The sequence below is a fragment of the Microcebus murinus genome, chromosome 26 (assembly GCF_040939455.1).
Source record: "Microcebus murinus isolate Inina chromosome 26, M.murinus_Inina_mat1.0, whole genome shotgun sequence".
In the NCBI taxonomy this organism is placed as follows: domain Eukaryota; kingdom Metazoa; phylum Chordata; class Mammalia; order Primates; family Cheirogaleidae; genus Microcebus; species Microcebus murinus.
Window position 1 is genome coordinate 7,419,071 of NC_134129.1, and position 144,179 is coordinate 7,563,249.

Sequence of the window (144,179 nt, forward strand, 5' to 3'; positions counted from 1 at the left end):
ACTCTATTAGAAATCTAGATGGTACATGAATGTCCTTAGAAATTAATAAACTTTTCATCTCAAATGGCATAAACATTAGTTTTATGGGAATTTCAAAGACATTAGTGTTCAAATTTAGTGTACAATCTCTAGCTGTATAATTATGATGTTTCTTACCTGAATAAAAATTGCTAGACACAAATATAAGTGGTGATATTTTTATTAATTGGATATTAGTAGGAGCTGAAGTGCCTTAAGAACATAATGCATATTAAGAAAATGTTGATGTTTAAGTGATTACTTGCCATAAATATAAAAACTAATATATTGGCCGCTAAGAAAATCCCGCTTTTCAGCAAAATCCCATTTTCCTTTCTTCATGAACAAATTTTTATTCATGATACAACATAGGAATGAATTCTTTACAAAAGATCATCTATGCCTATAAATGTGTTTTCTTTCACTAGAAACTGAAAGCAATCTATTAAATCTAATTGCTTCAATTTCTCTTTAATGTCATAAAATTCAGTCAAATTAATTACTCAATTAGCTCATCTTTTGTGAACTGTTTGGGTTATTTTCTGTTTTCTTTCCTTTTATTCCAGCTTGCCCTCAATTTCTGACCTTTCCAAGGTGAGTATTCAAAGGACAAAGAGGCAATTAAAGAAGTATCAAAGTTCTTTCTTGAATTATGTTTCAGGAGCTGGTGGTGTACTTTATGGTTTTGAAAGTTGTTGAAATCTGACTTTTTCTCTCAACAGAGATAGTTGTGTGAATTCTTCTGATACAACTTCTTGATCACCACTAGTTGATATAAGTGATGCACTTTCATTCCTGTTGTCCTTAAGACTTGTGTTTGGGTCTCTGGTTCTTGAGGGCTGATTCCAAAAGCTTTCTCTCCTTCCTTGTAGGGTCTCCCATCACTCAGCCACCCTGCATATTTTGTCGATGGAAAACTCTTTATTCGCTCTTTGCCCTTAAAACTCTGAGTGTGCTGGGCAATTCTACCCAGTAGCAAACACTCCTTCATTTTCCTTTTTAAGTCACTTGTCCTTTAGATTTTTCATAAAGGAGTCATGTACCAGTTCACTGAGCCTCATAACTTCAAGGGACACTAATTAATTCCTCTTAGTTGTGACCTGAAATCTCTTCTTGTTTGATTTGAACTGAAGGAGGAATAGCTACGTCTCCTGGTAGTGGCCATCAGAGAAAAATACATTAACTTGTGACTGTGAATTACTTTTAGAAACTAAATTTAAACAAAGTTATTATTTAGAATATAGAAAAGTGATTTTTTCATCCTAAATTAAAGTATGACTGGTTTCAAACTATAGTTTCCACAATCTGCCATCTGCATGCTGGAGGCTCAGACAAGCAAGCTGGTGTAGTTCAAGGCCAAGCCTGAAAGTCTGAGAATCAGAGGAGTCCATGGTGCAACTGCCAGTTAAATCAGAAGACCTGAGAACCAGAGTTAAATCAGAAGACCTGAGAACCAGAGGAGTCCATGCTGTAATGGCCAGTCAAATCTGAAGGCCTTAGAACCAGAAACACCTATGTCTGAGAGCAGGAGGATATGGATATTCCAGCTCAAGCAGGGAGAGCACATTCACCCTTCCTCCACCTTTTGTTCTATTCAGGAATTCTAGGCATTGGAAGAGGCCAACCAGGCTTGGTAAGAGTAGATCTTTACTCAGCCTACAGGTTCAAATGTTAAGCTCTTCCAGAAGCATCTTCACAGACCCACACAGAAAATAATGTTTTATCAGCTATCTGGTTATCCCTTTGCCCAGTCAAGTTGGCAAATAAAATAAAGCATCGTGTAAGGTTTTTGTTTTTTTTTTGATAAATTCCCAATATTGAAAAACAAAAAAAAACAGAGGTTGGAAACTTTGGAACTTTCCCAAGATAAAGCATGTGCTTTATCAATATGGAGTTAGGATACAAAATTCTTTAATATTTTTGAAATTAAAAATGTGCAAACACTTGGAAACACTTCATGATTCTTTCAAGGTTATATTTATCTTTAGAGCAGTAACTTGAACCTTAGATCCACAGGGTTTGTTTTTTTCCCATTTAAAAAAAACCCATCATCAGAAATATTGACCTCATCAGAAATAAACTCATTAAACTTGGAAACAAAATAAATTTATTATAATTGGAGATTAACTCAAAAATCTTGGCAAAAACAAGTATTTATTGAGAGAAGCCTAGCTGAGCCTGAAAAAAAGTGAACTAAGGGAATTTAAATTGCATTTGCAGAAATATCTCATTTCAAATTGAGCTTCCATTTTTCTTTCTCATTTGTATTAAGTACTTTATATGCTGGATACAAATCCTTTGTTCTACATATATAGAAAATATTTTCTTCCAGTCTTTGGTGTTTTCTCATTTTGGTTATATTGTCTTTATTTGAATAGTTCTTTTATTTAATGTCGTGAAAGTCCAATTTCCTAACATATTAACCTGGTCTTTATATTTTTCATAGCTTGTTGAGGAAGATTCCACCCATTTCATCCTAGCATTATAAAGATTAACATCCTATAGTTTTTTTTTTATTTTTTTCATTACATTTTGTCTTTTGTCAATAATTTATTTATTTATTATTATTCTATTTTTCTTTTAGAGACTGGGTCTTGCTCTGTCAGCCAGGCTGGAGTGCAGTGGTACAATCATAACCCACTGCAATTTCAAATGCCTGGGCTCAAGCCATCCTCTTACCTTAGCCTGCCAAGTAACTGGGACCAAAAGTGCATGCCATCATACCCAGCTAATTTTTTTTTTACCTTTTTGTAGAGGTGGAGTCTTGCTATCTTACCCAAGCTGGTCTTGAACTCCTGGCCTCAAGAGATTCTCCTGCTGTGGCCTCCCAAAGTGCTGGGAGTATAGGTGTGACCCACCACGTCTCGCCAGGATTAATTGTTGTGTGTGGCTTGATGCAGTAATTTTATTTTTAACATGAAAAATCAATTATCCCACTATCATAAATTTGATTTGTAATACCATATATTATATAAATTAAGTTTCCATAATAACGTAGATGTGTTTCTGTTTGCTTTGATCAATGTGCTTCTATATGTCATAATTTTATAGTTTTATAGTAAGTCCTGATATGATAGGGCAATTTCATTCACCTTGGTTAGTTTTTCAACTAGAATTATTTATTCTTTGCCTTTATCTAGCCATCTGAAATTTAGAATCAGTAGTCTATCAAATTATGTGGAAATTTTTCTTAAGATTGTCATTGACATGAAATAAAACTGGTAGGTTTATTTAGGAAGAATTGATATATTTATGATAATTTCTCCTTTGTGAACATGGTACAACTCTATTTTTTTCAATTAGTTTTTAAATAACATATTATACTCCGTGTTTAGAAATCACTTCATTTGTATGTAAAACTATAGAATAACACAATACTAGATTGTGAAGATGCACCATAATTATATATGTGGACCTTATGGAAATTTGTGTTGTTTCAAATCTTTAGTTTTTATAAGTATCATTATACTTAACAATACTGTGGATACACCATTTAATAATATTTCAAGTGTGCATATGATATAGATTCTTAAAAATTAGATTATAATTTCTAATAGTTACTACATAGCCTTACTAAATTTTGCCACCACATTGTGGTGGAATGCAAAATGGCATACTCCATATGGAAGGAAAATTGTCAAAATTGGAGATCTCTTATGGGTAGAAATCTGCGTTGTTTCTAATCTTTAGTTATGATATTGGATTTTTGCAAATCTAATATGAGAGATGGTATTTCAGTGTGTTTTTAATTTATATTTCTCTTTTCATGAGAGCTGTTAAACACCAAATTATGTCTCTATGCTACTCCAAAATTCCTTTCCTTTTACTTGACATTCATATATTTTGTCTATTTTTGTTTCATTTTGTTGATCATTTCAATCTCATCTTTCAGAGACCTTTATATTAGTGATATTATCTCACTTTAAGTATTATACCTTGCAAATAACTTTTCAATCTTGTTATTTACATTGTGGCATTTCCATTTTACTTGTTTTACTTTGCTTTGTCTTATTAATTATTAGTATGACATCCATATTAGCTGTGACTACCTCTTCCATATTTTCACTAATGGTTTAAAATGCCACTTTTATTTATTTTATTTATTAGTATTTTAAACACTAACTTTCTATACATTTTGGGTATCTTTTAGTTTTCCCTATTCTGTTTCATCAGTTTGTCTATCTATAAATAAATTTCATATATTCTTAATAATAGAGATTTTTATAATGTCTCAATCTTTGGCATACCTACTCCTCCCTTTTTTTTTCTCATTTTTTATGGTTAATGACCGCTATTTAATTTCCATCAAAATTTTATAATCATTTTATTTTGCTACAGGTGACAAAAGAAATATGACCATTTTTAATGTGATCATGATATATGTATACATTAACTTAGGAGAAAACAAAACCTTTAGGATATCAAGATTTCCTAAGAATATGATATCTCATTCATTTGTTCATCTCTTCTGTTCTAGGAATGTTTTAATGTTTAAAATCACACATAGAGGCTTTGCTGATTTCTTGTTAACTTTATGCCTAGATATTTTATCAATTTTGTTGCCATTACAGGTGGTATCTTCATTTCTATTTTATAATCTAAATCGTTATGATTTATATATATATATCCATATATATATATATCCCCTATTGTTCTTATATGTGACTTTTCCTATGTTGCAATTTGTAAATTTTATTTTAGTAAATTATCTTGTTTGTAATAGATTTTAAAATTGGTTCTTTTTGATTTTCTACATATACAATCACCAAATATGTCACCTAAAAGACATGAAGGAGGCCAAACTTCCTCAAAGTATAGTATAGTTAGAGCACTGCAAAGCTCAACATCCACCTTCTTCTGCAATCTGTAGTTGTAACAAGGCAAACAACCTGGAGAGAACACTAAATTTAGAAGAAAACAGCAGGGTTGAATCTTAATAACTCCACTTGTAGATGACATTTGCCAGAACATATTTCTCAGACTAACAAGTGCTAGAGATGCCTACCTGTTCAATTTAAGGTATGTTGATAAATTAGGTTAATATAGAATATTTAGGGCCCTTGAAAATCCATATAGTTTGTGTTTCACGATTTTTCAAAAGATGCCATATCCAGGATTACTTTTATTGACACTATGTGTATCATATGATATACATATTTTCTTAAAAAAATACTACATTAAATCCCTATGAGAGATAGCTTTCCTTCTGTAGTGCTTTCCAAACAACCAAAATCCACTTCCAAGAGTCCTATCTCCACCAATTAAACTCTAGAACAAAATGAAAAATGTCTATGAAGAAAGTCCTTTTTGATAACACTTTGTCCCACAGTCACACTACCAGAAATATCCTTCAAACTATACAATAGAAGGACAATAAGTCATCCTTTTTCGCAGCTGCCTTTTTTCTAGTATATTCATAAACACATACATACATGCACAAAGAGAATGATGTCCTTTGGGTAAACAGTTTACATTTGATTAGTAGAAACTATTTCCAAGACAGTCCTCTCTGGCTGGCTGCTGATGTATGTGAGCCTTGTTTGTGTATTAATAAGAGAGAAAGCCTCATACCATGTTCAAAGGAGAAAGCTAGCATCTGGAAATGGAATGCAAAAAGTCCAAGTGCCATTCTACAAAATAGCAGGTTTTATGGGAGAAGGTAAAAACAATTTATGGCAGTAAAATAATAACTCTTCTGTATTGAACATATTGTCTCTTTTTATCCCTGTCCCAGACACTTGATGTAATGAATTTACTCTTTGCTTTTGCTAAGTAAAGCTTTCTCTAATCATGCTTATTTTATATTGATATGTTTATTTTTCTCTGGTATTGTTCATTTCATTCAAATGTCTCTCCCTTTATATTAGCTGCATGGATGTATACAATGAATGAGTATTTGCCTAGATACAGACAAAATAACTGAATTAGGCCTGTTTACTATTTAAAAATCCCCCATACTAGGAGTTTTTCCTTACTCCATCATAATGATCACATTTAAAATGTTTAATTTTACTTTATAAATAAAAACTGAATTCAATATCCTGAAGGGGTTCAGTGTCCCTAATTCTCACTTCATGCTCCTAAACTGGAAAGTTTCTCAAATAGAGAAAATGTAGCATGGAAGACTGTTCAATAGAGGAATTCTTATTAATATTCACAGATTTGTATAAAAAGCAAAAGTGGCCAATATTCATTCAGCTGTAGCTCTCAAAAAATAACTGTTTTTATTTGAAATATCTATAATGTAGTTGAAGGCCTAACAACTAAAGTAGCTAGAAATTGGAGCCAATCACCCTAGGTGTTGTTTTTGGTGCCAACTTTATTTAATGCTGCTCAGTAACTACTCACTGGATGTCTAGATTTCTGAATTATCTCTGCCATATGAAATGAAATAAATAACAAACACATTCAAAGTGGAAATGGACTAGGGGTTAAGATTATTTCAATTTCCTCACTTATTTATAAAGAATTTGAGGTACATAGAATTTAACTAAATTATTATTATTATTATTCTAGAGCCAATCCTAGAACCTAGCTTCCCTAATCACATTCCAGTCTTTTTCAACCACCTCATACTTTCTGTTAAATAGTTAGAATTCTCTGGATTCTCCTACTTCTAGTGTTGACTATGTCATAAACAGCTAGAAAGCCACTTATTGCCTTTATGAAAATAGGAATGAATTAAATTGTAAGTTTCTTTATATTGGTTATTGCTACTTCCGAAGTTTAAAACTAACCTCTATTTCCCAATGTTAAATATACATTAATAAGATAAATCTGAACAAATGAAAATGATGACTAATAAGCAGATTGAAAGTGAACAAAAAGGATGAACAAATCTACTTTGAAATATCTTAAGAAATTTAATGTCTTTATCCCTCAGTCTGTCAAATGATATCTACAAGTTCAACGAAACAAAACAAAACAAAACAACGATTTGTTATGCTTCTTATTGAAGTGATGCACACTCTCTAACATCAATGTTTCATGTTTTATTACATCTCAAAGATGAATCATTCACAACAGATGATGGTATGAATAGTAGCTATTTCTATATGTAATAAAAGAAACTTCCTATTCAATTTCTTTTGTTTTGTCTTCATCCATTTTAGAAGTATGAACATATGAAGATATAACTCAAATAAATTTCCATCTAAACAGTGTGACATCAAAAAAATAAAAATCCACCTCATCATGTCTATTTGAAAACAAACTAGAAAATTAGTTGAGAGGAAATAACAAAAATTAAGTACATGGAATTATTGAATATTCTCTTTGTACCTCTCCCTTCTTCTGAATTATTACTTTAAGAAATGTTCAAAGGAAGGATTTTTCCAAAAACAAATAACATGTGTCCAATCTCTGATAATAACATGGGAGATATTTAGAATACTACTTTCTTTTGATATGATGATATGTATTGTCCTCCATGTCAAAAAGAGTGATGGGGTATGTTATGATACATGCCTAATTGTCACAGTTCTCAGGATCAAAATATAACTTTTCCCAATGTCACTGCCAAGATTTTGCATAAGCTCCATGACATATCCTATAGGAAATTGTCACTTTATTATTACAATTCTTTTCATTTTCATTGATTGAATGTGTTCTTTATCCATATAAAGGATATTTGTATTTACTCTGAAAAATAGGGAGGTCATCATTTCCAAGAAAGAGCATCAAAAGTCACCAGAATGCGAAGTGTTCTGAAAATATTTAAATTCCTAAGAGTGTTTATAATCAGATTTGGAGAACCTCTGTTCCCAAAGGGTCTGTGCTATAGACGGTCCTTTTGTTCCTGCAGCTTTTCACTAAATTGTGTCACTGGGCAAAAGAATACTAACTGGCAACTCAGAAATTCCCTTGAAGATATATTTAGTGTGTAGCAGTATCCTTGTTTTTACTTGATAATTGGGATCAATTTATTCAAATTTTATGATACAGCTATACATAGTCCTCTCTAAACTATTCCCTAATTTGTTCTTCTTTGATCAGCTTGTTTTAGATCATTTTCTCAAGTAACTTCATGTTTGGATTAAGAGAGAAATGGCTAATACAGAAGGAACAGAGGCTTACTAGAGTGATCCAGATTTCTGTGCTACTTGTGCCTATAAGACCTCTCAAACCTGGTTTACTCTTTGTATTGAATTTCAGTTGATGGAGAGCTGCAGAACATGCCCAGATATATAATTTGGGTGGACCATAAAACACTGTGTTCATAATAGGTAGATCATATTACATGAAAACTTCACAGATCATGTTCAACTGTTCAGTCTCCATTACAGCCCATCAGCAAGCCAGTAACTGGTTTTCAATGAAGAATAGCTGTCTGCAATAGGTGACATGACTTTGCTCCAAAATCGTAAGGGTCTGTTCTGTTATTCCCCTTTAGGAGCCTGTCGGAGTTTCCATGCAGCATCCTTAGCTGTTACAAATACTTCAAACAACATTGAATCTGCTGGGTCATAAGGCCAAAATATTAGACTAATTTGTACAGCAACCTAAATCTATTATGGTTTAGGAATATAGTGTAAAAACACTTTAAAAAGATGTTAGCAAATAAAATCCAGCAGTATATAAAAGATGATGTGCTATAACCAAGAGGGACTTATTTCAGGAATGCAAAGTTGGTTTAACTTTGACAATCAATTGATGTAATATAACACATTAATAGAAAGAAGAAAAACTAACTGATCATCACAATAAATGAGAAAATATTGACAGATTTAAGCATCATAATATAAAGCATTTTCAGAAGACTAAGAGAGAATTATCACAATCTGAATGGTATTGTAAAAAACTATAGCTAACATCATACTTATTGCAATATTGAACATTATCTCACTAGGATCAGGAAGAAGGCAGTAAGACAATAATGTCCTATATTACTACTTCAATTTGACATTTCACTGGAGGTCCCAGCCACTGTAATAAGGAAATATAAAAAAGAAATAAAAGGCATAAAGTGTGTAAAAGAAGAGTTAAAATTTTCAATATTAGCAAGTCACTTGATTTGCATGTGGAAAATTGTAACAAATATTTTTAAAAATCCTAAAATTAATAAGCTAATTAAGAAGCTGTAGTATATCAACTTTATTTCTGTTCAGAAATAAAAATTAGAATATTAAATTTGTAAATATAATATTCAACAAACTAAAATAACATAAAATAGTTGAATATATTTTACAAAAATTGCAAGACCTACCTACCAAAAATTGCAAAATACTACAGGAAGAAATTAAATAAATAAGTGTTCATTTATTTAAATAAACATACATACCATATTTATGGATTGGAGAAATTGCTATTATTAAAATGTCATCTGTCTAATCACTGACCTAACAGATTCAATGGAATCCCAGCCTAAATTTCAGCAAGCATTTTGTAGCTATTCCAAGCTGAATTTATATTTACTTAGAATTTCAGATAATCTTTAATAGTCAAAACTATTTTAAATAATGGCAAAATTGGAGATATTATGTCAGAATTATGCTAGCATTATAGAGTTTGTGCATTTAAGTTTCTGACCTTATTAGCTTAAAGTTTTTCATAATATCACCTTATTATCATTTTGTGTTCTGTAATTTTTCATACTACTACCCACTAAACCAATATAATGAAATATGTATATGTAAACTTTTTTTGGTCTTTCATACAAAGTATATCTGGTCATCAGTGGGTATGCTTTTATTGATTTATCTTTCCTTTGATTATGTTATTATATTTTCTAGCATTTTGCATGATTTCTAATCTTATTTTATTTTATATATTTGTATGTATACTACACACACACAGAAATACCTATGTATGCCCATATATACTGAAGAAAATAATATATATTTATATACATATAAATATACATATTTATATATTTTATATAAAATCTCAGAGTAAAGTAAAATATATTTTGCTTTGCTTTGTTTTTTGGTTTTTTTACAAAGATTGTAGAGAGTACACACTTTTGTGTAGAAATTCTTTTCTTTTGTGTAGAAATTCTGGAGGAGGGGCTTATAGATTTAATAAGATCAAGATCACTTTTGGACAGTTCAACTCATAATTCTTATCCTACTGTATTATCAGGGTTCTCTATAGAAACAGAATGATAGGAAATATATAAGTACATGGATATATATGTAGATATTTATGTATATGTATATATGTAGGAGAAATATATGTGTATGTATGCATATATACACAAACATATATATAAATGTGCACATTATCATTCTATGGATATCTGTTGCAGAATTGGAGTCCAATCAATCCAAAATTGTCCAAAATTTCATAAATTCTCTCTTTTTTATAGCTCATGGCTACTTAATCATTAAAATTCTGGTGTGGAGAAGAATTGTACATTATTGAACTAAATAATTTCTTGTTGCATTTTAGGCTATTACAGACTCTGCTATGTCCTGCTCACTTATACTGTCATCAAAAGATTTTCTAATTTCTGTCTGAGGCTATAAAGTCTATGTCAGGCTTACCACTCTGCTATTTCTACCAGACCAGGAACTCACCTCTGTTTGGATGCTACTCTAGTTTCATGCTCATTCTGAAGTGCTTTTCTGTTTGGGATTCTGTTCCTTGATTATTTCTTTGTAGCCATTGCTCTTGAACCTTTGATCTTCTTGCTTATTAAACAATTCACACCTAAGCCATTGGTAAGTATCCTATTTACTCTCTAAATGTATCTGAACTCTATCATTATATTACCTCCAGCATTCTAGATAAATCATATTTCTATAGACACCTTCAACAGACTGCTAACAACTGTCCCTCTACCCAATATTTCCAACTCCTTCATTTTCTATTTTTCACAAATAAATGTAGGATCACATAATTCACTTAACAAAATAACGCAATGGCTTCCATCACATTCAGGAAATACTCCAAACCTGACGTCATTACCAAGGTGTACCTGAGTGATCTGGCGCCGGGCGCTTCCTCACATTTCCAGATTCGCTACTCTCTCCGTTATATTTACTGTTTCTCAAAAATAAATAAATGCAGAAAATTGGGGAAGAATGTCATTTTTTTTTCTTCTGAGGGAATTTATATTTGCATTTTACTGGTCTTGGCAAGGCCTTCCTTTAAATATTCACATGATTCATCCCTCACTTCAAATATGCAATTTTATCAGGATTACCTCTCTCTATAAAATAGCAAGCGCCACATCATTAGCTGACAATTGATCCATTTTTTGTTTATTTTCCTTCACTGCACTTTTTATTATGTAGCTGACATTTCATTTTCAATCATTTTACTCACTTGTGCTTTAACTATGACATTTTCACACTGTTTGTAGTACTTCATGTTTTTTGTTGTTTTCTTTGAATAAACTCTTTTCATGCTTAGGCAAATGTCTCATTTCTTTTGAAATCCCCATGGCTTGATAACCTTCATATTTCCAAAACTGTTTATAGGAGAGAATTGTATCCCTCTTACTCTTTGCTTACATTCTGATAGCAGAAAAATACCTTTCACTTAATGGACATTCAATAAATATCTCCCTAATGAATGAATTGTATCTCATTGCATCTCAACAAATACTTGCTGAATTGAGATTTACTGAATATTCCTAACATCAATTATACTAGCAAGAAGTTTTTTTATCACACTATGTGGTTTCAGAGGATATCAATGTAGTGAACTTGGATGTTCCAATTTGCAATGCAAAGCTATGTTTTTTTAAGTGATTTCACTTAGAAAGATAGGCATAGGAACTGGCATTATAATGGGGAAATATGTAAAAGGTAAAGGTGCTGCTAGAAGGAATTTAAGGCTTAGCAGATGACAAACCCGATAGAGAAGCAAAAGTAGCTTCTATATATTGCGTAGCACATTTTGGCTCTCTTCTTACCAGGCTGGTGGGTTTGTGCTGCCAACCGCCTAACAACCATGGATCCCAGTGTGGGTCCAAGTGCACAGTTGTTATAAAAAAATAAAATTAAATAAGTTTCTTGGGATGAACAAGCAAGCATATATACGCAACGACTATATACAGTGTTAGGACACTTTTAATGAATGTTTTTAAGTCAGAGATTTAGGTAAATCATTCAATCACTTTGAAGATTGTGGTGCAGCTGTTTGCACAGATCAAGACAGGTGGCGTGCTAACACGAGGATGTGGCTTGGACAGAGATTTATGTGGCTTGATTGAAGTTCATATTCTATGAGTGAAACATCAAACTATAAGAAAGCTGGAAGTAAAATGCAATTAATTATAACATTTGAGTATCAAAGAGCAGTTTCCTGGTTTAAACAGGTCTGGTCTTAATGGCTCGAGTTGGCCTCTGAGACTTAATGTGAGTGTGTGTAAACTAAGGAGAGGACCAAGGCTGTCTTTGCCTAGCAGAGAGTAAAAAGACACACTAGACAAAAGACACACAATGTAAAACTTCCAGTGAGTAAATAACTATTAAATGATAATCTCAGACCTCTAAAGTAACATATTTAAAACTGAATTTCTTAGCTGGACAAGTGAGAGAATAAGTGTCGTAAATTCTCCTGAATTCTCTGAGTGAAGAATGAAAGGACTAGATACAAGGTTGAAATATGATAGACATTTTTTATTGGTTAAAAAGGTTATGTGGTCCTTTTTGTGGCTTGTAATTAACCCAGCGTGTGGCCGTTGAACAATCTTAAGCATGGACACATTTCTCAATGTGGTCTGAAGGAGCTGCACAACACTTTTAAATCATTCTATCTACCTACCTACCTACCTTGTCTTGATATTAGCAGAATTAAGGATGCTGTGGGAAAGTTCACTTGCACATCCCCAAGGTTCAGGGGAAAAAATCATTTATTAAATTCTAATGACAATTCTTTCGTTAATGGACATTGGTACCCAGCACTTACTTTTTGGACAACTATTCTGTATAGATTATATTTTGAATACAATAATTATGAAGAACATTCCCGTTCTTCAGAAGAATGCCAGTAAGTTGTAAAGTATATGTAAAAGACATCATGTGAAAAGTAATAATTTTTAATAATTATTTTTCATAATAATTTTTTAATAATTATTTTGCTTTCTCGCTATGAAGAAAACCTAGAAATTTCTTTTAGATGTGTTTTTAAAACCCACCTTATAAATTTGGGAACCTGATTCAAATTGATTCATATTCACCTGGATCCATTGGTCATCAAGCAAAAATTCACATAGATTTCAAATGGTTTTCAGGAGTGACATAACAAACTTTTGCAATAATAAATGGAGGATGTAGCTGCGCCTTTGGACTTTGTCTATTATACCCATTAATTACATCTCTACTTGAAATCAGAATCGTAGAGTTCTGCAGTTGTATTAGCAGTTAGGCAAAATGCAGATTTCTATTTAGTAGCATAATTGTGAGTCATGGTAAAGGCAAACATTCGTCTTTTATAAAACCTTCTATAGATGCTCATCTCCCTGGGCTTTTCAAGACTGTTTCTAACTTTCATACCAGAGACAGAGCTCATTATTGCTTGCTATATTGTTTTCAACATAAGAAATCCATCTTCCAAACTGCTACAATATTTATTCTGTTTATTACATTTAAGCAAGGTATAAATGGCATGATTCTGATAGAAAAAGGGAATAAACACTTAAATTAACTCTTTTTTAGTAAGAAGTTTATAATGAAAGTGGTATCCAACTGAAATAGGACAAAGTACATTGCCATTTTTGAGGATACAGAGGAAAATATTAGAACAAATCTTAAATTAAATTTGTCACTGATACTTAACCCACTGCTGTGATCTTTTCTATTTTATTTCCTATATTCATGAAAAGCTTTTTTTGAAAAAGATCCTGAAAAAATATGCAGAAATATATGACACTGGAATGCTGAGAAGAAAATGGTAATGAAAACAAGGCTTTGGCCATCTCTGAGTAAAGTCACAAACACACTGGTTTGGATCCTGGGCCTTACATAGAGTTAGAATGTATGAAAATGTACAAAGTCCAGAAACTACTGAAAATAATCTTTAGCATTCGTTATATGAATTGACTGACATTATGTAAGGGGATATATACTGTTGATCTATAAACTTCACACCTAATAACTTTAAATTTAAATAGAAATAAGAAAGACAAATAGTTACAGGTAACTCCTGTTTCCCCACTCAGCAGAGGTTACTGGAATCTCTCATTATTTTCCTCTAGAGTATCCCAGAAAACAGAAACAATGCTTCATAAAAGACAATGCGATGATGGTTAAAAAAAAGATGAGGCAATAGCACTATAATCTCCCTATATATGCTCCACTGGGAACTAAAAATGATGCTTACAAAACAGTATAAACTGCTATCCATGGATTTAGAACAGAACCCATAATATTAGTGCTGTCCAATTCAACATCATTTCTGTCTTTGCATACTCAAATAATAATTCAATTTACAGCCAGAAACAACTTTATTTTTCTGACTATTCTTGACATTCTTCCCCCCTTTTCCCATTAGTGCTATCATACATAATTTTATGTGCCACGCTTTCCTATTTGTTTTCAATCACACACAATAAGTGACTTTACTTTCATTTCATTCCAAATGTATCTCCAATCAAATGTCTACTAATCCATTTTGAGGCTATCCATGTCCCTTTCCCTGAAGCACTGCATTTAGCAAAAGAAAAAAGAAGAAGAAAACAAAATCAACAAAATAACATAGCTCAAGCATAAAGTCCACAAATGCCATAGGTATGGTTTTGTGTCTCATTTGAATGCAAGTATCTGAAGGAACTGGTCTTTGTTAGCATGACCCTCATCACATTATTGCCACACTATCTCCTGAATGCCAAACTGCCTGTGCATTAAATAAACATGAATGGCAACATGCATATAGAATTTAAATTCTTTTTCAGTTTCAATGCAAAGCTATTGTCACTCTTGGCTCCATCCCAGGTTTTAATCCAGCAAGCAGAAAAGTGTAAGGAGATCACCAGTAATCACTGCTGATACCTCAACCCCAATAAAGGTAGAGGAGGATAACTGACCTTTTTTTGAATCCTCAGACCTTAAAATGCACACAGAATCATTAGCTTAGCTTTACTGTTTCAACTAATGATGGAAATAAACCCAGAGGATCCTTGAAGCAAGAAGAGAAAGAAGCTGTGTTTTTCAGAGTTCTCTGAAAACCATTATTATAGGGTTAAAACAGAAAATCTACTTTGGGAATACAGTCAGCCTCTGCTTGGCCATGGCAGGGAGGTATTCTCAAATCAGAGTTGCTCCCTTCTTATAGAAAAAGTTATCTTTTACAAACAACCCCTCTCTACTTCCTTCTAAGGAAGCATAAGGATCTAGTTTACTTTTAACCAGCTCTCTGCAGCTTTGCCTGAAAACAGTAGACACATCTCTCTCCAAACAGGGCCGGCCATTTTGGTTTATTTTCTCAAGCTCAGAATCACAATAATGTATGATGTGACTGGTTCTTTTTTTCCCTTGATCAATCTCAAAATTGCTTATTTTTATTTGTTCTAGATCTGTTTATAACATGTTGGATGTCTCTGAGCACAACTTCTGTTTCTTCTCTATATATTTTTAACTACTTAGTTTTATTTATTTTGCTTAGGAATTGCCACAGAATAAATAAAAAGAGAAGAAAAAAATTGGAAAGGGGACAAAAAACAAACAAACAAAAAAAAGAGAAACACTTTTTTCCCAAATAAGTTATCCAGAGGAAAGGACTAAATGTAAATCTAATACATGCTAAATTAAGGGTGAATGGCCTATCTTGGACCACAGAAGACTTTTCCGTTTTTCTGTCGGGAAGAGGATTAAGGTTGACATTAGAAACAAGAACTGGGATAGCTTTTAGGATACTTGGTGCCCACGTTTGTAGTTATTAAATCTCTCTCTATCAGCAGCTATGGAGGGAGATACTGAGCTAGGAAGAATTTGAAATGCTAATGAATATTTTCGAAGGGAGTGGCATAGGTCAACCACAGCACAAGACACCTCACATACATTATCTTGTATATTTACAGGTCAACTAGGAGGCAGTTATCTTAAGACTTCATTTTCTATATGAGCAAACTGAAACTCCAATAAACAGAAGCAACTGGTGAAAATCTCACATAGCTAGTTTATGGCAAAAGTATGATTCACTCTTAGGTATTTAGAACTTTGAATTTTTACTATCACCATTCTCATGTAGCATTCATCTGGGATCATCCTGAAAAAACTGAATAGATGGGGAAAACAAGCATCTGTTACAAGGAAGGGTCCCTCTTATCTGGTATTTGATTTATGATTTTTGAATCATAGACCAATCCCAGATTATTAGTTCAATTTTAAAAATATTTGAGAGAAGTCTACATGTAAGAGTCAATTTGCAGCTGCTAGCTCTCAGAGAACATGGTGTTTTTTTAGTAGCAATTAAGAGTCTCGGTTTTGGCAATAGGAGTCCAATTTCTTCCACGAGAAAGGTAATTGCTTTTGGATAACTTATTTCTCAAGGACAATAAAGCTACAAAATGAGGACAATGATATTACCTACCTCAGAGGGAATTTGTAAAATTGTAATTATAAAATAGATAGAAGATAATTTTCATTGTGTCTAATACGGTATAGTGAGACATTAATGAATACTAATTGTTTTTATATTATTATAATTATTGTTACTTTCCACACACCTCATATGACTTTTATTTTATGAAGGTGAGAAGAAAATAGAAGGCGATTTCCGTTTCTGACCTGGATTGATCATGTGTTGATTCTGTCTAGTCTCTCTTTGGCAATTTTAGGAGTTAGAGTATTTTCTCTTCATACCACCAAGATCTTCCTGGATATTCCACCTAGTTTATCTTTCATTCGGGGATTCTGAATGACCTGAGCTTTTGAAATTGGTGTCAGTAAGTTGACTAGTGTGTCAGTGGCTTTTCGTTGCTGATATTATTTCTGTTCTGGGATCCCACTGCTTTCTTGTTTCTTCCAATGCAAGATATGTAATCATTTTTAAATCTATGGATTGGGTGGAAAGAAGGGTGAAGAACTGGATCATTATTCCTCCAAATGTAACCCACATTGCTCCAGGTCTGAGCCTTTTAAATTTTTAAAAATGGGTTACAAATAAGATTGAGAAAGAACAACCTAGTCAATCACTCTTACTTAGGTTATGTTTGAAAAGTTAGTTAGAAATCAATAAAAAAAAAAAAGGTAGGTTATGATTTCATGCTGAAGGAGAGGAGAGAGGAGGAAAGGGTGGGGTGTGGCAAGGAAATTATATTTTACTTAATTTTCAATATGGGAAAGGATAGTGAAATTATTTAAGAAAAGAGAAGTTAAAATATGACATTTTCATAAATTAAAAATCAACCATCAAGATTATGTTATATAATTATTTTATGCATTTAACATCACTTGAAATCTTTAGCATAATCTACAAGCTTAAAATAATCAAATAAAACTATACTAATTGAATGATTATATCTACAAAACCTATATCAACTTTTCCCATGTTGTATGCTGTTTATTTCTAAAGTAGAGGTAATATTGAAAGTAATGATGTATTACAACTTTTCTTTTAATATGTGAGTCTGGAAGAATTCATTTCAGATTAAAACTTTTGTTAATATAATAAGTTCTAATAACTGGTATTTTGGCTGCTTAATGTCAATATATTTCATAAATGACCAGCTAATTCAGGAATTATAAGATTCTCTATATATTCCTTATGTTTCCTGAAACATGGAGAAATAGGGAATACAGCTTGTGTCAGAAAGCTTTCCTGCTGCATTAGTTTTCCTCAAAGATAGGGAGAGTGTATGACACACACACACACACACACACATGCATACACATTCACAGATAATAAGCCCATAAAACATCACCAAATCAAAAGAAGCAAATGAAGTGACATTTAGGCTGTGAAGTCTTAATTTAGGCACCACAATGATTAGAGTGTTTTAATATCATAATAACTGATAAATAGACTGCGTGTCAGACATTTCGTTCCTTTTTAATCAAAACTCCTAGTCTGCTAAATTAATCACCCCCTTGGGGTACAGTAGCAGATTTCCAATTTAGTCATAGAACATTAATAATGAAAAGTTCTAGGGGCGCATTCCTTTTTTATGTTCTTTTTTTTATTTAATTATCAAGGAGATTTAAAAAGACAAAGCAAGAAGGGAGATGCTACCTCTACATTTGCACACGACACAGATTAATGCACAGTCGTTCAAATCATAGACTTTAAACATTGAAAGGACACTGAAGAATCAGCCATTCCAATCATCTCCCAAATTAGAGACCCCTTCAGTAATGGTGTTGTTGGTATGCTCAGCCAGGGTCTGCCTGGACACCTACAGTTTGATTCCATGAACATCTACTATGCATGTGCTAGGCAACAGGCACTGTAAAAGCACAGAAAATGAGAGCACAAATAAATGAGAGGAATGACAGGGACAGAGTCTGTGGCAAATATAAGGTGTAAAATGAGGAGGTAATTTAGGGTAACCAGGTAGACTGCTGCCCCCCTCAACACACATGCTTAAAGCTCTGACTTGAGGGGGAGGGAAGGCAAGAGCAATGTATGTAACCATAACATTTGTACCCCCATATTATGCTGAAATTACAAAAAGGAAACAAACAAACAAAGAAACAGAACAGGCACCTATTTAAGAAATAAAAAAGCAATTTGAATTTTTGGAAAAGAAATAGTCAAAATAGACAACCTACAGAGGGCATATTCTTTTTTTTTTTCTTCATTTTTTTTTTTTATTTCGGCATATTATGGGGGTACAGATTTTAAGGTTTCAATAAATGCTCATTTCCCCCCCTCCCCCCAAAAGTCTGAGTCTCCATCATGACCATCCTCCAGATGGTGCACATCTCACTCATTATGTATGTATATACCCACCCTCCTCCCCCCTCCCACCTGCCCAATACTCTATTACTGTAGTACCTATGTGTCCACTTAGGTGCTACTCAGTTAATACCAGTTTGCTGGAGAATATATCTGGTGCTTGTTTTTCCATTCTTGGGATACTTCACTTAGTAGTATGGGTTCCAGCTCTAACCAGGAAAATATAAGATGTGCTATATCACCATTGTTTCTTAGAGCTGAATAGTACTCCATGGTATACATTATACCACATTTTATTAATCCATTCTTGGATTGATGGGCACTTGGGCTGTTTCCACAGCCTTGCAATTATGAATTGTGCTGCTATAAACATTCGAGTGCAGGTGTCTTTTTTGTAGAGTGTCACTGGATCATTTGGGTAGATGCCCAGCAATGGGATTGCGGGATCAAATGGTAGATTCACTTGTATCGCTTTAAGGTATCTCCATATTGCTTTCCACAGAGGTTGAACTAGTTTGCAGTCCCAGCAGCAGTGTAGGAGTGTTCCTCTCTCTCCGCAACCACGCCAGCATTTATTGTTTGGAGATTTTTTGATAAAGGCCATTCTCACTGGGGTTAAGTGATATCTCATTGTGGTTTTGATTTGTATTTCCCTGATGATTAGAGATGTTGAGCATTTTTTCATATGTTTGTTGGCCATTCTTCTGTCTTCTTTAGAGAAGTTTCTGTTCAAGTCCTTTGCCCACTTTTTAATGGGGTTATTTGATTTTTTCTTCCTGATTTTCATGAGTTCTAAGTATATTCTAGTTATCAGTCCCTTATCGGATGCATAGGATGCAAAAATTTCCTCCCATCCTATAGATTGTCTGTTTACTTTCATGACTATTTCTTTGGATATGCAGAAGCTTTGTAGTTTGATCATGTCCCATTTATTTATTTTTGTTGCTGCTGTGATTGCCTTTGGGGACTTCTTCATAAACTCTTTGCCCAGGCCGATGTCTAGGAGAGTGTTTCCAACTTTTTCCTCTAGAGTTCTAATAGTTTCATACCTTAGGTTTAAGTCTGTTATCCAGCGTGAGTTGGTTTTTGTGAGAGGTGAAAGGTGTGGGTCCTGTTTTAGCCTTCTACAGGTGGCTATCCAGTTTTCCCAGCACCATTTATTGAAAAGGGATTCTTTTCCCCAGCGTATGTTTTTGCTGCTTTGTCAAAGATTAGATGGCTATATGAGGATGGTTTTATATCAGGATTCTCACATCTGTTCCACTGGTCAATATTCCTATTTTTGTGCCAATACCATATTGATTTAATTACTACAGCTTTGTAGTATAGTTTGATATCTGGCATAGTAATGCCTCCCATTTATTTTTTGTTGCCTAGAATTGCTCTTGATATTCGGGGTCTTCTTTGGTTCCATACGAAGCGTAAAATTATTTTTTCTATATCTGTGAAGAATGCTGATGGGAATTTTAATAGGTATTGCATTGAATCTGTAGATCAGTTTGGGTAGTATAGACATTTTGATGATATTGAGTCTGCCGATCCACGAGCATGGTATGGATTTCCATCTGTTTACATCCTCTGCTATTTCCTTCCTCAGTGTTTCATAGTTCTGCCTGTAGAGGTCTTTTACGTCCTTGGTTAAGTATATTCCTAGGTACTTTAATTTCTTTGTTGCTATTGTGAAGGGAATTGAGTCTTTGATTTGGTTCTCAATTAGATCGTTGTTGGCGTATATGAATGCCTCTGATTTCTGTGTATTGATTTTGTATCCTGAGACTTTACTAAATTCATTGATCAGTTCCAGGAGTTTCTTGGTTGAATCCTTGGGGTTTTCTAGATACAATATCATATCATCAGCAAACAGTGAAAGTTTGATCTCTTCTGCCCCTATTTGGATACCTTTGAGTCCATTTTCCTGTCTGATTGCTGTAGCCAAGACTTCCAGCACTATGTTGAGCAGAAGTGGAGATAGTGGGCAGCCTTGTCTGGTTCCAGTTCTAAGTGGGAATGATTTCAATTTTTCCCCATTCAGTATGATGTTGGCTATGGGTCTGTCATATATGGCTTGTATCATTTTTAGGTATGTCCCTTCTATGCCTATTTTCTTAAATGTTCGTATCATGAAAGGGTGTTGAATTTTGTCAAAAGCTTTTTCTGCATCTATTGAAAGAATCATGTGGTCTTTGTTTTTGCTTCTGTTTATGTGGTGAATTGCATTTATAGATTTACGTATGTTGAACCATCCCTGCATCCCTGGGATGAAGCCCACTTGGTCGTGGTGGATTATTTTTTTTGATAAGTGTCTGGATTCGGTTAGCTAAGATTTTGTTGAAAATTTTTGCATCTATATTCATTAGGGATATTGGTCTGTAGTTTTCTTTTTTTTTTTGTATCCTTTCCTGGTTTTGGTATCAGGGTAATATTCGCTTCATAAAAGGTGTCGGGGGGGTTTCCGTTCTTCTCGATGTTGTGGAATAGTTTCTGCAAGATAGGTACTAGTTCTTCTTTGTAAGTGTGGTAAAATTCGGGTGTGAAGCCATCTGGACCGGGACTTTTCTTTTTAGGGAGATTTTTAATTGCTGTTTCTATTTCAGCTGTTGAGATTGGTCTAATAGCACACAATATGAAGAGCCAAAGAGCAATTTTTAAAGATAATACTGTAAATTTTTGAAATATAATACAGAAAAAGTAATAGGGCACAAAAACAGGGTATAAAATATAAGAGAAACAAATCTAGAAGAGCTGTTTAAAAGTAATTATATTACCAATTGCTCTTTGACAAAGCAGATAATAATATACACTGGGGGAAAAAGTCCTATTCAATAGATGGTGTTGGGAAAATTAGATAGCCACATGCAGAAGATTGAAATAGGATCCATATATCTTACTACTCACAAAAATTAATTCAAGACAGATAAAAGACATAAATATAAGGCATGAAACCATAAGAATTATTGAAGAAGATGTTGTAAAAACTCCTCTAGATATGGGCCTACGTAAAGATTTTTTGAATAAGACTCCAATGGCAATCATTGCAACAGCAAAAATAAATAAATTAGACTTGATTAAATTAGAAAGCTTCTGCACAGCTAAGGAAATAATCAACAGAGCAAATAACCTACAGAATGGAAGAAAATATTCACATGCTGTACATCTGATCAAGGGCTAATAACCCGAATCTACAAGCAAAGCATATATGAAAAAAACAACCCCATTAAAAAGTGGGCAAAAGATATGAACAGAAGCTTTTAAAAAGAAGATAAACAAATGAATAATAAACATATCAAAAAATGCTCAACAACACTAATTACCAGGGAAATTCAAATTAAAACCACAATGATATAGCACCTTATTCCAATCAGAATGGCTTTTATTAAAAAGTCAAAAAACAAGAGGTGCTGGCATGGATGCAGAGAAAGGAATGCTTATACACTGTGGGTGGGACTGCAAATTAGTACAACTTCTGTGGAAAACAGTAGAGAGATTCCTCAGAGAACTCGTAGACCTACCGTTTGATCCAACAATCCCACTACTGGGTATTTATCCAAAGAAAAGAAGTCATTTTATCAAAAATAAAATGCACCTGCATTCGAATGTTTATTGCAGCACAATTCACAATTGCAAAGATGTGGAATCAACCCAAGTCTCCATCAATTTACGAGTAGATTAAGAAAATGTGATATGTGTATACTATGGAATACTGCATAGTTATGAAGAAGAATGAATGAAGGCCTTTTGCAACAATCAGGAAGGATATAGAAACCATTCTCCTAAGTGAAGTATCTAATAAATGAGAAAAAAAAAAAACACCATATGTATTTGCTATTAACCTGGAACTAACCGATGAGAACACATGTGCACAGAGGGAAGTAAAACTCAGTGGAAATCAAGTGGGGGAGGGGAGTGGATGGTTAAAAACCTACCTAACAGGTACAATGAACAGTACCTGGGTGATAGGCACACTTACAACCTTGACTCAAGCATAACAAAATCGATATGTATAACCAAAACATTTGTACCCTTGTAATATTTTGAAATTAAAAAAATCACAAAAATCCTTTAAAAAACCTCATTGAATTGTGCACTTTAAATGGAGTAGATTATATGATGTTTCAATTACACCTCAATAAAGCTGTTTAATTTTTTTGAGAAAAATTATAATATAAATATAGTTATATTTATATTTTGTCCTTACACAATTCTTAAACTTTTTCAGTGAAACAGTCTGTGGGAATCTGATTTATTTTGCCTATGATGTTGGGGCTTACAGGGAGCAGACGATAAAGCCAGAAAGGAATGCTGGAGGCTCATTAGGGGAAGATGTATATTAATTGCAACTGAGAGAATGTGCTAGAACCTCTAAGGCTGGATTGAACCCATGCTGGTCTCTCATTATCTTTGAGTATCGAATATTTGTGATGTAAGTGACTTGAAGGGGACAATGGCACCCTTCACTGTGGAGCCAAATAAACACCTGCCCCAGGAACTGGAGAAGTGCTTAGAGGAGATCAGGCAGGAGCGGGAGGAGCTGTAGCCCTGGCTGCTGCTCCCAGGATAAGTGACAATGTATGAGACCTGCTTCTGTGTTTGGTGGTCTGTAATGATCTTCTAAGTTAATAAAAAATATAACTCCTGTCTCTCTTCTACCTCTCATATAAGACATCTCCTCTGACCCCCAATTACCTGGGATTATGCAGGGAAGGAAAAAGGCCCACTAACTAAGAATCAGGAGGGTATAATTGACTTGTAAGAGCAATGTCACTTGGGTAGAAAGCAGAGAAAACTTATGATGTTGATTCACTTTGATACTATATTTATTTGAAATCCTTTGGACTGTTTCATACAAATTGCATTAAATCACTGACACAAATACTGTATTTTTATATGACTTAAGTTTTATCTAAATTATATAACATTATTATTATTGCTATTTTTTTTGTTATTACACACCATAATTCAAGACTAGCTATTTTTTCCCCAAATCTTAAATCTTTAAATCAATACAAACTTTCATTTAACACTTTTAACCGTTGGACTCAGTTAATTCAACAGATTGGGCTATCTCTTCCTGTTAGAATTATATGAATGATTTATATTTTGAAATCGTTATATCTCAGATGATAACAGAAACTCTAAAGATAATTCATGGAACCTTTAACAAGAACACTGTATGTGTTCTGAATAATCCACTAATATTATCCAATAATTATTGGATAATAATTATTGATTATTCAATAATATTGAATAAGCCACTCTACCTTCCTATACCTTGTATAGTATGATAAATTTGCAACTTTTTTTATAAAAATGTAAAATATTATATGTACATATTCATCTAATATAAGAGTAAAATTTAGCAAATTTATTCAACTCATGCTAGCCCTAAAAGTTTAGCTATTTCTTTTCTTAAACAAATGTAATCTCAATAATAACCTTTTATTTAAAATTTTTTTATTAGTATATTATTTATTGATTATATTTTCTGAAACTCATCTTGGCCCCCTTTTTGAGATATTTGTTTTCATCTCAAGACAACCTGCAATCTTCTGACCTGTTCCCTTGTTTCTTTCTCTACATATGCCTGTAATTATTTTAGGCCTGGAGACAAAATCATTTAGCAGTATAAGTATCATCTGTCTGTTTCTTTCAAAGAATAACAACAAATTGTATCCCTAATAAATTGCTTTTATTATTGAATCACAGACATTAAGTTGAAAAGTAACTGAGACTTAGCAGAGTTCTGTAAACTTTCAGCAGACTTATTTAAAAAAATCAGCTCAAAGATATTGTTAAAGAAGACACTCTGCAATTTGACAATTCTGCAACGAAGAGTTGAGGAAGACATTTTGTTTGGATTGCCCAGGTGCCAGAAAAAAAATAACATAATGTAAATTTTTCACAGCATGGTAAGTAAAAGTACAGACTTTGATGTTGTAGAGAACAGGTTCCTGGCCTTGATTTCAGTGATTGTTAGTTGTGTGATCTAGGATTCACATAACCTCTCTAAGCCTTGACTTTTCCCATCTATAGATGTTAATAATGCCTATACTAGAAGTGGTTTAAGTATTAAATGAGAAAATAACTACTTAAAAGCATAACCTAATATCTTGCTACAATAGTGCTAGGGTCAATAAAATATTTGTATTCTTCTATACTTCCTCTTCCTCATAAAAATATCAGGTATTCCCAATAGCTGTGAATGTATTAAATTCCTGTGACATTTCCTAATATGGCTAGACCAATTAATTAGACAGTGTACTCTTTAATCTATCCACTGTATTAATACTTCTGGATACTTGTGTCCACCTTCATACCAGGTACTAATATTTTAAATCATAGTGATATATTCATTGAGTGTACAAAAATAAAAAATTAAACCAATTTTTTAGCTAAAAGAGGATGCGTCAATTTCCTGACATTCTACTTCCACATATTTTTTTCTTCCCAGGGCCAGCCAAAGCCAAAACTATTCTTATGGCCCTACATTCTTATAGTCCTTGGTCCTACATTCTCCCACTGGGGGTAGATCTGGCAAGAGGAAGTTGCTTTGTTAGTGGTCCTAGTTCACTGTGATTTCACCGCTTTGAAGCTCTGCTACCTTTACTGTTAAACGTATGTATCAAGTAGGATTTCTCTTTTCTTTTTTTTTTTTTTTTTTTGATATAGGGTCTTGCTCTGTGGCCCAGGCTGGAGTGCTGTGGCATAATTATAATTCTCTATAACCTTGAACTTTCAGGCTCCAATGATCAGGTAGATTGTACTCAGCTTCTAATAGGAAAATATCTGGCTAACGATGGCTTAGTTACATCACTTCAGAATCGGCAGGTCATTATACAGTAGTTCAAAGACATGTGGCTGTAGTAAGTGGCCATTTTAATGATTCTCTTATCTTTCCATTCAGGGATCCAAGATGGCTGCAACAGTTTTTAACAAGATATCCTTAAAGATGAAAGAGTCCTAAGCATTAAAGAAGGGTGTAGGGGTTTTAAAGAGCTTCCTTTTTGCATGTTTTATCAGGGAGAAAAATCTTTTTAACATACATGTTTGTCATAGGGACAGTCTGGACTTCAGGGTTATCATTTAAAAGGAGAGTATGTGCCAACTCCAGTAGTCTCATTTCTGGACCAAGGTCTCAGCCCTTTCAGGGATCCTCCCCCTGTTCCTTTCTCTCTGAGCAAGAGCTGTTGCTCCCTGTTCCACGACCTTTTCTACAGAAACACTGATTATGTAACATTGAGTTATTTAGTCCTAAGACCCGTTCAAAGAAGTGGATGACTTAATAAATATCAACTCAATGGCTTTATCTTGCATAAAATAATAAGAATTTATGTTTATGTATTAAGAGTTTGCATGACCAAGTTGTGCTGAAAATTAAGAATGCTAACTCTAATTTATGTATATGCAATAACAAAATAGATTAGATATTAAAACTAGACTATTTAGCATGACTTTTATTTTTTCTTCTAAGAAAAAATTATACAATTAATTCTGTAAGCATTCCAATAAAATTCCAATTTTTGATTACCTATACCTCCCATTCTTAAAAACATAGATATTGGTAGATATGTAGTCATTTTTGATTTTGCATAATTAGGATCTCCAGTAGAATGAATTTTTCCTGTTCCTTTTGTGGTACATTATTATGGATGTTTTGCTACCATATTAGAAAGTGAATTATATTTAGATAATATAATTATATACTCATAAAAATTATTATATGCCAAACTATTAGAACTTTATTAAGATATACTTAGGTTGAAATATAAGTAAAATATATAAATATCAAAATTCAACTTTTGAAAAGAAAAAAAAATCAATTATAAAGCCAGCAACAACTAAAACTTGTTCAAAAATAATTTTATAAGGTATGAACAAGATCTCTTTCTGGAAAACTATAAAACTTTTCTGAGTGGCAAAGAAAGATTTTTTAAAAAAAGGAATAAAGGCAGTAAGTAGACTATTCCTACATTGGAAGGTTCAATATTGCAAATATGTTTCTTCCTAAAATAATAAAATATGTCCAATAAAGTTTTTATTAACCTTTTATTTTGATTTAATGTCAAATTTTTAAAAATATGCAAGAATAGTGCACATTTTATAAACCTTTTTTCATAGATTAAAATATTTATTTTAATTTGCCTCATTCTTTCTCTCCAATTGTTTGTTTTTTATTAACCTTTAGCCATTTGAGAGTATTATGCCCTTTATCCTAAATACTTTAGTGTGTATTTCCTAAGTATGATGAAATGATTTGACATAATCACAGTAAAATTCTTAAAAATCAGGAAATTCAGCATTACATTTCCTAGCTAGGTTACTTTAGTCTCCTAAAATCCAGAACTTTCTTAGTGTTTCTTTGTCTTTCATTGTCTTGACTTCAAGAGTACAGGGTGGTCATTTTGTGTAATTTATCTCAATATTTCCTCGTAGATTCAAGTTGTACATTTGGGGCACAAGTTGCACATAAGTGAAGCTGTAGACTTACCAGTGCATAATATAAGGAAATACATAATGTCAATTTGTCCCATTACTGGTGATGTTGATTTTGATCATGGGTTTACCTGTCAGGTTTATCCACTGTAAAGTTATTATTTTCCCCATTGCAATTAGCGGGTAATTGGTGGGGAGATACTTTTAGATTATGTCAACATCCTGTTCCTCATCAAACTTTCACATATTATTTTTAGCTTTTATTGATGATTCATGATTGAGTCAATTATAATTCTGATGATTGCCAAATGGTGATTAATTAAGTACACCTGTCTTCTACATTTATTGCTTAATCAGTTGGAAATCTGCTGTACAGAAATGTTTTTTTTTTCTTTTCACCTATTAATTAATTGATTAAAGTTTATATTTGTAGTATTATGGTCCAATAGATTCTTCATTTTATCCTATGGGTTATAATGCATTACTATCATAATTTGTCCTGATGTTCAAATTGATTTGGTTAGTAAGAGCCTCTTCCAGTTGAGCCCTGCATCCTTTTGACATATACCTGCCAGTCTTTCCACATGTTCCTGTTATTACCCAGTCCTGGAATCATTTCTGCACAAAAGCCTTCATTTTAATGGCAAACAGTGTTTAAATAGCAACATCTGGGCATGGGGTAGTCATTGCTACCAAGGTGTCATTGTATCTATGCTATCTTAGAGGGGACAATAAATAGGGAACACAAGCACATTTATATATGCATCCATTTCTATATCCATTACAGTCATTCATCACTTTACGACAAAGACAATTTCTTAGAAATACATCAGGCATTTTTGTCATTGTGCAAATATTATAGAATGTCTGCAAACCTGGATGGTATAGCCTAATACATACTTAGACTATATGGTGTATTCTATTGCTCCTAGGCTACAAACTTGTATAGCATGCTACCGTACCGAATACTGTAGGCAATAATAACACAATGACAACTATCTGTGTATCTAAGCATACTTAAACATAGAAAAGGTACAGTAATAATACAGTATTATAGTCTTATAGGACTATTATTATATACGTGGTCTGTCGCTGACTTGAATAAAGTTATGCAGAGCATGAATGTATTTGAGTTTATGCTGATACATCAAATTTCAATCTAATACCATAAGGTTTATTCTAGAACTCCTTCCCCTTCTTGTAACACTGTACTTCAAAAAGGAGAAACCTGGCTCCTATTATATTATCTTTAATGTATTTACTTAATTCATCATTCCTAGAATACACAAAATGTGGACTCAGAATCTCCAATTCAAACCACTGCAAAAGAAAATGCTGATAAACTTAGTACCTAAAATTTCATAATTGTTTGAAGTTCTTTTAGTCATTAGTTTAAGGATATGTTATAAAAATACTATGTTTAGAAGTTAGCCAGATTACACTTTCTTTTTATTTTTCTGCTTCTTTTTCTCACTTGGTATGGTTACCTTATTCATGTATAGGAGTTTTAGGTTTATTTTTTCCATTCTTCAGATTAAAGTTTTCTAATCTCTTGACTTTTATTGCTACCATCATAGTGTGAGCTATCATTCCATCTCCCCTGATAATGTAGCACTTCCTGATTCATTTTCATAATTTCGTAAAGCAGCTGGAGTGAACCTCTTCAAATATACCTGACCATGTCATAACCTGGCTCTAAACCTCCCAATAGCTTTCCTACTTCAGAATAAAGCAAACAGCTTGCAATAGCCTACAAGTCTTCATATGACTTGCCTCCTCCCATTAACTCTCTGGCCCCCCTTCCAATTTCTCTCTAACCCAATTTGCATATTCACACTTATATCATGGATGTTTCCCAAATATTCCTGGCACTCTCTTATCCACTTTCCTTGTTTTACCTTGTGCTTGAAATGTTCTTTCATAAATCTTACTTCCAATAGGATACCTAGTTCTTTATTTTCCCAAATCTCCCAAAGAATCTTACTTCTCACTTTCTCAGATAAATTGCAAGTTTTGGCTTTGCCATGGACTTTCCATTTGTCTGCAGTTGAATGATATTTTAGAGAAAATAGCACAGCAGTGATTGCAAAGGAGGGTTTGTATTCTCTTTGCACTGGGTGGGCAGGAATTTTTCATTTCATACATCATTACGACTTTCTCCAATGATTGGGCACCAATTTCATCTCACTCTATCACAACAAACTACCTGCTCACAAACTCAGCATCAAGGCCAAGCTGAAACAATCTCCAAAACACACTATCTGTGTAACCTTGTAATTTCAATTGCTCGTGCTAAAAATGTTATGTTATGCATCTCAGTGCAATCTCATCAAACCAGCACGTAGCAAGAGGCTAATGGACTGTAACAAAACTCAGTTTCAAAAATGTCAAGCATAATGAAAGAAGGAAAGAAATAACAGAAATGCATAACTCTTCAATTGGATTTATGTATTCTTTGTGTTTAGACTTACATAAGTTTCACAAACTTTACTTACTTGCCTATTTCAAAAGATCTTAGTATTTGGGTCTTATTCAGCTAGCCCACCTGAATCAGCACTAAATACCAGCATTAAAAGGTACTGTCTCAATGGGATACTTATTCTCAGATTTACCAGTCGGAATTATGCCACATTTTCCCTTATTTTCAGTCAATCTATTTGCAAAGAATCCAAGATAATTAGTCTTTCCTCTTCTTTCTCTTTCGATTGCTTTGGTTTTATTTTTTAACATCTATTGTGTACAAGGTGCCAGGAACAAAGTTGTGAACATAGCAAAAATAATTTTCATTCTCACTGGGCATACAACCAAGTTGGGGAAACATAATTAATAAAACAATTTCTCAAATATATATTTACTAGCTGAGGAGAGAGTTATGAATGAAAAGTTTAAAGATCTGAGTAATATTATAAACCAAAGTTCCAGGGGTTAGAGAAAGTTTTTCTGAGAAAGTGAATTAACCCAAAAGCAGATAATTGATGAGGGGAAGTGAATATGAACATATGTTCTAGGAGTGGGTTTGTTACATGCAAAACTCCAGAGGAAGTAAAAAAAAGCATTGCATTTATAGTCAACTGAAAAAGGGCAGTATGATCTGAACCAAGAACGAATATGAAATGGAAAAACATGAATCCGGGAAGGTTGACATAGCTACGTTACACTGGATTTGGAACTTTAAGATGCTCACTACTCCATTGAGAATTTTAACAACGTAAATTAGTTAATTAAATATTAAAGTAAAGATAATGGATGTGAAAAGGGTAAAAGTAGAGGGTAAATGTAGTAGGAATGAGTTACAGTAGTCAAGAAGAGAGAGTATGGTGTGTTGGGACCTGAAGAAACGGAAGATATGTGTGCATATTTAAAAGATATTTATTTAGGAAGAACAACAAACAAGATGTAACAATTTATTGGCTATAAAAAAATGAAGGGAATGGGTGTTTCGGGGATGATAATTTGATTAACTAAATGTATACATCATGAGTATTTGTTGAGTGCCGATTAAGTTCATGTGCCATTGAAGGAGTAGAGCCACAACAGTTGGGAAACAAAATTCTGATTTCATGGAACTTATATTCTAGTTGTGGAAGACAGGCTAGGAAGTAAAATATGTAGTTCAAGAGATGGTGAAAAATGCAGAAATGAAATTCAAGAAAAGGCATGAGGAAGGTGGAGTTAAAATTATAAGTGGAGGATTATAATTTTAAATAAAGGGATCTTTAAGATGGTAAAATTTGAGCAAAAAATGGAATGGAAGGAGGACAGAAATCTGAAAGAATACCAAGTAAGTGTCATTTTCACAAAAATCTCTGAAGGTGATAAAGAAGGCAGCCTTGAGGAGAGCTGGAATATTTATGTCATATTTCTTTTGTAAAGTTTATAAAGATCTGTTGAAAGTTTTACTCAAATGTCATCTTCAACATTGCACTCTCGCACCTTTATCTGTCTCTATGCCCCTTCTGTTCCTTTTCTTCTCAAGCACTTGTCTCCTTCTATTGATTATTATTAATAATAAACCATATGACCTGTTACTCTTGATTAGAAGGTGAGCTCCGCAATGGTAGAAATTTTTGTCTGTTTTGTCTTTTGGCTTATTGCCTGACACAGAATTGCATTCAATACTTTTGTTTTTTGCGTTCTTTGAGATAGAGTCTCACTTTGTCATCCTGAGTAGAAGGTAATAGCGTCATAGTAGCTCACTACAACCTCTAACTCCTGGGCTCAAGGGATCCTCCTGCGTCAGCCTCCAAAGTAGCTGGGACTACCGGTAAGTGCCACAATGCCCAGCTAATTTTTCTATTTTTGGTACAGACAGGATCTTACACTTCTTCAGACTGGTCATGAGCTCTTGGCCTTAAGCAAGCCTCACACCTTGGCCTTCTGAAGCAATAGGATTACAGGCAAGAGCCATATTGCCCAGCCTCAATACACATTTGTTAAATGAATAAATGAATGCCCATTTTCAGAAGTACCTCTTTTCTATGCATAAAACAGAATACGTTCAATTTTCTTGTTCTAGTTTAGTGTCAGAGAGCTCAGCATGTTAAATCAATTTACTATCCCTTGTTTCTTCCTCTACATAATTGAAAACTGCACCAATCTTAGATTTTTGATTGCCTACTGAATAATCTTGTTGCTTTTCTCTGTGAATATATGCATCAATTGTATATAAATACATTTGGGACTTTTTCTCTTAATTTTTCTATGCAATTCGAGTGTTAAGTAAGATTTTTACCTCATATATTCCACAGAAAATACGAGTAGATAGCCTTATTATAATTATTTTGCTTTATCTCTCAATATTATAACAAAGTAATAAAGAAAGCAGATATTGCTTTTGAGCTGAAATGTGCTAGGTAAATATATTAACTAAAATGCCAAAGGAATGAAATATGTTGAATAATACTTAGTCTGCCTTTCTAACAGGAAATAATAAATGGCTGTCTTTTACTTCTATATTTGTGTAGCACTTCCTATAAAGCAAATAATGCATTACTGATATAGCCATTGCCAAAATGACATCAGAGTACTACCATTTTGCCAATTTTTCTTCCTAACAAATGAAATTTTATTTTCCACATGAACTCATTTGTAACACCCCTTGAGTGGTTTTACAATATTTCTTACTGAATAAAAAGTTTCTCTTTGAACTTGAATATATATTCTTGATAAATCATTTGTGTTTAGACATAAAAAAAATCCCTGGAATAAGACTAGCAATAAGATATCAAACATATATGTGCAGTAATGGTGTGAAGATATACAAATTGAGTATTTTCTTTCAATTTGATCTTATTATAAACATATGTGCACCAAACTGCTTCATCATGCTTTATCATAAATAAAAACAACATGATTATTACTAAAATAAATGCACTTGATGTCTTTAGGAGATCTATTAATTAATAGGCATCACAAAGACATAGAACATTTCTGATGAATCAAGGTACCTGGAGGATGTCAGCAAATGTATATTGCATGTTGGAAATAAAAATATGTTCATGTCATTTGCTGAGAGCAGAAACTTGACAGTTTTTTTTTCTTTTTTTTTCTTTTTTTTTTTTTATTTTGGCATATTATGGGGAGTTTTTTGTTCTTTAACATGGAAATCTACCTCTATCCACGTATGCCTCTTCATACCTACCTTCTACCTTGTTGACTAGGTCAATTATTTAATACTCCTCAGAAACATAAAATTTAAAAAAAAAATTTAAAAACACCAGGACCTCAACACATTTTATGAAGCCAACATAACCCTGATACTAAAACCAGGAAAGGATGCAACAAAAAAAGAGAAAACTACAGACCAATATCTCTTATGAATATAGATGCAAAAATTCTCAACAAAATTCTAGCTAACCGAATCCAGGTGCTTGTCAAGAAGATGATCCATCACAACCAAGTGGGCTTCATCCCAGGGATGCAGGGGTGGTTCAACATATGCAAATCTATAAATGTAATTCACCATATAAACAGAAGCAAAAACAGAGACCATGTGATCCTCTCAATAGACACAGAAAAAGCATTTGACAAAATTCAACACCCTTTATGATAAGAATGCTTAACAAAATAGGCATAGATGGGGCTTACCTAAACATGATACAAGACGTATATGAACAAACCAACAGCCAACATCATATTGAAAGGGGAAAATTTGAAAGCATTCCTACTTAGAACTGGAACAAGGCAAGGTTGCCCACTATCTCTACTTCTGTTCAACATAGTGTTGGAAGTCCTTGCTACAGCAATCAGCCAAAAGAGTAGAATTAAGGGCATCAAAATGGGAGCAGAAGAGATCAAACTCTCATTGTTTGCTGATGACATGATATTATACCTAAAAAACCCCAAGGATTCAACCAAGAGTCTCCTTGAATTGATAAATGAATTCAGTAAAGTCTCAGGATACAAAATCAATATACAGAAATCAGAGGCATTCATATACACCAACAATAGTCAAAGTGAGAATCAAATCAAAGACTCAATTCCCTTTGAAATAGCAACAAAGAAAATAAAGTACCTAGGAATATATTTAACTAAGGAGGTAAAAGACCTCTATAGGGAGAACTATGAAAAACTGAAGAAGGAAATAGCAGAGAATGTAAACAGGTGGAAGATCATGCCATGCTCGTGGGTCGGCAGAATCAACATTGTTTAAATGTCTATACTACCCAAAGTGACCTACAGAGTCAATTCAATCCCTATTAAAACGCCATCATCATGTTTCACAGATATAGAAAAAATGATTTTACACTTCGTATGGAACCAGAAAAGACCCCGTATAGCAAAAGCAATCCTAGGCAATAAAAACAAAGTGGGAGGTATCAATTTATCAGACTTCAAACTATACTACAAGACTATAAACTAAAACAGCTTTGAACTGGCACAAGGACAGGGACATTGACCAGTGGAACAGAACAGAGAACCCAGTTATAAATCCATTCTCATATAGCCATCTACTCTTTGACAAAACAGACAAAAACATTGGGGAAAAGAACCCTTATAATTTTAAAAGTAAGAAATTTATGAATTAGGTCAATATTTCCAAATTAGAACATGCTACAGAAATTAAAAATCAGGAGTTGCTGTGAAATTTCTTTTTTCTTTTTCAATTTTAAATGGACAATTTATGTTTATATAAATTTGTAGGATACAAAGAAATGTTATGATGTATGAATACAGTGTAGAATAATTCAGTCAAACTCTTTAACACATTGATTGCCTAAACATCATTTTTTTGTGGTGAGAACATTTGAAATTTACTCTTACAGCAATTTTGGAATGTATAATATTCTGTTATTAACTATATTTACCACAACGTGCAATAGAACTAATATGGCTCTCTTGAGAACCTAGCCTCCACCAAACTATAACCTGCCCTGGGTCTCAATAGCCCCTATATCGCCACATCACTGGAGCCTCACTAACATGTGCCCATCTCCACCCAGAGGGCTTCAGTGTCATAATACCAGCTCGACCCCTCAGGTGTGACTGGATCCCCAATACTCTACAACCTGGGAAAGGGGAAGTGTGGCACACCAGGGAGAATAGGCTACCCCCAGGACAAAAGAAGTTACTTAAATTATGAATCAGTTAGTTAAATTATAAAGCAGACATTAAACTGCACTTCCTCATTAGATTATTGAGAAGTTTGAAAGAGTTAATGCATGTAAGTCATTTAGAGTAGTTCTGGGTGCAACGGAAGTATGCAAGAATGTTAGGCTACCATTGATATTTATCTTTCAAATCAGAGCTTCCTCTCTTCCATTTAAATCATAACTTTTATGAGGTAGCTTTTACTTCATAAGTCTTATTTCTCATTTAATTCTATTCAGTCGCAATTCTATTCAGCCTTGGCTAATAGTAGACATAAAAATCAGCAGAAAGCTAGATTTAAAAAGTGAATGGCATACAGACTTCAATATTATTTATTTTTTAAAATCCTGTTCTCTATACTTTTTTTAAGAAGTTATTTTTGTAGAATGACTAAATGATGTTTTTAAATAAATCTAGCAAATTTCCACTCATTTCAAACTCATTAAATGGCTTACCATTTAATTTAGGATACTTCAAACAAATTTCAAAAAGTTGAACTCTTTCAGTCAAATATTTACTGATAACTTCTTGCAATTATTTAATACTTATGGGAGAGATAAAACTCTGATCAAATTGATTTTTAAAAATATAAGGCTTTGGTTGCAGCTTATGTATGAATAATGAAGGGCAGTGAAATGAAAATGATCACTAATGGTTTGCTTGGCATCAACTTTGATTTTGATTTGGCAAAATGTTTCTTGAGCTTTTGAAAGAGCAACTTACTTTGATACATTTTTTTTGAGTTTTAGGTTTAGTAGCTCATGTGTATAAAGGCAACTTCTTCTGTTTAATAAGTGTATGTTTCACAAACAAAATATATGTTTTAAAAAGAGATTTATCTTTAAAAACCCATTACAGAAGCAGACGCCAAGCCTGCAGCCATGATATAGACGTTAATATTGAGTGTCCAATTTGACATTAATTATAATATGGTATATAGATTACATAAATATATAGAGAGATATAGAAAGAAAGAGAGAGAATTAGCAATTATTAAAGAAAGTAAAAACGGTTCTTGGAGCTAAATTATAAAGTAAATGTAAACTGTAAGTCTTTAAATAATTGGTATTTGTAGAAAAGGTCTTTCATAAAGTAAATGAAAAAATGGCCATCTTTGAAGACTTATCTGTATCAAATGTCAAAAGTAAAGTGACTCAAAATTTTGAGCTCTGTAGCCATAAAATGTTAAAAAAAACTAGCGATTTTATAATCCTTTACAAGAATTAACTGAAAAATAGACAACTACCCAAATTTCTTAGGAAATAAAATATTATAGCAAATGGATGTCTCTTAAATAAGTACAAAGAGACTCACATTTAAAGTTAAAGGAAGATAAGAGTTTTATCTTTTCTAAACATGTGCTGTTTTCAAAATCCAAGGAATTGAGCAACATAAGGGAAATTATCAAAAGAAAACATTTTGAAAAAAGAACTTCCAAATTAAAGAAGGATAATAAAAATCATCTGATACATTTACGGAAATGTAATAAGAGCAATTTTTATAAGCTATGAATTACTTTATTTTACTTAATTATACACCTGATAAAGATCTTTAGATATAATAGAACAAACAATAGCAGAGAATGATACAACTTATGATATCGTAGATATTGTCCACCCTGAATTTCCTTAAGATTATCAACTCTATTTTAATGATACAATTGGGTTAATCAAACATAACCCATTAAAAATTATGGAATCATTATAAAATTATAATTTTTAAATTGGCTTTTATCATTTTCTTTTAAATATGCAGACAAAATTATTATAGTGACCACATGAGTACAATTTCTCAAACTGCACTATAATACGCTTAGGAGGAAAGAAAATAAACTTGACATATTTGAAAAATGACCAAGCATTCCAAAGAAAACAATAATAAAAGTTATGTGGCACACATATTCAAGGAGCTAGCTACCTTATGTGTCAGAAGATGTGTAGAAATAATTTGTTTTCTATATAATCTATACTAGTCCCACAATAAGTGCTTCCTAAATAGGTAATTTTGAAAAAATAATATTGTTTTGCAGTAGAAGAGAGCCTATATGTGGAAATCAGAATCCATTTAAACTAATTGCCCTGAAGTTAAGTTTTGAAGATTACTGGCACAACAGTGACTCAAAATAATGACACTCTAAAACCACAGACATAATTCTACTTTTTGGGAAATTATAGATAGCTAATGAAGTTCAAGAAATTATATAAAGAAAAATTTTTATTGTGATTATGTACAGATGAGCAATGTGAAGCAGGTCAGTCTCTGCCATTTTAACAAACAGTTGTTTTGTTAGGATTTATTTGAGTAGCTGGTAGTTATTTTTATACACACTAATTGTCTAAATATTTTCTTTAATTAAAGTATATAAATTCTGGTGTTAATTTCCAACTAAGTTGAAATAATATAGACTTATTCCAGTAGTTTTATTTTGAGGGTCCAATTCTTAGCAGTGGTATTGTTTATAAATATTTTTATTTTCCTTTTTCTACATATATGAGTTTGTGCTTATGTGTTTCTGTCCAGAATAAAGCAAACATAAATTATTTGTTTACGATTTGTGATTTGATTATATTATAATGTTTTCAATACATGTTATAAATCTTTTTGAAAAATGCATATGCAATATGAAAATTCTGATTTATTGAATGGCTGGTTTCTAGAAGAAGAGTGGTTTCAGAAAAAATTCAATTATATTTCAGTACATTTAAAAAACTTTTGAAATTCTGATTAGTTGGGTGACATTTCTGGTTATCATGTAACCATCAAAAGGGAACACATTGTAGTGATTTGTTACTCTAACGACTACTAAGATTTATTTATTGGGTAACTATCATAATATAATATCCTTTTAATCTTTTCTAATTGGATATAAAACAAAGCTATGAAAAATTGGCAAAATATGTATTGAAATATATTGCTTGTTACAGACATAGATATTCAAGATCTTGCACTTCTCCCTTGAAATAAAATGATATAAATTTCTATACAAAATTTACATTTAAGATTTTTTTCTTGCTGATTTGCCTGAGTTCTTTATAATTCTAGTTATCAGCCCTTTATCAAATGTATAGCATGCAAATATTTTCTTCCATTCGGTAGGTTGTCTATTCACTTTAATGATTGTTTCCCCATGAACAAGTGGGCAAAATACAGGAACAGAAACTTTTCAAAAGAAGATAGACCAGTAACTAGCAAACATAGGAAAAAATGCTCAACATCACTAATCATCAGGGAAATGCAAATCAAAACCACAATGAGATATCTGAGATATCACTTATCCTCAGTGAGAATGGCCTTTATCAAAAAGTCCCCAAACAATAAATGTTGGCATGAATGCGGAGAGACAGGAACACTCATACACTGCTGGTGGGACTGCAAACTAGTGCAACCTCTATGGAAAATAGTATGGAGATACCTCAAAGAATTAACAGTACAACTACCCTTTAGCCCAGCAATCTCACTACTCAGAGGAAAAAAAGACATTCCATAAAAAAGACATCTGTACTCAAATGTGTATAGCAGTACAACTCACAATTACAAAGATGTGGAAACAACCCAAATGCCCAACAATACATGAGTGGATTAATAAAATGTGGCATATGTATACCATGGAGTTCTACTCAGACACAAAAATCAGTGGTGAACTAGAACATATTATATTATTCTGGATAGAGCTGGAACCCATTCTACTAAGCGATATATCACAAGAATGAAAAACAAGCACCACGTGTACTCACCATTAAATTGGTACTAATGGATCAACATTTATGAGCACATAGGGAAGTAACATTCAATGGGAATTGGGCAGGTGAGAGGGGAAAGGATGGGCAAATTCACACCTAATGGGTGCAATGAGCACTGTCTATGGGTGGGCATGCTTATAGCTTTGACTTGGGCAATGCAAAGGCAATTTATGTGACCAAAGCATTTGTGCCCCTGTAATATTCTGAAATTAAAAAAGAAATATATATGTAAGACTTGTGTAGACATAAAAATTTTTCAGACTTCATAGGTTCACTGTAAATAATTTGAATTTAGGTTGCATACAGTCTTTAATGGTGTCAAGATTAAGAACATGAGAAAGATACACAGGTTATTATGGTATATTAATGGCATGGCTCATCATGAGATTATTATTTAGAAAGGTAAACCTTTGGAAACCAATGTGTTACATTTAGTAAATAATTATTCTCCCACCCACAAATTCTGATGTCATCTCCTAATGCCCATGAGAGGCCATCTAACTAAATAATATAATCAACAATATTAGAGTAAATCAATATGTGGTCACATTTCTGGGAATAGAACTCTCATTGACTCCAGGGTAGAAAATTTAGTTGTAATGCAACTGCCACATTAAGAGGTTATCTGTACAAATAGCATTTAAGAAGTGGCTATCATCTTGAATTGCAAAAAGCAAATTTTATCCTTGAGTGGATATAGGCAACCTGTATTGATTTAATCTATCAACTGAATTTTTTTTAAGAGGCTTTGATATTTCTGTCATTACTATCTTTAAAATAGGATGTTTGGAAGAAATAACACATTGAGCTTAATTTTCAATGTATGTAAAATAAACATCCATTCATTTCATTTTCTCTACATTTCCTTAATTTACATATTTGTCAACATATTTTGCATTAATAATAAAAACCCCTATGTTCCTATTTAAGTTTGAAAATTATTACTCATTATGCAGATATCAAGTGTTATTATATGTCTTTCAGAGCATTTTCAAATTTCCAAATTTTATTTGGTAACAGATAATTACTTTAGACTTGAATTTATGGTAATTTACCTGGAAAGATAACACGTGTTGGAGAGGATGTGAAGAAAAGGGAAACCTTGTATACCAGTATACTGTTGTTGGAAATGTAAATTAGTACAGTCACCATGGAAAACAGTATGGAGGGTGTTAAAAATTAAAAATAGAACTACCATATGATCTAGCAACCACCTACTGTGACATATATCCCAATGAAATGAAGTCACTATCTTGAAAAGGTAGCTGCACTCTCATTCAATTACAGCATTATTCACAGTAGTTGAGATATGGCATCCATCTAGGTGATTCATTTTGAAAGAGAAACTCCAAGATACAGAATTTCTTGCTTTGGGTAACACTGATTGTTGCTAAATTCTATTTTTTTATTTGATTTGAATAAAATCAAAATTTTCTTACTAATTTGAATCCTGGAGGAAGTCAAGTGGTATTTTTAAAATTTTCATTTGAACTTTTGGGCCAAATATATCTTGTTTGCCTCCTATGTTCATGATATCAGTTACATTACAATGGATAAAATCATGTATGACAGGCATGGCATAATGGAAGACATCACTCCACAGTCTGTAAAACTTCTAATGAGAATATGTAAGAATGCAATAGATAAAGTACTGTCGTGGATAACACTTCTAAGACTTATGATGTGAACAGGATTGTAGTCTTAAACCTCTCTCTCCTTCCTCTATGATGACAATTATGGAACTATACAGTAGCTTTGAGGAAGCTATAAATATAGCATAAAATTGGTGACCTTAAAGTTTTTTCTCCTATATTTTCAATAGTAAAATTATCTTCTCTTTTTCAATTTTGATATTATTATTCCATTTACATCAGTAAATAGTTTGTCAATTTTTTTTGTTTGCTCATCTTTTGTTTGTTTCTAGTAATTTCAACTATAGAAATAGTGTGTTAGATTTCCAAGAATTCCATAACTGAACCTTGGAATTTAATCATCATAGAGAATTAGTGGGAAATGCAAAGTCATGACAAAAACTAAGCTCTTATTATATTAAGTGAAAACATTCCATTCTATCTCCCTTGTAGTATACAATTCAAAGAGAGCCCTATGATTTACATCAGCAGGAAAGTAAACACTACCTAGGATAAGACATAAATGAACAAATAAAGACCATATCTACTGAAGTCAGCCAATTTAAAAAATTAATTAAAAAATCTGAGAATGCAATGCTTTTGTTTTTTAGCTAGAAAAATTGATTCATGCAGAGTAAATACATGAATAGCTAGTTAATTGTTAAATATTTCTGTGGATTACTATATTCAAGTTAAGAATAACTTCCAAGTATCACACAATTTGATTTTCACTTGAGTCAATCTCCTCGGAATATAGAAAGCTTTATTTTTGTCTTCAGTAATAAAAAACAAGGACAACATGCAAAAATGCACAGCTATACAAGAACATGTTCATATATACACCTGTCTCAGATGTGTAGCTCTTTTCTCCAGTAAATGTTTAGCACTTCTCAAAGGTCCATGCTATGGACAGCTAAGTGGTAGGAGAATGTGGATGAGCAGGAGGCTTGAGACTCTATCTCCGAACACAATAAATCTTCCCTCACAAATTAATTTTAGTATCTATGGATAGTTTGTCATGAATTGAAAAGTTTTGCATGAATACACACAATTAGATTTATATGCAAATCTTGGGGTTCTTCTGGAATACTAACAGGGACACTTTGCAATAAAGGAAAAGAAACAAATAAGGAATGAAAAATCTTAAAATATGAGTTATCATTTAACCAGGAAATAGACTATATTGTTTATTTTCATTTTTATTTCTTCTGTTTTTATCATGAATATATATGAATTAGTATTCATTTTTTAAGAAACTTAACATGATAGATATTAAGTGAAAAAAAACCTCTCTGGGGAAAACAAGAAAGACAGGTCTCAAAGAATGCCTCACGAAGCTGGTTAAAGTTTGAACTAAGAGTCCTCAACAGTGACAATAATGTCGCATTCTGGATGAGAAGATGCACAGGTGAGCGTGCACGCACACACACACACACACAGATGCATGAGTCAATTTTGCATTATTTACTTGTAACTAAGGTCTTTCTGTTTCTTTTCTTTTGTTTATTTTATTTCAGAATATTATGGGGGTACAAACCTTTAGGTTACATAAATTGCTTTTCAAATGCTCTCTTCGCTGTTGGAGAAAAAGCTTGAGAAGATTTTTGCAAACTCATGACCCCCATCATCCTTAGGCTGTTCATCATTTTCTGAAGTGAGTATATTTGAAAATAAAGACCATAATAAATTGTCTGAGTCCCCTTTTCTACCCCTTTTCTAGCAGCCCTACTTTTCTTGGTCACAAAAACAATCTTGGACTGTGATAGATTTTTAGAAAGGCAATATTTTCTGCAGCACTGAACAAACTTAAGCCTCTGCAGTACTTTTGCGTATGTGTTTGTGTGTGTGTTGAGGGAACAAAAAAGAGCAGTGGAAGCTGCATTTCTTTGAAGCCTTTGTGCTCTGTGTTATGAGGGGCAACTATGTGCAGCAAAGAAGAGAATTTAAAGGGCACTTGGGTTTTCTTTTACTTACTGAATAAGACACCCACTTGTGTATTCGGGTAAATGCTGTTATGTGATAACAAGAATCAAGACCTCCACATACACATCAATGCTGGACTTTTAAAATAAATCCAGTAACATTGGAAGGAGGGTAGAAAAGCAAGCCTAGAACATGATGATTTGCTGCAAGACAAGAAAAAGAAAAAAAAAAAAGTGTGCTCCATTATCTTCCATCATAGCCAAGCAAAGATAAATTAGCCACAAAATACAAATCAATAGAATGTCCATGAACAGTATTGTTAAATCTTCTATAAATGACTAACTAGAGGATCTGAAATGAAATTAATTGCCTATTACAGATATTTCCTCATAGGAATAATAGATGCCGGATCATCTGAGATTGCATCTGCTTCATGCATGCAAACTACATGAGGCAATGACTTCGAGAAAGCTCCACAACATTCAACGCAGTTAGGAGCAGCAGCAGGAAACTAAATAGTGAACTCTTAGTTTGTGATTTTAAAAAGATCCCTAAAATGATCATCCACATGAACAATAAATTGCTATAGAAATAAGAAAAACTCCTAATATAATGTAAAAAGCTAAACATGTTAAATATTCATTTTTTCCATAGTTGAGTGAAACGTTTGATATCTTGTATATTTTATATATATCGTCTCCCACCTCTAATATCAATGTTTTTCCATGTATTTTACTTTATTGCCTTTTTTTTTCCAGATGTAAAGAAAGTCTGGCTTTATCTGGTGAAAATTGGCAGCCTAAAAGTTGATGATATGAAATTATATTTTCTAGTTTTAGTTTTAGGACCTACCATAATACTGAGCTTATGTTTCTGAACTGGGGATTCCATAATTTTTTTCAATATGGACAGTTCTATAAATTGAAATAATTATGCACTTTTTTATTCAATAAACATCTTTAGAACCTTAACAACAAGGTATTTTGTTTATGTGCTTTGAAAATATAAAGACAAATTAGCCAAGGATTATGCCTTAAGGTACTCCTGGTTTATTAGGAAAGACAGAGCAATTCATAAAATGTGTTAAAAAGCTTTTATTCTAATACATAGGCCTTAAGATTCAGAGGTATATCATCTTTATTGTGACTACTTTTACTCATTCTTGATAAAAATGGTATGGGTCACAAATAGTGGACAAAGACAGGCTAGGAGATCTAAACTAAAAAGCCCATACTTGTATAATAAATTTATATAAAATCAGGTAATATCAGATTTTTAAAGAAACATATCTCCTTCCAATAGAAATCTGAGAAGGTTATTAGAAGTAATCAAATTTGATTTTCTCCTTTTAAAGAGAGGAAGATTGATAACCCTGGTAGGTAACTGACTTAATCAAATATTAATGGCAAGACCAGGACGGCCAATTCAAGATCACAGGCTCTAGTGATGCGTTCTTCACATTATAGAAATATAATCCTTACTAGCCAAAAACTGTATTGTCTACTTGAAGAAATAAGGCAACTATGTGAAAAATGGGGAAGATTAAAGAACAATTCATTGACCTACAGTAGGTACACAAATAACACTGTTTAGTTGTAACATTGATAAGAAAAAAAATCGACCTCTGGCTGGGGCCACTGTCTGTGGAGTTTGCAAGTTTTCCACATGTCTGCATGGGTTTTCTCTGGGTCTTCTGGTTTCCTCCCAATACCAAAGATGTGCCCATTAGGTGAATTGGCAGGTTTAAACTGTCTCAGTCTGAGTGAGTGGGTGTGTGTGTGTGTGAGTGTGCCCTGCAATGATGTCCTGTCCAGGGTGGGTTCCCACCTGGTGCCCTTAGATGCCAAGAGAAGCTCCAGCCACCCTCTACCCTGAACTGGAATGAATGGGTTGGAAAATCAATGAATAAATAAATATAAATTATTGTCAAAAATTTGTAAACTCTATGACAATTACACAAATGCATGATGGTTATAAACTGCTCAGCAAGCCTGCTATATTTGTTATTGTTTGCTTTTGAACTACATAGTAAGAGGAGGTATGCATTACATTTTTAACTTTTCAAACATTTATTCCTTTGTTTTTTATTGATTTCTTTTATTTCAGAATATTACCAGGGTGCAAATGTTTGGGTTACATGGATCACTTTTGCACTGCTTGAGACAAAGTTATAAGTGTACCCATCACTGAGACAGTGTATATTGCAACCATTAGGTATGATTTCATCATCCCCCACCTCCCCCCCCACTTGTTTGATTTCTGTTGAGTTTTATTTCCTATTGTGCACATGAGTGCTGTTAGGTTAATTCCAATTTAATAGTGAGTACATGTGGTATTCGTTTTTCTATTATTGTGATCTTCACTTACAAGAATAGTCTCCAGTTCCATCCAGATTGTTACAACAGGTATTAATTAATTTTTTTATGGCTGAGTAGTATTCCATGGTATACAGATACCACATTTTATTAATCCACTCTTGCCTGGGCACTTGGGTTGATTCCACATCTTTGGGATTATGAATTGTGCTGTTATTAACATTTGAGTGCAAGTGTCCTTTTGATAAAATGACTTTTTATCCTCTGGATAAATATCCAGTAGCAGGATTACTGGATCAAATGCTAGGTCTACTTTTAGTTCTTTGAAGAATCCATATTTCTCACCACTCACAATAATTAATTCAAGATGGATAACAGACTTAAATCTAAGACATGAAACCATAAGAATTCTTCTAAAAGAAAATGTTGGAAAAACTCTTCTAGATATCAGCCTAAATAAAGAATTTATGAAGAAGACTCCAATGACAATCACAGCAACAATGTAAATAAATAAATGGTACTTTATTAAATTAAAAAGTTTCTGCAACTAAGGAAACAATCAACAGAGCAAATAAACAAAAGAAAATATTAGCATGGTATACATCTGATAAAGGGCCAATAACCAGAATCTACAAAGAACTTAAGCAAATCAGTAAGAAAAAAATAGAACAACTGCATTAAAAAGTGGTCAGAAGACATGAACAGAAGCTTTTCAAAAGAAGATAGACAAATGGCCAATAAACATATGAAAAAATGCTTAACATCACTAATCAGCAGGGAAATGCAAATAAAAATCACAATGAGATACCACCTAACCCCAGTGAGAATGGCTTTTATCAAAAAGTCCCAAAACAATAGATGCTGGTGTGGCTATGGAGACAGAAAGATGAGAGATATTGAGAGAGAGACAGAGACAGAGAGAGAGAGACAGAGAGAGAGAGAGGGAGGAAATAGATGTCACTGGAATAGATTTGGCTTCTTAAATTATTATTGTATTTTCCTGTGTAATTTTATTAATAAATATTTTGTTGTGCATATTGATACATTGTGATATCAGAATCAGTTTTAAAATTTGATGAAATAAACATTTTTTTCTGATGGCATATTTGTCTTTCTGTTATCATACTGATTTTTTCAGCAAGAGCATTCAGTTTAATATCTAATTCATTCACAAACCAATATTGTCTTAATATGTTCCTCCATTCATCCAAAGGCAATGATTCCTTTTGGTGAAAACACATAATTGAAACTAAACATAGCTATGAAATAAATATTTCATCAGAAATGGGAAAACTATCACTAATTCAAATCATTCAAAATGGAAGACTATAAACTTTGAATGGGAGAGACAGTAAACATATATTAATGGATAAATGTGCTTAAAAAGAAAGAGATATTTCTCTTGATTTTCAGAGCTATAGGGTTCCCAGGATTAATAATATGAGCCTACTTACTTCTTATTCTGAGATCTCTTTATCGTTTTTCTTTGTCAGGTTCCTTTATACTTCCTTTTATTCCATTTCTCCAGAAAAGATTTCTCCTTCTCATCCCTATGACTTTGGAGTTGACTCAGTATTTATTCATTTAACTAATACTTCTTAAATATTCTAAAAGTTCCTATAAACTGGATTCAGGCTAGGCATGGATCCTGTCCTTAAGGAACTTACAGACTAGTAAGAATAACCAGATGTACAAATAAATAAGTGAAATTACATACTTGCGGTATAACACAAAATTATGTGCAGAAGATAATTCTAAGATAATATCAATTCCATGGTACATTTGCCACAAGTAGGCCATTGATGCATCATCCTGAATTAGTATTTAAAAAGTTAGGTTCAGTAACAGAAAGCCCGAACACCTCAATGGCTTCCAATAATACGTGTAACTTCTCCCTCATAATAGTATTTTTTTTTTCCTGCGGAGTGCTGCAGATCTGTATTCTAGGACAAAGCTAAAATTGATAGCCCTGTCTGGATACGCTGCCCTCATGTTGGAGGGAAAAGGCTGTTGGTAGAAGCAGGCAATAACTATCCAGCTTCTGCTAGAAACTAACACACATCACTTCCACTTACATTTTCTTGGCCAAAGCAAGTCTGATGTTGGTAGATTAGAAAAACTAATCTTCCTGCACAGAGAGGGAACTAGGAGAAAGAGGCCAATCAGAAGCAGACTTAGGAAAAGACAATAAAAGTCATGAATAAGAAATACATACACATATCCCTGGCTCCAAGAAGCAAAAAGTAAATTTTAAAATATACAGTAAAAGTGGTTTATTCTCATTTAACAAGTTGATTTTTATTTTAGTTAATAAATATTAATTTTTAAAAAAACACAGAAATTTACCCACACACATAGTAAAAGCACCATGGCCAAAAGTATTTATTTATAGAATAATCAATTTTTAATATCATAATAGTTGAAAAGTCTTATGGAAAATATTTTGTTTCCCTTTGCAATCCATTCTGAAAATAAATTCATAAAAGAACCTGGCCAGAAATAGATCCCATTTCAGCAGGATCACGTCATAATAATAAAACTTTTGAAGTCACTTCTCATTTTATTCTGAGAGCTTTAACCAAAATATATATTTAAGAATAATTTTGGCATATAAATTAGCATCTGAGTGAATTTATTTTGTTCTCCCTGTAAATTCGTATTTTAAAACATCATAACATTTGTATTTGTTAAATTACTAAATGGAAAGTGTGAATTGATCTCAAAGGAAGGACATTTTCTCCTTTTTCTATTGCTTATTAATTTTACCTTTGTAAGCATTTTATCCTGATTTATGGAGCTTTCATTTTATTTAATAAGGTTGATTCACATTTTTCCTCATAGTTAAGAATATTAAATTCTCTGTGAAGCAAGAATAGTAAATAAATTTTATTCCAAAATAAAAAAAAGAAAGAATAGCAAATGATCTTTATTTTAAAAATGTAAAAGGCAAAATCTTTGGATATTAAAAATATGTGCACATTCTTCAATTATTATCAACAGATAATATCATACCTTTTTCCCCGTTTTTAGGTACTTTTTTCCGTAACTTTAATGGATAGTATAATTCAAGTCATACAACCATTTTTTCAGCTAATTTCACAGAGACAATAAACATTCCATTTCTGTGTGTGAATGAAGAGAATTTACACATTTTAAGAATTCAGGACAAAGACCTTGTCTACATATTTTGTTAATGGTATAATTTATTTTACTTTTTTTTTTTTTTTTTTTTTTTTTGAGACAGAGTCTCGCTTTGTTGCCCAGGCTAGAGCGAGTGCCATGGAGTCAGCCTAGCTCACAGCAACCTCAATCTCCTGGGCTCAAGCAATCCTCCTGCCTCAGCCTCCCGAGTAGCTGGGACTACAGGCATGCGCCACCATGAGCCACCATGACCATTTTTTCTATATATATTAGTTGGCCAATTAATTTCTTTCTATTTATAGTAGACACGGGATCTCGCTCTTGCTCAGGCTGGTTTCGAACTCCTGACCTCCAGCAATCTGCCCGCCTCGGCCTCCCAGAGTGCTGGGATTACAGGCATGAGCCAGGGTGCCTGGCCTAATGGTATAATTTATTTTAAAATAGGAAAAATGAATCAATAAACATTGATGTGGAGGCAATGGAAGCACAGATCAGGGGTGCTTAAGCAAATGAAAGGGAACAGAGTAGAAATGAATGTCAGACGTATGAAAAGACAAGATGCCAGAATTGAGGAAGAGGCCGGTAGGTGGCAGTTGGATGGAAAATGAGGCTTCCAGCAGAAGAAACTGCGTGTGCAAAAGCATGGTAACAACTTGGCACACATGTCGGGGGGCAGGTGCTCCAAAAGAGGCTGAGATGATGGCAGCCTGATCATGAGGAAATGTTGTCACAGGCTTGGAAGTTGGGATTTTATTTTGTGGAGGAGGGTGAACCATTGAAGAGTTCTAAGTATGAGGTTAATTTCTGGAAGTATTCTGGTAGCAACATTTGAAAAGGCTTCCACAACAAATAGGAAAACTGATTAGGACATTCTTGCCGTAAGAATGACCTTCATAGCCAGACCCAAGGCATTGATTGTGGGGATAGGATGAAACAGAGCCACAAAAGTTAATGAAAATCTCCATGGGTAGCTAAAAACAGCCACTTAGGAGATCACACTTATATAAAAGAGAACCTTTATGCCATACAATATGGACTGAGAAAACTATGACCATAATTATAAGAACTCATGAAATAATTAAAACATGAAACAAATAGCCTTGCTGTAAAAACCATTTCAAGTGACCTTCAAGAGGAAATGGTTTCCAAATGACCACTCAGGATATTAATAAAAAAAAAAAAGCAGTCAATATAATAGTTAATGAATTCTTAAAGTATACTGTTGACAAAGTATGGAATAAATATTATTCATTTGTGAAAATTTTTACATTTATTCCAGTGATGTGTCAGCTTTATGGATTATGTATTCCATAAGTGAAAAGATTTTTAATTTAAATCTCAATATATGTTTATTAATATCAATAAATTGTATACCACCAAATTAGTAAGTATATTCTAAAATACTTAAAAATGGCAAGCTAAAGGGATGAGATATATGATATGATATGTGATTTAATTTAGGAATTTTTGCAGGGTTCAGTTTTTTTGCATAATATTTGTATTTAATGACAATGATGGATTAAGAGAGAGATACCTTATTATTACACATTGTATGCCTGTATTGGACTTCACATATAGCCCATAATTGTATACAACTATTATGCACTGATAATAATTAAAAATAAAATTTTTTAAAAATGAAAAAGCATCATTGAAAGTTGTTATAAACTGCTATATGTTTTCAATAAGCTCCAATTTGATATAGATTTTGTTGAATTACAGAGATTAAATTTTCAATTTTCTTGATCCTGGACTGTTCTTCCAAACTAAGATGCTGCATTTTTTTATTTTTATACTTTTACCAAATCTACTAAAATTGTTTTAATTTAGAAACTGTGTAGCTTCTAAATATGTTTTCAGTGTTTTATTTTATATATACCGTGTTTCCCCGAAAATAAGACAGGGTCTTATATTTTTTTTTCCTCAAGAAGGTACCTTAGGGCTTATTTTCAGGGCATGTGTCATTTCTTTTTAAGTACAGTACAACAATCTACATTTATTCAAATATAGTTAAGTCATCTTCTTCTGGAACATCATCATAACTCTCCAAACCCTGAATTCCATCCTGAATTTCTTGCAATTCTTTTTCCTTTAGAACCACTTGCCCCCATCTCTCATGTGGAGCCATAGAGCTCTCATGGGGCAGATGAGAAAGGCAGCTCATGTTCTTTCCCGCTCTGCCACGACACACATGGGCTGTGCAGATGCGCTGCGTAGCCATGCCCATCACTAGGTCTTATTTTCAGGGTAGGGCTTCTATTGCGCAAATGCTTAGAAATCCTGCCAGGGCTTATTTTATGGGTAGGTCTTATTTTGGGGGAAACAGAGTATATACACATATATTTTTTATTCCAGAATATCATGGGGGTACAAATGTTTAGGTTACATGTACTGCCTTTGCCTCATCCAAGTCAGAGGTAGAAGTGTGTCCATCCCCAAAATGGTGCAACTTTCAGATATAGGAGACATATCTCATTTTGGCAAAAGATTCATATACTGATGAAATAATTTCCAGGAATCCCTTTTTACACTGCTCACTATAGGAAAACTTTCCTTGGGATGGCAATCATTCCTCCCTTAATACTAAAATGCTATCTTTATATTGAAATGACAGATTAAGTGTCTTTATTCTTTTTGAATGCATTGCTTGGTAGCAAACTACTGACTTATCACAGAAGAGGTTAGCAATTTTGAGTCATTTATTTGTCTCTTTGCAAATAAAAATGAGTGACTTCTCTTTAAATTCAATCCCATTACATCACAAATTATTGTAAAATCTACTATTTAATTATTTCCAAAAATATTTTAACCACACTAGGGAAATCTTATAACATACCAACTACAGTACGTTGAAGTGTTCTGCTAGTAAAAGAATAATAAGTTCACTAGTATTAACTTTTAAGAACTATGCAGGCTTCCTCTAAGAATACTCCACAGTGTAAGTGGCAAGTGACTTTCAGATATGTATGGCTCTAGTGAGAGTGCCAGCATTACCTCACTCATTAAATATTCATAAAGCTTAATTTACTTCTTGTTTTTGGTAAAATAAGTATAAGTAGGCATTACACTATTGCTTCTTTTGTTTAATCATATTTCATAACATAATCAAAATCATATTTTATTTAATCATATTTTTATTTGACAATATTAAGGGGGTACAAATGGTTTTGTTACATAGATACCTTGTATTATGCTTAAGTCACGGCTTTTGGTGTGCCCATCACCAGAACACTTTATATATTGCTTTCTGCCCATATATACCCATCCATTAGTTCCTACTTATTAATGAAAACATATAGTGTTTGATTTTCCATTCCTGAGACACTTTCTTTAGGATAATGGTCTCCGGTTTAATCCAAGTTGCTGCAAATGACATTTTTCATTCCTTTTTATGGCTGAAGAGTACGCCATAGTGTATATGTGTGTGTGTGTGTGTGTGTATGTGTGTGTGTATCACATTTTCTTTATCTACTCATGAATTGATGAGCACTTAGGTTGTTTGCACATCTTTGTGATTGTGAATTGTACTGTGATAAACATTCGAGTGCAGGTATCTTTTTGATAAAATAACTTCATTTCTTCTGGATAGATACCTAATAGTGGGATTGCTGGATTGAATGGTAGGTCTAGATTTATTTGTTTGAGGACTCTCCATACTGTTTTTCATTGAGGTTATACTAATTTGCAGTCTCAACAACAGTCTATAAGTGTTCCTTTTCCTCTGCAACCATGCCAAAATCTATTGGTCTTTGACTTTTTATTAATGACCATTCTAATAGGGGTAAAGTGGTGTTTCATTGTAGTTTTAATTTGCATTTACCTGATGGTTAGAGATGTTGAACATTTTTTCATATGTTTTTGGTCATTTCTCTATCTTTTTTCTAAAAACTAACCAGAATCTATAAGGAACTGAAACAAATCAACAAGAAAAAAACAAACCCCATCAAAATGTGGGCAAAAAAACATGTTTAGTCATATTTGAAATCAGATGAGAAGATTTCAAACCAAGGATCAAAAAGCACCAATTAACTAATTAAAACCAGTGTTCAGAATAGCAGTCAAAATTCTGTTGTGCTAGTGGTGTATGTGGATGTTGTAGAAATACATGCCTCCATGAGAAACTATAGTCATATGTGATGTTCGTAACATTTGTGCATGTCTCACGTTGCCCTCTGGCTGTCTATTGAAGATTATGTAGTTCTTCTTCAAATAATGTTTTTAAATGAAAACAACAAAATTCATGCAATTACAAAATAAATCACTTATACTGAAATTTAGTTATCAAAATATTTAAAACCAAAATTGAAAGAGATAGAGTAATATATGTGCTTCCTTATCAGTGTATTAAATAACAAGATCTAGACATGGTTTCAAAACCTGAAATTTTATATTAATAATAAATGCAAATATGTCTTAAGATTTTTCATCATCCATAGTCTTATATGAGCATAACTGTATTTCATGTTGGTTAATAATTCACAGATGTTAGTAACATGGTAGTCTGTTATTTGTATTCATAATGTAAAAGAACAATAATTTTCAGCTAAAGGCTTATAAAAAACATAGATGTAGCTAATATTTTCCCACTCTCATTGATAGACTGCCTGACTTATGTTCATAAATCCCAGGTTAAATCCCTTTATCAGAAAGTTGATCAGGTGAGAATATCAAAGAAATAATATTCTTATGTCAGTGACAACTAGCCAAGCCACAAAAAATTAGTTAGAAGAGAATAATGAGGGGAAATAGGCAAAAGGTTTCATTTACTTCCAAATAAGCAGACATTATACTGACTTTCCCCACAATTTTTAGCTTTTTCATCTTTCAGTGGCTGTGTGACTATCCTTTGAATTGTAGCTGGACATATGAATAGACAGAACACGATAAGATACTTTTTGAACATCAGCTATATTCCTTCTCTCTTGGTTCTTTCCCCTTTTTCTCTCCCATAACATCCCACCTTTAATTCAAGTAGTAAGAGTTTCTGTATGAATTGTCTTCAGAGAAAGAATATAAGAGGTTTATATACACCCAACTATTTAGGGAATCAAAGGAGATTAAGATACAAGGATATTAAGATATAAGGATATAAAATGCACAAGGGAAATGGTATTTTACACATGACAGACAATTCTAATCCAACTAACAAATGATCCCCTGGGCTTGGAATAGGTGATGAGATGGAAGGAATGTATGAAATCAGAGGTTGATTTGAGAGAGAGGCTCTGCATGTTGCTTCTTTGGCAGATGGTAAGGTCCTGAAAAGGAACATCTGTTCAGGTGATTCAATGCAGACAGAACCTTAGAAAGCTGTGGAGAGTTTCAAAGCCCAATATTTCATGAAAGTTACTCTTATGTGTAGAAAAGCAATACCTAGGGGACTTATCAGACAAGGAAGACCAAGGCATGTCAGTAGTGATCTAGGTGGGAGAATAGGGCTATGGATAGCAATGGATAGCTAAGGACCAGTTGGCTTTCCCATCCTTTGCCTAAAAGTACATTGTTGATATATAAAGCACTGGAATTCATACATACACTATGGGCACATAAAAACATTCATTAGCAGGAATTAAATTTCCTCAACTCCAGTATTAAGGGGGATTCTAAATTTTTTAAAGACCTGGGTGTTTAATAACTTTATGTTGCATACCTGAGTTTATACACTTAGTTTCATAAATATTTCAGAAGTCAACCTGCCAGAGTAGAAGCTAACTAACCCAGGATGTAAGGGATGGTATTTGGATGGTAGACACAGGCAGATCTGTATCCTGCTCTACATCACTGCCACTGTTCCCCACAGAATCACATACTAAAGAAATGTCAAAAGGCAGTAAAGCCAAATCTTCCAATGTAGGAAACTCTGGTTAGGCAGGTTGGAACATGTGCACAATTTCTCTGATCAAGACAACCCCTGAGTCTTATCAGGATCCACACAAATGTGTGAAGGGACAAAAGTGTATAGAATGGGAATTGGTTGGGCCACAATGTCTATATCTATCTGGAAGCATGGGCCTACCAGTGTCCAGGAAGCTGAACAATCAATTAATTATTCTTTCTCCTTGTCTAAATAGTATGAATAGAGAAGAATGATTCAGAAGATATTTAAGGAGAGAGAGAACACTCAAATGCTTTTACTCAATCTCATATATATGATTATTACATATTAATCATATATATGATTATTAAATATTAATCATATTAATGTGTATAATGATAATATATTATATTAATCACACTAATGTCATATATAATACTAATTACATATGATTATTTATACATATAAAGGGAAAGTGGCCTACAATTCATATTTCCATCTATATTTTTTAAGAATCTATGAATTAATACAGTGACTTTATCTGTGTGTAGCTCTGCAGAATAGAAGGTTTGGATTTTTGAGTCCCCAACATTTCTTAGTTGGATTATACCATCTGTTTTAAAAAAATGTTTAAAGTAATAAGCACTTAGAAAGTACTAAATTCAGGCAAAAACAAATAATGAATCTTTATCTGAAGGCTTCTATTGTGGTTACACATTTCGCAAAAATAGTTATTGGAATGCAGAGGGAGAAAGAAGTTGACATAGTATTTGATGAAGTAATAAGAAAAAATATGAAAGGATAGATGAAAAGCACTTTATCAGAGGCCTTAAAACAAGTTTCCCTTTTATTTCATGCATATTTGTACTGTTGTTTAGTTTTTTTCTTTTTAAGACACTTTTCCTTGTTGAAAATACGTTGCACTATTCTTTGGATTCCTAACCCACTGCTGAAGTCAGATGACAACACATTTGCAGCTCTTGGCACCCCAATCCCCTGCTGTCAGGATTGTAAATGATGCCACTTTTCAACAAAGCAGCGATCCAGTGAGGGGATTAGAGGCATGAATTTTAACCGACAAAAAAAAATGAATTTGAAGGTAACATGATGCTTTTTCAGTGACTGTGTTCTGAGAATACTGGTGCTAGCAAGATTAGAGGTGCAGCTGCTTGTCTTATTTGCCAGGGTAAGTGGAAATCACCAAATACCTCATCGGCTGTGCTTAGAGTCCTAATGGAATAAATAGTAAAGTGTGAATGAGTTTGTTCCTTCTCTATTGGCTTCTACGCTATCACAGCTTGCTTCTACTCTCTGAGAAATAATTGAATTGATGTTGTGGGGGAGGCGGCAAGGAATAATACTGCTATGGCTAGTTAACACAGAAACTTTGTAGCATCTACATTGGATCTGCTGTGGCAATGCATTACTCACCATACCACGGTCTATGTTGAGTTTAGGCATGAAGTCTGTGTTATTGTAAACAGTAAGCTCTCTCTTTCACATTTTATGTTTGGCAGAGGTTACATGCTTCTTTAAGATTTTGATGAAAGTAAGTATGTGTGTATCTATTTCTGGACAAATAACTTAAAAATGGGGGGAAGTAATATTTAATTTGATTCCTTTATGTAATCTTTATTCCAAGGAGGGGAATCTGCTGTTGCCAAAGACCACACTGGTGTCCTCACTCTAGAAACTGTGCAAGCCAAGATGATGAGTGAGACAGAAGACGCAAGCTTTATATCGCTATGAGAAATGGTGCTCTTTGGGCCTTGCTTGTAGCTTGGAGATGATCAAGGAGAATCAATGTGCCTGAGAACCGGGAGGATTTTTAGGATTTAGAATTTATTTAACTCCTTTTATTCTAATCGAGTAATTCTATTTCGTTATTTTAATAATACATTATACATATTTTCTTAATTCATACATTCATTTAATGTTTATGAAATTATTTGTTGTCAATTCATTGATTATTTTTGTAACTATTTGAATATGAAAAATAAGAGTGCTCAATGGAAAAGCAGTATTGATTAGTATATGAAGACCACTGAATGAGAACAGGTGGTTAATGATACTTCTGCATTATTTAATTATAAGATTTATATAATATCTTTAGTGTTACAACTGAGAGCAAAGAATCATAGTTGTCTATGTGATTTTTTTTGTCTGCAGTGGGAAATTTAACAAATACTACATTGCAGCCATGAATACCTTTTATGATTACTTATTATGTATGTCTGATTAAATCCTAATCATTAAGATCTCAGTTCAAATATCATTTCGGTTTCATAGTTCCCACTTTCCAGGAGTGAATTAGATTTTGCCATTATAATCTCTTGTCTTTCTTAGTTCATTCTGGGTGCTGTAACAAAAGACCGTACACTGGGTATCTCATAAACAAGGGAAATTTACTTCTCCCAGTCCTGGAGACTGGAAAGTCCAAAAACAAGGCACCAAGAGATTTTGGTGTCTGCTGAGGGGCCATTTCCTGGTTCGTAGCTGGTGCCTTCTCCCTATACCCTCAGATGGTAAAAGGAGGCTAGACAGCTCTCTGGAGTCTCTTTTAAAAGGGCACTGACCTCATTCACAAGGACTCTGCCCTTATGATCTAGTCACCTTCCAAAGGTCCTATAGCCCAGTATCATCATATTGTGATTCGATTTCAACTTGTGAATTTTGAGGAAGCACATTCAGACCATAGCGTCTCTCAACCTTATGCACCTTTGTTCATCTCCTTTGCACTGCCAGGAACTTACTTTATCCATGTAAGCAACTGACTAACTTCAGTCTATTGAATCAAAAGGTCACTTTTGTTTGCTTGTTTTACACCATCAATCCCCACCTTCTAGGAAGGTGAATGACATTAACACATGATAAAGGTTCAATAAATATATGAATTTATGTAAATAAAATAATGAATAAATATATCAACATAAAATTGCCTTTTAAGGAAATTATAATGGAAGAAAAACATAAAACATTATTATAACATAACACTATTATGAATCAAATATAACCATCCATATGATAGAAATAAGCATATGATGCTATGAGAGAACCATAGAGAAGTCTCTGATTCTAGTTTGATGGCTACCAGGAAGGGCTGTGACTAGAACATTCTCTTGGTTGTATTCCATCCTCCACAGCTACCTCTGGCATCCTTGCTATAGCAATCCCATTCTCTCTGGTGCATAAACATATTTGGTTTATTTTGTTTATTCTAAGATCCTCTATAAAAGCTTATTAACTTTGGATTTAAAATAATGTATATTCCACTGCAAAGGGAGGAAATCAGAAAGAGATGATCTTAGAGATAAAAGTAAATTGTGCAGAAGAGAAACGAGTTGAGACAATTTCTACATGATTATCTTTTCTTCTCTGATAGGATGTAGTGAAGTTTATTCCTGAAGATGATGACAAAGAGATTTTAAGGAGAACACTAAAGATTTACAGTGTTTCCTGAGCAGAATGTGACAAAAGATTATTAGGTTACGTGAAAAGATTTCCATGATGAATTAAAGACCACTGGATGTAGCTATAACAGGTCTTTTACTAGCATTAATACAAATGCTTATGTAATTTCTCTTTAGATGTGCTATTCAATGTTTTTCTTTTCTTGTACTATTACATTGAATAAAATTTGTAAAAGAATTTAAATGAAAAATTTGTTTTGTTTTTAACTTTACTGACAATTATGTGGAATTGTTTAATATTGTGTTAGCTGTTTGGGTATGAATTATATCTTTAATTTTGATATGGGTACTGTATTCCAGGAATCATTTAAGAAGTCTGTCCTATCTTGAAAGAATAAAAGACTATCTTTTTTTTTTTCTACTTTTTTTTTTGTTTCTTTTTTCTTTTTCTTTCTTTTTTTTTTTTTAATTTCAGCATATTATGGGGGTACAGATTTTAAGGTTTCAATAAATGCCCATTTCCCCCCCTCCCCCAAGACTATCTTATATAACATAAATTACTTAATTTTTTATAGTATTTACTGATATAATTATACTTTTTAGAATAATACATTAATGGATTGATTGATGTATATAAAGCTCTTAATGCTGAATCATCCTATTTCTAGGTTAAAATTTAATTGATAATTGTCTATTTTCATCACCACATTTGATTTAGATAATTATTATGTTTGAGATTTCTCCATTTTTTTTTCTCTTAGTTTGGAATCTTCATCTATTTTGTTATTAATACTTGTTTAAGGCTATCCTTAACCCTACAAATTGTATGCTCACCTCATGAGTTGGTTTTAGAATTATTCTTTTTACATCCTATAAAATATTTCACCACCTTCTTACTTTTGCTAAAACTTATTTATTACACCACTAGTTTTTTTATGTATAGTTTGATAATTCTTTTTGTTTCTTTTTTTATATTTTTATTTTTTTTAATTCACTATATTATGGGAGTACAAACATTTTGGTTACATGAAATGCATTTTCATCACTCAAGTCAGGGCCACAGGAGTGTACTTCCCTCATGCAGTGTGCCCTGTCTCCATTAGCTATGAGTTTACCCACCCTACCTGCTCTACCCCCACTCCCCCAATTCCCCACACTCCCACTTGACCAGCACCCAGTGAGTATTACTAGCATGTGAGCATCTTAGTGTTGATCAATTAGTACCAATTTGATGGCAAGTACATGTGGTGCATATTTTTCCATCCTTGTGATATCTCACTTCGAAAGATCATCTCAAGCTTTATCCAGGATAAGAGGTGCTAGATCACCATTGTTTTTTTGTAGTTGAGTAGTACTCCAGGGTATACATATAGCACATTTTATTAATCCACTCATGTATTGATGGGCATTTGAGTCATTTCCATATCTTCGTAATTGTAAATTGTGCTGCTATAAACATTTGAGTGAAGATGTCTTTATTATAGAATGTCTTTTTTTCTTTTGGATAGATGCCTAGTGGTGGGATTGTTGGATCAAATGGTATTTCTATTTTTAGTTCTTTCAGGTATCTCCAAATTACTTTCCACAGCAGTTTTACTAATTTGCAGTCCCACCAGCAGTATAAGAGTGTTCCAATCTCTCCACATCCATGCTAGCATTTGTTATTTTGGGACTTTTTGATAGAGACCATTCTCACTGGAGTTAGACATCTCATTGTAGTTTTGATTTGCATTTGCCTAATGATTAGAGATGCTAAACACTTTTTTATATGCTCGCTGGCCATTATTCTATCTTAAACTGGATATCCACATGCAGAAGAAGGAAACTAGATCCCTCTCACCTCTCACAAAAATCAACTCATGCTGGATAACAGACTTAAGCCTAAGGTGTGAAACCTTAAGAATTCTGGAAGAAAATGTGGGGAAGACTCTTTTAGCATTGGCTTAGGTAAAGAATTTAAGAAGAAGACCCCCAAAGCAATCACAGCAGCAACAAAAATAAATAAATGGGAACTAATCAAATGAAAAAGCTTCTACATAGCCAAGGAAACTGTCTTTAGAGTGAATAGACAACCTACAGAATGGGAGAAAATATTCACTTTCTACACATCCAATAAAGGGCTTATAACAAGAATCTATATAGAACTTAAGAAAAGCAACAGGAAAAAAATCAAACAACCTCATCAATTAATGGGCAAAGGACAAGATCATCACTATTAAATATTCAATCAGAGAGGGAACTATATGTATATGGTTGAGTCAAATGACCAATATTCACATGTTCCAGTTTCTGCTGCTTGTTAGCTTGGGCCTAAGTAATAGGACCAAAAATAAAAAAATAAAAAAAAAAATTTGTAACTCACAGTTATTGGTAAGATGAAATCTGGCAGTTCCAAGAAACCCATTTGGATATCAATACATTTCTGCAATAGAGAAACGAGTCAGTGGAAATTGTGTAAAAATTTTTAAAACTATGTTAGCTCTTTCAGGCCACTGTGATATAGTTTAAGGTTTTCAACTTCAGTGAGCTAAGTAGTATAATAATGGTGCTTATTTCATAAAATATACCTTGTTGCTAGGCACTCTTGGTACAAGCAAACACTTCCAATTACATGATATCACTTGCTCTAAAATATTCTGTTGCTTCTGAAAAATAGTTTTTCTAAAGACCATGCAGACTCTTCTCTGAAACAGTCAGGAAAAGGTATTTTGGAGATATTGAAGCAACAGAAATAACATAGACAGTGAAGTCAAACACATATTATGATGGTACCAATTACCAGCTGTATGAAATTTTGTAAGTTACTTAATATTTCTGGACTTTAGTCTCTCTATTTGTTTAACATGGGCAATTATATTCTCGTTGCTGAGTTATTGCGAGGTTTAGAGTAAACCCATATACAGTGGCTGACATATGGTAGGCACTTCATAAATGGACACTAGGTGAATAAAATGTTACATATGATTTAAAATATGTCTTCAAAATTAGCTATGGTCTAATTTTAAACTATTTTATTTTTTCATAGTTTTCTAATGGATCATTGATTTATCAGCAATGAACAAATATACTGAAATGCAGAGGCAACTTGATTAGCTGTTGGTTAGTGAAGAACTCCATCAAAGACTACAACAGAAATTTGCATTTAGGGAAATAAAACATGGTGGAAATGTTGTTTCGGAACTCTAACGATCCACTGCCATATCCAAAGGAAAAACTGAGTTTTACCATAAAGATTAGAAAACACTAAGCCTCAAGCTCTCCCAGGGCAGTCATCAAGGCTTATTTACTCTAATATTCTCTAGTGTCTGTAACAGTGTCTAATGGACAATATTCAGTGCAAGAAAACTAAAGATAAGCTAATGTCTAGTTTTCAAAAGGTATCTACCAATGGATGTCGTATTAATGCTGAATACACTTTTTGGACATATTACCTATAGTTGATTTGTAAACTTCAATTGGAGCTAGATGCCATGACTAAAAGGCATTTTAATTTCAATAAGACTAGCACATCCCAAGCAGATTTTACTCTTTCTTGATGGGCAGTTCCAGACTAGGGTACCATAGAAATGCTGTATTGTATAATTACTATGTTTGTTCCGCATGAGTGTTTTCTAAATCTTTTCTGACAGTCTTATAAACAAAGAAAGCAGAAGAACAGGCTACATATACCTACAATTAAGGAAATTTGTAATTTTATGAATAACTTTGCTTAAGAAGGTTCATTTACAGATCATCATCAATCTGAAGGAAATTTCAGGTGTGCCTTCAATCAATAATACACAACATCTGCTCTGATTACATTAATGAAGAAATACATGACATATTTATTCAACTATTGAATAAAAAGCTGGAAGGAGTATAAAATTCATTGAATAAAAAGGCTTTGATTCCTCTTTATTTTTTTTAGCCTAGGAAAATGATTCAATTCCAACAAAATAATTTAATAAGTGTTAAGTTGCACCCTCAGAAAATTTATCAATGACATTAGACCAGGTTAGGTGTTCTTATTATATGCTTTCATAATACACTATATACCATTTATTAAAAATATATAACTTATAATCCTTAACAATTAGTAATTATTTGTTAATGTCACTTTTGCCCATCAGACTTCTCCTTGGAAACGGGTTATTTTTTCGTTCATATCTGAATCCCTCTGACTAGTGCTATGATTAGCACATGATAGATAGATATTCAATAAATTTGTGTTGATCAATTTATTACAGTTTAAGATATAAAATTTTTGCATTTTATGATCTGTGGCATTAAAAATATTAGGGTTTTTGCTTATTTCTAAGGCATTACTTTATTTCATTGATTATGCGTAGGTTTGCCCTGAAGACCAAGTCCTAATTGAATGGAAATATATGATGTCCATATTACATATTTCCTCTTCAGAATCTCCACACTTATTGACAGAAATACCAGGAAGAAATTAGGCTCAGAGAAAGCAACTGAAAACAAAATGTAATAGCTAGCTGCGTTTTATAGTCATTGGCTATATGTTTGAGGACGACAATAACTTAGAACCCTATTAATTAAATAATAAAGTAATTTATTCTCTGTTTCAGTATGTCTCCCTAAATAGACAATATGTTTGAAACATTCTAAATTGTTCTTTGTTACTTGGACTTCTTAAAAACTACTTCCATGACTTTTTAGTAAAAGCCATTCTAACAGGGGTAAGGTGATATCTCATTGTGGTATTAATTTGCATTTCCCTGAATGATTAGTGATATTGAGCATTTTTTCTTATGTTTATGGGCCATTTGTCTATATTTTTTTAAAAAAACTCTGTTCATGTCTTTTGCCAATTTTTCAGTGGTGTTGTTTGAGATGTGGAATCAATCTAAGTGCCTATCAATTAATAAGTGAATTAACAAAATGTCATACATGTACACCGTAGAGTATTAGTCAGAAAAAAGGATGAATTAATGCATTTTCCAACAGTTTGGATGGAACTGGAGACCATTCTTCTAAGTGGAGTATGTCAAGAATGGAAAAACTAACTCCTCATGTACTGGCTATTAAGTTGAAACTAAACGATAAGTACACATGTGCACAGAGGGAAGTACAATTCAGTGGACATCAAGCCGGGGGTGGGGGGAAGGAGGGGATGAATGGAAACCTACCCAATGGATACGAATGAAAATGATTTGTGTGATGGGCATAATTGTAATCATGATGCAAGCATTACAAAAGTGATCCATGTTACCAAAAACATTTGTACCCGCATAATATTTTGAAATAAATAAATATATATATAGGAAGCATCCAGAATATGGCACACATGATAGAAGGAAAAGAATAAAACTTTCCATGGTGAGATTCTGATAATTTATAAAATAGCAGCACTAAAAAAAGGTTTCCAATGTTATCTATCATTACTTTCTGCCTTAAATAAGAAAATGGCAATAAAGACTCTCATTCCATTTTTTGATGTTGCTGACATCTTTTAAGCCTTGCCCATACCACTTCCTTTTTCTGCTTCACATTTGGGAGACCTGATAAAAGAGCCAGAGCCTTCCCATTTACCATTGATGAAAGATTCAAACCATGAAAGTCACTGCCTGTGCACAGAAATCTTAACCCTGGCCACAGCCCCTGAGCATAATAAAAAACTCATACCCAGTCTCCATTCCCTGCTCTCTGGAGGTGTTTTCAGATCAGCTTGAGAGGCTTGTCCTGCTGTCCCCAGAAAAGCCCCATATGTACGAGACATTCCTTTCACACTGTGCTGGTGTTTATGTTTGTGTGTGGCATCTTCAGTCTTATCATTTGGACCAAATTTTGGGAGGGTGTCTATTCTACCCCTTTAGATTGCTAAAAAACATACGGATAAACTAGAAAATATCATCACTATTCTATAAAAATATAGAAATAAAGATTACCCAAGAACTTTTAATGTGTGCACAGAGAGGTAAATATTATAAACAAGAATATTATCTTTATTATTAACAGATTTTGTTTAGAATTAATTTCTCTACATGTTCTTGGTTTAGGTTTCTCTCTCTTGCATTCTCTTAAAAATTAAACTTTCTGAACAACATGCATTTTATTTTTCTTTAACCATACCTTTATACCTCTTCAGTGCTATTCCTTGAAATGCAGCAGTTTTACATACCTTCTCAAGAAATTATAGTAGTAATACTCCACAGAGGTCTTAGTATTAAAGGAACACTTACCATTGCTTTCTCTTACACATTTGCACTAATAAATTTCTATAAAATTAGTATTTTAAATAACAAATTCTATACTTTTCAATCATGATCAATTTATGACCTGATTATTTCTGATTAAATAGCTTCTAGTTAGACATTCACATATTATCAGCCATTTTAATACTTTTTTGTCAGTTCCTATTTACTTTGTTTTGTACCATTAAATTTCACTTAGCAATTTGATTCTATCTGACATGCAATGGATTAGAAAAGTGAATGTTTAAGTAATTACTAGTAAGATAGATGTTAACATGAATTTGGATGTAGTTTTAGAGATATGTTTTATAGAAGATAGATCTACGCAATTATGACGGTCAGAATTTTATATGACAACAATATTCATTTGCTGTGAATTCCTAGGGAAGACATGTAGAAACCAATACAGCCATGGATCATTGCAATTAGTCTTCACTAAAATTTGGTCCATGGTCCAACACATGTTGTACATGTGTTAAAAACTATTTAAAGAATTTCTGTTGTACGTTTTAATCAAATTCCTAAGAAACCTGAGTTCTATTACAAAAACATCTGCACCCGAATGTTTATGGCGGCACAATTCATGATTGCACGGTCATGGAAACCACCCAAGTGCCCATCAACTCATGAGTGGATAATTAAAATTTGATATATGCTCACAATGGAATATTACTCAATTCTAAGAAACGACAGTGAGCTTGCACCGTTTATGCTACCCTGGATTAAGCTTAAGCCCATTATCCAAAATGAGGTGACACAAGATCTGGAAAATGGGCTCCACATCTACTCACCATCAAATTGGTACTGACTGACTAAAACTGTGATGCTTAAATGGTGGTAGTGCTCACCAGGGATTCGGAGAGGGGGTACCCACATCTTAGGGATGTGGCGAGCATTGTAGAGGGGAAGGGCTTCTTCCTTCTTAGGGAGAGGCAAAAATATACAATGTAACCAAAATGCCAAAAACAAAAACTTTTATCAGGTGGTGGGCAGGTGGGAGGAGGGAGGAGGAAAAGGGTGTATTCTTACATAATGAGTGTGATGCACACCACCTGGGGATTGGACACGCTTGAAGCTCTGGCATGGGGGGAGACAGGGGCATTATATGTAACCCTAACAATATTTGTACCCCCATAATATGATGAAATAAAAGGAGGAAAAATAATTAACAAAAAACGAAACCTAGTTCCTAACTCATAGGTTCTTATGAGAATTAAAATATTTAGCATATGTAAAATATGCTTGACACAGAGTAGTTATTGTATAATTATTCACTGCTCATTTGAATATTTATTTTATCTTCAATCTTAAATGTAAGACTATAACATGAAATGACCTAGCAACTCTGGTATAAAGCTGCTCGAATGAGAGCTAGTTTGGGTGGGACAAATTGAAATTACATATATATATATATATATATATATATATATATATATATATATATATACACATACAGAAAGTGGAAGCATTGGCCCACATTGAATCTAAACATGATGGATCAGTATTAATATGTATACCAGGTCCAATATAATACGAAATTCAGTCATATATGTGCTATAGCAAATCAAAATCCTGCCAACATCAGTCCAAGTTTGTAGATACTGGGACCAAAAACGACTAGTCTATTACTTTGATAGGGTATATGCAAACCACACTGTTTTTGATACATGACACTTTTTTTCCATTTAGCTGTGTGAGAGCAAAGATCTTGTATGATTTATTCAATGTTGTTTCCTTTGTTGTTTTCTATCATTGTATCCATAAGTTGAGTCTTGAAGAAAAAAATTAGATAGAATTAGGAAAAATATAATAGGTTGGAGAAATGAACAGACCTAACATGAGTCTATAAAATTATGTTAATAATGTATATGTTGATTTATGAAAGGAAATCGTATCAAGGAGATTTGCTGGAAAAGAAAAGAAATATAGCAGGAGATTGAGCAGTCAGACAATGTTTAAAGAATCCAGCAAAGACTATGTCTGCAACACTGTGTTGAAAGTCTGGTGAGATAGGAAGCAGTAATCAAAAATTAAAGCAAGAAGATTAGACAATATAAGCTCAGAAACGCAAGCACATATTTCAGCTAGCGCAACAACCCAAAGATCAGCAAACTACGCCTCACAAGCCAAAAGTGGACCACTGTTCATCTCTTTAATGCCTGTAAGTTAGAGTGGTTTTTATAGTTTTATATGTTTGAAAAAAAAATAAAAATAATAATTTATCACATGTAAACATTATATGAGATTCAAATTTCAAAGTAATATTTTATTGGGAGACAGTCATGCTTTTTATTTATATATCATCAATGTCTGCTTTTGCATTATAAGAGAAGAATTGAGTAACTCCTGCAGGAAATGCATGGCTCACAGAGCCTAAAGTATTTACTCTCTGGCCCTTTAAGAAAAAGTTTGCTGTCATTTGTCTTAAGCTACAGATGCCAGAGTGAAGGTCTTTATGTTCAGTTCTACCAATAAAAGGTGCTAGACTTAGCAAGGTATTATAGTTTTCTTAGCTATAGTGTGATTTCGACTAACGTGAAAGAGTAGAGAGCAAGGCGATTTCAGACTTATGAATTTGTTGCTCACAAGACATTAAAATTCAACATCATATTTTTTTCTAAAGAGCTTTTTCCTAAAAGAGTGCCAAATATGAAAAAGAGAATATTATATCCATTCCATTATGGAAAACCATAGCTATCAAATCATAATTTGGAAAACAAATGTCTTCATCAAACAAGTTATAACCTATTGAAATAATATTTTCTTTGTCTATTAAGGCATGCTCTAAAAGTAACAGAACTCACATATATTTCTAGAGAAGTCAAAGTAAACATGCTTGAGAAAAATCTTCTTTCAGGAATTCAATTGATGTATGAGTGGATGACAGCTCAAATGTCGTCTTCTCTAAGATGTATATGACATCTAGTTTCTAAAAAATGGTTACTTTTTAAAAGTACTTTAAATTTCACAGAACAATAAAGAATAAAAGTAATAGAAGTTTCCAAAAAGTTTTTTTGTTTAGCAGGCTTCCATGCTATGCAGTTTAGCTTTGCATGATTTCCCCACAGCCTTTGCAGAAATGTTATTAACTTCAGAAAATTGTTTCTTCTCCTGCATCTTGAGAGAAAAAGCAATTGGAAATGTTTATTTTATGTTTGAAGTTTCTATTCATAAAAGAAGAGGTGAAAATATTATTGTTTACTTCAATTTGTGGCTCAAACCATAAAGGTGCACATTTGTGTGGTGATTTACTACAGTTTGGGTCTGATAAAATAAAAGTAATCTCACATTTTCTTCATTCATTAATGCAAATAATGAATACTTTGCATCTCCATGAAAAGAAAGGAAGCCTCTGCTATTTTTATTCTTCCCTGGTGGTGAATAAATAACTTGTTCCTAGGTGGAGGTCAAGAGAGCTATTATACCCTAATAGAATGTAGTAGAGTTGAGATCTTGCTCATTCGCATTAAATGAACTGAGACCTATTGCTAATTACTAAATTTAGTATACTGATATATAAACAAAGAAACTCTGCGATAAAGAAGTAGATACATTATCCTGAAAATGTTCTTTTTATATACAGCTCAAAGGATAGCAGGCTTGAATGGGTAACCATATCTAGTTAATGCCTTATTATGCACTGCAGTATGGTTTACAGGCTAAACAAGTTACACACAACTTATAAAAGCCATTGGCTATTGTACACTTTAGTAAATTACAAATCCAAACAGTCTCCAGAAAGTAATAAGTGCACTTTTCTACATAAGACTCCTATTGCCTCAGGACCTATACTTCCTGTGTGATGGTTCACACTCCACTCACCTGATTAAACTTCTAATTATACTGTATTGAATGTGTCCTTGTAATGTTATGCAAAAGCAAAATCACACCTTTCTATAACTGCAGTTATTAAAATTGAAAAAAAACTTGAAAAACGCATTTTTTCAGAGTTCATATGACATTTTACTCATATTAACACAACTCTAAGTGTTGTGTTATAAAATCGATAAAAATAGAATTCAACTACGATATAAGCTTTTTAAAATATATAAACCAAGGCAATGGGAATTTTTCTTTGATGATTAATATACAACCTTCATGAAAACATGACAATGATTGCAGTGTTTCTTTTTTTTTTTTTTTTTTTTTTTTGAGACAGAGTCTCACTTTGTTGTCCAGGCTAGAGTGAGTGCCGTGGCGTCAGCCTAGCTCACAGCAACCTCAAACTCCTGGGCTCAAGCGATCCTCCTGCCTCAGCCTCCCGAGTAGCTGGGACTACAGGCATGCGCCACCATGCCCGGCTTATTTTTTATATATATATCAGTTGGCCAATTAATTTCTTTCTATTTATAGTAGAGACAGGGTCTCGCTCTTGCTCAGGCTGGTTTTGAACTCCTGACCTTGAGCAATCCACCCGCCTCGGCCTCCCAAGAGCTAGGATTACAGGCGTGAGCCACAGCGCCCGGCCAATTGCAGTGTTTCTTAATACATGACTATTACCTAAACAGATAAAATGAATGATTAAAAGAAATATCTATTTCAGTCATTTTTTTTCCTTTGGTTCTTCTTGGATTCCTTATTTTCTTAGTACTCTTTATATCTAAGAATAAATGCCAAATATTACAAAAACCAAACAGTTTACTTAAATAAACTTAAAAATACATCTACATTCTGATGTCTAAAATTATCTGGGTAATTGTCATGATATTACTAAAGCATTGATTTTTTTTACTACTTTATAGTTAATAGTACATAGTCACTCAATATTGGTTGACCCATTTCTGGATCACACAATGCAAGATATTGTTTAAATACACGCACGCGCACACACACACACACACACAAAATCACCAGACAATCCCTGTTGTCATAGGTTCTGTCATACATTAGAAGAGTCATTTTCTAGAACCAATGTGAAAGTAACACATTAAAAATTTGACTATGTTAAATTTTTTATAAAAGTTTGAAAACTATGTCTATAGATAAATAGCTATATATCAATATACAGATATATAGATATAAAGATATGCATAAATTCTTATAAGGTAGGATATATTCTGTATATACATATAAGTATATACTTTAATGCTTATTAATTTTTTGATGATATAATTTTATAACTGGACTTCATTATTTTTCCTTCTATGTTCTGAAATAGATTGCCCATGTCTAATACATAACAATTGTATCCTTACACTTCCATACATGTAAAAAAAAAAAAAAAAAAAAAAAAAAAAAAAAAAAAAAAACAATTGTAGAGGATAGCCAACAAGTCCGGTAGGGTGGTAATAAATTTAAAACACCTACGTTTAAAACTCAGCTAGTACTTATTTTCTCACCTGACTTTATAGAACATAATTTATCTCTAATCATTTGTATTGAATACTCATTATATTTTCAATGGGTCGAAATTAATTATTGCCAAATATAACAGAATGATAATATTTAGTGACTCATTCTTATATTTGCTCATTTTTAATTCATTTAGAAAATTTGTACTGCTTTAGTTTTGTGTTTGCTTTTGTGACTTTCATATTGTTTAATATGGCTTGTTGATAGGTAAAAGTCTACAACAGAGCCAGTGGCAATTTAATATTTTAAACAAAGCACTCTCTGGAAGTAGCCTGAGTTTTCAATCCTTTCCTTAGTGTGGTCTTGAAGTTATTCATGAGTCCTGTTCATGTTAAATAAGAGTTTATCTATTCTTCCCATTCTGAACAAGTACTTTGAAATATTTCATGAAAAGGAATATAGAAATGTGAACCAGATTACTGCAACTCTTTATCAGAAACAAGTGTCAGATTTTGTAGCATTACAGTAAATAAGTTATGTATAAACAGTGGCCAGATGCAAACCACAATTATTTCAAAGATGAAAAGCAGAACTACTTTAGGAAGCATAATTCAAACCAATTCCTCTTTTGGGATTAAAAGAGTAAATCCAGATGGGAAAACCAAACATTTAGAAAATGCTATTATGTTCACAAGCTTACAAAGCAGTTATCATTACCATTTACTATTGTTTCTTCTGAGTTAGGAGGCAATCTATGTTAATTCATCCAAATTTTTGTTAGGTTATCAGTGTCTTTTTTTAATTTCAGCGTATTATGGGGGTACAAATGTTAAGGTTATGTATATTGTCTTTGCCCCCCCCCTTCGAGTTAGAGCTTCAAGTGTGACCATCTCCCATTGAATTAGATGTTTCACTTAGTAAATCTTCTGAATCTCACTTTCCGGATCCTGGGGAAACGCTAGCTTTTTGAGCATTCCTGATTGTGTTTGTTGTATAAAAGTGTGTAACTTGAGACTCTTTCATTAGGATGTTTCCACAGACTTTTCTGATAGTATCATTTATTCCAGTGGTTCTGGTGTGATCAGTGAAAGCATCTCATTTCACTTTTAAAAGTATCCAAGTTTGAAAATAAATTATATGCTATCTGGTTCTAGGAAACTGCTAAATGGCTAAGATCCTCTGGAAGTTTCTCATTTGTTAAGAAGTGGAGATGATCTTGGAATCTTCAGGTTAGCAAATATCCTGAGCCACATGGAACCTAGCTATATATCTGATATTTAAATCTCCTTTTCAGCTTGGTGCCATGCCATTCCATAAAGAAAGAAAAGAGGAATCGTATTACTCAAAGATGTATAGTAGCAAAATGGAAACAGATACTTTTTGACTATGAGATAAAACTTTGAACCAAAATTCCTTTATTTTTATATATTTTTATATATTTTATTATAGCTTGAACATTTAACAAACTTGGGGGATTTCCTTTCTTTTTCCAGTATGAATATGTGCTTGCTGAGCTTGTTGGTTCTGCACAATACTCACATACATCATTTGAAGAAAAGTAGTAATAGCATATCTACTGAAAATTACTGAGCTCACTATTTGTGTCAGGTATAGCTCTAGAGTACACTGGCAATAGAATAGTGAGCAAAACAGACAAGTCTTGGTTCTCATGACGCTGAGCAAGTAAATAGGTAAGAGTTAAGGGTTTCTGAAAACTAGAAATAGACTAGAAAAAGATTCTCCTGGCTTAAATCTTATAGCATATACAATATATTCATTTTAGGATTGAAAATAAAAGTAGTTAGAAAATGGATATGATAGGGAGAAAGGGATAAGAAGATGATCAGATTAACATTTTACTTTTGTGATTTTTAGTACATCAAGGTAAATCAACAAAAGAAGTTTCTGGTCTTAAGTGTCTTACAAGATGATACAATCAGAGAAGGCATCAGAGACTGAGATCCAAAGAGTACAATATTTTACTATTAATATTTTTGTGCTTTCAAAATTTGTTTCTCTTCTAAAAATCTTTAAAAGCAAGTCCTATATAAAGAAAAATAAATGAACATGAGGACAAAGGATAGAAATGATTTTCTCTTTCTCAAACCTGTTTTACCCTCTTTTTCTAATTTATACTGAATTTTTCATTCTTAGAGAAGTATATTTCTAAGCTAGCTGTTGCTAGACATAAGGTAGGTATCTCTGCCCACATGGCCAAAATCATCCCAGGGGTTTCATACTCAACTGCACATTGGGGTCAATTTATTTCACAGTTTCTACTGTCATATGTATTTGCGTGAAAGTGAAAATGTTTATTGAATTGCTTAATGGTTATGCTTAGCAAATTTGTTTGCCAGTACGCTATTTTATTCCATCCTTCCAGGAAGTCCCTTTACAATTTGAGATGCTATGTCCAGGAGTTCCCTGGAGCCTAAATTGAGTTTGCTTCTGGGAAAGACCATTTTGACCCGTGAATCATAATTTACTGGCCATGGGACAGAAGAGTTAGTTCAAGTGGCACCCTCCCCAGTCCCTCCCACGGTCCCAATATGGCGGCAGGCATTCCTTTCCCCTTGCTGCAAACAGCATGCAGTGGGGTCACCTGTGCCAGTCCTCCCGCCCGCCGGGTGCTCGCTTGGGCTGTGGCCCTCCCCCACACCTTGCTGTGGTTGGCGACAGGAGTTCCAGCAGGGGTGGGAGGATCTCATTTATCAAAAGTCATACAAACACAGATCATTTTGTATACCATAAACAATGAAGTTATCTCAAGCAGAAAACTTGAGACTCAACATTTTAACTCTACAGTGGCAGGTAGACTACTTGAGCTCTGAATTTTCCTTGATATAATTTCCCCTTCCCAATTCTTGCTCACAAGAATTGGCTATCCTAGAAAACCTAGCATGCCCATGAACCTTCCCATTTACACAAACATTTGCAAGTAGAGGTGTCATAAACCAGCTGGGGTGCCCAAAAGGGGTCCTGTCCTTGTCTTTCTTTATTTCTAAGGATTTGTTTCCCATTCTTCCGTGGTCTAGACAACTCAGGTTATAAATGAGACAATTTGGTTTTCCTTTTTGCAAAAGCACAGACAGGCCAAATTGAGATGAATTTGGGAGAAAGAAGCAATGAAGAAGACACTGTAGAATGTACTCCCAAATCAAAATTAGGATACAAACAACAAATTCCTGGGAATAAACCAAGGACCATCAACCACCATTTTTCTCATACTCCACACAAGTAGTACAGACCACCACAAAAGAACCAACAGCTTAGAATAAACCAAGTGCCATTAATCACTACTTTTCTTCACATTTCATACAAGTGGTACCAACCGCCACTTTTCTTCATGCTCCAGACAATAATATTTAGCGAACACTAACAATATAGGGAATGCCCAACAAAAATATCTAAAATGTCACAGCCTATCAATCAACTGGGCCAAAATTTTTTCCCAAGGAACTTTGAGGTAGAGCTTCCTTGTGTTGCAATAAATCTCACAAATAACAAACAGAAAATACAGGGATCCTCAACACAAAAATGCCAGAACCTATCAAACAAATGGGACAAACACCACCACAAATGGCACCTCAACAGGTGCCTCAAATGCCCTGCCACAGGGCTGGAAGGTTCGAAACCCTCCCCAAATGAGTGGCCTAATCCCTCTGTCCCCTGGGAACAGCCAATGAGCTCCAAATCCAAATCAGACTCCTTAATTACATTCAACCTCATGACTTCTACCCCAAATTCCACTCCTGGGTATATACTCAACAGAAGTGGTAACATATGTACGCATAAAAATATTTTCATAATTTTGAAAGTGCAAATGATCCAAGTGTCCATCAATAGATGAATTTGAAAACAAACGTATATTTTTTTGCAATGGGATATGGCTCAGCAATAAAAAAGTGAAATACTAATACATGCTATACCATGTATGAACCACAAACATGCTAAGTGAAATAAGTCATTTACAAAAGACCAAAAATAACACAATTTCATATACATGAAATGCACAAAATAGTCAAATACATAGAGACAGAAGTATATTGGCAGTTTCCCAGGACTGGGTAAGAGGGGGTTTGGGGGGAAATGAGTGACAACTAATGGTTATGGGGGTTCTTTTGGGGGTGGGAAGATATTCTAAAATTAGATTATGGAAATGGCTGAACAACTCTATGAATATACTAAAAACCACTAATCATAAATATATATCAACATTTGCACATTTTGATAGATGTGTTATTTAAAACCCCTTTAACGTGCAAAAATAGTAAGAACAGGGAGATGTGGAGTGGACGAAGGTATAAATGAAATATCACAATGTTAAATAGTGTTACTATATTTTAATAGTTTTGATGTGGCATAAAATTTATTACCTTCCTCAAAAATTGAGCTTTGGGAGTTGTCATTATGATAATGAGGTAAAGGACAGCCCTGGAATGGCTAGGCAGGTTTGCCTTGTAAATATAGAGAACAGGTACATAAATGGTTGCCTTCAGGATAATAAAGCCCCAAGAATTGCAAAATTTAACACTTTCCTAGGAAAAGTTTTAGACTGGGTGATTAGGACAAACACTGAAGCAACATGTAGTCAATATCATCTAAACCACCTCATTGGTTGTAAAGAATGTGTGTGTGTGTGTGTGTGTGTGTGTGTGTGTGCATGTGTGTGTAGAACTCAATCCAGCAGATAAATAGACATAGTCACTTTACCTCCAGAGCACAGGCTTTCACAGTGAGGATATGATTGGAAATTCCCATCTGCTTGCCTGATTTCTACCCATTAACCCTGTAGGACAGCAAAGCAGTTGGCATTTTCTGATGAAGAAAATCCTCTTGTATTTTCCTGGATAGAACTGGAACCCATTCTACTAAGTGAAGTATTACAAGAATGGAAAAATAAGCGCCACACGTACTCACCAGCAAATTGGTTTCACTGATCAACACCTAAGTGGACATATAGGAATAACATTTATTTGGTGTCAGGCAGATGGGAGGGGGAAGAGAGGGATGGATATATACATACATAATGAGTGCAATGCGCACCATCTAGGGGATGGACATGCTTGAAGCTCTAACTCAAGGTGGGGGGGCAAGGGCAATATACATAACCTTAACATTTGTATCCCCATGATATGCTGAAATAAATAAAATATAATAATAATTGGAGGAGAAATTTGTAAGGTGATTAGAATGAATGTCTAAGCCAGGTATGTGGAATCAAATCTGTTTTGATGCTTAATAATCTTGTGATCTTGGAACACATGCACACACACACACAAACCCTCACACACACCAGCTTGGATTTAAACCTTCTCCTTCTGCCCTCTCATCAGCTGACTCTTAAGTTATATAGAAATTGGTGATCTGATAGGAATCCATTAAAGAATGAGCTTCCTCAGTAGTGGTCAAAGTAAGGAGTTACTGGTGAAATATAATTTAATAGGATGTCAGGCAGAAATTTTAATGGACAAAATATTAACACCACTGTCTAATATTCTGTCATATGGAATCAAGAAGACCTAAAATCTGAATTTCACTGGGTGGAGTCATAAATAAAGACTAACACAGTGAAACAATCTATTTGGAAGTATTATGTGGTATGAGATGTAAAATAAGCAGCCAGCCTGAGACAGACGATAATTATCTTTGGCATTAAAGAGGAATAATAAAAGGACAACATGTTAAATCTATTTATTTCAAATTTATGTCTAGTTTTGATATGATGTGTCCATGCCATTTAATGATTATCATTTTTGAAGTTATCTGGATACGATATTTAATGAATACAAATACAGGTACCACAAATGCTATAAGGACGTTCATTCAATGAACAAATATTTATTGAACACCTACTGGGACTGCACTTTATTTTAGACATTAGAAATTTAAAAGAAAGAGGAGAAGCAGAAGTAGAAAAAGCAGAAGGAGCGGGAGGAGGAGAAAGGGGAGGAAGAGACAAAGCAGTGGCCTCCACTTCTTTTGTCCCAAACGGAACTCACAAAACAATGGAGGAGTGGTAGCCAGGATTTATTGAGTGCCTGCTAAGTGCCAAACACTATGAGAGATTCTTGATATACATCATCTTCAATTCTAAAAATAGCAAAAAAAAAATGCTATTTTGGGTATGATTATCTGCATTTTGAATAGGAGGATCTCCAACCTTTATTTAAAAACACCCTACAGTGCAAATGAAGGAGTAACACAAAATTGAATCCACTAAAGAAAGATGTACCTGATTAACCACAGGAACAGTTTTCAAAAATATATATGCAATATTTTATGCTCTATCCAGATAGTTAAAAAAATTCTGTGCAATAGCTAACATCCATTGCTTTACAAACACTTGTCACCAAATATCCATCAGTAGGTAACAAATTAGCAGAATGATGGCATAGGCAAGTTTTACCTTCATGACCTGTTTTCTGAATAAATTTCTACTTTTCATAGGTTTATAACACTTATCACTTGGTGTTCCTAAAACTTTGAGACCATTATTTATCCACATTTCATTAAGTTTTCAATTTTATTAAAGATCATTGTTTCAATAAGTTTCCATTTTCAGCCATACTCCTTCCTATAACATTCTTGCATGTAAACATATGCGTGTGCATACATTCATATATATAGAGGTTCTTTATTCTAACAACATGTATGTGATCATTCTATATTTCAAAAAATTTCTTAGCTGAAGTTAATATAATCAAAAAGTGAATTTAAAAACTGAAAGGATTTTCAGATACATGGATGTGAATAATTGTTTCTACAATGGCCTCCAATAAATCACAACCTCCCAATGTACAAACTCTTGAGTAGTCCCCTCTCACACTGAGTAGGTGTTAACCAGGTGTCCTGATTTGGTCAATGTGACATCAAAGGTGAAGCAAGTCGGGGTGTTATAAGGTCTTTGTGTGCTGGTGGCCTCAGAAAAACATGCTATGGAGCAGCCATGGACAACAATATTGAGAAGACAGGCCTTTCCATCTCAACTGTTCTGTCCAAGGCTCACCCCATGTTGACCCTGCAGGAAAATGCATTGCAAGGTGGGCCCATGTGAGATCAGCTGAAACACCTAGTCAACCAGTAGAATGATGAAAAATAATAAATTATTTTTGTTTTAAGTCACTAAATTTTAGGGTGATTTGTTATGCAGCATCACATGACTGAGGCATTTTGTTATTTGCCTTTTACTCTACGACTTGCTAGCTGGATAATGTTGAGCAAGTCTCTTAAACTCTCAGAGATTTTTCCCCATCAACAATATCAGGACGATAATAATAGCCAATAATATATAGAGTTTACCATGTAATCTTCACTACACTTACTCCTCATTGCAATTCTATGGGCAGTACTGCTATTGTTTAATTTTCCAGAAGAGAGATAGACAAATGTGTCCAAAGTGTCATACATTTACCAGAAGTGGATTTAGAATTTGTGTTTTCAATTATTATATCCAATATATTATTCAATAGAGCCTAGTTTGTGTCAGTCTTTAAACAAGAGAAGTTTCTCTCTCCCTCCCTCTTCTCTCTTTCTTCTCCCATAAGTATCTTGGTTGTCAGATTTAATATATATCAAGTAGATTTCAAATGTGACCAACAGTTCTTTCTGGTCGATTGTGGGATTTGTCTCTCCAGCTGCCTGTATTTTTGTGTTTTTTCTAGAGGAAAATTTCTCCCCTATAAAATCCTGCATTGTTCTATTGTACTCTGGAGGGCAGTCCATCTGCTTCTGCTGGTTTACTACATAACAAGCTCTGCTTAGGAACCTAAAATGACATAAATCTGGAACTACAGATCCATGCTTGTCAGTGCCCTATAATACAGCTCCTGTTCAGTAATTACGTGTGATAAACATCCTGATTATAATACATCTCATCCACTGAGGTGGTCTGCAAACACACACATAATGCTGGTTTACTGGCATAACTAGGCTAGATACAACTTTTTAATGTGCTATTTCCTGAAAAGAGAGACTTTTTTTTACCTCTTTCAAGATTGTTCAAGTGATAGCACCTTGCATACTGAATGCACCATTTACATTAAATTAAAATTTGAGACCTAAACCTCTCCAACCTAATTTACTGCAAATAAGTTTGCTTTCTTTTCAGTGGTCCATTAAGAACCAGTATTTTTAGGCTCTATAGATTTATTATTGAAAAATTATGAAAATTATATTTCCAAATAATTTTAATAAAAGCTTTTCTTTAAGAAGTCTTTCCTTACATGTTATATTACAGTAAACAATGCTTGTTCATCAGCATATGCTAAATCAGACATCACAAAAGCAAACAAAATTAGTTCACATCCAATCAAGTTAAATATAACATTGGCTATTTTTACCATGAAGACAAGACTAGGGGTGGTTATGCCCATAACCTACCCACTGTGGATATCTGACAAATTAGAAAACATTTGTTTAAAATATTTCAAAGAAAATTAATGTCATAATGCTACATGGTTGCATGGTTATATGAAATTTATGAACCAGGAATAAAACTCCTCTGGATAAATATAATCCCTTATGATTATTTAAGAATGTGTTAAATTGAAGAAAATGATCAATATACACACATTTAAGAATATTTGGCAACCTAGATATATATGACCTTTAAGATATTGCAGTGTATGGGTATGATAGCACACTTCGATTTTTAATAAAAAATGCCAATCTTATAATTTTGAGCAATATATTTGAATTTAAAGGAAATGGATAACAGCTTCTTCTGGGAAAACTGAAAACTTGAACAAGTCTATGCAATGAGATTTTAACAAATATTACAGGAAAGATCTTGTCCTTCTTCTTCGTGATCTCTTTACTCTCTAGGAGGAAGTGACATTTGCATGCATGAAAACACTACCTAATTCCCTTAGAGTATTCTGGAGAATTTGCATTCTAGTTTTTTGTTCCTTTGCCAAGAAAGACTCACCACATCCACTTTTGGTCTACATGAGTTCTCTAACACCAAACAAAGAGAAGAAAAATAAACATTAGAACATAACCGTGGGTCTTGAATAATATTTATATAACCTTGTCTTCCTATTCTATGCTTAAAATGTTTCCTTACACATATGACTTAAGATGTCTGTCATTTATTTAACATATTTATCTAACATATTATCTATTTATCTAACATATTTATCTAACATATTATCTATTTATTTAACATATTTATCTACCTACCTAAGTATCTTTCAACATCTCCAAACTAATATTATCCATATCACTTTACCTTTTTTCACTTTTTCACATGCTTGAAGATCTAACAGTTATTCTATAAGCAATATGCATTTATTATCAACACATTATAAAATATACACTTTTAAGTACAGATTTTAATTATTTTCAGAACAAATTTTTTCCTATAACAAATTAATTAGATTTTTTTGTTAAGCAAAATTTTTTTGATTAGCATGTACTAACAAAAATTTAAATTAACAAACTTATAAATATATATGCATATATACATACTTATATATGTATATCTGTGTGTGTATTTTTGTTTTGTTGTCTCTAATTGAGATTCACAGAGATAAAGAATCCATTGTTAGCTAATGTTTAAACAAAACAAGGGAAATAATGACTTATAACTATTGTTATTTCACACTGCCCATGAAAAGTAATAGAAAAGTATACACATTCATATATAGTTTTTTCCATTGATTATTCTATGATTTCTTAAACCATTCTTTAGTGGATTTAACAATTTAGTCCAGTTTTCCCTCTCCAGTTCCTATTCCACTACAATCCTTACCATGCATTTCTTCTTACCTTTTAAACAGATATGGAGCATATATCATACACACTTATGTCCAGCTGCTCCACACTGAGATACTATACAGTTTATCATTGTTAAATGCTGCTTACTTTTCCTCGGAGATTATAGGATGGATGTTGGCCAAGATGAAGAGACTGGCAGTGAAATTATCTCCAGGTATCTTCAGGTGAAGGATGGAAGTTAAACACCTGTTGAATCCCTGCTGCCTTTTATACCAGGCCTCTTGCCACAAATCTATAAATGTGCTCCCCCTATATACATAAAACATTTATATCTTAACATTTATATCAGACAATCAGGAAGAAATAATACTGGAATATTTTATCTGACTGATTTATGTATTTATTACAAATTATGTTCCAAGTATTCTACGTTATATGTATAGTTAATGTTAAGCTGTATTACTGACATTCATTATTTAAAATAATGATTGAGAGAGAACCTTAAGATGGCTGACCAGAGACACCAAATGCACAATCACCTCAGAAACAAAGAAAAGTTTTAGAAGAAAAAGAAAAACACAAACAAACAATCATTGATCAAGTGTAATTCTAAGGCAAAAGTTCCAGAACATACAAGAGATTCCATGGGAAGAAGTTGAGGCTTGTAGTCCAGCGAAAAGGGTAGGTGGGGTGGTTTATTTCTCCCCTCCCCACATCTCTGGCTGTCAGGAGGCTCATGAGCTGCTGAAGAGCCTTTTTACTCTCATGAGCCCAAAAGTTGCTGCCACCAGTGAACAGGGAGCTTCTTGAGGACAAAGCACCAGGCTGCCAGTCCCTTTGGGGTCACTTCCCATCACTATAAACCTGAGCCAAGACAGCAAGCTCCATATTGTTTTGCCACCCACCATGTGCCTTTGTCCTCTTCACAGGACTTCAGCCCCTCAGTTTTCATCTCTCTTGCTCCCACAGAAGCATTTCCCAAGTCTGGCTCAGACCACTGGAGCCACAGTGGCTGGTGGGTCCAAGGAGATCTGCGTGACCCCAGAGCCAGAACATTCCAGGTGGGCTGTCTTCTGGAGAGAGGGACGGAGAGGACCAGAGTGCCAGCTCTCTGCCATTCAGACTCTTTCCCTCCCTTTCCCTTCCCCAACCTATGGCTGCCAAGAGAGACAATTGGGACTGAGCCAGGGCTCTCAGGAGTGGCTACTTCCCCTCTGTTGGTGCATCCAACACACCAAGGCTTCTACAGAGAGTGGTGCTCAAATATTTCTTCTTAAGACCGGTAGCAGACTAAGGGGTGCTGGGACTGTGAGCTCCCTGCTCACCAGCCCTATGCAGTGCTCCATGCCTGGAAGCTCCATCAAATAAGGGCACATCCTGAAGCAGAGAGACATCAAACATGCTTTAGCAGCACATAGGTAACTCAACACCAGCATGCTTCTCCCTGGTACCCTCAGGAACCCAGGGAAAGGCTCACAGGCCAGATCCCGTACCTTCAAGACTCAATCATGTTGCTCAGGGGCATGGAGGGGAGACTTTTTAACTAATCTTGGGAGGTGAGGAAGCACACATGGGCAAAAATAAAGAGAGTTCCAGATTAGTTTGCAGTCCCATCAGCCACAGTACACTCATAAAGTACCCCTCTCCACATAGGAGGCTCTCAGCCCAAGGTGGAATTCTGGACAGGGTAACTTCCAGCCCACAGCACCATAATGGAGAAGTTTAGCTGGTTTGAGCTCTTGTCTGCTGGCAGACAGCAGGAGACCACACAGCAGAGGAAGGTGTAGAAAAGCAAAACCTACTCCTGACATCCATATTGTGAATCTCAGATGCCCCTCACCCCATGCCCACAAGATGATTTTCTGGCTGGGTTGAGCCACATCAGCCCTTCCCTTATGGCTTTCCCCAAAATACTGAGAGTGGACCTTTGACCTCTGCCAACAACTACCTTATCATCTTTTGTGGAGCCTGAGGGCAGGCTCATGCAACCCAGCCCCAATCAGTCTCACTCACCAGCCCATGTCTGCTATGATGGAGAATAAATACTGACCTGGATATTCTAGAGCACTGCCCACCACCTGTCACATTTGAGTGCTTGTCTCTAGGGGCTACAGCCAGTCACAGGTGCCAAAAACAACACTGCAGCATGCTCCTTCCAGCAAGTGCCATTTAATGACAAGGATGTAAATTTCCACAGCCCATCACAACATTTACTGACTCAATCATACAGGGTGTGGTTGATTCTTATGCACAAGCACCACCAACTGTCTCAGAAATTAACCTGGGCATGCCAACATGATCCAGACTGTTAAGAAAACCACAGGGCTGGGGAAAGAGAAAAGATTTCAAGGATCTCTATCCTCTTTCATCAATGAGAGACAGGGAATCTGCCCACACACGTAGCTCATGACTTCTACAGCCTACAAACTAATGAGCAACTGAGAAAACCACAACACTAAGGAGTTCTATAACTAAGGCATCCATCCAGAACCTAGACTGTCCTCCAGGAATCCACAAACAAAGCCAAAAGTTCTTATCCAACATATGCTACAGACAGATCCTTATGAGTATAAGGGGAAAAGTACCTCTATTTAAACAAAAGAAAGCCCCAAAATAAGAAGTGACACCTGTTCCAGATGAGAAAGAATTAATGAAAGAACTCCAGAGTTACAAAAAATCAGAGCAAAATGACACCCACAAAAGGAAAGAAACACCAGCTCTCTCTCAATGGAGCCCAACCAAAATGAAAATATTGAAATGATATACAAAGAAGTCCAAATATGAATTGTAAGGAAGCTTGATAAAATCCGAGAGAAAATGGAAAACGAACACAAACAAACCAGAAAGAGAATTCGAGAAATGAATGAAAAATTCACTAAAAAGATAAACATATCAAAACAAATAAACCAAACTCTGGAAATGGATAATTCATTTCATGATATACAAACACAAAACAGAGTGGACAGTTTTAAGAATAAATTAGATGTGGCAGAAGAAAGAATCAGAGCATGAAGACAATTCTTTCAAATTAACACAGTCATAAATAAAGAACAAAGAATTAAGAGGAATGAACAAAGCCTACAAGAAATATGGAAATATGTAAAATGGCCAAATATAAAAAACATAAGCATCACTGAGGGTGAAGAAGAAAATGAACAGGGGCTGCAAAACCTATTTGAGGGAATAATTGAAAAAAAAAAAAAAACAACAAAAATAAACTTCCCTGGTCTTGCCACAGATTTAGACATCCAGTTACAAGAAGTTCAAGGATAAACTGGGAGAGTCATTGCAAAGAGGCAATCATCAAAGTCAAAGATGACTATGTGTCTTCTGAAGACACATAGTCATCAGAATGGCCAGAGTCAACATGAAGAAGGAATTCCTATGAGCTGTGGGGTAAAAATATCAAACTTACAGAGAAAAACCGATCAGGCTAACTGCAGACTTCTCAATGAAGACCGTATAAGCTAGAAGGGAACAGTCATTTTTTTTTTTTTCATTTCAGCATGTTATGGGGGTACAAATGTTTAGGTTGCATATATTGACTTTGCCCTGCCTGAGTCAGAGCTTTAAGCATATCCATCCCCCAGATGGTACACACGGTATCCATTAGGTGTGAATATACCCATCACCTCCTCTCCCCTCCCACCTGCCTAACACCCAATGAATGTTACTACTATATATGCACATAAGTGTTGATCAGTTAATACTAATTTGATGGTGAATACATGTGGTGCTTGTTTTTCCATTCTTATGATACTTTACTTAGTAGAATGGGCTCCAGATCTATCCAGAATAATACCAGAGGTGCTAGATCACCATTGTTTTTTGTGGCTAAGTAGAACTCCATGGTATACATATACCACATTTTATTAATCCACTCATGTGTTGGTGGACACTTGGGTTGTTTCTACATCTTTGCAATTGTGAATTGTACTAGACACATTCAAGTGCAGGTGTATTTTTTATAGAATGTCTTTTTTTCCTTTGGGTAAATGCTCAGTAATGGGATTGCTGAATCAAATAGTAGTTCCACTTTTTTTTTTTTTTTTTTGGTACTTCTGCCTTTAGCTCTTTGATGAAGGCAAATTGGACATTTCTAATATATCAAAAGTTAAGGACTAAAATTAGGGTGTTAAAACAAGATGCTGTTTAAGTTTATTAACTTATTCAGCAAATAAGTTCAAGGAACTAAGATATTTTTGTTTACCCATGGTAATGCTATCAGAATATCAGCATGCTTTAACCAGTTGGGGACCAGCGTCGACTATAGTCGACGTCCACAGATGAATGTGCACAGCGATTTTAGCCGACAGCTGTTATATGAATGTTCTAATTTTTCATTTATCAAAATAAAATTGTGAACATTTAAAAATAATATAATGAAAACACATGTATATGTTACCTATTCTGATTTACATTACAAGTAAAGCTGCCTGTAAAGTAAAACAAACTTTCAGTGCTTTAAAGCTTTCCTCATCACACAAGAGCAAAATGGATTCGTCGTCAATGCACAGCACAAACTATCATTAAGACTATAAGTGCCGGCTGTGGGCAAGGTTTCATAGCTGGTGAGCGCAGTCCCGAAGTGGTTAAACTGACTCGTTTGACCTCAGATTCTGCTCATATTCTCCTCATTCTCATTATTTCTCCTCAAATTCTTGCCATACTCTCCAGAGAAAATATTCCACCTCTGCAGGCATACAAAGTACAATTTCTGAAAGTGGGTCATTGAGAATGATAGTAAGTGGGACCATTCCTATTTTCACACCTTTGTTCCCAGCCCCAACACACATAATGGAAATTGATTTAGAGATGTGTCTACATCTTCAAGGGTAGCACTTCATTTTTATAGGCTAATATCTCCAAGCAGCTACCACCACAACACACCTTCAAAAAGCATTTTCCTCATTCTATCAGGCTGGTAGTTTTCTCAGTGGGATAGTGTGTGATAAAACCAGTTGATTCAATGGTCATTTGCCAATTGTCACACTTATTTTGCTATGAAATAAGGCTTTGAGTCTAACACAATGTTTGGTAGGATTAAACACAAACTAATAGCCTTATATAGTGGAAGTTCTGAGGGTGGGAAATGCAAACTCCTGTTTGGAATATGTGTTAATTGTACTTAAGATGGAATGGTGCCCCATTCAGGATGAGGGATCCTCAATTTAACAGTAGAGGGAGTAGCTGGATCAGCTGTGATAAACACAAGCCTATGTACCTTCTGTCAGCCCTGGTCTATAAAAAATGTTTAACAGCTTCTCAGTGATGCTGGTGACTCCTCACTAAGATATTCCTATGACTTTGCTCTGTGGCATCTTCTCGAAGCCCTCTTGATAAACATATTTATCAGACTTTCCAGCATCATATCACATAACCATTTAACATGTCTTTTTTTGTGTGTTTGATGACTTTATCCATCATCGATGAAGGTATTTCTATTATTTATACCTGAATTTTTGTTTGCCATCTCTTTTTTCAAGCTTCCAAGAATCATCCTAGCACCAGATGTTTTACCAGAAAGATGTTCCCATGTTGATAACTTTTCTTTTTCCCTATGCAACCTATTCGTAGTGTGGGATGGATTAAATGCTATACCACCTTAGAAAAATTTATTCTTATATTCCAGCTCCCTTGATGTAAAAGCTCGAGATTAAATTTTATGAGTATATCTTGATTCTAAAGGGTAAATAATTGTCTAAGTCTCACAAGTCTTTTAGTAGATCTAGAACTTTCCTTACGTTGAGACTTAATCTTAGTTTCTGTTCTGATGGTCAAGAGAGTCAGGTAGAAAGATCTGTAAGATTAAAATGAGTTGTCTTTTATGACAGAGGCATTGTGATACATTCAATTCAGTGGAAAGCATTAGCCTTAGCAAGGAGATGTGTGCAATTTCTGCAGGCTCAGAGAGTTCAGAGAAATCTGGAGATTGAAAATTATTTTAGGCCCTGGTCCAGGTATTGCTATACCATGTTTATTGTGAGATCTAACTTTCTTCTAATTTGGGTCTTGACCTTGCTGGGCATACCTGCTACAGTTTAGAATTCCTTCCACTCGAGAGCATCGAAGAGCTCCAGAAAACAGATTCTGAAATAGAAATACACTTGTAAGGAGTCTTTTGAAGAGTGTTCTGCTTTCAAGATAAGCACAGTACTTGAAGTAGAGTAAAAAATGTGAAATTGGGCTTCAAATGAAAAGATCTCAATAGATCACATGAGGAGCTCCAATCTGTGACAGCCTCTCAGCATTACTTGTATTGAAACTGAAAGGCCAGGCTTTAATGCCCTAATTAAACAGCCATTCCATGTGAACTGTGCCCAGGAAGGGAGATCTGGATGAGCTTGCTCTCTTCCACTCAAGGGCAATTCCTCCAGAGAGACTTGACTGAGAACATCAGCTATCAACTTCAATAGCAACCGAGAGAATTCTTCCATCCTGAGGGAGGTGGGGGCAGAATATTGGCAGCACAGCACATCACCTACAATGGATTTTGTTAGTCTTGATAATTTCCTTTAGGGTATAAGTCCTATAATTAAGCTTTACCATAAAGCATATAACAGGAAATGAAATGCTAAAAATGTTTTGAATCTGTACTAAAACTGATTATCTATTATAAAATCCAAAATATTAGAAAATTGCTTATTTTTTCCTGGCTATCAGTAAACCAACTTCAACAACTAAATAGAGCAAAATTTATATAATCATCTCATGAGGAAAAAAAAAAAACTACTCAAAGCAAAATAAGATTTTACCCTAATACTTTAATGGTTTAAATATTTCTATTCTGGTAAACAATATTATTCAACTTATAATTGCTTTCTCATGGTCTGTCTTTAAAGATTTAGGGTGGCATGGATGACATGCCATCCTAACTTAGAATAGTTGCAGCTATTCTCAAGGCACATACACATTTATTTTTGTTTGAAAACATTTTTTCCTTGATCTTGTTGGCATACTCTAATTATGGCATTTTGGTTGTTTGCAAAAAAACAAACAAATTGGTAGATAAAGATATCTGCTGACTATTTTCCTGAGGACCTTCTCATTGTTGATAGAAAGCAAAATTTAGAAAAAGAAGCTGCCATGACTAATTTCATTTTGGTTGACACATGTACTATGACTTTCCATTCATTGTCATTGTACTCATTCTAGGAACAATCAAACATGGCCTCTAAGAGGTAGAGTCTGAACTGCTCAGAATTTGAAGGAGCATGGTGAGGCAAAAGGTAGGCCAGGAATTTGCCTGGAGTAATATAAATTCTGTGATATTCCTTACTTATTCTTGTACACTAATTGTTCACTTCATATTCTTGAACTGCTATTTTATTTGAACTCCAGAAAATGTATCCTATTACTTGCTGCCATGAATTTTTTTAAAAAACTAAATTATGTTGTCTCTTTATGTGTTTATAGAAGTGTGAAGATTATTTCTATCTTTTAAACAATTTAAATGTACCATTAAATACCAGGAGAGATAAATTATATTTGCTATCATTTTAGAACTCTAGTATTTTATTACCATAATTTGTGCAAAGTCCTATGCAAAAAATATAATCAATAATAAAATATATCTTTTGCTGATATAATTAAGAAGTAGTGGGGTTTTTTCTGGATAACACAGAGATATAAATAAATAAATCACCTAGAAAGCACAGATGTTGTGAAAGAAAATTAGGATTTTATGTCTTTCAAGTTTTATGACTTATTTGTGAAAAATAGATATAGGATCTACAAAATAATAATGAAATGGATATTTGTTATTCAAAGGACTAAAATTATCTGGGGGATGGTCATGATGGAGACTCAGACTTTTGGGGGGAGGGGGGGAAATGGGCATTTATTGAAACCTTAAAATCTGTACCCCCATGATATGCCAAAATAAAAAAAAAATTAAAAAAAAGGACTAAAATTAAATAATTTGAATATAACTGGATATTATATCTCTCTTTATTATTTTTAAATAACCAAAATAGAGACCTAGACCAATGGAATAGAATAGAGAACCCAGATATAAAACCATCTACCTACAGCTGATTTACCTTTGACAAAGAGACAATAATATACACTGGGAAAAAGAAGCCCTATTAAATAAATGGTGCTGGGAACATGGGATAGCCACATGTAGAAGAATGAAACAGGATCCCCTATCTCTAACCACTCACAAAAATTAATTCAAGATGGATAAAAAGACTTAAATGTAAGGCATAAAACCATAATGATTCTAGAAGAAAAATGTAGGAGAAACTCTTCTAGATGTCAGCCTGCCAAAAAATTTATGACTAAGACCCCTATGGCAGTTTATTACAAAAGTAAACATACTCTCATCATGCAATCCAGCAATTGTGTTTCTTGTTGTTTACTCAAATAAGTTGAATAGTTATATACATCCAAAAAACAAAAAAACTGCACATAGATGTTTATAGAAACCTTATGCATAATTGTCAAAACTTAGAAAGAACCAACATGTTCTTCAGTAGGTGAAAGGATAAACTGTGGTATAACCAGAAAAAGGAATATTATTCAGCACTAAATGGAAATAAACTATCAAGCCCTGAAAATACATGGAGGAACCTTAAACGCATATTACTAAGTGAAGTAAGCCAGTTGGAAAAAGGCTATATCCTATATAATTCCAACTATATAACATTCTGGAACAGGCAAAACTATGGAGATAGTAAAAATATCAGTCATTGTCAGGGGGTAGGAGGTAGGTAGGCAGAGCACAAAGGATTATTAAGGCAGCGAAATAATCGTATGATACTATGATGGTGGATACAAATTGTCAAAACCCATGGAATGTGCAATACAAATGAACCACAATGTAAGAGCTATGTGCCCTGGGTGATAACGATGTGTCAATGTAGGTTCATCAGCGTAATAAATGTACCACTGAGATGTGGGATGGTAATCGTGGGAGAGACTATGGTTGTGTAGGGGCAGACAGTCTAAATTTTCCTATGAAATAAAAGTGAAGTGTATTTTAGAAAATTAAAATAACCCTCCAAAATTTAACTTACAAGAAAATTTTATTAAGAAAGACTATAAGATTACAGAACATTATATTAATGGATTAGAAACAATACTATTAATATGACAGTTTTTCCCAATGTAACCAATCACTCCTGCTTGAGCTAAATAATTATCTCTTGAAGCCATGTGGGTTCTAGACTAATTGATGTCAAGAAGCCATAAAATACCATAGACTGGGCACCATAACTCATGCCCTATAGTTCAACAATGTATATAGGTTATCACTAACCAATGTTATCACTGTAAACCAATGAAAAATTCTATCAGACGACTTGCATCAACCCACTCCCTTGTTTCTTTCTTTCTTTAAAAAGCTGCTTATAAAAGGAGGCCAACTGAGCTCATATCCAAAGTTACTGGGGTTCATTCTTCTGGCTCATTTTGGCTCAAGTAAATTCTTTAAACTATATTGTGGGCTTCAGCCTCCTCCTTTAGGCCAACACTGGGATGCTAATAATTTTATGTTTCTTGAAATTAGTTACTGGTCATAAGAGGTTGCCCATTATGAAATATTTATCTAAATAGATTATTGTGATGCACTTTCCAGTTAGAACATTATATTTGAAATAAAAATGTATTAAATAAACAAATAAACAAAAACATTTGTAATCACTACCTCCAAAGATAACTGTTTTCAAACATTTTGCAGCCTATCCTTTTTTTTAACCATTCTTTTAACTATTTTGAAATGTAGCCTATCCTTATATTTCCTGTAACAAAATATTTTTTCAAAAACCAAAAATGGGATCACAACCTTTCGTGAGAAACACATATATCATGGAATCTGATGTTGTCAATAAGCAAAATATTGTGAAAAATTCTCCAGACAATAACTATTATCTCTAAAATTACTGTATATTCCTAAAATCAAGTACAATTTGCATGTAAATATACAGTCTGATAGGCATTGTAAAATAGAATATATAGAGTTCTACAGAATATCCCAAAAGTCTCCATATACAGGGAAAATGGGATACTGTAGCTAAATGTACCATTTTTTTAAATGTACCTTTATTTACAAAATATTCATTATAAAATTTTACAAAATTTTTCCTTTGTATGGAGACTTTTGGGACATACTGTAATTTAGAAATATGCCATAATTTGGCTTTCATTTTTAAAAATGATTATAGTAGGGTTAAAATTATCTCAGCCAAACATTGCATACATGTCTGCCTTTTAATTTATTAAATTTTTAGGATGAATTTCCAAAAGTGGAATTGCTGAGTGACCATATCAGTATCAGCAAATTCTGATACTGAAGTATTAGCTGGTACCAATTTTCCAATGGCCAGAAATGCATGAAAATGGCTATTTCCCTATAACAGTGAACATTACACATTATCTTCATATCAGCTTTGCTAATATAAAATGTAAAAATAGCATAACAATTCTGTTCAATTCTCACCTTGTTGTGGAAAACCAATTTTATTTTGTTCATGGTAATTTTTTCATACAGAGGTTTTTATTATTTGCAGTCACATCTATAATTACTCTCTTTTAAGGTTTGTGCCATTGGTGCCGTATTCAGAGAGATCTAGCTACTTAAATGCATATAAACATTCAATAATAGAATTATCATTTGTAAGAAATTGTTGTAGTTATTGTTCTTTATATTTTTTCAAATAAACATCAGATTTATTTTGTCTCGTCTGCTCAACAACAAAACATTTTTAGTACAATTACATTAAATATGAACAATTATTTTTGGAGTATTTATTTTTATTTCATATCTTTCATTTGAGACACAGTAAATTACTCCATTTATTCAAGACTTCTATTATGCTATTCAATAAAGATTTATAGTTTGAGCAATGCAACATTTTATAGTTTTAGTAATAAAAGCATGAAAACTGCTTGCTCACATTTTAGGTGTTTTATAAATTTGTGTAAAACAGAAAATATATATTAATTTTATCATTTCTTAAGTAGCAGTAATTACATTATATATATATAATATTTTGTTATTTAGGTATTTTGTAACTGACATGCTTTAGTGTAGAATTCTATTAAGGATATTTTAGTTGATCATTTGTGGTTGCCTAGATCTAAAGAGTCAAATTTTTAGATGCATATGTTACCATTTTTTGAAAATTCATGAGTAATTTAACTATAAAATTGGAAGAGGTGGAGAGAAGAACCTGAGTAGGTTCCATTTTAAATAGACACAAGAGTGAATTTTGATAACGAATGATATTTCATATTTATTTATTCGAATATTTTAGTGGGTTTTTTTATGGTTTTATTCTTCAGGTTACACTGAAATAAACTTCATTACCTTAAAATTTATATGTATATTGACAAACATTTTTATTTATTCATTTATTTATCATTTTTACATGGAACTTTAAAAATATATGTGGAAGATATTTTGTGACAGAAATGGGCTAAGATTTAGGGGTCCCAGTTTAATTTTTAATTTAATTTATTGAAATATTTTTTCTTCTCACTAATTTGTAATACTACTTTATTGTGTATGTGTTTGTGTATATGTGTGTGTGTGTAGGTTGATTCTTCTGCATTTTTTATTACTTTCCATTTATCTTTCTGAAAAATTTGAACCAGTTCCACAATTTAATTACTATAGGTGTTCCTAGTGGACTTTTTTGTTTGTTTGTGTTTTGGGGTTATTTTTATTTTCTATGATTTTAATTAACTTAATAGCATTTCTTAGAACAGAAATGCTTTGGTGATCAACAGTATAGTTTAGCCCACTACAAGGCCAAATCTTATTATAATGATGATATGTTAGGAATTAGGCCTTCAAACATACCTCACAAAATAGCATACACATAATTCCTTCTTAGAACTAAAGATTTATTGCCCTCGGAGGCCGAGGTGGGAGCATCGTTTGAGCTCAGGAGTTCAAGACCAGCCTGAGCAAGAGCAAGATCCTGTCTCTAGTAAAACTAGAAAGATATTAGCTGGACAACTAAAAATATATAGAAAAAATTAGCCGGGCATGGTGGCACATGCCTGTAGTCCCAGCTACTTGGGAGGCTGAGGCAGGAGGATCACTTGAGCCTAGGAGTTTGAAGTTGCTGTGAGCTAGGCTGACTCCACGGCACTCACTCTAGCCTGGGCAACAAAGTGAGACTCTATCTCAAAATAATAATAATAATAATTTGAAGTCCTGAAAACAAAGGGTCAAGGTTTCAATTTTCAGCATAGCAATGTGAGGAGCCACCATGCCCGGATAATTTTTTGTATATAAATTTTTAGTTGGTCAATTAATTTCTTTCTATTTTTAGTAGAGACAGGGTCTCACTCAGGCTGGTTTCGAACTCCCGACCTCAAGCAATCTGCCTGCCTCGGCCTCCCAGAGTGCTAGCATTACAGGCGAGAGCCACCACACCCAGCCTTGACACAATTATCTTTATAATTCAGGTATGGTGCATGCTGGTTAATCTGAACACCACTGTGCCCTGAATGACCTCAGAAAAGCACAACTGAGGCTTTGCTACATAATTCACCTATTTTTATGTCTCAGGACTGTTATACAACTGTGGAATGTAATGCATATGCATGCCTTCCTCTGATAGCTGTGTATAAATTAGTGAGGTTTTAATTTTCTTGGAAACATTACAGTAGAGCAACACAATTGATTCAAATACTTGTGATTAATGGTCAAGTTGAAGGACACGGACAATGTTACCAAACAAGGAGATGTCCCAAGAACATGATTTACATACAACACAGTATGCTGCAAGTGTGTTTTACTTTCTTCTCGCTGTTTCTTCCTTGCCGACTTGCCTTTAAAATCAAAGCACCTCCTTCCTAATTGAAAGATTTCTGGGAGCATTCATCAGGAAAAGATTACCGTGATGTTCCATAAAGTTGGGCTTCATTTTTAAGTGGCCTTATAAATGGTCAGTTTTATATTTCCATAATAACATTTGAATGATATTCATTCAATATGCTTTTTTAAAGCATATTTCGAATACTAAGAACTTTGTCATTTGAAATTTAGTCTTAAATGTTTATGACTCTATTAGGCAAGATTCTCAGGGAGACAGAATATACAGAATAGGTAGATAGATAATTATATGAGGGAAGATTTATTTGGGGATTTGACTCACATGATTACAGAGACGGAGAATTCCCACAATAGGAGGTTTGCAAGCTGGAAACGAAGGAAGCAGGTAGCACAGCTCAATCCAAGTCCAAAAGCCTCAGAACCAGGGAATCTGATGGTGTAACTCTCAGGTCTAGGTCAAAGGCCTGAAAGTAGAGCGGCTGTTGTGGTTACAGAGTCCATAGTATAGAGAAAGTGAAGTTATGATGTGCAAGGGCAAGAGAAGAGGAACATCCTGGTTAAAGAAGAAAGAGAGCAATAATTCATCCTTCCTGTGCCTTTTTGTTCTATCCAGTCCCTCATCTAATTCAGTGAAGCCCACCCATATTGAGGGCAAATCTTCCCCACTCAGTCCATCTACTCACATACCCATCTTCTTCAGAAACACCCTCACAAATGCACCCAGACGTAATGGTTTTCCAGCCATCTATCTCATAATCCAGTCAAGTTGACACCAAAACTAAGCATCATACTGATTTTCATATTATTATTAAAAATTAAAGTCATTGAATGAAAGCAAAAGCAGCATGTCCATGAAAACAATATGAAGTATTCAATTAGAAAGTCCACCTAACATACAATTCAGGATTTTAAGTTTACAATTAAGGCCTTTGTGGAACATATTTTTTTATCAACTCATCTTTTTTATTTGGAAGTCACCTTTTCTGCTTTTGCAAATAAAATTTCACATTACTCTTTCTAACATGATGATTTCCAAATGTTTGGTAATTTTGGAACTTTTGGGACTTTTAGAACCTTCATCCTCATAAATTTTAAGTTAATTTCGATATTATCAAACAACGTTGTCAGTTTCTTCAATTTTTTAGACAACGATTTGTAAGTAAAGGGCAAAAAATCATGTCTTAGCATGAAAGAATCAAGAGACACAGTGTAATGCTACTTGGAAGTACAACAGTGGGACTCCACATGAGCCAATCTCAGCTCATCAGCATTGCCATGAATGCAATGCTTCACTTTGTTTTATGAGCTACCTAGAGCCAGATGCCATAAAATTGCTGTGAGGGATTACCTACTAGGGACTTGTGCAGGCCATGCCAGGAGCAACACAGAGGTCTTTTCATACTACTATCCACATAATAAGAATTCTGTACAGCAGACTTTGAGAATGTAGGAAGTGCTTTTTAAATTATGTCCTAAGGAAGCATTTGCCCCAAACACTAATATTCATTCTACCACACTGTTCCCTAGAAATCTCATTCAGCATTGCCACACATGTTTGCAATAATAGCAGTTTTGCTGGCCAATGTTCTCAGCACCAACAGCACAAAAATCTATTTTGGCAAAGTAGGCAGCAACCATTATGTGTGTGGGTGCTTGAGTCCCAGCAGTTTACCTCATTTGTAAATAGGACCAATGGCCAAGAATCCTAGTTTGCAAATTCTCTCACCTCATTTGGAAACATTTAATTCATTCCAACAGTCTGTCTGGTGTACAGAAAGAAAAACAGAGTTATAGTGCATCCTGCCATTTCCTCTGGATAGCCACATTCCATATTTTTCTCATTTTTTTCAGAGTTGAAGCTACCCACTTAATAGGAGCTAGCCACTTAAGAGGAGCTTGCAGTTTACATGGAAACAAGTAATACACTTAAATGTAAATAGATGTGTCTTTGGGAAAACTTTGGGAAGCTTTGAGAAAGACATCAATAAATTATTTTTCATTTTTTTAAGTACTAGGACTCATCTTATGAAACCAAATGTCAAATAAATACCCATGCTTTTGGTTTAGTACCAATATTAGGGAGAACATCTTACACTGAAGAGTTTACGATTATTGTGTCCATACTATTTCTATGTAATAAAATGAAAAGCAAACATCCTGTTAATTGTTTAATTTGCAATTTCTATTTGGCTCTATTTGGCTATAATTTAGTGGCAATTCAAAATGTAACCCCACTTTGTACATTTAAAAGTTACTTTGTGATCAAGTAGCTTTAACTAAAATATAATAAACAATCTTTTTAAAATGTTACTTTCCTTTGATTCCTACTATCCTAAACAATCCACTATCACAATAGAAGCTGACTTTAAAATCCAATTCTGAACTCAATGTAAAAAAAAAAAAATGAAGAATAATAGGTCGCTTACAATAGAATTGTAAGAAATTAGAGGTTTTACGAAAAGAGTTATTTAGATGGGAAAATTATAGCTTCATATTAGCACATCTGCACCTTGACAATCAAATGCATGAGTGCATTATAATTTCAATGAATTATGCAAAATGTTAATTAAAAAGTCGAATTTACTAATCATCTCTCAGGGTCATAACTGGAATTGAATTTGAGTAAGGACAAACAATTCCATGAAGTGCATTTTCGTCTTGTAGTTTTTAAAGCTCTTTGGAAATACATACCAGAAAAACAATTTTGTTTTTATATAGATGCTAATTGATTTTGTTGTGTTTAATCTATCAGAAATTATTGATTACTCCCTTATAAGTTATGGCTACATAATGTAGCTGTGAGTTTCAAAAGATGATACATTATAAATATATACAATTATAATAAATGTAGGCTTTGTGTTTTGAATTAAAAACTGGTTAAGCAGTAGAAAATTTGTGTATAATTTTCTATATCTAACTTTCATCTTTCAAGCATAAGGCATATGTATGAAATGTTTTCACGTATTTTAAACTTATGATATTTTCAATTCTTAGTCTTTTTAAAAATATTTCAAAATTTGCTTCTTATATTTACTTCTAATCATTTTTTAGAACATCTGGATATTTTAGAACATAGTACTATAATTTCTGAGATAGCTATATTATGATATGTGGATTTATAATAAAAATAAATACATTGATGGATTAAAAATATAATTTAGCACAATTGCATTTTGAAAATATTATAGTGGTTTCAATGTGTTTTCTAACCTTTAATATTTAGTGCAATGTATTCTGCTTCTCTGTATCCTCAATCATCCAATTTTGTCCAACAAAAAGCGGTAAAAGGATAGTAAAGATAAAGTAATTCTATCCTTCTTATGCCTATAAAAAGCCTTGCCCATGTTTCAAGGGTCAGATGAAGCCCTATATTCTTGTGAATAAAGTGTATACAAATGGAGATGTCATACAAAAACATCCCCATTCACCAAAGGATTGGTGATAAAAATAAAATGAAGATATACTGCCAATATCTCCCTCCAAACCCCTGAGCCAATGTGCCTTGTATGAGAAAACATGCATAAAAATGGTGAATTAAATCCAGGTCACTGGATTTATTAAGTCCAAATTTGTTATAGAACCTCGATGCTTCTCATTAAATATCTGAAATTTATTGTTAATTCTGAGGTGCCTTTAGCAATCAATGTGTAATTATTTCTAGTGAAGTCCAACTTTCAGGATTACTTTGACAATGCCTCTTTTGATTATTAAATTTAAGTGCTTATTACCTGCAATTCTATAATATAAAATGTTTAATGTTCCAAGACAGGTATTTGTAAAGATACAAAAACCTCTGTGTTGCAAGGACAAGGTAGATTCTGCCAGACATTTTAATGCCACTGCTGGTCACTCAGGCTATAATTGGCTCTAATTAGCTCTCTCATCCAGCTGTAACATTCTTTACCTGCAGCTGAGAGGCACTCATGAGAGTGGAAAAACCTCCCTATTGAGTGTTTGGAAATATCAGCTAAATTCCTGCCAATATGATCATTATAAATGAGCTGCAAACCCATTAGCTCTGATAGGAAATGGGTTGTGGGAAGTGAGATTTGATCCACCCTAGCCCTACAATAATAGTAATCAATGTCCAATGAAAACACAGTCCACTACGTGAACAAGGCGCTTAAGTAAAGGCTGTATTTAAAACCAAAGACTGGACAGGCAGGGTGGGAATTCAACTTGCTCTGTTTATTCAGCTTACTTTCTTTCTACTTTATATAATAGACTTAGAGCTTTAAGTTTAATGAATAAAATGCTCTTTCATCAGAACTTGCAGTTTTATTCTGAACACTTCAGGTGATACTAATGGAATGATCTCACTACTGTATGATTTTCCCCCATGGTCAAGGAAATGGTCTATACATACATTCATCTAAAACCCTCTGCAAAAGTCTGAGAAAAACTTCTCTCTCCAAAGTTTTCTTTGACTGATCTGAAAATATATATATATTTTTTTCAAACAGTAATGACTAGTAACAACAACAACAACAAAAGATATTCAACGAGGTCTGTCCACAGAGTATCCAGCCATGTAATATGAAATATAGAGACATTTGTTGAAGAAGATACAAGATAAAAGGAACATTGTAGGTTCCTTGGGACCAAACACAGTTCAATGTAGGTACCTTGTGACCTCCCACAGTTCTCCCGGCATCCCTTAACCTAACCCACACGTTCAACACTCTCAGGTGTCCTGCGTGCTGCAGGCCTTCCAGAACGTGTCTCCACCATCTGTGAAGCGTCTGTGCCTCACTCTTATTGGTGCTGAACTCACTGCATCATGCCTGAAAACCTTCTGAATCACCCGAATAGTTTCCACGGAGGAGTGTTCAAGCTTAATGCGAAATTTGACATAGATCCATTGCTCTTCTGGCTTATTTTTGAAGTGACGGCCACACGGTACTTTTGCTCAATCAACAGCGTCTAGCGCCCCGCTGACTCGTAGGGCGAAGGCGCCATTGTTCACGCATGCGCACTCCGGCCCACTCGCCTCTGCTGCCGGGTTACGCCGCTGTCGTACACACCGTTCTTGTCATATTAACAATGGCCGAATAGTTTCCCGACAGACCTCGTATGTCTCCATGGAAGGAAAAGGATAATGAAAGTAGGGCTCAATTCAAAACAAAACCAAGGAAAACAAAAATGGAAGTATATTATCTTGTTATTTTTGTCGGATTATTATATTAACTCCTAAAAGATACTGTAATTCCTAAGACTTTCTTTCTAGATATGTATGAAAGAAGTACATTAAACAATGATCACAATAATGCGAATATGCAACTAAAATTGGGATTAGAATGGAGCGCAGACGTCAAGAAAGTGGCAAATACAGCTTATTTGCATACATAGGTGAATAAATTATTCTTTTACCTGTGGTTGTTTTCCTCATCTGGAAGTTCCCATTGCTTTCATGTTAGAAGTTCCAAGATGAGCTTCATCTGTTTTATATCTCTATAAGAGATGACTTTGAAAATTATGACTATCATAATCCAAATAAAGACAATGTATTAAAAATAAAACACAAAGCACCCCATCCTTTGATGAAAATGGCCTCTCTAGGAGCAACTATTCTTTATCGAATATTTACAGAGGCATATACAAGTCTCGTATTTGAAGGATTCCCTTAGTTGAGGGGCACAGACTAAGCACACAAAATCAGAAGATGTTTTTACAAAACAGCATATTCTGAGGGTCAGATTGTGGAGAAGGGTAAGCAGTAGCTACGGTTATGTTAGACCATTGAAAAGTCTTCAGGGAAAAGGTGTAATTATGCCGAGCTCAAAGGAATGGTGAGATTTAGACATGAATAAGAGAAGATAGGAGGTGTTTCAATTAAGATTATTATAATAGATATTTATTGGGAAATAATGTAAACTAATTTGCCGATAACAAAGGATTGGTGGGGAGCAGAAACAAAATACACGGTCATTGTCCAGGTGTATCTACAAGACTTTGTGTGATGTTGTGAAGTTATTTTCTCTGGTACAAATAGGATTCAGAAGAAAGTAATAAAATAGTTTTTAAGCCTGATATTCTTCATATCAAGTTAATCTCAATTAGGCATCTTTGTTCTTTTTTATCTGTTCTGCATAACACATACCTACTTATATTTCTAATACCTACTTATATTTCTATATGACTAATACTTTCTTACTGTGGCCATATTTTCATTATTTTCTAGTCATTGAAAATTATTTCCTTTGTTTGAAAATCAAACAAGTCAATCTTCAAAAAGAATTGTTAAAGTGCATTCCTCCAGAAGACTCATTAAAAATGGCTTGCTTCAATGATACTATTTTCAGTTCAATATTAGCGACTATTTAGCTCAGAGAAATTTAAACGAGAAGAAATCTACGGGAAGAATTAGATAAGTAAAATGTAGTGAACTGTGGTCCCAAATATCTTGTATTTTTAATGAAGTTAATCAGGCAATTGATAGATCTATGATAAGACCCCTCAACAGGCAAGTTTGAAAAACCACAGATGTTTTCATGTGAGGTTTTTATGCATGTGATAATCAACATTTCTGAATTAACTAATTTGACATTCTACTTAATTAATATGCTATAAAAAGAAAACTTTAGAAACTTCTAGATATTTCTATCTAAAATATATGTCATGATGTTAATAAGCCAATGAAACACTTTGCATTATGCATCATGCTATGAAATTAGAAAATCCTATTTACATTGACCTGCCTGCAGATGATATATTATTATGATATATTTATTTAAAGAACAAATTTCAGAGATGGAGAGACTTAAACCTGGATGTTTTTAACTCCTTCAAAATTGTTAATATGTTGTTAATATCTAAATTTTTAGTTTCTACACTCTCTCTCACTGAGTTTCTCAGTATTACTACCTTCTGGGTGGCTGAGCTTGGCCTTCTGATTTCCAAGCCTCCCATGGCATTGCTATATCCTTCTTTCTAGGCTCAATACCAGAATCATGGCCACCTCGGAAGCTGCCCACTGCTGTGGTACCTTCCTGCAATGATTCACAAAGGCCAGCGTAATGATTGCTTACAATTCTTTAGTGACACAAGTCTTGTTAGCTCACATTCACACACATAGTTTGCCCCAAATGAATACATGGATACTTTCAGTTTTACCTACAAAAGAAATAGAGAGCTGAAAACTCTTTACTCCTATTTTACGTTAAAAAAAATGCTGTACAAACTGAAAATCAACAACTTTTGTGGGCCTATTAGAAATCGAGATTGCTGGCCAATTAGAAATTTGAACAGATTCGAGAATTTGGAATTTAGAGATATATAGTTCCCAAGAATTGCTTACCAGGAGCAGAAGTCACTAGAAGCCAAGAACTGGTAGGAACACTTAAATGCTAATGTTCAATTGCTGGAGGATAGAATAGAATGTATGAGAAACTGGCAGGAAGGCAGAATCATGGTGGGGCAGGAGACCCTACATTCTGTATTTGGGAGCCCTACCAGGGTCTCATGCTTGGCCCCAGCCTTACCACTGTGAGCCCCTCCCATACTCTTATCTCTAAAAAAGATTTTATCTCTACAGGCAAGGAATTTGCCAGAGGACAATTCTGAAACCTTTTCCCAACTGAGGAAAAAGCTTCACCCTACTCAGGCTGCTCCAGCCTTGTCATATCACCTAAGGAAAATAAATAGTTGACAGGGGAAAGGATTCAAAGAAATAGTTTGCAAACATTGTAGCCAGGTAAAGGACCATGGGTTAGAGGGAAAACCAATCTAGAAGACTTCAACTCCAAGTCATGGGCCCACTAAAAGATGAAGACATCACTAGAGGATTGTAGAGAGCTCTCTGTCCCCCATATCATACTATCATACCAACAAGTCTCCAGTAATTTAATTGGAGATTGTAACTGAAAGAGCTTTAAGACACAGACTTTCTCTGAGGAGTAGTATAAAGGGAAACAAGAAAACCAAAAAGAGAGACAGAAATACAAACATTAGTGTTAGGGTTGATCCAGGTGGGAACCCAAGAAGTTCGTATAGAACAGAATGTGGTTAATGGAAAACTTAGGCTTGTAGAACAATAGCTGCAGGAGAATCCCTGGGCGTTGTAAATCTAACAGGCAGCTATAGCCAGCATTCCTTCCTTTTCCCCCTGAAAGTGACTAAGTTTATCCCTCCCTCTCTCTCCTGCTAAGGACAACCATGCCAGAGCTGAAGGATGGATGTGCCTGGGGCAGGGATCCTAGGAGCTTGTTGTTTGAAAAAGAATTTATTAAAAGCAGCTGTTCTGGCCCATGTATTTACTCCCCCTGGAGAACCCTCAATAAAACCCAAGACTCCCCCCTCCCTCAGTGTGGACACTTTCGCCTCCCCCTGTCTGCACCTAGATGCCCAAAATAAACAGTATTTTGCTACACATGAGGCTTCATGTATCTCTCTCCGGTCTCCGGACCTAACAATTAGGTTGAAAGCCTCTTATACCTATAACTACAACAAACATTAAACTCAGCTCAACTCAGCCATTTTAACATAAATTGTCTCATTGGAGGCTCATTTATCTCAGCACCTATTTCCCAATATACCATTTCTGAGTTTCAAGAAAACATTGCAAGGCATGCAAAAAGGCAAGAGAAGACATAATCCAGAGAGATAAAGCAAGCAGCAGAACCAGATTCAGATATGACATAGATATTGGTATTATCAGACAAAAAAATTGAAACAATTTAGGGCTGTAATTTAAAAATTAGTAGACATGTAAAGCCAGATAAATAATGTAAGCAGAGAATGAAAACTACAAGAAAGAATAAAAAGAAAAAAAGAGTCTTTTTAAATCTCAAACGATCTAGATGAGGACTGCAAGAATAATGAGTAACAATGTATTGCATAATTATTTCCTATGGATAAGTGAAATGAATGACAACAATGCCATAAGAGAAAAGAGGAAGGAATGGGGAATACTCTACTATGAGACACTTCAGTGCACATAGAGTAACTCAGTATTATTTGAAGGTAGATTTAGATTAATAAAAAACATACATTGTAAACTCCAGAGAAATCACTACAAACATTTTTTGAAAGAAGCATAAATGTGTCCAGGCATGGTGGCTCATGCTTGTAATCCTAGCACTTTGGGAGGCCAAGGCATGAATAGCGCTTGAGGCCAGGAGTTCAAGACCAGCCTGGCCAATAGCAAGACACTGTCACTACAAACAAATGAAAAAAATTAGCCAGGCATGCAGCACAGCCTGTAGCCCCAGCTACTCAGGAGGCAGGATGAGGAGAGGAGGATCTTGTGAGCCCAGCAGTGTGAGGTTGCAGTGAGCTGTAATGATGCCATGCCCCTGCACTCTAGACAGAGCAACAGAACAAGATCTGTCTCCAAAGCAAAAAGAAAGAAAGAAAGAAAAAAAAAAAGGTCTGAATGATATGGCAAGAGAGGAGAGAAAATTAGAATCATAGAAAATGATTAATTAAAAATAGAGAAAGCACAAAAAGAGGAAAAATAATAAAAACAAAAGCAATAAATAAGAAAATAGAAATGATGCTAGATTGTAATCTAAATATATCAATAATGACATATAAAATGTGAAGAATCTAAACACAGTAGTTAAAACACAGAGAATGCTAGATTGGATTTAAAAAAAGACACCACTATAAACCATTTACAAGAAACATATACTAAATACAAAGAACTCAATAGGGTAAAATAAAGGAATGGCGAAAGATACACCATGCTAATGCTAATCCAAAGACAGAGGGATTGCCTACATTAATTTCAGACAAAAGAGACTTAAGAATAGGAAAGTTTATCAGGAATAAAGAAGGACATTACATAACTAAAACAAAAGGAAAAGTCAATTATTCAAAAGTCAATTATTCAAAATCTCAAAACAATCCTAAATGTTATGTACCTAACAACAGAGTACAAAACACATAAGGCAAAAACTGGTAGAACTGAAAGAGGAAATAGACAAATTGCTGTTATAGTTAGACTCCACTATTGCCTTGTAATGACTTTGATCGTACCAGTTAAGGATAAGGATAGAGATGAACTAAACAATATTTTAAATCAATTTGACCTAATTGACATTAAGGAATACTCCATCCAACAACAGCAGAATCTATATTCTTCTGAAGATTACATGGAACATCCACTAAGCTAAACCATAGTCAGTACCATAAAACATACCATAAAAAATGTAAAATTATAGAAATAATACAAAATGTGTTCTAAGACCACAACAGAATCAAATAGAAACCAATCATAAAAAATTGAAAATTGTTGCGAAATCTCACAATATTTGTAAATTAACCAACACATTACAAAATAAACTATGGATCAATGAAGTCTCAGGAGAAATTTAAAATAATTTGAATTAAATCAAAATAAAAATACAACTTATGAAAATATGTGGGATCCAGTGAAAGCAGAATGTGTGTATTTAAATGCATATACTGGAAAACAAGAAAGATATAAAATTAATAGCCAAAACATCCACCTTAGGAAACTATATAAAGGTATAAAGTAATTTTACTATAGTAGAAAAAATAGACAAGAATAATAAACCTCAAGCCAGGTTAGCCAAGAGAAAAGAAGATTCAAATCACCAATATCAGGAATGAAATAGTGTATATCACTATGGAACCCATGAAAATTAAAAGGCCACTAAGTGAATATTATGAACAACTTCATGTCCCTAACAAAAGGGACCAATTACTTAAAGGACACAACCTACCAAAACTTGCACAAGGAAAAACAAAGTAAATCGCATTATGTTTATTAAATAAAATAAATTAGTAGACATAAACTTTCATAATAGAAAACACATATCCAGACAGTTTTACTGGTGAATTCTACTTAAAATTAAGATAAGATATAATACTTTTCTGCACAATCTTTTCTGGAAAACAGGAGAAGTAAAACTTCCCAAAGCATGTTATAAAGCAAGCACTACTCTAGTTCTGAGAAGACATAAAATTTTAGAAGAGAAATTAGAGGAAAATATTTATCTAAATGTTTTTAAAACTTACGTTTACACAAAACCTTCACGAGAATGTTTATAGAGCTTTATTGATAATCATCACACCCTGGAAGCAGCTAAGAAGTTCAATTATCAGGAGTGGTTAAAAAATATGTGATACATTTATACAGTGGAATATTATTCATCAATAAGAAGAAATAAACTATCAAGCCAAAAAAGGCATAAGTGAATCTTAAATGCACATTTCTGAGAGAAAGAAGCAATCCTGAAGAAGCTATATAATGTTCATTTGAAAGAGCTCTCAATAATCTTATCTGAGACAATTTGAAAAGCCAACAAAATAACATGGCATTGGATGACAACTCAAATACATAAAATAAATATTCAGGAATCCATGCTGCTATAAACTATTGAATAAATCAATAATTGAGGGAGAATAGACCAATTTCTAATACAGAAGATTTCAAATTATTCATTTACATACTACCCAAAAAGATGCTGCATTACTCCCCATCCCTTAAATTGGACTACACACAATGACTACACAATGAAAAAGAGAAAAAGATACATTTCACAGTAGAGACGCCTAGCAAATACTACCTCAGCCAGACGATCAAGGTTAATGCCATCAGTGATGTCATGATAGAAACATATGTCATTTATATGATGTGAGGACAATGGCACTTTACTCTTCTAGTATTCCTCCTAACAAAATATAACTCGATTCTAACCATGAGAAGAAAACATCAGGCAAACCCAAACTGAAGAACATTCTACAAAATATCTTCCTGGTATCCCTCAAAGCTCTCAAAGTCATCAAAAACAAGGAAAGTCTGAGAAACTGGTCCAGAGCATCCTAAGAAAACATGATGACTTAATGTAATATAGATTTCTGGAACAGAAAAAGGACATCAAGTAAAAACTAAGAAAATCCAAATTAAGCTTGGACTTTACTTCATTATAAAGTGTCAATATTAATTAGTTTGATGGGCAGTACTGTAATGCAATGTTAATAATAGGAGGAACGGCCTGCAGAGTAAACAAAATCTGTAATGTCCTTGAAACTTTTTTTGTAAATCTAAAATTGTTTTAAAATAAAAACTTAAATAAAAACATAAAAATGAGTGCATGGCATCCATAGTATTGGATCTAAATTTATCTTGTGCCAGAATCAGCTCTCGTCTCTGATTATTAAGACCTTGATGATAAGTCTTATTGTTCTTTTCTATACAGGGACCACCCCCAGTCCATGTAATATGATTTTATGCCTTTACTACTTAAGAGGTTTATGGATTACAGTCAAAACTTTTTTCCTAGGAGGTTTTGTTCTCTTAAATGTAAACAAATATGTTGGTTAATGGGCACTATTAATTCTGCCAGATTATGTCCAGTCCCTTGCTAGAAAAATATCATCTTCTCCCTCCAAAAGATCCAAATCCCAGCTCTTTCCTATAATATATCCCCAATTTTGATAAATTAAAAAATATTCCATCATGATAAAATTCTTCACTTCTGAAATGTGTTTATATTTTGTCACCTTTGCTAATTTTGCACACAATTTCATTAAGATATGGGCCTCTTACTTTTTTCTTTGATAATATGCCACCTAAGTAGGGTTGGAGAGTGAATGTAAGTAGACAGGATATTAACTGAAATGTATAAATTATGTAAAAGTTGTTCTTTCTGTTAATGCCTCTAATTTATCCATATCTGTTCACTAATAGAGAATGCAGTTCAGATGCAATAGTGCTGCCCCAGTTGCCAGTTCTACAAGGGAAAGTAACATGAAGGGCAAAATTTTATTTCTGCTTGCAACTTTATAAGCTTTATCTCACATGCATACATGCATTGAATCAGTATAATTGTGCTTTTATGTTAGCCAGTTCCATAAAATCCTATTAGATAGAGTATTTGCATGTACAGCAAAATTTTGAAAACATAAGTAATACATGTTACTGTTTACCAGAACAATTGATCTGGATAGTATACTATTTCTCTATGTGTGGTTTCCTGAAAAGCAATTTGTTACTTTCTGCCTAATTTTTTTTAAAGAAAAAACACTTATTATATATAATAGTACATGAAATTTCACAAATCATCATAATCTCCTGCTGCAAAAGGCATGGCAATTTAAAATAGCACCACAATGAGTTCAAAATCCCTCCACAATAAGTCTCTGAAATCAACTGGGGAGTCGGAGTGGGATAGAATAAAAGACTATTGTGTGCTCACTAGGCCACCTCAAGGAAGACAAGACTCTGAGGACAGTAGCCCACCTCAAGGTCACTTCAAACCCTAAATGCTTCACCAACTGTTGACTTCTACATGGAGAAATCCTTAAAATGTTTTGCCCTTTATTTTCTTGGTCTAGTGAAAAGAGAGATTATAAATCTTGTACCAAGACAAAATTAAGTACTTTTTATTTTATCAAAATTTATAATACAGGTAAAGTAACCTTGAAAATTTTCTCTGCTTCATGAAAGAATACTGATTTAGCTGGAAATACTGCTAGACATTTCCACAACTGTGTTCAGTTGTGACTTGTCTTCACAGAAATTGCACACATATTATAATCAATGATAAAAAAAATCAATAAAATAAATTAATTCACTATTAATTTTAATGTGGAAGAATGTCTCAGAATGTATGCTTCTTTGGGACATGACCTTTTGGGATAAGGTGAATCTTATCCATTTGCCTCTAGACCACTCCCTTCTATGTCTCCCAAAATAACTGACCTATGTTAATCTCATAGATCATAGTGGAATAAAATCAGAAATCAACCCTAACAGAAACTCTTATTTCTACACAAAATAATGGAAATTAAACAATCTTTTGCTGAATGATTACTTCATAAATGAAGAAATCAAGATAGAAATAAAAAAATTCTTTGAACTAAATGACAAAGGAGACACAAGTTATCAAAATCGGTGGGACACAGCTAAAGTAGTCCTGAGAGGAAAGTTTATTTCCATAAATGCCTATATCCAAAAGACAGAAAGATCACAAATAGACAACCTTATGAATTGACTCAAAGAGCTGGAAAAAGAACAGGCTGACCCCAAACCCAGCAGAAGAAGTGAAATTAACAACATCAAATCAGAACTAAATGAAATTGACAACAGGAAAACTATATAGAATATTAATAAAACAAAAAGTTGGTTCTTCAAAAAAATATAGTTGACATGCCTTTGGCTAGACCATCCAAAAGCAGAAAAGAAAAATCTCTAATAATCTCCATCAGGAACAAAAAAGGAAACATTACAACTGATGCCATGGAGATACAAGATATAATCTATGAATACTACAAAAAATTTTATACACACAAACTGGAAAATGTGGAGGAAATGGACACATTTTTAGAAACACATAGACTCCTAGGCTCAACCAGGAAGAAATAGAATTCCTGAATGGACCAATATCAAGTGCTGAAATTGAAACAGTAATAAAAATTCTTCCTAAAAAGAAAGGTCCTGGACCACACAGTTTCACACCTGAATTTTACCACACCTACAAAGAAGAACTGGTGCCTATCCTGGAGAAATTATTTCACAACATCAAGAAGGATGGAAATCCTAACCAACTCATTTTATGAAGTCAACATCACTCTGATACCAAAACCAGGAAAGGATACAACAAAGAAGGAAAACTACAGATCAATATCCCTTATGAATATAGATGCAAAAAGTCTCAACAAAATCCTAGCTAACCGAATCTAGGTGCTTATCAAGAAAATAATCCATCATGACCAAGAGGGATTCATCCCAGAGATGCAGGGGTGGTTCAACATATGCAAATCTATAAATGTAATTCATCACCTAAACAGAAGCAAAAACAAAGACCATATGATTCTCTCAATGGATGTATAAAAAGCAGTTGACAAAACTCAACACTCTTTTATGATAAGAACGCTTAACAGAATAGGTATAGATGGGGCTTACCTAAAAATGATACAAGCCATATATGACAAACCCATAGCCAACATCATACTGAGTGGGGAAAAATTGAAAGCATTGCCACTTAGAACTGGGATAAGGCAAAGTTGCCCATTATCTCCACTTCTATTCAACATAGTGCTGGAAGTCCATGCTGCTGGAAGTCCATGCTACAGCAATCAGACAAGAGAACAGAACTAAGGGCATCCAAATAGGAGCAGAAGAGACAAAACTCTCACTCTTTGCTGATGATATAATATTATATTTAGAAACCCCAAGGATTCAACCAAGAGACTCCTTGAATTGATAAACGAATTCAGTAAAGTCTCAGGCTATCCATTTTGTACAATGTATGTCTTAGTTTTATATTTCTGCATACAAAATCACACAAACACAGGGCCAAAAACAATACTAATTTATTAGCCAAGAGGTTTGTAGGTCAAAATTCTAGTATGGTATGGTGGGATTCTCTGCTCAGATTATCACAATGCTGAAATCAACATGTCAGCTGGGCTGAGTTCTTATGTGTAGCCTCTGGAGAAAACTCCACTTACAAGCTTGTTTTTGTGAGCAGAATTCAATTCCTTGTGGTCATAGGACTGAAGGCCCCATTTCTTCACCACGTGGTCCACTCAATCATCTAGTCAGCAATAGTGCAACAAACCTTTCCTGGGCTTCAAATTTCTCACTTTTTCACTGCTATTTTGAGGGTAACATTCTGATTTTGAGTGGCTCATGAGATTAGGTCAGGGACACTCATATAATCTTTCTGTCTAAAAGTCAACTGTGCCATAAAACATAGCTTAATCATTGTAATAAAATCTATCATATTCACTTTTCTGAGATTATATATGACAAATATACCAGTGGTAGAAAAGCTTCAAGGAATTCTTAAAATTCTATCTGCCACAATGTAAAATGACAATTTCTCATAATCTCAAAATGACTCTGTTGCTTTTCTGATCCCAACATATGGATGAATTACAGCATAATATTTTTTTCTGAAATGATCATTTACACCACTATAATAGTATTGGCTTATTTTTAATTTTTTATAAAAGGTTTTTGTTTTAATTGTGGTAAGAACATCGACATGAGATTTATCCTCTTAAAAATGTTTTCAGTGCACAATAGAGCACTGTTAACTTTGGGCATAATGTTATACAGCAGATCTCTAGGATTTATCCACCTTGCAAATCTTAAACTTTACACTATTTGAACAGCAACTCCCCATTCTACTCTCTGCTCCTGTGAGTTTGACTATTTTAGAATTTGGAAGAAATTATGCTAAGGGAAATAAGTTAGTCATAGAAGAACTAATACAGTATGACTCCAGTTATATGATATAATAGCAGTATCATTGAGTTGCAATCCTTTTATTACCAACTTAGAAGGGAGAAACAAATATTTGAACTAGCAAAAGTTTCTCTTAAATGTTTGTTTCACTCTAAGATGTATTTACTGCCAAATGGTTTCTTATTCATGCAAAAACCTCTAAAGTTAACTTTAGTGTTAAGATTTAGGGTGAAGCTTCCACCGTTCAGAACTCTCCAAACCCCATATCGCAATGTAGCTTTTTTTTTTTTTTTTTTTTTTTGAGACAGAGTCTCACTGTATTGCCCAAGCTAGAATACAGTGGCGTCAGCCTAGCTCACAGCAACCTCAAACTTCTGGGCTCAAGCAATCCTCCTGCCTCAGCCTCCTGAGTAGCTGGAACTATAGGCACACACCACCATGCCTGGCTAGTTAATTTATTGTTTCTATTTTTAGTTGCTTGGCTAATTTTTTTTCTATTTTTTGTAGAGACAGGGTCTTGCTCTTGCTCAGGCTGGTCTCCAACTCCTGACCTCAAGTGATCCTCCCGCCTTGGCCTCCCAGAGTGCTGGGATTATAGGCATGGGCCACCATGCCCAGCCAGCTGTCATTCTTTTTAACAGTTCCTTCAGCAAGTCTTTGATTGATAACCATTTTCATTCATGTCATTGTCAGGTCATCCTGCATCATATAGGTAAACATTCTATTTTTTCCTCCTTTTTTTTTGATTTAGTGAATTTTACATGTCACATAAAGGAGTTATAAAATAACTAACATAAAACATAAAAGAGATTGATTTTATAATACTGATTATGCTTGTAGCACAAAGTTAAACTAGATAATTTAAATGGGTCTTTTCAAAAATTAAAAGAAATGCATGATATAATCTTACTGAAAGGTGTGAGGTGAAAAGCCGATCTAAGTAACTACGGAAAATTACATTTTGAATGAGTACAAAAGAATTGTAGATAAATACCTATTGTACTCTATGTTAGGGGGTGGCAAAATAATCCATGAGCAAAATCTGGCCACCCACCTATTTTTATGTGGCCAGCAAGCTAAGAAAGGTTTTACATTTTAAAATGTAGAATGGCCTGAAAATTATAAAATATTTTCTATATGGCTCTTTACAGAAAAACTTTGCCAATCCCTGCTTTAGTTTATATATATATATATATATATATATATATATATATATATATATTATATATATATTTCACTTAAGGAAATGAGTTACCAATTTTGAAATTACTTTATATGCATCCAAGATTAAACAAATAAGTATATAAATTATAGATAATGGAAACCATATTTTTTCATAGTCAGAGAACAAAGTGACATACCAAAGGAGGAAAGAGAAACTAGAATGAACCCCATGGCGTAGGATTAGAGTAGAGCACCCACATGAACTCCTGTTTATTTTAATATATATAGAGAGATGGTAGTTCATGATAGACTGATAGAACAGCAGACCATGGACACATGGATTATATAGATATACACAGATGCAGGTAACACACGTGTGTGGGTGTACATATGCTCATTAGTACATACATGTATATTGCTTGCTCTGCCAGCTGAGAGGACCTAGATTCCATGACACCCCAATAACAATGAACACACTCAGTGCCAAAATTGTGATTTCCAAATACCATTGTCCATTAAAATGATCCAGGGCTTGGGACAAAGGAAATACAAGATGAGTCTGAAACATCTTGTAATGCCAGAAAATAAGGAAATGTTAAAAAACAACTAATGAAATAAACAAATAAGTAAATAATGTTGGATATGTTAAATGGATATAGGGGTGAATCTGAAAGTCCTCTAATGGATTAAACCTGGAAAATATTGAGCAAAACAATTAATAATAATAGTATGGTATAATAAATCAAAAATAGCATAAATATATATGAATTCATAATGATAAAAATATTGAATAAAAGATGGAGAGAAAGGTCAATTCATCCTACCAGGAAAATTTAGAATATTCTGGTATCCTCCCCCTCTAGGAGGTGGCATTTCATATATCCATCCTCTCCCCCCATCTCAAGTATGGGATAGACTTAGTGACTTGTATCCAAAGAATAGAGTATGAAAAGGAAAAAGAAATAGTAACTTCTTTACAATGGAGAGTACTGACAAATGCTACCTTAACCAGGTGGTCTAATTTAATATCACCAGTAATAATTCATGTTGATATCATGTACTCCTTGATATAATATGATAAAAATGGCAGGTTCCTTGGTGGACTTATCCCAAAACCCATCACTCTGGTCTGTGAGAAACCATTATACAAACCCCAGTAATACCTAACCAATATTCAACAGTGACAAGATCATAAAAAAAAAAAAGAAAATTTTAAGAAACTGTCATGGATTAGAGAGACTAATGACAAATTGCAATGTTATATCTTAGATTAGACTAGAAGCAGAAAAAAGGATGTTGATGGAAAACCTGTTAAAATTTAAATATAATTTATATCTTATTGTAACTATTTATGTTTTAGTTTGGATAAATTTACTATAGTTATGTAGGATGTTAAGATTGAAGGAAGCTGCATAAAGGGCATATGGAAACTAAATCACACTTTTGTAAATCTGAAATTATTTCAAATGAAAACACTTATGGATTAGTTTAGAATAACTTAGCAAATAAGAACTATTTTTCCAATGGCAAGTTTTGTTTTACTTTTCATAATTTGAAATCTTTACCCACATCTTCCAATATAACATTTACTTTGAGCATTAATGTGATTTTACAATGACCAAATGCTCTTTTTCCACTCTAAGGACAGTGGCATTCTGAATGGATAGGGAGAAAAACACGGAATCCAAAGAGTGTCTTTTTTAAAGAGTTAAATAATTTTGTGTGCATGTGTATATATATATATGTGTGTGCGTGTGTGTCTGTGAGAGAGAGAGAGAGAGATAATGATTCATACTTGTGAGTATTCTTTATTGGCAAAATCCATTAGCACACTGGAATATAGATACAGTCCATCAACTCTCTTAACTTTCATTTCTTTGATTGATGGAATTTTAGAAAAAAATAAAATAAATGTTTTGCTAATACCAGGCTGACTGTCACATTTGACATTGGTTCACTGAGAGGGTATTTCCACATTCCAGATTGTGACAAATGAAAATGTGTTTTGTACCAAAACTATGTTAGAAACCTTGAAAGGTTCAGAAGCTCATTTCAGATAAATTCTTCAACCTCATACAGACGTGATATGGTACAGCTACAACACTGAGCAGAAAATTTACTAGGAACGTGCTTTCTTATGAGGTTCCTGGAACCTTGTCTTTTTCCCCTCTAGCAGGGCTTGCAAATAAAATAACCTTACATCTGGAAGTTAGCAGTTCCCAGGGCAGTATTCAGGGCAGATATTTCCTGTGCTCAAGGATTCATGAGTCTCTTTTGCTTACATAAGCTCTGTTACCCAAAGCCCTGATTAAAGTTAGAAGCCAAGACAAAACAGGGACCAAAGGCACTAAAGAATTGTATTCCTTTTTGGTTTCCGTTTTTCACAATTCTTCATCAATAAGTCATAAAGCAGGTAAGAACATGTTAAAAGTGAAGCGACTTGACACTATAAAAAATTGAACACTTTACCTTCTCCTAGAGATGTGCTACTACTTTGTAATACTTCCAGTCCCATTTCGTCATATTTTATAATTAAATCAAATTGCATATACACAAAAAAATATTTTGAGGAGGGTAAAACTTGAGACCCAGTTGGTATATTTGAACCTAAAATGTACCCAATTGTGGGTTTGAATATGATTACGATACTTCAATGTGTTGCACTGAACTATATATTAATATCTAGGCAGCTTTGCACTCATTCTTTAAAAGGGAGAGAGAGGGAGGGACAGAGAGATGCACTCTCGGAGGGGTTACATATTTTGCCTAACTTTTTTTTTTTTATTACTGCCCAAGTTTTACACTAGTGGACTTTAAAAAATGCTGGTGGTTTATTTTAACAAAATAAGATGTTATTTTACAATGGGATAGAGAATGTCACATTTTCAAATGTAATCAATTTACTTGATCAGTGAGTGTTAGAAAGAACTAAATATGTGTGGTTAGGCTCTCCTTTGATTCTTTTTTGGTAAACTTTTATCTGCAAAATGATTTCATTCTGCACTTTCTTCACTCTAAGAGACCTCTTTCTGACAGAAGCAGTCTGAAGTTGTCCAGTGCTGCTTGTGACTACCTAACTCTAACCTAATTTTGGCATAAGCAAGTCCATTTTATCATAAATCTAAAGTATCATTTTCCAACTCGCTTACCTGGTAAAAAATAATGCTAGTTTTATTTCCATCTGACAGAGACTTTAGTGTCTGTATTTCAACCTGTTACAAATATGCGCAAAAAAAAAGATGCAATACAGAAATAACAGAAATTTTTAAAGCTAAGGTATAATCATTGGATGGTAAACAGGAATGTTAGTCATGTTTGTCATGTGACACTGGCATTTTATTTAACAGTGAGTACTTTAAAATAGGCCAGTGTACACATAAACATACACTGAATATTGTGCACTGAATCAATCTCAAATGAATGTCCTGTTACAGCCATGTAATTATTATTATGCAAAATGTGCATCCTACTGCCTAATGCAATAAGAATCAATTCCAAAGGAATAAGTAAAAGATTTCACCACCCTGCCTCTTTCAGTTTTCTCCTGAGTCCACAAGAAAGCTCTGTCCAAGCTCATAAGCTCGCAGCACTCTAGCTTTGTCCTCTGTAAAGCAGCAATTGCTACACACGTCCGAATGAACATTAAGCACTGGAAAATTTACATTGGATATGCAGCCTTCTGAGATGTCTAATGTGCACATTGCTAATTAACTCTGCTACAACACCTGGGCCAACTGTCCATGGCTGTAAGCACATTTTCAAGAAGGGATTTGAAAAGCAATTCATTAATTTGGTGTTGTTCTCCAAAATCAACAACAATAAAAACATACAATGTCGAGGCAGATTTGATGACTAATTCAGCCTAGAACTAGAACATCTGCCATGTAGCTAAGCTGGGCTTGTTTTGGCTTTTATTTTTGAAACATTACTTAAAAAGCTCCAATCAGTTTTATTTGAAGGGAATTTAGGAGCAGGGAAAGATGGTTGAATGTCAGAGTTCCAGGAATATAGGTTGATTTTTTTAATGGTGACCAAGAAAGGCAGAACAAAAACAAACAAGAAGAAAAAAGAATAAAGCATCAACAACTATAAACACATCAGAATTCGAATTGTAAGACCATCAAAATTCAAAACCTGGATCTATCATGTCCACAAGTATTTGTTCTAGGGCAGTTAATTAAATACTTTCAATATCAGTTTTCTCACCTATAAACTGGGTGTAATAATAACATTTACCTTATAGATATTTCAGGATATTTCAATGATAAAATGTTTATAAAAAGCACAGCACTAGATCTGGTCTATAAATGGCAATCAGTAACTACTATTTGAATCTGAATCTAAATAAAGTTGGAAGGCAGGTTTAACTTACAGAGATTGAACTTCCATATTGCCTGGAGAAATAAAATTTCACATTTAACTGCCAGTCATAATTTCTGCATTTATCTTCTTTAAAAGCATAATAAACAGCTTACAGATAGGAACTGCTTAAGACAGTGGGAAAACCACTGCATAAGTTTTATTCAATTCCACCAAAGCCATACTAAATGAGCATTTGCTCCAAGTGAAGAGAGTATTTTCAGGGCAAGGAGATTTTCAAAATGGGATCTCAGCCCTCTTTTGACAACATTGCCTCATTTAGTTTCCTTCATTACTGAAATTCTGTAGGTATATTTGCTGCGGAGTGTATACGACATAGTGTAATTGTCATTGGATATTAGCAAATGAAGTAAAGTGTATAAAATTGCTATTAGTGAGTTGGCAAATTTTACCTATAACTGTGTGTGCTTAAAAAACATTGATTTTTAATCTTATTTATTTATTCATAATATTGTTTATTTTCTTTAATAATTCATGAGAATTCACTCATGGGTTAATGTAAAAAAACTAACTTTGGTTATACACAGTAAGCATAATCCTGTATATCTTCTTTAAGTGATGTTCAATATCATTTTAATAAAAACAAAATAAGGTTTTCAGAATGTGTTTTTCCAGTAGGGAATATGGCTTTTCAATCTCATGGCATGTGGGCAGAGGGGACAGGTAGAGACAAACCAAGATGGGGCAGTGATATTGAAAATGTGTCATCCTTGGATTCAGGTATTGTCTTCGCCCTGTTAAGAGTCTAGGTTTCCAAAATTGAAATTGTGCTCCTGGTTTACAGCGTACCTACTCCCAAAGGAATCACCAAATGTGAAGGATGCACTGGTTAGATGTTTCAGAACCAGGTGGCTTCCTTTAAGTTGCAATGCAAATGCAATCTATCTTGCTTTTGGTCTCCTACAGTCTGTCTATCTAACTGGCATCTACCAACCTTCCTCTGTACAACCCCTGTGAAATGTTAAAATGTTTGTTTGTTTTTGAAACAGAGTCTCACTCTGTTGCCCAGACTAGACTGTTGTGCATCAGCCTAGCTCCAGCAACCTCAAACTCCTGGGCTGAAGCAATCCTCCTGTCTCAGCCTCCCGAGTAGCTGGGACTACAGGCACGCACCACCATGCCTGGCTAATTTATTTTAGTTGTCCAGTTCATTTCTTTCTATTTTTCTCTTGCTAAGGCTGTTTTCAAACTCCTGACCTTGAGCGATCCTCCTGCCTCAGCCTCCCAGAGTGCTAGGATTACAGGCGTGAGCTACCAGACCTGGCCCTAAAATGTTTGTTTTATTTGTGGATACTAAATTTGTGGATGTGCAAGTGACATCTGAGTTCTGGGAGCAGGTGGAAATGCCTAGGAAGAGAGTGTAATTAATTAACTAAAACCTGGGACTGGAATATCTGGAAAGGTTTGTACAGTGCAGGGGAAGATGAAGTAATTCTATTGCCTGCTGTTTCTTCAGTTTCTACTCTCTACCTTTGAACTCCATTAAATGATTTTGCTATTGCAAATACCTACATATGCTCTTTAAATCCCAGAGCTTTATACTTCCTTTCTGTGAGAGATGTCTTTATACTCTATTTTAAATTATACATGTACTTTGCCACCTTGAAATAAAAAATGAAGCTTCTGTTCCTTTCATTATTTTTCTTATCTCCCTATAATAACTTCCTCTTATCACAGGAATTAGACAATTTCAATGCATTATTTTTAAAATTTTCTAGTTTTTACAAAAGAAATATTAGTTCTGCTATCATAGCAATCATGAAATCTAGTGTCTGACTCCATGCTTCACAACTTTTATTTCTTCTTGCTTATAGTACCTGTCATTGTTACCAAATTTGTGTGCCTTTGCCTCACATGTATTTTTTTTCTCTTCCTTATTATTTTCTTTTGTTTTTAATTTTTATTATTTTTTTATTATTTCAGCATAATATGGGGGTAAAAATGTTAAGGTTACATACATTGCTCTTGCCTTCCCTTCCCCATCGAGTCAGAGCTTCAAGAGTGTCCTTCCCTCCCTGCCCCCGCCCTGCGACAATGCACATCACACTTATAATGTACCCATTATGGTAATATTCATTATAATATACCCATCTCCTACTACCTTTCCCACCTGCCTGACATCCAACAAGTGTTTTTTTTAACATTTTGGTTAGATTTTATAAGTTTGCCATTACATTACCTAGAGAAGGGTATGCCCCACATGTATTTTTGATCAAATCTCTTCTTGTTCTTTAGAACCTTTTGAGAAGAAAACAGCAGAGACATCATAAACTTTACCATTGCCATCTATACTATGCCTCTGTATAAGGCATCAGTAAAAGCAAGTAATCTATAGGGTATAATATTTTTTAAAATTATGCTTGAAATTATGAATCAGTTCAGAATTGACACTTTGGTACTTAGAATTATTTTCTGTTTTGAATTTTCTTTTCCTTTTTTTTATTTCCTACAGTGAGGAAAGTCATCCTTCAGTATTTAAATTAAGGCTGCTAAATATCTAATATGGTTCTTTTTTGGGACTTTGAGCCCATCAACTGCTTCCACTAATACAGTTTCACTCTTCTCTATTTTACATATTGATCTCACACATACATTTTCTAGGAAAAGTGTTCTCACCTCTAAAAAAAATACTTTGAGATAGCCATTAACTTAAAAAAAAATTATAAAACCACTCCTCCACATAGTTAACATGGTCCTGCGGACATAATTTTAAGATACTTATATCCGTTTCAACTGATACATTTGACATACTTTTTACTTAACATACTGCATCATCATCTATTTCCATCCCTAAACAAATATTTTTCTAGGCTTCTATGTCTTTAGATTATACGTAATCATAAATTCAATCTTTTCTTCTGTTAGTTACTGATCCTTGCAATAAATCTTCCAAGTTATATCTTATGTGCCGTAGGGACAGCCATTTTATTTATACTGAACAAAACTGCCTGCCTTGTCTCAGTGTTCTACAACTTCTGACCTAAGAAGAATCTTAAATCCAGTTCCATGCTTTGTACCACATTCTTATCTTTATAGTATCCTGATTTATTTTAACATTTTTTTTAAGTTTCATTTATTCCCAAACTCCTAGTTTGTCAATTTAGACACATTCAAAAATGGTTCAGCTTTAAACTGAATTTTCCAATGTCAAGATTGTTTTACTTGGAGGTTCATGTCCTTCCTTTATGATCATCATATTTAGTAAAATTTTTTTAATGTAAGTATGTCACAAATACTAATTTTTATCTGATATTTAAATTTAACTGAATGTAGTTATTACATATGACAACCTACCTTCTTGAAAACTTCCCCTAAAAATTTCTAAATTTGACTCCCCTTTTCATGCTATATGTTAAGTGTCTTTCCTATGTACTAATTATGATCATTTTATGGTTCCTCCATTAAATAATCTTCAAGACAGAGGAATAATCAAATAAAAATGGAAGAGGAGAACAAGAAAACAGTGTATTTTGTATTGGTTTTTATAAGAATTTGTAGATTAAGCTTAGAAATACTTTATTGGTTATATATTTAAAAATCCATTTCTTTTGTCAAGATTTCTGCTTGCATTTTTTATATTCATACTTTTCAACTTATATATTTTTGTTGACTTCTCTACTTTCTTTTATGCCCCAATGCCTTACCTTAGACAAGACACAAATTCACCCATATTTTATGTATTGTTGCTTTTGTTAATTTTCTTTTGTAACTATTCAATATATCAGAAATTTTATCTTAATGTCTGGTATAAAGTGAGAAATTTAGAGGCTTTTCACTGTCTTAAATAACCAGTCATGACTCTTATCTGTTCATGTGTGTAAAGACATACTTATCTGTTCATGTGTGTAAAGACTATGTCCACTTAACATAGTTCTGCATTGTACTGATAATCCCTTCTCAGTGCAACAGACCCGTGTGCAACTCTTATGAGCACTAATGATATGCCCCAGTTCTTTATTTCAGCGTTAAATGTAATAGCTGCAGAGACCTCCAGAAAACATGGCTCCTCTTTCCTCTACCATGACCCTTAATTCTCTCCATATGAACATTTTCCAAAATATATGTAATCTCTATGACTTTAAATCCTGTAGTCTAAATATTAATATAATATCCTGTGGCGCATTACTGTTGATGAGCCTTGAACTGCATTGATTAAGTGCACTAAAGTCAGATGGCTTGGTTTTGAATCCAGATTCTCCTTTTTACTACCTGTGTGTCCTTATATAAACTGTATATGAATGTCTTAATTCATGCTTAACACAGAGATAATAATAGTAGCATTGCATAGCTTACTGTAAGAATTAAATGCCCTATTGCAAAGTGGATAAAGCTTGCAGCAGGGTGTCTAGGGCAAAGTCAATGTTCATAGTAAGTTTCTGTATACCATATTTCCTAATAGAACAGGCTTTGAACTTAGAATCTTATGGGTTTGAATCATGGCTCTGCCATTTACTGGCTTGTATGACTTTTAAAAACCTGCTTAATGACAACATCAATATAATTTTGTCTAACAATGCAGTCACTGTGGACTGTGAGTGAGGGCTTTGAGGCTAGACAATTTGTGCTCACATTGTAACTGTAGCACTTACAAGTTGTGTGGTTCTGAAAACCCTACCTTGGCTTGCTTCTCGATGAAGTTGGAATAATAACTGCACCTGGCTTCTAGATGTTGTTATAAGGCTATAAATGATATAGCACATGTTCAGCACCTAGAACAGCGCCTAAAAAGTGAGAGATATTCTGTACATTTCTGCTATGGTTATTAAGTTCTGCTCTTGAAAGGCTCTTGATATTGACATTCTCTTCATGCCATAGGAGTAACATCACATTTTTTTTTATTTCAGCATATTATGGGGGTACAAATTTTAAGGTTTTGAATAATGCCCTTGACCCCCTCCCCCCACAAGTCTGAGCGTTAAGTGCAACCATCCCCCAGAGGGTACACATCTCACTCATTATGTGTGTATATACACACTCCTCTCCTCCCCCCTACCATCTGCCCAATACCCATTTAATGTAGTTCCTATGTGTCCACTTAGGTGCTGATTAGTTAATACCAATTTGCTGGTGAGTATATGTGGTGCTTGTTTTTCCATTATTGAGATACTTCACTTAGTAGAATGGGTTCTAGCTCCATCCAGGAAAATACAAGATGTGCTAGATCACCATTGTTTCTTAGAGCTGAATAGTACCATATGAATAGTACCATATATGAATAGTACCATAGTACCCCATGGTATACATATACCACATTTTATTAATCCATTCATGAATTGATGGGCCCTTGGGCTGTTTCCACAGCTTTGCAATTGTGAATTGTGCTGCTATAAATTTTGGATTTCTAACATTCATATTTCTTATATTTTTCATTTTATTTAACAATTTGTCTTATCTTTATATATGTTTGTTTTATTTTATCTTTTCTGCCTTGTATTCTTCTGCATTATTTTCTTCTTTTGACCTTATTCTACTCCTAATCTTTTCATCGATATTTCTAATTATCCTTCCTTTCACACATGCCATTATAAACACTGACTTCTCAAGACTCATTGAAGAAACTTACTTTATACATATAACTCATTTAATTGAATAGGAAGAAGGATAACAGATATTGAACAGTGCACTGCAAATCATGCCTACTTCACAGATTAAATAGTATTAAGGCCTAGGTTATTGATATTTTTCTAATTAAATAAAATATAGTTGGATAATTTTATTCACAGTATGACCAATCTAAATAGCTTAGTTTAACTCAATAACTACAGACACTTAATGTTTTAATAGATTTTATTTTTGTGGCTTAATATAACTAAATATACTTAGTATAGCCAAAGTATAATTTTGCAAATTGTGAAAAATTAATATTTTTCATGTTCATATTAATAGGTCATGACTCATTAATATTAATAGTCATGAAATCAATTTAATGGATTGAGTCTTGCATTAATCAATACAATAGAATCAACTAGAATAGAAAAAAGTCAAATAAAATAGAATAGAGTGGATAGAGCAATTTGCCATTTTATAAGAAGATGTATTGTCTTATGAAATATTTTTAGCCCATGTTTATATATTAGTGTGTGTGTGTGTGTGTGTGTGTGTGTGTGTGTGTGTGTTGGATATCAGTGGAAAATGTAGTAATACTTACTGTGGGCCATGTTATAAACTTTTTGGAAGACACAGGGCTGCTAGCCTTATGAAAATAGTGGCTCAGGGATACAACATTTTTATGTTATGTCAGTTTGTGTTGAAAACAAAGAGCTATTTCTGGAATTGAAAACTGCACAAGTCACAGATTGTTCTGCTTTAAGTCTTTGTGATCACTCTAATACTGTTAACCATGTGAGTCAAAAACATTTTTGATTCACCCATAGTCAATTGGTTAATCTAAGGTATCTCCTCATTAACACATTCCAGGATAAATTTTCCTTACTCTCTGTCATTCATTGTGTGCTCAGAGACTGAGAATCTGTTTGATATTATTTATATTCTTAATATCATACAAATCATATTATTTGGATTATTAATTTTTTTGCATAAGACACACCACTGAATTAAAATTCTAGGTAGAATGATACCACTTTTGAGATTATCATCTCTTTTGAATTATCTGTTTTTCTATTTATGTTGGTATGATAATAAAAATGAAGTACATTCACTGAGACTATTTCATTTCTGCCTGTTGGTTGATATAATACATTGATTACTAAATAACAAATTCTGAGAATCATTTGGACAAAATTCTTTTTTTTTGGACAGATTCTTTTTTTTTATTTCAGCATAATATGGGGGTACAAATGTTAAGGTTACATACATTGCTCTTGCCTTCCCTCCCCCCTCAAGTCAGAGCTTCAAGCTCTGTCCATCCCCCTGACAATGCACATCACACTATAATATATATATATATATATATATATTATATATATATATATATATATATATATACCCATCTCCTCCCCCCCATCTGCCCAACACCCAATAAATGTTTTTTTTTTTAACATTTTGGTTAGATTTTATAACTTTGCCTTTACCTAGCAAGGGTTAGAGCTATGCCCTTCCCCTCCACACTGTTTGCCACATCCCTCAGATGTGGGTCTATCCCCCAATCCCCCAATCTCTGGTGAACACCACACCATTTGAGCACCATGTTGATAATCAGTAATTCTGAGAATCATTTGTGTCTATTTCTCCCTTTATTTCTTTACATTTTTCTTTATGTATTTTGAAGTGCTGTTATTAGTTGCAGATGCATTTGGGATTGTTATGACTTCCTGTTGAATTGAACTCTTAACAAATATAAAATGTCCCGTTTATCTCTAATAATACTCCTTATCTCAGGGTCTAATTTATATGATATTACCACTGCCACATCAGCTATTTTATGGTTATTACTGACATGATATATCTTTCTCCATACTTTTAGTTTCAATTTATGTGTGTTTTTTTTTTTCTCATTCTCAATTTGTATTTAATGTGTTTTGCTTTGCTTATCAACTTTTTTTTTTTTTACTGTAAACTATTTTTTTATTTTTATTTATTTTATTTTTTTTTTAATTATTTTTTTTATTTTGGCATATTATGGGGGTACAGATTTTAAGGTTTCAATAAATGCCCATTTCCCCCCCTCCCCCCCAAAGGTCTGAGTCTCCATCATGACCATCCCCCAGATGGTGCACATCTCACTCACTATGTATGTATATACCCGCCCCCCTCCCCCCTCCCACCTGCCCAATACCCTATTACTGTAGCACCTATGTGTCCACTTAGGTGCTACTCAGTTAATACCAGTTTGCTGGAGAATATATCTGGTGCTTGTTTTTCCAATCTTGGGATACTTCACTTAGTAGTATGGGTTCCAGCTCTAACCAGGAAAATATAAGGTGTGCTATATCACCATTGTTTCTTAGAGCTGAATAGTACTCCATGGTATACATATACCACATTTTATTAATCCATTCTTTGATTGATGGGCACTTGGGCTGTTTCCACAGCCTTGCAATTATGAATTGTGCTGCTATAAACATTCGAGTGCAGGTGTCTTTTTTGTAGAGTGTCACTGGATCATTTGGGTAGATGCCCAGCAATGGGATTGCTGGATCAAATGGTAGATTCACTTGTATCGCTTTAAGGTATCTCCATATTGCTTTCCACAGAGGTTGAACTAGTTTGCAGTCCCACCAACAGTGTAGGAGTGTTCCTCTCTCTCCGCAACCACGCCAGCATTTATTGTTTGGAGATTTTTTGATAAAGGCCATTCTCACTGGGGTTAAGTGATATCTCATTGTGGTTTTGATTTGCATTTCCCTGATGATTAGAGATGTTGAGCATTTCTTCATATGTTTGTTGGCCATTCTTCTGTCTTCTTTAGAAAAATTTCTGTTCAAGTCCTTTGCCCACTTTTTAATGGGGTTATTTGATTTTTTCTTCCTAATTTTCGTGAGTTCTAAGTATATTCTAGTTATCAGTCCCTTATCGGATGCATAGGATGCAAAAATTTTCTCCCATTCTGTAGGTTGTCTGTTTACTTTCATGACTATTTCTTTGGCTGTGCAGAAGCTTTGTAGTTTGATCATGTCCCATTTATTTATTTTTGTTGCTGCTGTGATTGCCTTTGGGGACTTCTTCATAAACTCTTTGCCCAGGCCGATGTCTAGGAGAGTGTTTCCAACTTTTTCCTCTAGAGTTCTAATAGTTTCATATCTTAGGTTTAAGTCTGTTATCCAGCGTGAGTTGGTTTTTGTGAGAGGTGAAAGGTGTGGGTCCTGTTTTAGCCTTCTGCAGGTGGCTATCCAGTTTTCCCAGCACCATTTATTGAAGAGGGATTCATTTCCCCAGCGTATGTTTTTGTCTGCTTTGTCAAAGATGAGATGGCTATATGAGGATGGTTTTATATCAGGATTCTCACATCTGTTCCACTGGTCTATATTCCTGTTTTTGTGCCAATACCATATTGTTTTAATTACTACAGCTTTGTAGTATAGTTTGATATCTGGCATATTAATGCCTCCCATTTTGTTTTTGTTGCCTAGAATTGCTCTTGATATTCGGGGTCTTCTTTGGTTCCATACGAAGCGTAAAATTATTTTTTCTATATCTGTGAAGAATGCTGATGGGAATTTTAATAGGTATTGCATTGAATCTGTAGATCAGTTTGGGTAGTATAGACATTTTGATGATATTGAGTCTGCCGATCCACGAGCATGGTATGGATTTCCATCTGTTTACATCCTCTGCTATTTCCTTCCTCAGTGTTTCATAGTTCTCCCTGTAGAGGTCTTTTACCTCTTTGGTTAAATATATTCCTAGGTACTTTAATTTCTTTGTTGCTATTGTGAAGGGAATTGAGTCTTTGATTTGGTTCTCAATTAGATTGTTGTTGGCGTATATGAATGCCTCTGATTTCTGTGTATTGATTTTGTATCCTGAGACTTTACTAAATTCATTGATCAGTTCCAGGAGTTTCTTGGTTGAATCCTTGGGGTTTTCTAGATACAATATCATATCATCAGCAAACAGTGAAAGTTTGATCTCTTCTGCCCCTATTTGGATACCTTTGATTCCATTTTCCTGTCTGATTGCTGTAGCCAAGACTTCCAGCACTATGTTGAACAGAAGTGGAGATAGTGGGCAGCCTTGTCTGGTTCCAGTTCTAAGTGGGAATGAGTTCAATCTTTCCCCATTCAGTATGATGTTGGCTATGGGTCTGTCATATATGGCTTGTATCATTTTTAGGTATGTCCCTTCTATGCCTATTTTCTTAAGTGTTCGTATCATGAAAGGGTGTTGAATTTTGTCAAAAGCTTTTTCTGCATCTATGGAAAGAATCATGTGGTCTTTGTTTTTGCTTCTGTTTATGTGGTGAATTGCGTTTATAGATTTACGTATGTTGAACCATCCCTGCATCCCTGGGATGAAGCCCACTTGGTCGTGGTGGATTATTTTTTTGATAAGTGTCTGTATTCGGTTAGCTAAGATTTTGTTGAAAATTTTTGCATCTATATTCATTAGGGATATTGGTCTGTAGTTTTCTTTTTTTGTTGCATCCTTTCCTGGTTTTGGTATCAGAGTAATATTAGCTTCATAAAAGGTGTCGGGGAGGTTTCCGTTCTTCTCGATGTTGTGGAATAGTTTCTGCAAGATAGGTACTAGTTCTTCTTTGTAAGTATGGTAAAATTCAGGTGTGAAGCCATCTGGACCGGGACTTTTCTTTTTAGGGAGATTTTTAATTGCTGTTTCTATTTCAGCTGTTGAGATTGGTCTGTTCAGGGAATCTATTTCTTCCTGGTTGAGCCTAGGGAGGCTGTGTGTTTCTAGAAATTTGTCCATTTCCTCCACATTTTCCAGTTTGTGTGCATAAAGATTTTTGTAGTATTCATAAATTGTATATTGTATCTCTTTGGGATCAGTTGTGATATCTCCTTTTTTATTCCTGATGGAGCTTATTAGAGATTTCTCTTTTCTGCTTTTCGTTAGCTTAGCCAATGGCGTGTCAATCTTGTTTATTTTTTCAAAGAACCAACTTTTTGTTTTATTAATCTCCTGAATAGCTTTCCTGTTTTCAATTTCGTTTAGTTCTGATTTGATCTTGTTGATTTCGCTTCTTCTGCTGAGTTTGGGGTTGGTCTGTTCTTCTTTTTCCAGCTCTTTGAGTCGTTTCATTAGATTGTCTATTTGTGATCTTCTTGCCTTTTGGTTATAGGCATTTATGGAGATAAACTTTCCTCTCAGAACTGCTTTAGCTGTGTCCCAGAGGAGTTGATAACTTGTCTCTCCATTGTCGTTTTCTTCATAGAAGTTTTTTATTTCCGTCTTGATTTCTTCATTTACGAAGTAATCATTTAGTAGGAGGTTGTTTAATTTCCACGTTTTTGTGTAGAAATGTGAGTTTCTGTTAGGGTTGATTTCTAGTTTTATTCCACTGTGGTCTGAGAAGGTACATGGTATGATTTCTATTTTTTTAAATTTCTTGAGATTTGCTTTGTGTCCTAGGATATGATCAATCTTAGAGAATGTCCCGTGAGCTGATGAGAAGAACGTATATTCAGTGGATTTTGGGTAGAATGTTCTGTAGATGTCTGTCAGACCCAATTGTTCTAGAGTTTTGTTTAAGTCCATTATTTCTTTATTAATTTTCTGTTTGGAGGATCTGTCTCGTGCCGTCAGTGGGGTGTTGAAATCCCCGGCGATTATGGAGTTGCTATTAATCCATTTGCTTAGCTCCAGTAAGGTTTGCTTTATGAATCTGGGTGCACCTAAGTTTGGTGCATATATATTTAAAATTGTTATCTCTTCTTGTTGGACTGTGCCCTTCACCATTATATAATGACCCTCTTTGTCTTTTACTACTTTTGTTGGTTTAAAAACTAAATCGTCTGAAATTAGAACTGCCACACCAGCCTTCTTTTGGCTTCTATTTGCTTGGAATATTGATCTCCACCCTTTTATTTTTAGTCTATGTGCATCCTTGCAGGTTAAATGTGTTTCCTGAAGACAGCATATACTTGGCCTGTATTTTCTTATCCATTCAGCCAGCCTATGTCTCTTGAGTGGAGAGTTTAAGCCATTCACATTTATTGAGAGAACTGATAGGTAAGGTAGATTACTGATCATTCTGTTGGGTTGGATGTTGTTGCTATGATTTCTGTCTTGAGCCATTGTAATATCTGGCCTTTAATATCTTTGGGTTTTGGTTGTTTTTATATTCGTGGATTATTATTATGATAATCCGTGCATAACGCTGTTTTAAGTACTTCTTGTAGGGCTGGTCTTGTCTTGGTGAATTCTCTGAGCCTTTGCTTGTCTGAGAATGTTTTTATTTCTCCTTCATATATGAAGCTTAGTTTTGCAGGGAATAATATTCTAGGCTGGGCATTGTTTTGTTTCAAAAGAGTGAGAATGGGGCCCCAGTCTCTCCTTGCTTGTAAAGTCTCATTAGAGAAGTCTGATGTTATTCGAATTGGCTTTCCCTTGTATGTCACTTGCTTCTTTTGTCTTACAGCTCTTAGAAGGGCCTCTTTAGTTGATACTTTGGTCAGTCTGATGACTGCATGACGTGACGTCTTCCTGTTTGCATTGAATCTCCCAGGGGTCCTCTGGGCTTCTTGAACTTGTATATCGTGATTTTGAGCAAGGCCTGGGAAATTTTCCTCTATTATATCTTCAAAAAGCTTGTCCAGCCCTTGAGTGTTGTCTTCCTCCCCTTCGGCTAAACCTATGACCCTCACGTTAGGTTTTTTCACATAATCCCACAGCTCTTGTAGGCTTTGGTCTTTTCTCTTGTTTCTCTGCTGTATTTCTGTGACCGATTTATTTAATTGGAAGGTGTTATCTTCAAGCTCTGAGATTCTTTCTTCTGCTTGATCTACCCTGTTCTTGAGACTTTCCACAGTATTTTGTAGTTCTCTGAGTTGATTCTTTATCTCCAGGACTTCGGTTAAAGTTTTCTTCACTGTGTCAATCTCTTTGTTGAACCTTTGTTCCATTTCTTGGAGGTTTTTTGTGTTTTCTTGGTGTTGATTATTGAGTTGTTGTTGCAGCTGGGTGAGTGTTCTTATGATCCACATACGAAATTCCTTTTCTGTCATATTAGTTGCCTGATTTTGGTCGGTGTCCGTTTCTAGGGGGCTGGTGCTCCTCCTTGGGGGTGTGTTTTCCGTTTGGTTCTTCATATTTCCTGAGTTCTTTTGCTGATTTCTTCCCATGTCGATCAGTTGTTGTTTCTTTCCTTAGGTTATTGTTTGGGTATTCACACACCTTGTTTAGTTTCTGAGGCGTTAGGTGGTGCCTGTGGGTGAAATTGGACCACTCCCTGTATATTGAGTCAGTGGATGCCGTGGAAAGGCTGTGCAAGATGCCGTCCCTGTCAGTAGGTGGCGTTTGCTTGGAGGAACAGGCTATGGTGTTGATTTTGAGTCCTGTTATCAGCTCTCGTTCTGGGCGGAGCTGGGTTGGATAAGCCTGCCCTCAGGCCGTTAGCAGGGGTCAAAGTTCTGTTCTCAGCTTCCAGGAAAGCTGTCAGGGCGGGGCTGGAATGGTCCCGCTCAGCCAGAAAGTCTGGGTGTGGGGGTGGGGCTGTCTGAGACCCGCAGTCTGTAGCAGGCCTCGCTTCTTTCCACCCTCCCCAACTCTGCAGCTACTCCTGGGCCTCTGCCAGCAGGCCAGACCACAAGCCACCCGGCCTCCCCGGACTGTGGTGCCGGCGGGGAGGTTCCCTGCACAGGAACGCCACCTGGGTTGGGCGCACGGCCTCCTCCTGGGAGGACGGTTGCCGTCTAGGATGCCGATCTGCCCCTGGAGGCACACAGCCCTCAGTAGGCTGTTCACGTATAACCCTTCTGTGCCCCGGGCAATGCTAGCCCTCGGTGCAGGGGATCTGGTCTGCAGGTCCGACCTCTGGGTCCCAGAGTTCAAACTGTATTCCCACCAGGGAGAGGATTTCCGGTCCTAATTCACCCACAGGGAGCCCAAGCTGGGTCTATGTCTCTCAGCCTCTGAGTTGGCACCGTTTCCCTGGGAACACGGTGCCAGCAGCACCTGGGAGGGCGGGCGGGGTCCCAAACGGGAAGGTCCCGTTCCCTGGAGGTGCCTCCGGCTGGTGGCTGTATTGTCTCTCTGGGCAGCCGCGGGTAGGGTCGGCGGAGGGGAGGGGGAGGCAATATGGCGCCTGCCGCGCGGCTCGGGTCCGTGCACACGGAGGTGCCCGGAGGAAGTTGGGAACCTGGTGCCTGCTACAGGCTCACCGTTGGCAGGCGGCGGCAGTCTCTGGGCTGGTGTCCGCAGGTCTCTCCACCCGCTGGGGAGCCCACCAGCAGTCCTGAATGCAGGGGAGGGGAAACAGCAGATCCACCTACCCTTGCCGCTGGTCTCCGGGCTGCTCCGGTGGTCTCAGCCTCCAGTTCTCCTCCACAGCCTTCTCCCGTGGAGTCTCCCGGGGTCTCAGGTACCCCTCCTTCCGGCCCTTGTCTGCTGTATGCTCGTCTTCTTGCTTCTTTTATGTGTGTTTTTATATTTAAAATGCATGTTTTTCAGAAAGGCTTTTGTTGGATCCTATTTTTTATTATGTCCAATAATTTGTACCTTTTAACTGAAGTGTCTTGTCCATTACATTTAATGTAATTATATTACATTTAATATAATATAATATAATATAATATAATATAATATAATATATTTAAGTCTAAATATTTGCCGTTTGTGTGTATGTATGTGTCGGTATCTGTATATTTCTCATCACTTTTTAATTCCTCTGTTTGTTTTTATTTACTTTCTTTTAGATTATCCTGCTCTTTTTAGATGGGTTTTACTCCCTATTTTGACTTTTCAGCTAAATGAATTTATGCTATGTTTTAGTGGTTGCTCTAAGAATTATGAATACATTTTTAATTTATCCCATTTTACTTATCACACCACTTCATATTCCACAATTTAAAAATATATGAACCATACAATCATATAATTAATAATCTCCTGTGCATTGACAAGTATTGTCATGTATTCTAATTTTATAAACAATGTAAGCCCTGATTTGCAATTGTGCATTTCATTTGCTTTAAGCAGTAAATTGTTTTTACATTACCTAAGAGGAAAAATAGTAGCCCTCTACAGTTACCTTTTGTCTTTCATTTTGGGTGCTCTTCATTGTTAGATGCAGTTTTTCTCCTGGTATTCTAGTATGATTTACCTTCATCCTCATTAAGTTTCTTATTTATTTCTAGTAGTGAAGTTTAATAGGAACAAATTCTTTCAGCATACATTTCTCTGAAAATGTCTTAATTTTATTTACATTTTTGAAGGATATTTTGCTGAATATAAAATTTGGGGTGAACAAAACTATTTTTTCTTTATATTTTTTAAAAGATGTAACTTTCTTCTTTGTTCTGCTTTCTGTAGTATTTAAAGAGAAGATAATGATAATGTTGTTTCCCTGTAAATGATTTTTCTTCTGTTTTTTACCTCCAGAGATTTATGCTTTATCTTTTACTTTCAAAGGAGTCATTCTGTTGTTCCTAGATGTCTTTTACTTTGTTTTTAACTTTCTTGAGATTAACTGAACTTCTTAAGTTTTTAGGTTGTGAATTATCACAAAATTTGGAAACTATTTCATCATTATGTGTTTAAATTATTCTATCCCTCTGGGACTCTATTTACATACTTGTGAAATCTCCTTATATTATCTCACATGTCAATGAGGTGTTGTATATTATTACTGGCCCATCTCTCTCTGTCTCACTTCTTCAAACTAAATAATTTCTTTTTTTTTTTCATTTTTTAAATTATTTATTTATTTATTTTAGTGTATTATGGGGGTACAAGTGTTAAGGTTACATATATTGCCCATGTCCCTCCTCCCCCCCCTCGAGTAAGAGCTTAAAGTGTGACCATCCCCCAAACGTTGCACCTCTTACTCATTGTGGTTGTATATACCCATAGACTCCTCCACCCCCCCCTCCCAACACCCGATAAATGTTACTCCTATATGTCCACTTAGGTGTTGATCCGTTAATACCAATTTGCTGGTGAGTACATGTGGTGCTTGTTTTTCCATTCTTGAGATACTTCACTTAGTAGAATGGGCTCCAGCTCTATCCAGGAATATACAAGAGGTGCTATATCACCATTGTTTCTTAAAGCTGAGTAGTACTCCATGGTATACATATACCACATTTTATTAGTCCACTCATGAATTGATGGGCACTTGGGTTGTTTCCACAACTTTGCAATTGTGAATCGTGCTGCTATAAACATTCGAGTGCAGGTGTCTTTTTCATAAAGTGACTTTTGATCTTTTGGGTAGATACCCAGTAGTGGAATTGCTGGATCAAATGGTAGATCTACTTGTATCGCTTTGAGGTATCTCCATATTGCTTTCCACAGAGGTTGAACTAGTTTGCAGTCTCACCAGTAGTGTAGGAGTGTTCCTCTCTCTCCGCATCCACAAACTAAATAATTTCTATCAATAAGATCCCAAGTTCACTGACCCTTCCGCCATCTCCAATCTGCTTTTAGTCCTACCCAGTGAATTCTTGTTTTTACAGATAACACATCAAACTAACCATGAATGTATTTGTGATGTAGCAGCATGACAATAAAATATCATCATCAAATGTCATATTATAACAGGGTTTTCAACCTCAGAATTATTGACATTTTGAGCTGGAAAACAAAGAGGACTGTCTTGTGCATTGCAGAGTGTTCAGCAACTTACTTGGTCTCTACATACTAGATGTCACTAGTGAGCCCTCTTTCTGTTGTGACAACAAAAAATGTATCCAGACTTTATCAAATGTTGTCTTGGGAAAAAAATTACCCTTGGTTGGGAACTACTAAAAAATATTTTTTCTTAATTTATTTTTATTTATACATAGATGTGTTTTCACTGAGAAAATATTAGATTTCCAAAAGAGAGAGATTAAATTTAATCACAGATTGAAACACAAAATTAGCCAAGGCACAAGTTTGAATTACATATTTAAGGAACTAGCTTAACTATGTCTTATGAGGCAATTACTCTGAAATTGACTTCCTGTGATATGTTCAGTATGGGGTTACAAAGCACATAACTGCATCTTTAAATTGCAATCGATTTTAAATACGTCAGATGCAAAAAAATCTTGCTAACTATACGTGTGCATTAAATTCTCAACTCTTTTCTTCATAATCTGCCTTTGAAAATTCAGTGCAAAGGGAATGCGTGGATGTCCAAACTTAGCATATGACCTTCAGGAAACTGCTGTGCTTGCAGCCAAGCTGTGCATCCCTGGATAGGCTTAGATGGCTTTATTGTAGCTATTTAAATTGGCGAATTCATAATGAGAAGTCGCTACTTATTTAACCTGCTTTTCCAGGATACCAAGCATGCATATTTGGTTAAAAATTCTAGAATTTTGCCATCGTGTGTGCTTATGTCTAGTTTGTGTATGAACGTGTATCTGTGTATGAGCATGTGTATATATTTATGTGTAGCGATATATGTTATATGAGCTATCTCCTAATTTTGGTCTATCTTGTCAGTAAAGATTTTAATTTGATTTTATTAGTTTGGAAAGGACATTAGTTGCCTTTTAAAGATAAATACAACTCAGGTAACTAAATTTGTGCATATGCAGGTACTTGATATATGTTTGTTGATGGTATGCTAGTAATAATAAGGAACAAAGAATAAGTTTTAAATGGCATAAAATCTATGCTTTCAGATAATGCAGAGAAAGAGACAAATTATGGATAAAAACAGAGTATTGGATTTTTTATGATTAGAATCAAATCAATATCCCTTTTAAGAAAAAAAAGAGGTAAAATTAGCTTAAAATGGTCCTCTGGATTATAATTTTTTAATAGACTAGTACTCACAAACTAGGTGGAATCATACACATTTTTGTGATATAAATGTGTCTCAGGTCTTTCTAATATTTCTTGTCAGTACTCTATGAAATCCTTATTAGTCAGAAAAAAGCAAACAGAAAAAATGATACTTAATACCTAAAATTATGTTAGTAATCAATTCCTTCAATGTAGGTGGTAAAATGTAAGTAAAATGCACATTTTTATGTGATCAAATGCAGTCTGATAGATTATTCTGCAAACTTTTAAAAATAAACATTACATATTAAAATATGTTTTATGATTAAAAGAAAACTGATGTTTATTGATTATAAATTATTTTTTCTTATGCTTGATGTTATCTACCCTATGTATGAAATGGGATAATACATCTTTTTAAAACAGTCATTTGCTGACCTATTAGAAACAAATTGAAGGTTACATAGGGACAAAAGTGGCCAAATACTTTTGATTTAACATGTTATTAATTAAAGTAGTCTATCAATTAACATACTTTCTAATTTGCTATTTATTTTTGGAAACAATAAACAAAACATATGCCAAAATTTAGAAATACCTTGAGAATTACACAATGCAGAGAAATGTTAATTATAATTGTAGCATACAGAATTCTAAGAACTATCATTGCACAAAGTTTTATATTTTTTATCTCCCTATATTAAATGCAAAACCCCCTTCCCACCCCTGATCAGCATTGAACTGTGCAGTCTGAAAGGCTACTATGGTATAGACGTGCAAGTAGCCTTGGGATTAAATTAGGATATTCTGGGTTCAAGGTTCATTTTTGTCAGTTAACATTTAAGTAAATGAATCAGTAAGAATTTAAGCCACAACAGAAACTAGCATATGTTTTAAAAAGGGATTTCTAATTTAGGGACTGGGCTACATGGATCATAAGGGAGATGCGAAGGGAAACAGGGCAAAATAAGGTTTCCCAGAGATAAGCTCCAGCAGAGAGTTACTAGAATCTCAAGACCAGAAGGTCAGAGGATGGGGACAAGTGCTACTGAGATGCAGGGCCCAGATCACTCAGAAAATGTGGCAAAAGTCTTATTCAGTGGCAGCTGGAACCATAGAACAGATGTAGCAAGTGGTGGAAATGATGGGAGAGAAAGGAGAGGCAGAGAGGAGATGAAGAAATAACTTGACATTTTTCTTTCCTCCACCCTCCCAACTCCCAGTAAGACCACATTGCCTGCTCACATCTAGAATCCAGCTGACAATGGAGTGTGGAAAGTGCAGCCTGTAGGCCAGCCCTCCAATACAGCAGAGAGCCAGACAGTGCAAAGAAGGGCTCTAAGGGAGAACAGGCCTAGATAAGCACAGTCAGTCTTTCCTATGTTTCTCCATCTATAAAATATGAATTATAGCAGCAATTTCAAATGTTTACTGTCAGGATTAACTTAAAACAAAGTGCTGGGCTTTGAAGAGTGTCATGCTAGTGAAAGTTGTTACCATTATTGCTTGGAGGAATCTTTGATTTCTTTGTAACTTTGGATATGATACCCATCTGTGATTATCAATAAGACTTAAAATTAGGGATTAATTTTTTTGAGCCTTAAAAATGTCAGTGTGAATCTCTAATAATTTGAAATACTAAGGTTAAAAATAATTTGAGGCCGGGCACGGTGGCTCACGGCTGTAATCCTAGCACTCTGGGAGGCCGAGGCAGGCGGATTGCTCGAGGTCAGGAGTTCGAAACCAGCCTGAGTGAGACCCCGTCTCTACTAAAAATAGAAAGAAATTAATTGACCAACTAAAAATATATATACAAAAAATTAGCCGGGCATGGTGGCACATGCCTGTAGTCCCAGCTACTTGGGAGGCTGAGGCAGGAGGATCGCTTGAGCCCAGGAGTTTGAGGTTGCTGTGAGCTAGGCTGACTCCATGGCACTCACTCTAGCCTGGACAACAAAGTGAGACTCTATCTCAAAATAATAATAATAATAATTTGAAGTCCTGAAAACAAAGGGTCAAGGTTTCAATTTTCAGCATAGCAATGTGAGGAGCCCCTTGGAGCCACTCCTTGGAAAAACTACAAAAATTATAAACAGCAGCAATAAAAACAACAACATTTAGAGTCACTGGAAATGTACCTAAGGGTATACAGCAAATAAAAAGTTCAATAAAATCTACGAGAATTCCCTAAGAAGAGTGAAAGTATGTGTCATTTGAACCCCAGCCTTTTCTCTTCTTGGCCCCATCCAGCCCAGTGCGGTAGAAACTCCACCCCAGACAACAGGAATACAAGGTTTCTAGCCAAGGACTACAGCATGTGCCACAGAAGGTTGAACAATCAGCATTTTATATTCTATCCTCCAATTACCTGTTAAAGAGGCTAGATTCCTAAAACAAAGAGGAAGGAGCTCCCTTCTGTCCAGCTTCCTTTGTGGTACCAAGACTTTAACTAGGGCTTGGTATACTGAAATATAGGAGTCCTATTTCCTCTCACAATCTTTTCCATGAAGTGGAGGTTAAGTGTAAGGATAAGAGAGCTAAAAACACCAGAGACTGAGACTACCACCCTTCTACTTCACTGAGTACGCAGCTGCTAAAGCAGGGTTGCACTTAGGATGAAGGATACCACTGTCCCTGACCCTAGTTCCAGAGCCCTCACTCAGATATCTTGTCCAGGAAGAGAAGCAGGCTGTATCTGAGAATTCAAAGCTCTTCCCAAATGAAAGTACTTTATATTGGCAACAAAATGGGGGGAAGTTAAGCCTAAAGATGCTCTCAAAACCAATGGATGGTGTGATAAAAAGAAATTAAGAAGAGACTGGTAACTTTTCTGGAGCTATGAAGTAAGTCATAGATCAGCTATTTTAGAAGGAAGATTCAGAAAAAGAGATAGCTAAGTAGAATTCTGCTGGGGATCACGAAGAATCTCAATCCTGACTTGAAAACTTATTCCCACAAAGAATCCAGATTTTAATTGGATCAGTCTGTGGCATAATTAATGTCCAAGTACATTGTTAGAAACCTAAAGCAATCAGCCAACAATGAGTGGAGCTCATCCTCTGATCAGGAAGAGACAAAGAGAGTCCTGCTAAAACCATTGTTATCCCAACATAAGGGGCATAGTGTTTAGTTTGGGGGTGATCAAATATTTTAAAATTGATTGTGGTTATAGCTGTACAACCCTGTGACTATACTAAATTCTAAAAATAAATACTAAACTAATATTAAAAATATTAAACTTTACATTTAAAATAGGTGATTTGTACAGTCTATGAATTATTTCTCAAAACTTCACCAAAAAATTAAAAAGGGTCATGCTTCCATAATTTTTAGGAAATTATAAACATAAAATAAAGTTAGCATGTTGTCTACTGTTGCTTAAAGCATAAACTACTGTCAAAGGGTAAAAAAAATCAGTGGCTCTTAGTATTTTTAATTAAAGATGTATTAATAAAATATTAATATATACTTTCAGAAAATTTGCTGCTACTGAATTTTGCACTTTTTAGAACTAGGCTTTTTACTTAAAAATCAAATATCTTAGCTTGATATTCAAGGATGATAAAATATACACAATTTTCTAGACATACTAACCTTTAATTTTGATCCTTTTCCCTGCATTTGGAAATGTGTGTTCTTTCCCCAGCAGGGCACTCCAAACACCTCTGCGCAGATCTAGCTTTGCATTTGCTGGCTTTCATGTGCATGTGTCTTAACCTTAACATCTTTTAAGTAGCGTTTATTTTGCAGAGAATCTGTTTATCTAGCATTAGTACATGACAAAACCAGAAGTGTAATAAGAATGCATAAATTGCAAATGCATAGTGCATAACTGAATATTTGAACATGTCTCAAAGCAGTGGAGCAATTTGATCCTTATAATCCAGTTACTTTTTTTTTTTTTCCCTGAGAGAAAAGGGCATGCTTATCTAGGATTTATTTCATCTGCAATTTTCACATGACAAACTTTACTTTTAAGTTTAAGATGATGTTGTTTCAGTCCCTGGTGTCTGAGTGTGATGAGAGTTGGAAAAGCAGACAGAACGGCAAACGTCTAATCTTGGCATGGTATTTGCTTTCTATTTTCTTTAGTGTGCACTGGTGGGATATTACTGAATGCTAAAACCTTGGCACAGTCACTAGTGTGTGGAGGCTATTTCCTTTGTGAAAAGGGAAGTGAATTTGAAGTCCAATGGTGTTTATCTATTTTTAAAATTGTTACTGATTAGTTTTTTATTTCTTTTTATCATTAGATTTTCTCTTTGTATAGCTGGAAGAACACTGAATTTTTAGCCCATGAAAAGTTATATGTAGGAATATAGTGTTTCTCCTAGGGAAAGAATATGAATCTGTACTTTTTGTATTGAACTCTTGTCAACACTTAAGGGTGGCCCAAAAGTACACATCATTTAGTATCATCACACTCTTTCTTCTTTTCCTATCTTCATAAATCAATATTCTTTGGAAATAGTCCCTCCTCCTGCCTTCTTTTAGGCAATTTATCTAAATATTGGTTATTGAAGTATTTTTCAGGAATATTTTATATGAAGTAAAAATTTTAAATATATTACTAAAATTTTACTGTAAATAATTGACCTCTATTTAACACTGGTAATATGTTTTCAAAATTGAGGTACATACAAAAAAAATATCCCTGTCACCTACTAAATTTTTATTTGATATTTCTACTTATAATGATTTACTGGGAATTATATAGATTGCAAAATCAACCTTTCTCTCTCGTTAAGTGTATCCATGACAAATATTTAACGTCAGAAAAGATATAAACCAAAATAAATACTTTTAGTGGACTTTTATTTTCCTTTCGTGTTTCACTAGTAGAATTTCTTCAGTAGGAGGTAAAATATTATTGTAGATGAAGACATTTGGGGGCAAATGATGGGGTATGAAGTTAACCTGTCCATTGTTACCCTGTCTACTGTTGACTTCACCAACCCAAGCAAATATAATCAAAAAATATCTAATGTTACTCCCATTTGAAAGCTTCATAATAGATGCCCTTCAGTGTCACATGTTGTTTTTCCCATCAATTGATTAACAGTTATAGCTCTATGATAAACATTCTAACACACATCCACACATGTGCACGGACATAGACACCTGTCAAATTCCTTAGCTTTAAATATCACATTTGAAGGCAACCTTGGAGACTGTCATGGTTTGAAAATTTGTTCTCTTCAAAACTCATGTTGAAATTTAATTGCCAATGTCACGGTATCAAGAGTTGGGACCTTTGTGAGGTGGTTAGGCCATTAGGGCTCCGCCCTCATGGGAAAAGGATTGATACTTTCATTAAAGGACAAACTCGGTCCCCTTTTGTCCTTTCTCTCTTCTTACTTTCTGCCAGGTGATAATTTAGCAAAAAGGGCCTCACCAGATGCCTGCATCTTGATATTAGGCTTCCCAGTTTTCAGAATTATGAGCCAATAAATTTCTTTTCATTATCTATTACTCAGTCTTAGGGATTCTGTGATAGCAGCACAAAATGGACTGAGAAAGAGACTGTTTATGGATGTGAGTAACCATGCTTTTTTCAAAATCTAAAACCTTTCAGCAAGGCAATGGTAATTATCCAATGATTAAGACTGACCATAGAATATATCCATTTATTTCATGTAACAATATAATTTCTCATATGAAATATATTAGCCTTGGATATACCAATCCTGTTTTCTATCTTTATATCGCACGCAGATCATTGTGCTGAAAATAGTCTTCCCTCTTCTATTGTACTGGGGTCCAATTGACTAACATCTATGTAGAGCTAAAATAAAACTTGTAAAGATAAAAGTTCCCTGGCTCAGCTATTACACTATCAGTGGGGACCCTTTGTGCAGCTTCGTCTCTGAAATATTCCACTTCAGTGCACTCACCATTGTTTTTCTCTTCTATCTCTCCCACAGACTAAAAGTTCCTTCAGAGAAATAATTATGGCATGTATCTGTGGTCTAGTAAAATATTTGGGTCAGAGTAAATGCTAATATTAATAGAATAAATGAATATCTTACTATAGAAACTCATAGAATTCTTTGAGAAATTTCCTCTCTATATCAGAAGAAAATACGTTACATTATAACCTCTCTGCTATTTTGATAATTGCCTGGGAAGTGTTAAAGACTAAAGAGAAAGAAAAAAATGGAAAAATAGAAACATTTTGATGCATTTAACCTTAATATCATTCACTTAACTCTGCTTCCAAAATTCTTTCCAATATCTATTTTAGACTCAGGTAACAAAGGCTACTTTCATGAGCCCCGAGTTTTAGAAAGCTTGTGATAGTTTTTCTTTTGGCTATATCCACAGGGACAAGGATCCCACAGGGTCAAGGGGCAGACTTATCTGGAGCTGGCATCCTAAGACCTAGACCATGCTCCAGGTACCTGCGGCTTTAGAATTCTCTACCTACAGAAGCCCAAAGGTTGCTTCTAGACCTGCTTATTATCTTCCTTCCCCAATATAAAGGGCATTCTGCTAGGGTGTTTTTGAGGATTTTATTGTTAGCCTTCTCCCAGGATAGTAATGATATCTTTATTTTAGTTTCTGATATTCAAAAAAACCCAAATCAAACCAAAACAAACAAAAAGACAAGAAGAGGAAGATATCTATATGACTCCTAGGTTCAACCAATTTGTTTTCAAGTCTAAAATATTATCCAGCTTAGTTTATGGCTTTTTTATACTTAATCCTCAAATAATTTGTAACTTCAACTCTTCTGGAAATGTATCCTTCGTTGCTTACTTTCATGAATGTCAGTGTTAACTCCTGGGTTCCACATATAATGGTATTGCCACTTTTTTCCACATTTTATCCAGTACATTCTCATGCAGGGCTACATTTATGATCTCTATATTTTTGATCAATAAATCACAATTTCTATGCCAGGGCCTAAGGAAGAGAAAAACGTCTCTGTTCCCTGGCTATTCATGTTTCTTTCCAAAACACTCCACTCAAGTATGTATCCTGAAGGAAAACGAAAAGAGAATGAAAAACAGGTACTTCTCTTTTCAGAGTTGGGAAGAGTGGTGGCACAGATGTAACAAAATGATATTACAAAAGAACCTGTGACTTATCCTCCTGCCTGATCAATTTTTTTTGGACTTTTGCTCAAGATGGACCGACAATCTGTACTGCTTCTGAGAACTGTCCCAAACACATCTGGAAATGTGGCTGCTACTATTACAGCCAAATGAGGTAGACAAAATAAGAGACACTGAGAGAGAAATTCTTCAAATGTTAAGTTCCCAGCCCTATCTTTTCTCTCAGAGTGTCCTCCAATTTCAGTGGACTTATTGTTGATTTTCAGTTCTCACAGATCTAAAGTCTCTCTAAATGGAGTGTGTGGGAAGAAGCCAGCTCAAGAGTTGGTCCATATGTGATATGTGGCCTTATTATCCTTAGGAAGTCTTCAGAATGGAGGACGTTCATGAGGCTGGATTTTGCATTATGTGGTTTCCATATTTTTCTAGATAAAACTAAGTTTCAATGATTCCATGAAACGCAATATAATAAAAAGAAAATTGCATGTTTGCATTTTACCTCTGTGGTCTGAAGACATTATTTTGGTTGTTGCTGTTAGTGAGCATTTAAAAATATAATTTTAATTTTTTATGTAGAGAAGAATAAATAGAGCAACTATGTATCAAGTCTTCAGTACTACATGATATGCACAATTTTTAAACACATCAAAACAAATGTTGGGATCAAAATGGACAAAAGCACATTGTATATCACAAGATTCCAATGAGCTTTTAAAATGAGATGAAATATATATATAATTGTATTTGTGACTTTAGCTTGTATTTTTCTTTTTAAGTAACAATGTATTAATATTAGTATATGATCATAAGATATAATGGTTATATGATGGTTTTTCATAGATATATTGTTATATTGCTAAGATTTTGTAAGTTTCTGTTAAAACAAAGATAGTTACAAAAAGCGTGCTCTAGCACTTCTTGTATTATCCTGGATGGAGCTGGAGCCCATTCTATTAAGTGAAGTATCACAAGAATGAAAAAAAACAGCACCATATGTACTGACTGTCAAATTGGTATTAAGTGACTTAACTGACCAACACTTAAGTGCACATATAGTAATAACATTCATCGGGTGTTGGGCAGGTGGGAGGGGGAGGAGGGAATGGGTATATACAAACCTAATGGGTGCAGTGTGCACCATCTGGGGGATGGACACGCTTGAAGCTCTGATTCAGGTGGGGCAAAGACAATATATGTAACCTAAACATTTGTACCCCTGTAATATGCTGAAATAAAAAAAATAAAAAGCTTGAAAAAGCGTATTCAAATTGTACTACAAACAAGGTAGATTATTATTTTGTATTAAAAAGTATTTTACTTCTAGCTTTTCTCTTGAAGATTTAAAGCTTTTTATAATAATTTGCTGCATGTGGTTTCTCCTTATAAAACAGGTACTAAATAACTCTATGGTCTTAGGAAAAGTACATAAACTCTGTATCTTCTTTCCTCAAGGGTAAATAAGGGTAGTAATAGTACCTTTCTCACAGAGTTATTAATAAGCTTAAATAACATATGTTAATTTCTAAGAAGAATGATAATGATGTTGATAATGATGATGATGATGATGGTGATGATGATGGTGATGATGGCAATGATAGGGTGAAACATGTTTTTAATCACAGACTAGACTGCTTCCTCAAGAGGATGAACTAAGTAGTAAAAGATGAATTGCTAAAATGAGTTAGGGCATAATATACATGACATACTCAGTTAAATGTAAGTATTTTATGTTAACAGGTTTGGGTAATCATTGAAAATAGTTGGATAAGAAAATACTAATAAATTCAATTAGATAAGTGTCTATTTAACATAACCAAAGATCATATGACTTTTAGGGTATGATTTAGATAATTATAATATAAAAAGACAAAGTAAAACAATGTTATATTTAAACTACTTACTATTCTTTGAAATTCACATTTATTAGTGATAATATTCACAAATATTAGTGATAAAGTTAAGTGGAGAAAATTTGATTACTAAGATATAATTGAATAAATCACAGTTTCGTAGCTAATATATACTGAATTCTAAATTTAAGAATATACATATATTTTGCTGAATAGCATTTTTTGTCTTTTTATTTTATTTCAGAATATTACAGGGGTACAAATGTTTAGGTTACATATATTGCCTTTGCCTTGCCCTAGTCAGAGCTACAAGTGTGTCCATCCCCCACACAGTGCTCACCATACCCATTAAGTATATATCCATCCCCTCCTCCCCCACCTGCCTGACACCCAATGAATGTTACCACCATATGCACACATAGTGTTGATCAATTACTACCAATTTAGTGGTGAGTACATGTGGTTTTTCCATTCTTGTGATACTTAGAGGAATGGGGCTCCAGCTCCATCCAAGATAATACAAGAGGTGCTAGATCACCATTGTCTTTTGTAGCTGAGTAGAACTCCATAGTATACATATATCATATTTTATTAATCCACTCACATGTTGATGGGCACTTGGGTTGTTTCCACATCTTTGCAATTGTGAATTGTGCTGCTGTAAACATTCAAGTGTAGATATCTTTTTTTTATAGAACGTCTTTTTTTTTTTTTTGGGTAGATGCCCAGTAATGGGAGTGCTGGATCAAATGGTAGTTCTCCTTATAGTTCTTTGAGGTATCTCCATATTACATCCCACAGAGGTTGTACTGGTTTGCAGTCCCAATAGCAGTGTAGGAGTGTTCCTATTTCTCCACATCCACACCAACATTTATTGTTTTCGGACTTTTGATAAAGGCCATTCTCACTGGAGTCAAGTGATATCTCACTGTGGTTTTGATTTGCATTTCGCTAAGGATTAGAGATGTTGAGCATCTTTTCATTTGTTTGAATTTTAAAATAACAATGAAAATTACAAATTCTGATCATCCAGATTATTTGTTTTGTCTCTTAATTGGTATCAAATGCTTAAACAATGTCATGCATATTGGAAAAAAACTCATAATTTATTTTTTTGACTTTTAAAACAATTTGAAATTGTTGCTCATTGAGAAAAGTATTAGTACAGCTATAATTATTTATTGTAGCGTGAATATTTATGCTGCAACCACCTACGTCAAAAGATAGAACACTGCCAGCATCCATAAACTATCCCATTCCTTTCCCAAACACTAATCTCTCTCTCCTCCCCAAAGTAACAGTTACTTTGATATAGAAAAATAATTTTGACCTATTTCTGAACATTGTATATCTGAGATTATATAATATTCTTTTGTATTCTGGCTACTTTTTTCTTTTTTTATCTATTTTAAATGATTTTTTTTTCTTATTTCAGAATATTATGGTGTATAAATGTTTAGGTTACATGTATATCTGGCTCCTTTGTTCTTCCAAATTTTGGATTGTGACATTTACTCATGTTGCTTTGGTAATTATATTTTTTGCTGTCATTTCTGAATAATATTCTATGATACATTCTTAATCATTTTTAAAGCATTCAGTAGGTAGGTAGTAGAAGTAGGGCAATTCTGGTAACTGTTTTTTCTTTTTCTTTTCATACATTGAATTTGCTAAAACAAACATGCTATTATGGCAAAATATTAAATTGATTTTTTCATGATAGTAATAACTAATAGGCAATAAGTCTGCTTTAAGAACTGCAGGATAGAGAAAAATTTATAAGAAAAAGATAAAATAAGTAGGTATTTTATTATACAAAAGATACTCTAAAAGTAAATCTATATTTTGTTTGTTGTTAAATAATCAGCACAAATGCAACAACCTCAAAAACAATTTCAACAAGATCCCTATGTGATTTCCTCAGTTTTTTTTAAATGAACCACCAAATATTAGCTGTGTTTCTTTCTCAATTGTAGTTAATCATGAGTAAGTACTCTTTTATGAGAGGTTTAACGTATATAATTTTAAGTAGAATCAGCACTACTCCATAAGTAAAATAAAACAGCAGCAAAATTTGTATTTGGACCATAGAGCAGTAACCATGGAATGCTCTTAATATTCTGGAGAAAAGTGACAAACTGAATAGTTGCATAAAGTTTCTATTTTCAAAGTTTAGGGATTTTAAATATTTTATTCATTGATCAGATCCAGTATTAAAACCTTGATAAGATCTATAACCACAGGTTAGTTATTTTTTTCTGACATATGTTTTTAATTTATAACCTGAAATAAAGGATAGAATTGAAAAGGCAAGTTATTACCTGAGCTATCTGAACCTTATTTCTTTGGGATTTGCTAGCAAAGAGTCCAAAAACGAAAACGGATATTGATGTGTTTCAATGCAGAGATGCTGGCCTACTAATAATTTAAGTGTTGATTTGCAATTTTTGTGTTATAATTTTTATTTATGTATTAACATTGGCTCGTGAAGATGACAATTTGGTATGAGATTGGAGGCTAAAGTATATTCCCAATTGAATCAATGGGTGTTATATTATCTCCTATTAAACAAACAAAAAAAAGTTGGCTTTAAAAATTCAGTCTTAATATCTATGTCACAGCTTTGCCCAAGAGGGAATTTTACTGTGGTTTCCTGTGGGATATAGTAAATGCAAATAATATTTTAAACTGTCCTATATGAACAGATGGCCCAGCAGAGGGTTTACTCTAGAGAGTAAACCCTGCTTGATTCTGCTTGATTCTGTGTTGTGCAGGGTAGACTGAGATAATAGCCTTGGAAGCTGCAAATCTCCTTATGCACATGGAGGAGATAAGGGTGTACAGCCACATCAAGATTTGGAGACTTTGGAAGACAGCAGCTGTATCTGGCACCTACCAAGTGGCATTCAGGGAGATTAAAATGATGGACTATGAAGAAAATAAAAGTTAATTACTGAAGGCCACCAGGGTAGTCAAGAAAATTATCACAAGCCTTCACCATATTAGATTAGGTCAAAAGAATAAACTTTAGAGCATTAAATATGGCAATTTTAAGAAACTGGTTGCATGAATGAAAGTCAGTGTTTGGAAATTATTTTATTCAATTTCATCTTTTACTTAAAACATTTGTAAATACAACCTCAGGTGAATATATCCTAAATCTCAAAGCACTTCATGACATTTTTTAAAATTTCTGGTTTCTTTTCTCTCCACACAACTGTTCAGGATAATTATCCAAAATCAGAAACATGGCAAAGGATCACTGTGCATCTTTTCAATGTGTCTTAGATCATTGTCCAAAAAGCCTGCCTAAAATCATCTTCAGAAGTCAAAGGGGCTTCTCCATTGTTTGACTTTTTGTTTGCTGTTCATTATCGTCCAGAGTCTGGAATGTTAGATGCTATAATTGAGGAATATTAATAATTTACAAATAACATTTATCTGGTAAAAATGCTAATAATTTCCATTTGGTAGAAAAGATAACTCCAAAAATATAGTTTTATAGTAAATTCTGTATCTATATTTGATAATACTATAATCTAATTTTAACATTCCTTTATTTATTGACCATATATACTTTGGACTTGCAGGTTCTCTTTTAAGGCAGATTTGCCATCCTGCTGGTTGCCTTTTTTAGTGACTTAAACAAATTTTGGCATATGCTCTCTATAGTTTTGTATGAAAGTCACATTTATAACTTTCTGAAAGGCCTAGTCTGATGCATTTTCTGTGAAATTGAGAGTAGAAACTCTATTTTAGCTCTATATCCCTAAGAACTATATTGCACCCCGCCAAGTACTCGTTAGGCTATCAATAAATATATATTCAAAGAATGTGTTAATAACAGTAAATGTATACATTTAAACAATATAACAATAATTATAGATCTGTATGTATATACATTAATATATGTGTGTATATATAAGTACATATAATTTTGAAATATTTGTTGATGTAGGTTTCTACTAGCTAAGGTAAAATGACAAGTGACTACTTGTGCATATCCAGACTATTCAGCAATATGCACACAAGGAATCAGAGAGTAAATCCAAAGCCATTTTATTTGGTAACTTCAGGAAAATGTTCTTCATAAAGATTTCATGTCAAACGGAAAATTTCTCCTAGTAGCATGCATAAGTTCTCTTATTTTGACCCTTATCTGACAAAATGTAAAAGTCCCTAAATTTAACACAAAGCCATTGAAAATTCTATAATACAGTTTTTTTTTGTTGTTGTTTGTTTGTTTTTGAGACAGAGTCTCACTTTGTTGCCCAGACTAGAGTGAGTGCCGTGGCGTCAGCCTAGCTCACAGCAACCTCAAACTCCTGGGCTCAAGCGATCCTTCTGCCTCAGCCTCCCGAGTAGCTGGGACTACAGGCATGCACCACCATGCCAGGCTAATTTTTTCTATATATTTTTAGTTGGTCAATTAGTTTCTTTCTATTTTTAGTAGAGACGGGGTTTCACTCAGGTTGGTTTTGAACTCCTGACCTTGAGCACTCCACCCGCCTCGGCCTCCCAGAGTGCTAGGATTACAGGCGTGAGCCACTGCGCCGGGCCTGTAATACAGTTTTTGACCTGCTAAGAGAAAGGACTATCTATCATAATCTTGTACTTTCTGTTGGTTAAATTTGATTCATTTTCACAGTGAATTATGGCATAATGTGACTTAATCCTGACTGATGCTGTCCTCAGAGTCCTAGAGAAGGAGGTGGGAAGTGGCACGGAAAGAGATTTCCGTAGAGTAAAGAATGGAGAAGTAATATATGCTGACTGAAGGTTAGTAAAGGAAAGGGTAATTAGGAAAAAGGACCTACCATGTACAATGCTGTGTACTTTTTAAGAACAAAAATCATTTAAGATTCAAAGCAACTGCAAATAGAACAAAAGAAACATAAGCTCAGAAAGTTGAATAATTTGTCCAATATCACACAACTAAAATGGATTGTATCCTGATATCTTTATTTTAAAGTGGGTACACAGTTGTTCTCCTTAAAATTTTGTATATTCTAGTTTTGGCTATAACAGGGGTGGGGAACCTTTTCATGTCAGAAGGCCGCGTTAATTTACCTGTAATCAAATAAGGCCACGTTCAAGAAACTTCAATTAGATATACTTAAAAATGTACATTGTTTCGTAAAATTCTAACCACTAATTACTTAATAATTTCGAAAAATGAAAATTATTTGTTAATTTTAAAGTTAACTAAGCTTTCGATGACTTTGTTGTGTCTGCTTTTTGTTGGAAAACACTGGAATATTTGTTTGCAGCATGGAAGTCTGCAGTTCCAGTCGATCCTCTAGGTGGGTCAGTCATTTGTGACCTTAAGGATGTCTTAATTTGGGTTCAGTAGGAGAATGCAGATTCCCAGCAATAAGTGATTGGAGAGCAAGGAAGCATTTCTCTGACATGTTGCCAAAGGCAATTTCAATTGGGTCTTTCTTAGCATTAAACAATGACTTTAAAATG

General features: G+C 34.2%; 1 long non-coding RNA gene across 2 annotated transcripts; it reads right to left on the bottom strand.

Moving 5' to 3' along the window:
- Positions 1–12,017: 12,017 nt before the first annotated feature.
- Positions 12,018–97,857, bottom strand: LOC105869286 (uncharacterized). Of its 2 annotated transcripts, XR_012915084.1 has the most exons (5): positions 97,663–97,857; positions 96,169–96,249; positions 91,121–91,262; positions 59,162–59,221; positions 12,018–12,188 (listed from the first exon to the last, which is right to left on the bottom strand). It is a non-coding gene; the product is annotated as an uncharacterized LOC105869286 (long non-coding RNA). The 2 variants fall into 2 exon arrangements; XR_012915085.1 differs by lacking the exons at positions 96,169–96,249; positions 97,663–97,857 and adding an exon at positions 95,573–96,012.
- Positions 97,858–144,179: the final 46,322 nt, after the last annotated feature.